Source organism: Lissotriton vulgaris, chromosome 1_1, assembly GCF_964263255.1.
Source record: "Lissotriton vulgaris chromosome 1_1, aLisVul1.2, whole genome shotgun sequence".
Lineage (NCBI taxonomy): Eukaryota > Metazoa > Chordata > Amphibia > Caudata > Salamandridae > Lissotriton > Lissotriton vulgaris.
The window spans coordinates 1648727497-1648871675 of record NC_141685.1 but is presented as its reverse complement, the minus strand read 5'-3'; the positions used below and the strand labels follow the sequence as shown (position 1 = coordinate 1648871675).

The 144179-nt window shown below is 45.5% G+C and overlaps 1 pseudogene; it reads left to right on the top strand.

Moving 5' to 3' along the window:
- The first annotated feature begins 47880 nt into the window (after positions 1 to 47880).
- On the top strand, positions 47881 to 117222 carry LOC147750979 (uncharacterized; annotated as a pseudogene).
- Positions 117223 to 144179: the final 26957 nt, after the last annotated feature.

Here is a 144179-nt window from a genome sequence, read left to right as displayed (position 1 = left end):
CAAACAATCCAATGGAGCTTTTTTATGTCACTGCCGGGAAAACCTCGGCGCTGCTGGAAAATGCCACCATACCCTTGAAGAAAACTTCTAGGGTGTGGGGGTCATTCCTTTTTTCTTTTTTCAGTAATTAGACTATGTAGTTTTAGGTTTAAACTTATGAAAACTGATAAATCTCCACTGGAAATTAAACATCAGTCTAAACATATAAATACCGATAAACACCTGCACAACAAACTAAAATGCCTTTCAAAGCAATGCACATGAGAGAGACTGAGTCATTCTATTTCTTCTTGAAGGGAAGCACACAAGTAAACTTTGTTAATTAAATGCAAAACAAAATAACCAAAAATGTGTTTTGCTTAAGTTGTGCTCTTGCTGCCCAGTAGTTGGTCTTTTGGTGAACACTATGTGGCTCTCCCTTGTCCTTCTTCAGTGTGATTCCTAGTGCACTTTGTAGTTGTTGTCTCTCCCACAGAAATACTGCACACACCGGAGCCCTGCTAAGTTTCTCCTTGCCTCGTTGCAGCTCTAATTCCTGACTTAACAGTTTGCATTTCTTAAACAGTTTAATTTTTGCTAGGCTCCTTTCTACGTCACCACTGTGGCGGACTAGCTGTACCTTCATGTTTGCAGTTCTTTGGCACATAGTTGCAGTTACTGCAGTCAACCTATCAACAGAACATTCAAATGTTTGGAGGCAATTGCTCTGTGTCAGTGTACATGCCTGTGTGCTTTAGAATCATCAGATATTTTGTGCACATCTCCTTTAAATCCATTGATTTGTGAAACCAGATCAAATAGTTAAAAAAAATTAGAGATAGTTTTATCGAACTTACCTCACTTCTGAAGAATTCTAAGGTAGCCTGTGCTGCTTTCCTTATATTTCAGCATGATTTTTACAATGCAGTGAACTGAGCTTGACTAGGTGAACTTTCCCGTAATTCACTAAATATGTACCTTACAGTAGTCCTTAATAGCCTTCTTTCTCTGTGGAATAATGCATACAACAGTGTAGGAGGACATATGAAAACTGCTGATTGAGAGACAGTTGTTGGCGGTTCGTTTACTGTAGGGGGTGGTGCTTTGTGGGTTGATTGGTGTCACAGTCTCAGTTGTTTCTGCTTCTATATAATTAACCACCTCTGTTTATGTTAAGACTGTCCGAGTAGTTGAGTTGTCTGAGTTAAAAACAGGTTATGCTTAATTGTATTGTAACTCTGTAGGAAATCAATAAATCATTTTATGATAGGGTCTCACTCAAAGTAAGTGTTACCTTTAGATGAGTTGAACTACTTTTTTAAATAAATTTTAATGTAAATGTATTATTTATTGACCATGAAAGTCATAAAGAGGGGGTCAGAAGCTCTAATAATCTGACTCATCCTGCTGCAGTTGTTTGAATGGGTGCCGCAAGTGTTGCAGAATGCAGCGTGGGACTCCTGCAATGGACCTCATGACTAAAGGATTTAAGGTGCGGTGACATAGCTATTCCAGCCTCAGAGGAACCAAACCTGGAGGGTGGCGTGAAAGAGCCTCAGTAGGAAGTGTGGCATGCGTGAGCCTGGCAAATGTTGTTTTGGGACCCGACCCAAGATCTAGCTTTTGGAATGTGGGTCCAAACTGAGCCTGGGATCGTGGGGTACCCTTCTCAACTTGTCTTGGTCTCTTCCAAGGTGCCTCAGAAGCCTGGGGAGATGACCTGACAGAGCACTAACAGGAGCGAACTGGGAGGCACTATCCCTTCAGAGGCCCCCGGAGTTCTGCAAGGGTGGTGACTGCCAAATGGCTACTTTGGCTCCAATTGTCAGTAAAGGAGCCCAGGTGGACGTGTTGCACATTGCGGCATTGAGAAGCCCGGAGTGGTTACTGGGAGAGGACTAGGCATGATGGAGTAGGGGATGAGGGCTCACAAGGCAGCTTCTGAGATCACATCAGAGGTCAAATTATTGGGGAAAATGCTAGGGCCACCCAGGACTAAACTTGGAGCCTGGATTTTTGGGCCCCCCTGCACATTGACAATGGGCGAGTTGAGGATGGCTGGGGGACTAAACAAAACCAAATGACTTGCAGGCTCTCCCCTATTGGCCACGAACATTTGTAGATGGAGGTTCTTGAGGGAGCATAAACCTACCAAGGCAGCCCGCCCCCTACTGACAAGGGAATGCACGCAGGGCCCTCACTCCTTCCTTGGCCCCCAGCACCTCTTTGGTAAGGGCGCGAACCACCGCAAGATTCACTTAGAGACTTGATCCAGGTAGAGACTTGAAGGCACTGCAGCTTGCTTAGGGACCTGGATCCTCCAGAGATGAACCCTGCAAGAGAGTTAGGCCTGACGAGCTGCTAAAAAAACTGTTCCTAACCCCTGTCCACGATGAATTGACCACACATGTAAGTGGACATTTGGCATTTCTGCTTCTTGGTTTCCAAACTGCTCATTACGTACTGCTGATTAAACACTCTTCATATGTGGGGGGTAGTTACAAGCAGGTCTTACAGGTGCCACCCTTTGCCTCCTCACCCTGATACATTATCTGGACACCTTTAAACCGGAACACATTCAGAGCCCTTAAATTGCTAAACCTTGGGAGGAAGAACAATAGGCACTAAGTGGCCTGTATAACTTCAGAGGTCTGGTCCGATATCATCACCCAAAAATTGCACAACTGGCCAAATGACCAGTTGAATTCCCATGAGCTGTTTGTGCAATGGGCTGCTCGTATTGCCACTGTAAATGTATTGCATTCTACAATAGCCACATTTGGTAAGCAGGCGGGGTTCTGGATGTTCTGTAGCTTGCGGATGAGGTTTTTGTTTATTCCGGCGTAGAGTGCGTTGCCGTAGTCGAGTCTGCTGGTGACCAGGGCGTGAGTGACTGTCTTTCTGTGTTCGAGGGGGATCCATTTGAAGGTCTTACGAAGGAGGCGGAGGGTGTGGAAGCAGGAAGATGAGTGAATGTGGAATGATCCTAAGCACAGAGGGTAGAATAAAACCACACAAGGCCGAAACCCAGCCACTGAAGGAGAAGGTTCAGTTCAGTTCAAAAAGACTTTATTTCGGTCAAAGTGACCTAAAAAGTGCAACACACAGCAAACATTCACATACATTTTTTTTGCATCAAGCTGACAATCATGATTGAAAAAATAAAACCAATGGTAATTATACACACATTTTTGAAAGACATTGGATTTTTGAGACATAGGATTAGGCAAGACTTACACAATTAATTTCGGAAAGTGCGTACTGCAATAAATACATATATTAGCTAAAAAAGACGTGTAAAAAAAAAGCAAAAACTCTTACATTTAAAACTATACATGATATACAAGGTAATGTAATGTAATGTAATGTATGTGTTCTTGTAAAGCGCACTGCTGCCCTGAGGCGTCGTGGTGCTGTAGACCGCTGGGGAACCTGTCCTGGCTATTCCTGTGAGATGGTCCCTACTGGGTATCTCCAAGGTGAAACCAGGCATCCCCGGCAAATGTGGGGGGCCGTTGTAGAGATGAGGCAAGCTAATGCCCAGAATTGCCGAGTGTGATCCCTGGTTAGAGTAGGCACCGAGGCGAGAATTATCGAGTCCACTGACCCTGGTCCACGACCCTGCCGCGTCGGGAATTGAACCCTGGTCCTGGGCCGTTCTCTCCTTCCGGGTCTGCCGCCTCTAACCAGTGAGCCACACCACTCCAGTTTGCTTATACTGTCGCTATTACTTCACCGCAGGGCAATCAATGCAACATTTCAGGATCTCAAATAAACCCTTCTAGTGCACCACATTGTAAACAGGAAACCTGCAACCAAATATACTATTGGGATGCTAGAATCAGATTTCAATATCCTAAAAACTTCGAGACAGCGCCTATTGCCAAGATTCCTGGGCCAACCAGCATCTCCTTGCTTTCTTGAAACCCTGGACAGCTAAAAAAAGCATGGAGCTCAGTTTCCTCAAGGTGGTCACATGTAGGGCACTGGAACATTTGTTGGTCTCTCCACTTGGATGTAAAGCAGCGAGGTGGAAGCACCCTGTATCTGTATTGTAAATAGAGCTTCCTGGCTGTTGGTGGATTTATGAGATCAATTGCTGGCTCGAAGCAAGGAATATCTTTTATTTCTAGAAACCCACTGTAGAGTTTCCCAATTCTGGAAAAGGTGTGAAGTTGAGACAGTCTGTACTCTTTATAGCTTGCCTTCATGTAATCCTTAGATATTAATAAACTGGCTGACTCACGTTCGAACCAACAATCCCCTAAACCCATACTGCTTAGTAAAGATTTAATGTGGACAAACCACGCCAATACATTATAGGTTTGAATCTCGCTACTTCAGCTATTGGGGTTATACCCGTATCAAGATGTAGCAGGACCAGCGGGGTGCTACGTGGCAGTCTAAATAACTGTCTTAAATATTGGTTCTCCACCTGTGTTAGTTTCTTCAAATTTAGGTGGCCCCATAGCTCTGCGCCATATAGAGCCCCGCCTGTCGCATGAGCCCTAAAGATTTCGATTGCTGGGCTAATGGTTCTTTTGCTAGACATATTAAAAACCTTCATGATGCCATCTGAAGATTCTGCTAGTTTTAGCGTGGATTTTGTGATGTGTGCCCCCCCATTCCATAGACTCTGAGATTGTAATGCCTAAGTATACAAAAGATGACAATCTCTCAAGGGGTCTACCATTTAGGGACAGGTTAGGGCGTGTGCTTTTTGGGCAATTGAATGCCATACATTTGGTTTTCTGTAGGTTTATTACTAGGCCTCTATCTCTACAGAACATCTCAAATTTGTCCAAAACCCTTTGTATCCCCATAGGCAATTTAGCAACCAGTAGGGTGTCATCGGCTAACATCATTGCCAAGATTTTACGGGAGGCTAACTTGGGGGCATCAAGGTCTTTTTCTGCAAGCAAGGCATCAATCAAGCCGTTAATATAGAAGCTAAAAAAATTGGCGCAAGCACGTACCCCTGGCGTACACCGCGGTTAATAGGTATAGGTGCTGTGAGATTGCCATCCTTGCCATACCTTATTTGCGTGTAGTTGCATTCATGTAAACGTTTAAAAAGTCGGATTAAATATTCGGAGACCCCCATCTCACCCAAAACTGACCATAATTTCTCCCTAGGGACTAGATCAAATGCAGATCTCAAATCTACAAAAATTAAGAAGAGACTACCCCCCTGCATGCTTACGGTCTCCCAGTACAACAATTGTAATCTCAGTACTTGGTCCAGGGTCGACAATTTTTCCCTGAACCCAGCCTGCAGGGCCAATAGGACCTTCCTCTCTTCCATCCAAGGCTGCAATCTAAGGAGTAGGACCCGCGCAAATACTTTCTGAGAAGTGTCTATTAGACTTATGGGTCTATAGTTAGTTGGGAGGAGTGGGGAGCCCTTTTTAAAAATTGGAATTATTTCCGCACCAAGCCAGCTTAGAGGGATCTTCATACCTTGCATAATTGAATTAAAAAAGCATCCAAAAATTGGGGCCCAAATAGCAGGTTCAGTCCTAAAACGGTCTCCAGGGATCTTATCCAGATCTGGAGCTTTGCCTGGAGCTATTCTTGCTATTGAGGCCTTTATTTCTTTTAAGCTTATGCTCAGGCCCACGTCTCCATCAGTCAAGGGGAGTGAGTCCCAATTAACTACAGGAAATACGTTTAATGGGTCACAGCCATAAACAGAATCATCTTTGGGCAATTGCTCCTTGGTGTAGAGGGTTTCGAAGTGCTCCCGCCAGACCTGTTCATCTAGGTTTGGTTCAGCCGCACTTCGTGGAGATGTTGTACCGGAATGAGGAAGTCCCCAGAATGTCCTCATGTCTCTGTCGCCTAATGCAATTTTCATTGTGGCCCAATTTTTATCTTCCCACCTTTGCTTGGCTTCTTGTATGACTGCTTTGTAATTTACTCTTGCTGACCTGACTGAGAAGCAATCTTTGGCTCTGATGGATAATACCAGTGCCTTTTTAGCCCTGCTGCAAGAAGTATTGCACCAAAGGTGGAAGGGCAACTTGTCCTGTTTCAAGGTTTTATTTGGATAAAAAAAATTCAAAGGTGACTTTTCATAATTTGACATGGTTCAATTGGGCCTGCTGTAAATCTATACCCTCCAGACTCGGGTTACATAGATTGGACGCGTCTGTAAGAACCGGTAACAAGGCATCGTATAAACTGCCCAGTCTATCTTCCGATTGGCTAAAATTTGGCCACTTCCCTCTCCTCCTGCAGTTCGAAACCACCACACTAGAATTAATAGGGTTATCTGTAAAAGACAGACTACCCGTGTTCAAAGCTTTAAGTTCTACTACTAGTGCAGAATGGTCACTGTCTAGACAGGGGATTATTTTGAAGTCCATCATCCTAGCCCAGGAGTTTGAATTGATAAAGATGTAATCTAATATAAACCCACGGTTTTTGCTGAAGAACGTATAACCATTTGATGATTCGGATGAGGATCTACCATTGCAAGCTCGGAGGGAGTGTCTCAATGTGAGAAAACTCATCTGAATCACCAGTGGAGACCATTTTTTGACTTTGGGACATCCTGACTCTGGGATTTTCAAAAAGTGGTCCTCATCAAATAAGCTATCAGGAGGTAACCCCTCTAACGGCTCAAACTGACAATTGAAGTCCCCACCTATTACAATCATCTGATTCGTGTCAATAGAACCTAAGAAAGTAGTTAACTCTTCCACTGTACTGGATTCGTTGCCCTTAAGAGCGGGCCGTGAGTATGCATTTATTAGGACAACAGCGGGCTTAAGATGTCACTTGACCCAGTGTCAATTTGAACCGCTGAACACCCCAGATGTGATCCCACATAAGTTGTGAGACCCCCGGATGGTCTCCCTATTCCCCTCGAGGTTGCTGGAATGTTGAAACTAACATAGCCTATCTTGGAGACCTCTCTTCTTACCCAGGTTTCCTGGAACATGCAGATTTCAAAATAATCAATAAAAGTTCCCCATTCGGGGTCATCCAGTTACTAAACCTGTAATATTCCAGGACAGAACCCTTGTTACCTGGGTGTTCGATAAGTTCTTATTTGGGGGCACCAATAATGGCTGATTCGGGAGGACGTTTGTTAGACTAATAATATTCGGGGGCTTTGGCTCTAGACCCAATATTTGTTGGGAGTTTTCGGAATGGATAAACCTGGAGAAAATGCGGTTTGGATTTCGGGAGCCGCTCATGCTCCCTATAACCAATCCATCCTCAGAATCCAGATTTGGCACTATGAGGCTACCATGACTCTCTAGGTCTAATGGTGTTGAGGCTATTCCCTCGTTGATGGTTGGATTGGGTCCCTTCAGTCAGTCCACTCCCTCAAGGGGACTGAACCTATTACCAGTGGGAATATTAAAAATTGGAAAATTATGCAGCAGCTGGTCTGGATTTGGAAATACTGCTCTTTTGGGGGGAAATCTCCTTTTCGACTGATAGGAATAGTCTTGCTGGTAAGGCCTTGTTGGGGGATAGAAATATCCTAGAGGGAGTAAAGTAGTGCTCACCCTATTCCTGCCTTATTCTGTTGCTAAAATTAGCTCAATAATGCATGGATTTCTAAAATTAATTACTACGCAATCTCCATAAATGTCCTTGTGGTGCTCGCCTATCCATCCCACCCTTCTTGTAGTTAATATCTCATGAGTGTTCTCTTACCCAAAGTCACTGTGATTTGCTAACCAATAAATGGTTTAGTTTTTTAGCTCTTGATGCATTTCTATAGTTCCATTTCTTAATTCTGGGACCCCTGCAAGTACCAATACTTATGGGGCTGACTCCGGTGGCAAATTTATAATTGGGGGGCTGTATGTTTGGTTTTTGCGATCTAGAACACTACAGTCCTGATTTGGGGAGGTCTCAAACACCCCCTGCCTGGGGATATTCCTTAAAACCCCTCTCTTTGCCAGCCGAGGATGGTCCTGATGCTCCAAGTTTGAATTCACTGGGCATTGCCCCGCTACAGGAATATCCTTTTTATCCCTGTCATGAAATAATTTTTCTTGGGTTGTCAAGTTACATGGGACATTTTTAATTATAGGGGGCCCGATTTGTGCGTTGCTCATGGTGGCCTGAGCACACAGCATTCTGACTATGTTGGTTATATCTTTGGACGTTTCTTTATTTTTTGCTCATCCATTCAGCTTTGCTGACAGCCCATCTAGCATTGCCAGTATAGGAATTAGTTCTTCTTTGACAATAGATCTAATTTGCTGCTGGAGATTCGTCACCAGTAGTGATACCCACATTGGCTGATCATTAGAGGATTCGAGCCTAGCCTCCGAATCGTTCCCCCCTTGGCTGTCCTTATCCTTTACAACTTCCTGCCCCTTTTTCCTTCTTGGTGGCTTAACAATGTGTTTTAGTTTTGCTTTGTATTTTCTGCCGGGGCACCTGGGGGTAACAATCTTAGAGGAATCTAGGGTCTGTGGCTCCATGATTATGGATTGGTCTTTGGTGAACTTTGAACCTGTTGCCCTTAGTTCACTTGACGAGTCACAAGCTCGCGAGCTCAGCTCTAGATTTGGGGTAATCGATAGGCGCCTCTCTGTGCGTTCTATTTCTTTGGCCACTGCACCCAATGCTTTCTCTAGCATTCTATCTATAGATGTAGGTTTAGAATTGCTTTTTGGGGGAACAGGATTTGATTGCTTCACAGAACAAGCCCGCTTGCCCATCTTGATTGATTGTACAGAGGGGCAAGAGGAGCCTATACTATACTATTCCAATCCCAGGGGACAACAATTAGACGTTGGCCGTTCCCCTCACGGCAGCGAAGGAAGAAGCAACAGGCAGCTGGTGGCAAGATGAAAACAATGGCTGTTCCCCTCTTGGCTATGGACACAAGTGTCAGCGCGTCCCGCGCTGCGTGAGGGCCGGGCCAGCTTTGAAGGCCTCCGGTGCCCTCAGATGACGCGGTGAGAAAGCGCCTCGCGCAGCCCTCTGGGAGTTGTAGGCACGGGGGCTGTGGGCGCATATTAGACGTTGGCAGTTCCCCTTACGGCAGCGAAGGAAGAAGCAACAGGCAGCTGGTGGCAAGATGAAAGCGATGGCCGTTCCCCTCACGGCTATGGACACAGGTGTCAGCGCGTCCAGGAGAAGGAAGACCAACTGTCAACAGAATCTTCAGCATTCAAGCCAGACAAATTAGATTAAATTTACTTACTCAAAAAAAAAGCCTAAATGAGCTAAACCCCCAGACCTCAGACCTGCAACTGCAGGTACTGGACTTCACAGAAAGAGCATGCTTTCTCAAGGGCAGGGTGGAAGATGGAGAGGTATGTTCCTGAACCATCAAGGATGGTTGGTATTCTCAAAGGCTCAAAAAGGTAAGATATGTTGGAATTCTTAGAAGACTCAGCCAGAGAAAGCTGAGCCAAGTGCATTCTGCCTTTTTTGCCCTTTTTCTCCATTGAGATGGCTCATTGAAGGCTACATGACAGGTGGATGCCTTTAAATAAATAACCGCCTGTTTCCTGTTTTCCCCGATCATATTTAGCAGTACAACATCAACGTGCACCCTTTCTAAGAATCTAATTGAACTTGAGATGGGCTTGAAATGCTTGTTACTGTTTTCAGCTAAATGTAAGGTGTTGGCTGGTCAGAAAAGCTTTTTTTTGCCTAAGGCAGCTTGAGACTGGGCGGGTCAAGGAACCAGACTGACAGAGAGAGCAAATGGATACATCAGGTGCCTAGATGTTGACATTGGTGCAGGAGGTGAACTGGAGGGCAACTGGCCCACTAGGGGCTTCCTCTCAGGAGCAAGTCAAAGAGAGCAAGCACTCAACATTGGTAGCTACTGCTACCTTTTGCGACCCACCTACAGCACTTACCACCACCTCTCCTGAAGAATCTGATGGCGATGATGCCTTCTCACTCATCACACCTTTACAGGGGATGGGGTGCCCACCGAAAGAGACCCCACATACAGTGGACACTATCTTGTGAGAAAAGTAAACTGGTGCATTTTGTCGTAACATTTACTATTACCCTGCAATATGAGAATCTTTCTCTACTTTTTTTGATCTAGGTTTTATGTAAGAATGCTCAATTATTTTGGCCTCCTTGATGGGTCCCTAGTGTCTGAAAAGTTTCAGCGCTCCGTCCATCATCTCCTTGTGTTTGCTTTGTTTGCCCTGAGTTGGCAGGGTATGCCCAGACATGGCTCCCTTGCTCACTTTGCCTCTGGATTCAAGCTAGCCTGGCTGATGAAGGGTGTTACCCAGATACCGGTCCCAGGATGCTTGTTTCCGGTTCAGGGAAGATCCGGTTTGGCAGTTTGGTCTGAACGGTTCCCATGAGGCACAGGGTCAAGACTGATTTGCATATAGATGGGTCTAAACTGATGTGGCGAAGTGAGATAAAGAATGATAATGGATTCAACCCAGATCTGTGACTGGGGTAGAGTGCCTGAAAAAGTTTCAGCGCTGCGTCCATCATCTCCTTGTGTTTGCTTTGTTAACCAAATTATGGTCCCTTTGAGGCATGATGAAAGGGGCAGGAGAAAACATATGTACAAGCTCCTTAGGAAATCTATTTACAATAGGGAATTTCAATGAGGATGGTTGGTCTGGCAGCCACAAGAAGGCAAACAGGGCCAAAAGGTACCCTGTGAGAGTGCCCAGAGCAGAGGCCTGCTGGGCAAGGGTCAAAATAAAGACAAGGACTTGGGAAAGGGAAGCAGAAAGAGGATCAATAGATCTTTCTGTACAATATTTTACAAATTTGTGTCACCACCAGGTGTACACAGTCTTGGTAGAGTGACGTCCGGCTGCCAAAATATCATCACAAAGTTTTGGAGGAAGGTTGCATTTTATCAACTGGTGCAGCTCAGTCTCCACACAAGAAGGAATAGATTGACAGTTTTTGGTGGAGGATCCTCCCCTGCTGTTGTGACAGAAGATCCTCCCAAAGGGGCAGCCTGATTGGAGGATCGATAGCTAGAGAAGCTCGGAATATCAGACTATTCATGCATAGTTTGGAGTCAGAAGAAAGACTTGGGCCCACTCGCTCCTGATCTTCTTGAGCACTCTGGACAGGAGTGGTATTGGCTGAAAGACATAAAGAAGGCCTGAGCTCCACTCAAGACAAAAAGGGTTGCTGAGCGAGTGATGCCCTTCTGGAAACTCCAGTGCACAAAACTGCTGACATTGCATGTCCTCGTCGGAGGTGAACAGATCTAACCAAGGCTCCTCCCACTGCTGAAAGAGGCCATGTGCCATCTCTGTTTGGAGATGCCATTTGTGATCTGCTAGGTATCGACAGCTGAGTTTGTCTGCCCTGGGGTTTAGAGAACCTGCCAGGTATTGAACCACCAGGGGCATGCCCAGCTGTTCCAGCGACATCCAGAGACACAGGGCCTCTTGACAACAGATCCACAGCCCCACCCTGCCCTGTTTTTTGCAGTACCAAATGGTGGTGGTGTTGTCCTTGAACACTTGAACCATCATTCCCTTTATTGAAGGAAGAAAGGTTTTCAATGCCAAGCAAATTGCTTAGAGTACCAGCAAGTTGATGTGGAGTCCGGATTCCGCTAGAGACCACAGTCTTCTAATCTCCACTTCCCTCAAGTGGCCGTTCCATTCCAGGAGTGACACATCTGTCACTACTGTGTGGTCTGGTTGGGGAAGGAAAAGAGGTCTGTCTCTGACCCAATCGCAGTCTGTTAGCCACCACTTCAGGCCCTGTGCAGTTCTCACAGATATCTGAACCACGTTGAAGAGATTCCTATGGTGCAGCGCCCACTGAGAGTTCAATTCAACTGCTGAGCCCACATATGCCATCTGGCATGTATCACGAGCAGGAGTCCATGATGCCCAGTAGCATCAGAGTCATTCTCACCGAAATCCTGGATAGAGGCTAAAACATCAGTATCATAGCCTGAATAGCCTAGACTTACTGCTTTGGAGGATAGGCCCAAAACTGCACTGTGTTCAGAGCCACTCAGATGAGAAAGAACATCTGAGAGGGAGATTTCGACTTCGCCACATTGACAGAGAAACCCAGTGAGTGCAGAAGGTTAATCGTAGTCTGGAGGTGGAAGATGACAGTTGGGGCGAACTCGCATTCAGCAGCTAGTTGTCGAGATAGGGGAAGACTGGCAACCCTGATTTGTGCAGATGAGCTGCGACCACTGCCATCACCTTGGTGAAAACCCGAGAGGTGCTGGTAAGGACAAAGGGGAGCACCATGAACTGAATGTGCTTGTGGCCTACCCTAATCTGCAGGTAGTGCTGAGGGGCATTTAGGAGGGGAATATGAAAATAGGCGTCCTGCAAGTACAATGCCAGCATCCAGTCTCCTGGGTCCGGGGCAGATAAGACCCAGAGCTAGAGTGAGAAGTTCAACTTTTCATTTTTGAGGAAGCAGTTGAGAGTGCACAGATCTAGGATAGGACAAAGGCCCTTGTCCTTTTTGGGGACCAGAAAGAAGAAGAAATAGCAACCACAGCCTACTTCTAGTGATCGAACACTCTCTCTGGCTTCCTTGGCCAAGAAAGCCCTGACTTCCTCCTGAAGCACAGTTCAGGTGGTCTTCCATCAGCCAGTCGTATGTCAGAGGCATGGAGGGAGGTGTAGCCTCGAAGAGGAAGCGTAGCCCCTTCGACTATCTGAAGAATCCACCTGTTCGATGTGATGATTTGCTAGTGTTGAAGGAAATGGCTGATCCTGCCACCAACTGGTCTCCCTTGATCTTGAAGAGCTAGACTAGGAAGGTTTGAAGGTTGCAGAGGGAGGAGTGGACTGACCCGACCTCTTGCAGCCTGACCCATGTGGTCAAAAGGAGTCTCACCCACGGCCTTGCAGAGGTTGTGGAACTTGCATGGTCTTGTGGCTGGGATATGGCTGGTGCGGATGGAAGACACTTCCATGGTCATGAAATAGGTGAAAGACAGACTTGAGACACCCGGCCACTGAGACACCCAAGGATTTGGCCATAGCCCGTGAGTCCCTAATGTGCTCTAGGACCATGTCTGCCTTGTCTCCAAAGAGACGGGTGCCATCAAAGGGCATATTCATGAGGGAAGCCTGGACATCCCCAGAAAAGCCAGAAATTCTCAGCCAAGCATGGAGTTGAACAGCCACCATTGAGAACATTGCTCTGCCAAGCGAGTCAGTCATACCAAGCCCCCAATGAATGGTGAAATTTGCTGCTTCTCTCCTGTCGAATACGGCTTGGGAGTGAAGGGCCTGGGCCTCCTCTGGGACCACTAGCAGCACTTGCACAACTGTTTCCCAAAAGGAGTGGGAGTAACGGCCTAACAGGCATGCAGTGTTCACCAACCACAATACAAGGCTGAAAAAAAGAAAACATTTTCTTGCTCCTACCATCCAGCCTCTTGGATTCCCATCTGGGGTGCAGAAGGGAACATGCCTTGTGAGGTAGAGGCTTGGATCAACAGGCTCTCAGGGGTAGAGTGGTTGGTAAGGAATTTTGGGTCGCCCACTGCAGCACAATGGCAGTGGACAATTGTCCTATTCACAGGCGTCCCAGGGCTGGGCTTGGACCAGGTTTTCAGAAGTACATCGGTCAAGGCCTCATTAAAAGGCAGGAAGGGTTCTGAGGAGGAAACACCCTGCTGCAGGACCTCTGTCAAGATGTTCGTCTCGACTTCCACTGAAGGGAGCTGAAGGCCAAGACTTCAGCTGCCATTGTCACCACCATAGCATATGAAGGATCCTAACCCATAGCCACAGTAGGGGGAGAAAGTAAGCCAGAATCTGTAGAGGTATCCAGTCCACTGGCCTCACCCAGTTCATCATACCAGTCCATTTCATGCTCTGGCTGCTCTTGTAAAGGGTCCAGAAACCCCTCCCAATCTTCCTCCATTCCTAGCCCTTCATGATAAGGCTGAGGAACTGACTCCGGACCAAAAGGTTCCATTGGCACAGAAATTGGTGTCGGTAAGTGCCGATTCGGGTCTGGATTGTTGGCGATAAGAATGGGGCTGAGGCAACTGGGGGGGGGGGGGCGCCGGCAGCATTGGGAGTCTTGGTTTGGGGGCCAGCGATGGGGAAGGTTGCAGTGGTAAAACTGGCATGGGGCTGGATCCACCACCAGATCAATTGGGGGGCATCAGCACTGGGCCGATGATGACAGTGTGCAACCCGATGCAGCCTTCTCTGAGCCACCAGGCCGAAAGCGCACTGGGAGGTTGAGGATGCCCAAATATAAGGTTTATGGCATCATAAAATTCTTCAAGCTGGGCAGAGATCGCTCCTGTCCCTGGAAAGCCAGAGAAGCGCGGAGCCAACCTAGATGTAGGTTCCATAGAAAGAGCCCTAGAGAGCCAAGACCATTTTGTCAAGTTGGTCGATGGTGGGGAGAAGTTAAAGCATGCATCAACATCTTGTGGATCCTATACCCGTTAGCTGACTGACCTGACAACTTTGAGTGGGAGAACAAGGACTTAGAACTCCTGGAGTGGTGCCCGGACCCTCCTCTTGACCGGGACTGAGAACAAGACCTCAGGGGTAGACAGAGTTGTGCCGAACATTGAGCTGCAAGGGGCTTTAGGGACCGCTCTCTCAAAGCTTTTGGAGTCATGGCCCAGCAGTCAGACCACAACTTAAAGTCATGGCCGCACTCCAGGCACCAAAGAAAAATCAGGTGTGTATACGTCAGCAACATAGCACAGAGGCAGGTGCCGCACAGTTTGAATCCATAAGTCTTGACATGTTGGAAAAACCTACACAACAAAAAGTATTTGACAATGTCACAAGACATCGAAAAAAAACTGTCAAAAAGTGACAGGGGATAGCTCTCTTCTTGGCTCTGCGCTGGCTGGAATGAAAGAAAAGAACTGACATCAGAAAGTCGTGGTGGTCCCTATACTGGTGATGTCACGTGAAGCTGACCGATGCCACCTACTGGTGCGCAGGGGTATTGCTCAAGCAAAAACTTTTTGGATCAGCCTGACGTTTAGGAAATTCTAAGTTAAGGAATTTGCGGCTAGATGTCTCTATTAGATAAGCTATTTATGGAAAGGTTTACGAATTCTACAGCATGCCCAATGAGGCCCGACTCAAAGAACAAGAAATGGCGAGGGCATCCTTCCTTGAAGACTTCCTGTCTACAATGTTCCCAGAACTGAGAGAGGAAATTGATGGCCCCATTACAGTTCATATTTACAACAGGGGGTGGTGAGGGACAGAGTCTCTGAATTAAGCAGAAAGCTCTCACCCAGTCAAGAGATCAGGGCTAGATCCAACACCGTTTTTTAGCTCACTGCACTATCCCAGTTTCAGAACCTGGCTGTATGCAAATTAGTCTGTTCCTGTCCCAGTGCATGATGGGAACAGGGCAAACCAAACTACAAAAGCCAATTCTTACACTGGGAAGGAAACAAGCTCCCGGGGACCGGTTTCTGGCATTACAGCTGTCTTCGGCCCGGTTTGCTTGAATCCTGATGGTGCAATGAGCAAGGGTCTCACATCTGAGAATACCCTTCCACGCTTAGGGTGGACAAAAATATTTACAACAAGGGGTGGTGAGGGACAGAGTCTCTGAATTAAGCAGAAAGCTCTCACCCAGTCAAGAGATCAGGGCTAGATCCAACACCGTTTTTTAGCTCACTGCACCATCCCAGTTTCAGAACCTGGCTGTATGCAAATTAGTCTGTTCCTGTCCCAGTGCATGATGGGAACAGGGCAAACCAAACTACAAAAGCCAATTCTTACACTGGGAAGGAAACAAGCTCCCGGGGACCGGTTTCTGGCATTACAGCCGTCTTCGGCCCGGTTTGCTTGAATCCTGATGGTGCAATGAGCAAGGGTCTCACATCTGAGAATACCCTTCCACGCTTAGGGTGGACAAAAATATTTACAAAAAGGGGTGGTGAGGGACAGAGTCTCTGAATTAAGCAGAAAGCTCTCACCCAGTCAAGAGATCAGGGCTAGATCCAACACCGTTTTTTAGCTCACTGCACCATCCCAGTTTCAGAACCTGGCTGTATGCAAATTAGTCTGTTCCTGTCCCAGTGCATGATGGGAACAGGGCAAACCAAACTACAAAAGCCAATTCTTACACTGGGAAGGAAACAAGCTCCCGGGGACCGGTTTCTGGCATTACAGCCGTCTTCGGCCCGGTTTGCTTGAATCCTGATGGTGCAATGAGCAAGGGTCTCACATCTGAGAATACCCTTCCACGCTTAGGGTGGACAAAAATATTTACAAGGGGTGGTGAGGGACAGAGTCTCTGAATTAAGCAGAAAGCTCTCACCCAGTCAAGAGATCAGGGCTAGATCCAACACCGTTTTTTAGCTCACTACACCATCCCAGTTTCAGAACCTGGCTGTATGCAAATTAGTCTGTTCCTGTCCCAGTGCATGATGGGAACAGGGCAAACCAAACTACAAAAGCCAATTCTTACACTGGGAAGGAAACAAGCTCCCGGGGACCGGTTTCTGGCATTACAGCCGTCTTCGGCCCGGTTTGCTTGAATCCTGATGGTGCAATGAGCAAGGGTCTCACATCTGAGAATACCCTTCCACGCTTAGGGTGGACAAAAATATTTACAACAAGGGGTGGTGAGGGACAGAGTCTCTGAATTAAGCAGAAAGCTCTCACCCAGTCAAGAGATCAGGGCTAGATCCAACACCGTTTTTTAGCTCACTGCACCATCCCAGTTTCAGAACCTGGCTGTATGCAAATTAGTCTGTTCCTGTCCCAGTGCATGATGGGAACAGGGCAAACCAAACTACAGAAGCCAATTCTTACACTGGGAAGGAAACAAACTCCCGGGGACCGGTTTCTGGCATTACAGCCGTCTTCGGCCCGGTTTGCTTGAATCCTGATGGTGCAATGAGCAAGGGTCTCACATCTGAGAATACCCTTCCACGCTTAGGGTGGACAAAAATATTTACAAAAAGGGGTGGTGAGGGACAGAGTCTCTGAATTAAGCAGAAAGCTCTCACCCAGTCAAGATATCAGGGCTAGATCCAACACCGTTTTGTAGCTCACTGCACCATCCCAGTTTCAGAACCTGGCTGTATGCAAATTAGTCTGTTCCTGTCCCAGTGCATGATGGGAACAGGGCAAACCAAACTACAAAAGCCAATTCTTACACTGGGAAGGAAACAAGCTCCGGGGGACCGGTTTCTGGCATTACAGCCGTCTTCGGCCCGGTTTGCTTGAATCCTGATGGTGCAATGAGCAAGGGTCTCACATCTGAGAATACCCTTCCACGCTTAGGGTGGACAAAAATATTTACAACAAGGGGTGGTGAGGGACAGAGTCTCTGAATTAAGCAGAAAGCTCTCACCCTGTCAAGAGATCAGGGCTAGATCCAACACCGTTTTTTAGCTCACTACACCATCCCAGTTTCAGAACCAGGCTGTATGCAAATTAGTCTGTTCCTGTCCCAGTGCATGATGGGAACAGGGCAAACCAAACTACAAAAGCCAATTCTTACACTGGGAAGGAAACAAGCTCTCGGGGACCGGTTTCTGGCATTACAGCCGTCTTTGGCCCGGTTTGCTTGAATCCTGATGGTGCAATGAGCATGGGTCTCACATCTGAGAATACCCTTCCACGCTTAGGGTGGACAAAAATATTTACAACAAGGGGTGGTGAGGGACAGAGTCTCTGAATTAAGCAGAAAGCTCTCACCCAGTCAAGAGATCAGGGCTAGATCCAACACCGTTTTTTAGCTCACTGCACCATCCCAGTTTCAGAACCTAGCTGTATGCAAATTAGTCTGTTCCTGTCCCAGTGCATGATGGGAACAGGGCAAACCAAACTACTAAAGCCAATTCTTACACTGGGAAGGAAACAAGCTCCCGGGGACCGGTTTCTGGCATTACAGCCGTCTTCGGCCCGGTTTGCTTGAATCCTGATGGTGCAATGAGCAAGGGTCTCACATCTGAGAATACCCTTCCACGCTTAGGGTGGACAAAAATATTTACAACAAGGGGTGGTGAGGGACAGAGTCTCTGAATTAAGCAGAAAGCTCTCACCCAGTCAAGAGATCAGGGCTAGATCCAACACCGTTTTTTAGCTCACTGCACCATCCCAGTTTCAGAACCTGGCTGTATGCAAATTAGTCTGTTCCTGTCCCAGTGCATGATGGGAACAGGGCAAACCAAACTACAAAAGCCAATTCTTACACTGGGAAGGAAACAAGCTCCCGGGGACCGGTTTCTGGCATTACAGCCGTCTTCGGCCCGGTTTGCTTGAATCTTGATGGTGCAATGAGCAAGGGTCTCACATCTGAGAATACCCTTCCACGCTTAGGGTGGACAAAAATATTTACAACAAGGGGTGGTGAGGGACAGAGTCTCTGAATTAAGCAGAAAGCTCTCACCCAGTCAAGAGATCAGGGCTAGATCCAACACCGTTTTTTAGCTCACTGCACCATCCCAGTTTCAGAACCTGGCTGTATGCAAATTAGTCTGTTCCTGTCCCAGTGCATGATGGGAACAGGGCAAACCAAACTACAAAAGCCAATTCTTACACTGGGAAGGAAACAAGCTCCCGGGGACCCGTTTCTGGCATTACAGCCGTCTTCGGCCCGGTTTGCTTGAATCCTGATGGTGCAATGAGCAAGGGTCTCACATCTGAGAATACCCTTCCACGCTTAGGGTGGACAAAAATATTTACAACAAGGGGTGGTGAGGGACAGAGTCTCTGAATTAAGCAGAAAGCTCTCACCCAGTCAAGAGATCAGGGCTAGATCCAACACCGTTTTTTAGCTCACTGCACCATCCCAGTTTCAGAACCTGGCTGTATGCAAATTAGTCTGTTCCTGTCCCAGTGCATGATAGGAACAGGGCAAACCAAACTACAAAAGCCAATTCTTACACTGGGAAGGGAACAAGCTCCCGGGGACCGGTTTCTGGCATTACAGCCGTCTTCGGCCCGGTTTGCTTGAATCCTGATGGTGCAATGAGCAAGGGTCTCACATCTGAGAATACCCTTCCACGCTTAGGGTGGACAAAAATATTTACAACAAGGGGTGGTGAGGGACAGAGTCTCTGAATTAAGCAGAAAGCTCTCACCCAGTCAAGAGATCAGGGCTAGATCCAACACCGTTTTTTAGCTCACTGCACCATCCCAGTTTCAGAACCTGGCTGTATGCAAATTAGTCTGTTCCTGTCCCAGTGCATGATGGGAACAGGGCAAACCAAACTACAAAAGCCAATTCTTACACTGGGAAGGAAACAAGCTCCTGGGGACCGGTTTCTGGCATTACAGCCGTCTTCGGCCCGGTTTGCTTGAATCCTGATGGTGCAATGAGCAAGGGTCTCACATCTGAGAATACCCTTCCACGCTTAGGGTGGACAAAAATATTTACAACAAGGGGTGGTGATGAGGGACAGAGTCTCTGAATTAAGCAGAAAGCTCTCACCCAGTCAAGAGATCAAGGCTAGATCCAACACCGTTTTTTAGCTCACTGCACCATCCCAGTTTCAGAACCTGGCTGTATGCAAATTAGTCTGTTCCTGTCCCAGTGCATGATGGGAACAGGGCAAACCAAACTACAAAAGCCAATTCTTACACTGGGAAGGAAACAAGCTCCCGGGGACCGGTTTCTGGCATTACAGCCGTCTTCGGCCCGGTTTGCTTGAATCCTGATGGTGCAATGAGCAAGGGTCTCGCATCTGAGAATACCCTTCCACGCTTAGGGTGGACAAAAATATTTACAACAAGGGGTGGTGAGGGACAGAGTCTCTGAATTAAGCAGAAAGCTCTCACCCAGTCAAGAGATCAGGGCTAGATCCAACACCGTTTTTTAGCTCACTGCACCATCCCAGTTTCAGAACCTGGCTGTATGCAAATTAGTCTGTTCCTGTCCCAGTGCATGATGGGAACAGGGCAAACCAAACTACAAAAGCCAATTCTTAGACTGGAAAGGAAACAAGCTCCCGGGGACCGGTTTCTGGCATTACAGCCGTCTTCGGCCCGGTTTGCTTGAATCCTGATGGTGCAATGAGCAAGGGTCTCACATCTGAGAATACCCTTCCACGCTTAGGGTGGACAAAAATATTTACAACAAGGGGTGGTGAGAGACAGAGTCTCTGAATTAAGCAGAAAGCTCTCACCCAGTCCAGAGATCAGGGCTAGATCCAACACCGTTTTTTAGCTCACTGCACCATCCCAGTTTCAGAACCTGGCTGTATGCAAATTAGTCTGTTCCTGTCCCAGTGCATGATGGGAACAGGGCAAACCAAACTACAAAAGCCAATTCTTACACTGGGAAGGAAACAAGCTCCCGGGGACCGGTTTCTGGCATTACAGCCGTCTTCGGCCCGGTTTGCTTGAATCCTGATGGTGCAATGAGCAAGGGTCTCACATCTGAGAATACCCTTCCACGCTTAGGGTGGACAAAAATATTTACAACAAGGGGTGGTGAGGGACAGAGTCTCTGAATTAAGCAGAAAGCTCTCACCCAGTCAAGAGATCAGGGCTAGATCCAACACCGTTTTTTAGCTCACTGCACCATCCCAGTTTCAGAACCTGGCTGTATGCAAATTAGTCTGTTCCTGTCCCAGTGCATGATGGGAACAGGGCAAACCAAACTACAAAAGCCAATTCTTACACTGGGAAGGAAACAAGCTCCCGGGGACCGGTTTCTGGCATTACAGCCGTCTTCGGCCCGGTTTGCTTGAATCCTGATGATTTGCATATAGCCACGTTCTGAGCTGGGATGGGGCAGTGAGATAAATAACGATGATGGATCAAGCCCTGATCTTTGGACTGGGTAAGAGTGGTCTGTTTAATTCAGACACTCTGTTCATCACCACCCCCTTTTTGTAAATCGTTTTTGGCCACTATAGGTGTGGCAGGGTATACTCAGACATGAGTCCCTTTCTCACTGCTCCATCAGGAGTCAAGCAAGCCGGGCCGAAGAAGGCTGAAATGCCAGAAACCGGTCCCCGGTAGCTTGTCTCCTTTCTGGTGAAGAATTGGCTTGGTAGTTTAGTCTGCCCTGTTCCCATGATGCACTGGGCCAGGGACAGACTGATTTGCATATAGCCAGGTTCTGAGCTGGGATGGGGCAGTGAGATAAATAACGGTGATGGATCAAGCCCTGATCTTTGGACTGGGTAAGAGTGGTCTGTTTAATTCAGACACTCTGTTCATCACCACCCCCTTTTTGTAAACCATTACAGTTCATAGCATACTCTTTACAGGAGTTGGCCTCCAGCAAAACTACGGACACTGAAGGGCTTCTGATACAATTTATTAAAGTTTACATGGACACCCTTGTGCCTAAACTAGGCCTCATGTATGAGGCATAATAACAGAGGTAATGCTGCCCTCAACTCTAGAATGTGTATAACTGGTCTCAATATTTAAGCCATGGCCCATGCTCACTAAATTTGCCTCGTACAGAGAAATTGCCATTTTGAGTTCGGATTTCAAGGCCCTTAGTAAAATAGTAGCTGACTGCATACAGTGCGAGTTTTCACATTTGTACATACAGGTCAAAATGGCTTTCATTGAGGGAGAAATATCTACCATAATACAAGGAGATTGTACAAAATGATGGAGGTAGCTCTATTAAGGTGTCCTCATGCAGCCTGTCTCTTCCTCGACCTGCTTATCCGCGACTGAGAAAAAGTGTTTTTGGACCAGGAAAATGTGGTCCTTGACCTAGTAAAAGTGTTTTATATCGCAACTGTGACTACCTCTGAAATGTGCTGACCAATTTTGGGTTTGGGAATCATTCTATATGGTTGATCCAGCTACTATGCACAAATCCCAAAACTAGGGTCTAGTCACCCTTGAGAATATGCAGGGGACAAGCAGGGGGGACCCTCTCCTTTTTGCACAGTCTATGGAGCCTCAGGACACACAGTTACAACTAGAGGTGGAAGAATGGAGTATCCCTCTTGCAGAAATGACCCCCGTAATATCGCTGTATGAAGACAGCATCTTGCTCCACCATACTGATTTTGTAGGTGACCACTCCTTTATTGCCCGGTTGTCAACTGGCAAAAGTCCTGCCTGTTCCCATCGTTTCACACCACCCTTTCAGGAAATCTAGAAATGAGGGGAGCCTCCCCCAGCTGAGAAAACATTTCATTCTTCAACTGGATCATACCCTGGTTAGGACAGTTAGTGCCTTTACTCGGTCTAAGTTGAGGAGGCTGATTTGGCTCTTTTAGTATTTTGTCAGGGCATGGATGGGCCGGGCAGGGTGGAATGGGGGCACACAGGGGCGAGCAATGGCGAAAAATAAATTATTCACTTACCTTGGTTCCGGTACCGCATCTCTCTCTGCTCCTGCTCTCCTTGTGGGACAGGAAGGAGTGAAGAACAGCCAGGCTCCCCTGACCTATCATAACACTGCAATGCAGTGTTGTGATTGGTAGGCACCCAGGCTCCCCTGACCAATCAGAGTGCTGCATTGCAGCACTGTGATTGGTTTTGAGCGTCTTGGTTTAATGCTCAACCAGGGAATTGGGGCCTGGGCATGTACGCCATGCAGGCTGTAATGCAGACTGCATGGCGAACTGGGAAAGTGCGCATGATTGGTTTGGGTAGCCTGAGAGGGCAGACTAAAAAGTCATTGCGTACTTGTTCTGAGAGCAGAGCAGCCCCGAAGTAAAGGAAATATAAAATAATAATAACTTAAAGTTATTATCATTTTTTATTTCATTTGCTTTGTACTGCACAAAATCAGTGAGGAGACGCTCCTCCGCCATATCGGAGAAGCCACCACTGAGAGTATGTCATACAAGCACTCGTAAAAAAAGCTATTAACACAAGAAAATTAGACCGACACTGGCCAACAGTTTCATGAATCAGGCCCACTGTATCTGAGTTTAATTCAGCTTCACCTGAAGCTGGACATTTCCCCGGATTTCTATTCAGTTTCCTAGTAGGTTCAACAAAGTGGAAATCTTCTCCGAGTTCATTCCACTTCTAGATCTGCTCTATTTATTCCACATGATGAAAAGCAGCAAGCCAATTGAGATGCATTGTTGCGTCCCATCAGGCCTCTTGAAACATAATTACACAGTAAGCAGTGACTAATGGGCAGCCACTCACCCCAGAGGCTTCATTCAAAGTCCAGCTGTAACCCTCCACAATATGGCACTCTCGTCAGTCTCCAATTTCTCTGATTAATTGTTTGCTGCGAGTTAGTCATCCACATCCCTAAAATTAGCTTGTCCAATATTAGAAAAAAATAGCTGTGGAATATTGTTGTGTCAGGAGGAACTCTATTCAGCACGGGTGTAACTTTGTAAAGGGAATGCAACTTAAACGTTACGTAATACTTTTAATTGAGCCACAGATGTGTTATAATAATATTTGTAATATTAGCTACCAATTTCTATAAAAGATATTCACACATATAACAAAATGATGGACTCAACAAATGTTATCTTCTTTGCAAGGATGACATGCTGAGGGAAACAATAAGACGATAAGCATGTGTAAATAGACTTAAAATGTAATCTGCAAATAATGCGCTTAAAATATTTATCATGTCTAAATATCTCACTACACAAATGACCGCAAGCAACTAATCATTATATTAAGTATTTGACACCAGCTATTTTTTAACTTTATTTTTGTATATTTATTTTACAAATACAAAAACAAATCGGCATCAATACAGCGTAAGTAGAGATATTGTTGCTAATAATGGCACGGAGCACAGATGGTAGCATTGGGAGGAAAGGTACAATGGGGTCACATAAGTATTCAGAAGCATATTACAATTGGGAAGGAGAATGGGGCATACCACTGATTCCCAATTGCAGGTTACCGGGGTCAGTCCTTTCGTTCTATGCGAAGGGAAGGCCCACTTTCTACATCCAACCCACTCTCCTCGGCGTCAGTTGTATCCTGCAGGGAGGATTCCCTTTCCGCCAACCCAGAAGAACACAACTCCCGCCAAACCAGTAGGTCTTCTTGTAGCTTCTCGTCCCATCAGATAAGTTGCATGTGAGTTTCTTCAGGTAGGGAGCACTCTCGGACAGCTTTAAACCAGATGGGCACATCTGGGCCCCTCTGCTCCATCCAGGTTATAGCTACCCTTTGCCTAGCGAGCACTAGCATTAAATGTAGGATCTTATATGGGAGTTTCTTATTCTTTCGTTTCCGGACAAATGCAAGTAAACAAATCTAAGGTTCAAGCTTCATCCAAATGCATGTGACCGCAATAATCCTGTCCACCACCTCCACCCAGAACCCTGACTAGTGGACAATCCCATGCCAAATGTAAAAAGCCAGCTTTCTCAGTGGCACATCTAGAGCATCTGTCTCCTTATCAGGTGAAATGCAGTTCAGGGATAGCGGGGTTAGGTAGGTGAGATGCAGGAAGTTAAAGTGTGTCAATTTAAACCTGGCTTTGCAGGAAACTTTGAGTGTGAGGGTGCCTATGTGTGCCCATTGTTTCTCTTCCAGCCGGACAGCGAGATCCTTCTCCCATGCAGCCCGAGATGGTGGCACCGGAGGGGTAGTGTCCTGTTTCATCGACTTGTAGAGGAGAGAAATCAATTTGCGACCCATACCGCACATGAGCAAGGTGTGTGTGAGAGGTGGAATATCTGGGACCTGTAGCCAGGTGGTTTTCACTACGTCCTGAATTTCCCGGAAGTGTAGGAATTGTCCCTGTCCGAGGCCAAAGTTTTCTTCTGCTTGTTCACAGGTGATGAAGGTCTCATTGGGAAAAAGGTTGGCGAGAACTTTTCACCCACCCTCCCTCCAAGGTTGAAAGGACATGTATCGGCCCATGTCTATGAAGGGGGCCTGTATCCAAATTGAGAGCTTCCTGTGAAAGGGTGCTTTCTGTAAGACTTTTTTGACAAAGCACTGCCATATACCGGCTGTATGTCGCACTATGTAGGGAAGTGATGTGTCAGACCCACTGCCCTGCATCAGTACTTCCTACAGTGCCCAAGTGTCTGACCTATTGGAGAGAAGGTGTTTCTCCCAATTGTCTGCATCTGTCAGCCAGCGTGACGCATGTTGAAGATGTGCCGCGAAATAATAAAAGTGTGGAGCTTCCAGGTCACCCTCCTCATAATTGCGAATAATAGTTTTGAGAACTACCCTATTATGCCAGCCCGCCCAGAGCAGGAACGTGAGCAGCATGTTGAGGGTTTTGAAGACATGTGGCAGCAGCGGACATAGGGAGTTCTGGAGTACATACAGTGTCCTGGGGAGCATCACCATCTTAGAGATGGCTACCTTTTCCATCAACGACAGTGGAAGAGTGTTCCAAAATGTCACTGCCTGTTGTAGAGATGCGATTATAGGGTCTACATTCCGGGCTAATGCCTGTGTGTTCGTCTGGACCACCTATATCCTAAGGTAACAGAAACCCATCTTTTCCCAGAGCAGTCCCAGGTCTGGGAGAACCCTCAGGGGTACTGAGGCCAGTCCCGCCAATGGAAAGATCAGGGACTTACTGCGGTTGAGCCGCAAGCCAGAGACCTCACCAAATCTGTCTAAGTGGTGGAGCAAGACCGGTAGTGCTTCCCGGGGAGAAGCCAAGTAAAACAGGGCATCGTCGGCATATAAGGAAATGATATGACTCGTGTCACCCAATTTCATTCCCCGTCCTCCCATGTCAGTCCTAATCCGGACTGTGAAAGGCTCTATGGCTAGGGCAAACAATGAGGGCGAGGTTGGACATCCCTGGCGAGTGCCCCTTCCAAGTTGCCAGTCCTCCGATCTCGCTCTCCCAAGTTTAACCCTTGTGCGGGGTGCTGTATACAAGATGCGAATCCAGCGTCAAAATGTAGGACCCAACCCCACAGTGCATTCGACCTCGTGAAGGTATCCCTAATCCACTGTGTCGAACGCCTTGGCAAGGTCAATGGATACCAAGAACATATGTTCCTCCCGACCACGCACTTTGGGCATGATATGATTAAGCCGGTGCAGATTCATAGCCGTGTTTCGTCCCGGTATGAACCCACACTGGTCCTCATGAACCAAGTGGGGCATGCAAGGCGCTAATTCGGTATCCAAGAGCTTGCATAAAATTTTCACATATGTGTATCATCGTAATCGGACGACACTATAAAGGCTCATGAGCATCTCCTCCTGGCTTCAAAATCATGCATATTTCCCTCTGTGTCATGCTCGAGGGGAGAACTCTGCATTCAAACGCCTCGAGGTAGACCTGCAACAGGAGGCTGGGAAGTGTGCCCATGAACGCTTGATAAAACTTCAGAGGGAACCTGTCGCTCCCAGGGGTTTCGGCGCATGGTAGGTGTTGCAGAGCAGATTGTATCGTCCCTAGCGTTAGGGGTTAGTCAAGCCCTTTCTTTGCTGACTCATGGATAGTGAGTAGTTTCCGGCCATGGAGGTAAGGGAGATAGGATGCCTCGCAGATTGCAGGGTCTGCAGTATAGCTCGTCTGCAGATGGGATTTTAGAACCTGGAGCAGCTCTACCTCTGAGTGGACCAGGCCTACCATGGGTTCCTGCAAAGCCACGATTGTGTCAGGGGCACATTCCTGACGGAGTATCCAGGCCAAAAGCTAGCTTGATTTATCTCCTTCCCTATGAAGGCATTGTCTATACTGTGTGAGGGTTTTTTTGTCAAGCCTGTCCAAAATGTTATGGATGCGTTCCTGGATGCCACGTTCCCCATCCCTCCCCACTGCGTCAGGGGCTTCGCTTGTCTGAATGTCGACACCAGCTATAGTTGGACTGGAGCTGGAGTAGCCAGTCCTTCCACATGTAGGAAATGACTATGGATTGGACTTAGGAAGGTAAAACAGATCAGAATGTATGTAGAGAGATATTTTCAGATGGTGGCTGTTGTGAAAGTCTAAGGGCCTGAATCAGAGTTTGGCAGATGGTTACTCCATCACAAATGTGACGGACACCTCGTCTGCTGTATTCGTTATTACAAGTACAGAGTAACCTGTGATGGAGCGTAAATTGTTGAAAAACATTTGCCTCTAACAGTTCTCCTTTACTAACTTTATTTACGACTCATATTGTTAAAGTTGATATGATAAGGATTTAAAATATTAAGGTGAAAATGTTCAACTGCATAGTAAAAGTATGCAAAGTGCTGGAAAGTCTTGATATATGCTTTGCAAACATAAGAAAAATGATGACAAGAATAACCTGAGTGATAAATGTTGATGTAAAGAAAAATAATGAATAATAGAAAGGTAAACATGATATAGATTAAAACAAAAAGGGGTCGATTCCGATCTCAGTTGGAAGGACTCCGAACGCGATACGGCGGGGAAAAAAGTACAAGACGGATGCGTGTTTCCCGACCGACTCGGATACCTGTACGAGCGAGCAAGTACGATGCGATTGTACGTGTGTGTTCCGACCGAACCGTTTCCGGATCCGCCATCTCAAACTGACTCTTACGGACACGATTCACACTGCGCAATGGAAACGTTTTCCAACTTAGCGGGTATGATGTACGTGTTGGGCAGCTGGAACTTTCCGGCTCGCAGAATGTCTGGGAAGCTGCCTTTGGCAGTCCGCGTCGGACCCCCCGTCACTGCAGCCTTACGACTCGGATACAGGGGGAGACCCAAGGGTCTCCCCAACCCAGGCATATACGGTGCGGATGACACCAACGCTTACCCACTGTAGGGGGGGCCTTGTGTGAGACGTACCCATTCACTCAATGAGAGCCCATGTGAGCATCATACGACCGGCTCCCATTGACTTCTATGGGAGCCTGACCAAACCAAATCCAGCAGCATGCGGCCGCATCGTACTTGCTCGGTCGGATTGCAGGGGTCCTGCTCTTTCGGAAAAAATTCCAGATCGGACTGGGCCCCAAAGTGTTCAAAAAGTACTGAAATATGCATAATGATGCTTAGGGATTTGCTAAAAGAGTCACAAGTTATTGAAATAACATATGCTAGTGTGTTTGACGGTTTAAATTTAACAATTAAAGTCTGTAAGGTATAGACAAAAAGCATGAATGTTATAAATGACAATCAGATGATATTTAGGTTGGGTAACTTACCTTCCGGATTTCTAAGATGATGTTTTGATCACACCAGGAGCAGGCTATTGAAAGGACCAATGAGCATTCAACTATTTGGCTAAAAGAAACATTTATGGGTGTATAAGGAGAACATTTGGAATATAATTGCCTTGCAAAGAAGGAGCAAAGGGCTTGCTGAATTTCTTATTCCATGCATGGCAGGCTGAAGGACTGGACTCTAATTTTCCTTTTTGCCAAACTTCTGAACTGAACTTTCCTGACTGCAAACTCAAAATCTGCACTTTGTCAGCTGGCAAAGTTAGCAGAGATTAACCTTTTGACTGAAGGGTTACTGACTCCATCTATGGCATTTTAATGCTAGTCTTTGACGGTCTGAATCAAATTACCATACTTGGTTTTTATGATTCGAGACATTGTAATTCGAATTGTATTTTCTTGAATTTCCTTTCTCTCGTTCTCTTTCCCGCCTTTTTCTGCTGGCAAGTCACTGATGTATACGATTTACTGTAATATGTGTGGGACTTAATGTGCTTAATTATTGTATCAATTTAACTGCATGTGCATTTATTTCTGTTTTTCTGTCCATTGTAAAGAGATTAGATAAATGTTTTTGATGAGCTATCTTTATCGATTTTCCCTTATTCTTTAAGTCATATTTCTTGTCTCACAATATATATTTTGTCAATTATGGAAGGAATATTTGAAGTAGATAGTATTGTTTTGGGCGATTTCATATTCCAGGTCCTCATAATGAGATTGCCCCACATTCTCTCAGGTTCTGGTCCCTATCTGCTCAAACAAAGATTAATCGGAGGACCTTGTGGAAAAGATATCGTAATGAGATGGAAGTGTTGTTTATGAGGCTAGACATAAGTAAAATATTTGACATGTTATGAGAACGAAGATTTTTGGCACGCTTCACGCTGGATCACCTGCACTCTAAACCTAAATCAGAGTCTATGAGCTTGATTTAGAGTTCAGTGGTTATGAAATATCTTATGATTTGTGAAACAAAATGGTAACTTGAGAGGACAATCCACCAGTAGAATTTCATCTTTATAAGATTGAGCACAATGGAGAAAATTTGACATGTGGATATTTTCCTAGATTCAGCATTTCCCTTACTACTTAACTCCAATACCGGCTCTCTGACTTTGCTGCCTCTGTTTTTTCAGTCTTTGTTTTAACTTTGAACATGCATCCATTCAGTAGGATATTTGACCAGCTAACATATGGTTTATTCTATTACGTTTGTACTCTATATTTTGGACTATAGTGCTTAATAACAAAAGACAAAACAAAAGCAAAAACATGTGCAGTATTGAACTCAAATGTTGGCTCTCTTCCACACACACACACACACTATGGGGTCGATTCCGAATTGGGAAAAAACGCTCCGAATAGCCGTTCGGAGCATTTTTCCCATACGAATCGTACCCTGCAACATCCCCAGTACGTACGATGTAGTACGATTCCCTCCCATGCAGCTCCCCGTACGAATCGTACCAGGAACCATACGACTCGTATTCCCATAGGAATCGCTGCCGGAACACACAGCAAGCGACGTTTGTACGTTTCGACGCAGGTTTTCCCGACCCAGCAAGTACGATCCATGTCGGGTACGCACCGTACGACCCTTTTTCTACGGGAGCTGAAAACTGCCGTAAAAGCAGAGTTTGCCTCAAAACCGGTACGGAATGGCCCTCCCGGGTACGATGTGTACACACCATGATCGCAGGGGTACGGTGCGTACCCATGCGATCATGGGGGTTAAGCACCGTACCCCGCGATCATGGGGTGTACGCACCGTACCCCATGTTTGCTGGGTGTACGGTGCGTACACCCTGCGATCACAGAGGTATGAGCGTACATTGCATGATCGCGGGGGTAAGCACCATACCCCTGCGATCATGGGGTGTACGCACCGTAGGTGTGTATGTGATTGTGTGCTTTCCCGTACAAATCGTCCTTACCTGATGTGGACCGTACGAATCGGTCCTCATCCCCCGATCCGGATCGTACTCGTCGGGTCGTACGGCATGTTTACGGATCGTACAGTTCACTGTCGGATCCGTGCCGTACGGTTTCAGCCTTGCAATTCGTACGTGTCGCAACGGATTGACGGGAAACGTATCGTACTACGCAATTCGGACGGACGTGTACGATTCGTATGGCGAGCGCTCCAGATACGATTCGGACGGACGCTTTTTTTCCCGAATGGGAATTGACCGCAAAATAACAGATAAGCATGTCATGATTGATTGATCTTTTGCTTTGCAAAGCCCCTGCTAGGGGCCCCCAAAGCCGCTTTCTGACAGCCTTTCCATGCCGGAAAGGCCAGAACGGAACGGCTGTCAGAAACCAGCATCGTATTGCCAACGGGATTACAGTGCAGAAGAATCCCAGAGCCGGGAACCACATCAGAGTGACCGACTGGTTAACGCTCCGACCGCCAACATCATAATTCGGCAATCGTATTGGTGAAACGCCTCCAACCACAGTCGGAAAGCTTCCGACTAACATTCAGAGGCTTTCTGACGGACATCATAATCTGCCCCCTAGTTTTCAATAGGCCTAAGAACTCACTTTTCCAACCTTTTTCTTTTGTTTTGGAAAGTCTCACTAGTAGAGCAGGACACTGGTTATTATGATTGTCAAAATATTGTGTTTTTGGGAAATGAGTCTTATGCTCATGCTTTTTATTTACAACAATTTCTAATTAAGTACAATGTTCAATCAAACTTATGCCTAAATTCAGTTGTACTAGGACCCATTGCCAGAATTTTCTTGACATGGGATATGCATCAAGGTTTACTGGCACCACTCTCTCTCCCCATTCTGGACTAGAAAAGGTGAGGCTTTCTTTTCTTACCTTGACCGCCTCCATTTTGTTTTCCCATTAGAGTTTAGCACTTTAATTTTTTTGTGATAGGTGCCAGGGAGAAGCAGCTACTTAACAGCTGATGTTATGTGCCCCTGCAGCAAATTCACCTGTGGCACACCAATGGTGCACCGAATGCCTGTCATTTTGTGCTGAGTTTGCACAGACCAGGAGGTAATGTTCATCAACATTAGGAGTCTTTGTTAAATTTAAGGGATGTTTTGACTCCCTCTACAAGCTGCTATTCTTCTTTCATTCAACCTTCAGTCCTTAATCCTGTGTAGCCCACCCAGAAATAGCCAGTCTTGGAACAAAGGCCCAGAGAGAGTAATACATTCGGACTCTCAAGTAAATTCTACAAACTCTTTATCAAATCTGTATATATGCAATGGCTTTAAGGTGATTTTAGATGCTGCATGGTTTAATGTTCTTTAGCAAAACATAAGATTTTCTCTTTCACCATTGTTCTGATTTAATTTTTCTTGTGGAAACGTAGCACTACAACACTTCTGGCCCTTATATTGCTGTGCCATTGACAAGGTGTATTCTTTCCTCTCTTGAAATAGAAGAGACTGGAATGGGGGATTGCCTTGTGTTGGAAACTGGGTTACTGGTTGTTGGGAAACACTTCTCAAACTGCAACTACAATTTGTGTTCAGTGAAGTCACAAGCAATCCCATATTAACCTTTGCTTCATCCTCTGGTAGCTTTGCACAAAAGCAGAGAGGCTTAAATTAGAGGCAATCTGTAAAGTATTTATGCAGTACTTCACGCAGTCATAAAGTGCGAATACAAAACAAGTTAGTCCACACCAATTTAGAATAATAGAATAAAATGAAATAAATTATTTAATACCAAAATGAGAACAATCTAATTAGTAGAACTGGAGATATTAACTTTTAAATATTTAAGTGAAAACAGTGTCTAAGGGCACAGAGCACCAACTGTGGCTATCTGGCTGTGCTGGAAAGGGACAAAATCACAAGTTCAGGCCAACCATTATGGAGTGCGGGCCAGATGCAGAGACCAAGTTAGGCTCCTTGAACAAAGTACCTTAAATCCTGGTTGCGTAGCATTGGGAGACCCCACATTGAGGAAGTGTCGTGCAGGGGAGGTTCCGAGGAGCTGTGAGGCTTTTATGTGGAGTCCTATCTCATCCACAGGGATGCCGTCGATAAGGGGCTTGCAACGCTGAGTACGACATTGAGGATGTTTCAGGCAATGGCGGTTCCAAAGAAGCTGCAATGCGAAGTCCTGCATCCTCATCAAAGATGGCATCGACAAGGGGCTTGAGGTGTGAAACCTGTATTGAGGATTTGTCATGCAGTGGAGGTTCAGAGGAGGCTATGGGCTGTAATTTTAGGTTGCTCATCGGGATGCATCATGCAGTGGTAGTTCCGAAGAGTAGCTGTGAGGAGATGCATTGCACTGTGTTGGTTCGGCCCACAGAACCACAGCTGGGCTGGCAGAGCACCTTCAGGTCCACTTCCAAGGGTCCAAGACTGTGTTGGCTCCATTTGGTGGCAGGACTTGCAGAATACAGAGTCGAGGTGCTGGATTCAAGGTAGTTGAGGTAGTTTCTGTAACAAAGGCTCTGAGAAATGTGCAGGAGGATGATGTGGAAGAGCAGAAGAAGGACCTGGACACCAGATCTGAAAGTCAGCACTCATGTGGAGGGGGTGACTTGTCTTCTGTATTGGAACTCCCTTCATAGGCCTGTCCCCAGAGGAGTTGGTGGAAAGAAATGCTGAGAAGGAGTTTATGCTGGAAATGGCCAAGCTCAAGTTGGCAACAGAGGAGAGGAAGGCTAGGGCTGAGAGAGCCTTGGCAAGGAAACAGGATGAGGATGAAGAAGCCTCGGCGGAAAAGAGACTCACCATCGAGGGGTGGAGAAAGTCCCAAGAGCTAAGTCTCTGTGAGTCGGCCATCAGAGCTAAACAAGTGGAGTCCAGCAATAATGGTGGCAGTATACTTGCGGTGCCCTATGGAGACAGGAGGGTCCACATCCCAAAGGATCTGGCACCTACCTTTGTTTCAAGAGATGACATTGGCAAGCGATTTTATGCCTATGAGGTTGGTCAGGAGATGAAAAGGGTCCCCGAGGAGGACTGGAGAGCCAGTCTCTAAAGGCACATACTTAGCGAAGGGAGGGACATCCTACTGGCGGTATTTAGAAGGAATATCAAAACAAAAATATTCCCATGCCAAAATATTGAGTCTAAAATACTGTGATATGGAAATATCACCAGCAAGAATATTAATATCAAGAATATCGATTGTAAGGTAAGCAATATCATTTTTTTAAAATATAGAAGTCATTATTAACGTTTTAAAAAAATATAGTTGTTTAAAATATCATTTTTTAATTAGTGTTTTGTATTTTAGTATATATTTTAAATGTATGTGATGTCTTTTTTTGTAGAAGTATTGTTTATGTCTTTTAATATATGAGTTACATTTTTAGTAGTTATTAAATCAAATTAAATTGAATAAAATGTTTTGCTCTGTAGCGGGTTGTGGGTACATAAAAGAATAGGGTGGGAATTAATTTAATTATAATAAATGAATGATTATTTTTTATTTAATAATATTTATTTAATTGACAATTAGGGTCTACATACGATGCGGTTTGGAAGGCTCCGACTGTTGGTCAGAGCCTTCTGAACAGCATCGTAATGTGCCAGTCAGATTCCTTTCCGGCCACCTCATTTTGATTGAGGCGGTCGGAAAGGAATCTGACCGGTCATTCCGACTGGCTTGAGACAGGCTCAGAGAGCCTGTCCGCCAGTCAGAATGCATCAAGTAATCTCAAGGGCGGTCCATTCTGCCCTTGAGATTAGGCTGACGGTTTCCGACATGGTTTCCATGCTGGTCTGCTTGACATGGAAACCATTTTTTAAAGCGTTTTTGAGGGCCCCCAGCAGGGCCCCTTGGAGGCACGGCCTCTGGTTTGTGCCTCCCTGTTGATCCCTGCACCCCGTGCAGGGATAAACCACACCTCCAACTTTACTATAGGTGCATGCATTATGGCTAATTTACGGACGGAATGCATGCTCCCATAGTAAAAGGTAGGAATGCGACCAAAAAGTGTTCGGTCGTATCCTAATGAGGTGGTGGGGACTGCCGACTAGGTGAGGGTCCGTCCCATGACCGATGATGAGTTGGGTGGAAGTGATTCCGCCCAATATCGCAATGAGGCCCTAAATTGTGTTAATTGTGCTTTTAATTTTTTGGGGGTACATTTTATTTGTGAGTTGTGTGGTTTATAAGGCTAGAGGGTGTGAATTTCTTTATTTCCATTCATCAATAATTAGTTGTTTAATTAATATTAATAATTAATTGATAATTAATTAGGTTAATAGTATAATTTTTTAGGTGCAAGTTATGTAGTTATAGGGGTAAAGAGTGGGAAGTAATTTATTTGTAACTATAATATTAGTTGTCAAGTAACATTAATTAATTAATTGTGTTTCCTTTGTAATTAAAAAATGATTTAGCTGCGGTTTGTGGGGTTTACAGGGGTCGATGTTGTGAAGTAATTTTTTTTAATTGAATAATAATTAGTTGGCAATTTATATTAATTAATTAATTGATAATTAATTATGCTAATTATTTAGTAACATGATTTTAGGTGTGGTTTTGGGTTTATAGGAGTAAAGTGTGGGGAGGAAATTAATTTTAAATAATTTATAATTAGTTGTTAAATACTATCAGTTATTTAATTGGAATGTAATTTTTAATTGTGTAATTTATTTTTTTAAAGTTTAATTTTAGGTGCAGGTTGTGGGGATTATAGGGGTAGAGGGTGGAAAGTTAATTAAGATTTTAGATTATTAATATTTGTTTAATTGATGATCAATTATGTTAATTGAGCAAATACATTTCTTTGTTTAGATTTTACATGTGGGTTGTGGGTTTTTTAGGTGTATGGGGTTGGAAGTAAATTGATTTTAAATAATTACAAATTATTATTTTAATCTATATTAAATAGTATATAATAATTAATCATGTTAGTTGCGTAAATAATTTTTTGTTAAACGTTATGAATCTGTTGTCTGTTTTGTGGAGGTATATTGTGGGAAGTACATTAATTATAATTAATTATTGAAAATGAGTTTGTTGATGAATATTTATAGTAATATTGTAAAAAATAAATCGGGTGCAGTTTGTGAGTTTTGTGGTGTCATAGGTTGGAAAGTAACTAAACTAAACGTATGTAATAATTAATGATTTTGTTATTAAATAATTTCTAAATAAAAATATTTATTTGTATGAAAAACATTTTTTATTTTATTTATAATAATATTTGTAGGTATTTCTGACATGTATAAAACATTGCAATACGTTTTTTTCCATTTGTAATATTAAATATATTTGAATTTTATTTTTCAACTTATTTTTACATTTTTTTTTACTTTGTTTTAAAAATAATTTTATTTTTCTGAAGATATTTTGATTGTTTTTAATTTTGAACTGACTGCAGTGGGTATAGTAAATTTTACCCCTCCGTATTTCAACACCTTCTCTGCTGTTGTACTGATTGCAGTGGGACTAGTGAATTATACTCCTTGCAATTCAACACTATCTTTACTGTTGCAATTATTGGAAGGGGAATAGTAAGCTTTTCCTCTCCGCTATCCAACACTTTTCCTACTGTTGTACTGACTGGAGTGGAAATAGTTAATGTTATCCCTCCACTATCCAACACTTTCTCTATTATTGTACTTATTGGAGTGTGAATAGAAAATTGTACTCCTCCACTATCCAACCCTTTTCTTACTGTTATACTCATTGGGTGGGAATAGTACGTGTAACCCCTCCACAATCTAAAACTTTCTATACTGTTGAAGTGATTGGCGTGGAAATAGTACATTTATCCCTTCACACTCCAACAGTTTTGCTACTGTTGTACAGGCTGGAATGGGTACAGTAAATATTACCTATCTGTAATCCAACACTTTTACTACTGTTGCATTTATTGGCGGAAAATGTGTAAATTTTAACCAGTTTTATAATTTTTGCTTTGTGTGACATGGGAGTAGTAAATGTTTTTATATATTTATGTTAATAGTTTGCATAGTTTGGTATGAAATTGAGTTGGGGGGAACAGTATATGTACCACATTTTATATTTTATAATTTATTTTAAGCTGGTATGATTTATAATATGTTTTTGTTTATTTAAAAGCATAACAATTTTAATTTTTAATATTTTTAATGTGTAAAAATGTTTTTTATAAATTTTAAGAATTTTAGTTTGTTTTCTTTTTTATTTAATTAGAATGGTTTGTTTTTTAAAGATTTTGGGGGCGATTCCGATTCAGTAAACCAATCCGTACAACCGAATCCAATCCGGAGCCCTTTCCGTATGACCCGTACAATTCCGTCCGAATCGCGTAGTACGGTTCGTTTGAAAAATGTACAACCTAATCTTTGCGAACCGTACGAAAAGCAAGGGAAAATCCGTACGACACAGACCCTAACAGTGAACCGTACGAATCGTAAACATGCTTTACGACCCGACAAGTACGATCCGGACTGGTGAATGAGAACACGATTCACGTATGAGCGATTTGTACGGAGAGCCACACAATCACATATGCACCGTGACCCTAAAATCATGGGGTGTGTATGCACCGTACCCCTGAAATCATGGGGTGTGTACGCACTGTACCCCTGCAATCATGGGGTATGTACGCACCGTACTCCTGCAATCATGGGGTGTGTACGCACCGTACCCCTGCAGTCATGGGGTGTGTATGCACCGTACCCCTGCAGTCATGGGGTGTACTCGCGTACCCGGAGGGTCCGTTTCGTATGCGGTTCGAGTAAAAATCTGCTTTTTCGGACGTTTTGAGCTCCCGTAGAAAAAGAGTCATACGGAGTGTTCACAAGACAAATCGTACTTGCTGGGTCGGAAAATGCTGCTTCGATCTGTACGGACGTTGCGTACTGCGTGTTCTGAGTACGATTCGTAAGTTTTTTTAAGTCGTATGGTCTTTTGTACGATTCATACGGAAATCTGCTTTGGGTCCAAATCGTACTTCATCGTACGTACGGGGACGTTTACGGGTACCATTCGTACAGGAAAAATGCTCCGATGTCTATTTGTAAAGGGATTCTACCGAATCGGAATCGGACCCTTTATGTTAATGGTATATGTATATATATATATTTATTTGTTTTTATGTTATTTTTAAATTATAATATAAATTAAAATGATTAGTTTAATGACTTTTTTGTAAGTAGATATATGTGAATATATATATTCATTATTTTATATGTGTGTTTAACTTTTTAAATTAAGTTTATTTGTTATATTAGTTAAGATATATATGACATATTTTGCTTCATTAACGTTACTATTTATTATATTTCATATGTATTTTTGTATATGTATTTAATAAATGATATTTAATATAACTATATTAATAACATCAATATTTTTTCTGAACTTTTGGTACTTACCATTTTAAGTAGTTGATGTCTATGTTTTTGACATTGATATGTTGGTCACAATATTTTGGTATGTGGATATTTTGAGGGTTGATTTTTTTTTATTTAAAAAAAAAATGGATTTATAATCCATGATCACACAAAAAGCACATAAGCAAAATAAGAAACAGTCATAATACAAAACATTAAACCATATTAACATAAAGTCTGATACATACATAAAACAGTAACCGACAGAAAGGGAAAAAAGAAACTACAACAGGGGTTTATTCATTCATATAAACAGCCACTGGGCCCCAGATCTCACAGCCCAGTACCAAATCAGCATCACCGGACCCACAACGAAAACACTTTCCGTCATTTGAACCCCCCCATTTAGAAATTTTTGCTGGTTTATAGTATGGATTAAAAACCGTCTTGTAGTGCTGTGCACGAAGATTGGCTGACATAAACAATCTCTCATCCAGTTCGATAGAGGTTTCTACCAGAGTGTCGAGGCACCCTAGCCTATTATTCCATTTTAAATTTTGAGCCTCTAAATCATTACCCAGGTTATTCAACAGTAGGGTATAGAGTAATCCCGGATTTACAGATTTTTGAAAAATATCAGAGCGAGATAGATGAAATTGCTCCTTTAACATATTAAAAGACATCAAATCCCCATTAACGATTGTCTCCAATATAATGAACCCCTTTTGCCCACCAACTATCAACCACTCGATCCCAGAATATCGATGGGAGAAGGTTGTAGCAGTTAACGGTTTATACCATGATATCCTTTCTACCTTATACTTCTTTTTAACAGCCTTCCATACTTTATAAGCCGCATTAAGAACCTTAAATCTAGTTCTCTTATAATAATCATAAACTATTGATTTTTAGCATCACTGCCCAACAGCATTTTATAGATAGAAGGAGCTTCGGCCATGCAAGTCGGTTCTGCCCCAGTTAGTAATATATTCATATGCTGCAATATACACGCAAAATAGTATAAGGTAAGGTCTGGGACAGCCCATCCCCCTTGCAGTCGGGGCAGAATCATATATCGCATTGCACTCCGTGGTTACCCTGAGGCCATAAGAATCTAGCACAAATAGATTGCAGAAGTGCAAGATTAACACGAGAAATCTCCAATGGCACTGACCTCAAAAAGTATAAAATTTTGGGAAGGATCAGCATCTTAAGGACATTGCCTCGGCTAACCATGGAAAAATGCAAACACTCACATCGGTCCAATTGTTTACGTACTTCATTCAACAGGCGTGCCCAGTTGTCCGACACCAATGCCCCCAAGCAAGCCAGTAGCGTAATGCCCAAATATACTAACTCATTCACAACCCTTTGGTCATCAAATGCCTTTATATTAGCGCACAAGATTTGTGTTTTAGAAGCGTTCAGTTTGTAGCCTTATACCACTCCAAATTGTGCTGCGAGTATCTCTATTTCTGGCATAGCTGTTGAAGGGTTCATTGATACCACTGCCACATCATCTGCGTACGCGAAGACACAATATTGTTCTTGCCTCCATAATACCGGTTTGATCCTAGCGCTATGTTCTAACATTTTTTTTAAACGGATCTATATATAGAGAGAAGAGTAAAGGGGAACAGGGACATCCCTGCCTCGTCCCCCGTGTAATATGCACAGGAGTAGATTCTAGGCCCATTGTACAGATTTTAGGGTCGATATTTTTTCAGTGACCCCCTGCTGGCCCTAGAGAAGGGGGGCAGGTTGAGAAGTCCTTCCATGAAGGACACCCTTTTCAGGAAGTATGGCCTCACCCCAAAAAATTATAGGCAGAAGTTTAGGGAAAGCAAGTAGCTGCCCGTCAATCCTGGGTGAAGTGTGTGGATTCCTTTTGCAAATCACTGGATGGTTGGGTGAAGGGCAGTAAAGTAAAATATTTCTACGGGTGTACAATTTGGAGGCAGGAAAGCACATCTTTTGTCTTTTGTTTTGCAGAGCTGTGCCAACACCTGATTGATAGGAAGCTCACTGACCCTTTGGGCTTGCAAAGGAGTTGGACCACTGGCTCAACACCAGGGTCCCCAAGAAGGTATTCAGGGAGGGATCACATGGTAGGCCGGGTGCCCACCAGAAGAAGGAGGGCAGAGATAATACAAATAAAAACAAGGAGTTCTCTAGAGGTCCCCACAATAGATCCATAGGGCAGGATTCCCAATCCCAACCAGAACAAAAGAAGAGTAAGTTCCCTGGCCATATGTCCTCATGGATGTTCACCCCTAAGCACTATGAGTGGAATCAGTATGGGCACTTCAAGGGTGATAACAGGTGTCCCAAGCCAGCACATCCCCCCCACTGGTAGGCAAACATCAGGGCTAGCTATTGTAAAACTTGTGGAGTAGAATGTTTTTGTTATTATGGGGGTAGTGCAGAGCTTACCCTAGCATCCCTGGGTGATGGAGAGATGGTGCCAAGAGCACATATGCCTAACACTATCAAGAAGTATAGACAGTGAGTCACTATCAATGGGCAGAGGATAGAGGCTCTGAGAGACAAAGGAGCCAGCATGACAACTGTCAGAAGACATCTGGTACCCTGAGAGCAGGTGGTTCCTAATGTAGTCCACCAGGTTGTGGAAACTGACAATCATCAGAGTCACTATCCAATGGCTATGGCTTAAATTGAATGGAGGGTGTCTCAGGTTCCTTGAGGGTAGCTGTGAGGCCATCCATGCCTGTGGATTGTCTGGTCTGTAATGACCTGGAGAACACCATCTGGAAGGAGGTGGTCCCACCTGGAAAAGCTGGGATTGCCTGAGTCGGTGTGCCTGACCAACCGGCCGATGGCCACCGGCAAAGATAGTCAGGAGGACCTGGAGCATGAAATAATGGCCCGGTACCTGCCAAAAAGAGAAATGGTAAGGGGCATGGGAAACCTGCTCCTTAAACTCCTAGAGTCTGGTATGAGGCAATGCCCTGGAACCTACAGAGGTGGGCATTGCCACCCTGGGGGACTTACCTGAACTGACCAAATAGCAGAAGGAAGGGGTCCCACCAGAAAAGATTTCTGCAATGGGTGGGCCTCCAGCTGCAGGTTGAGGCCCAGGCAACTAATGACACCTCTGGTGATCACCTGATCTGTTATGAGAATTGTCTACTGTATAGCAAGCCTCAGCTCTCTGAGCCTGAGGCAAATCTTGTGTTGGCGGTCCCACAGTGGTACAGGACCTTCCTAATAGATCTGGCCCATGATGTTCCCCTGGATGGACATCTAGGGCAAGACAAGGCCTGTGTTAGGTGATACACCGGTATTTATTGGACCCAGATAAAGATGGCCTTGGATGCATTCTTGAGGTCATGTTCCACCTGCCAAGATAGTGGGAAGTCTGGTGGGAAGTATAATGCTCCACTGGTCCCACTGCCAGTCATTGGTTCCCCCTTTGAAAGGGTGGGCATAGACATTGTTTTACCCCTGGATCCCAAGATAGCCTTGAGCAACAGGTTTTAACTGGTCTATGTGGACCATGTCACCCGGTACCTGTAGGTTACACCACTGAGGTCAGTGACAGTATCCACAGTGACCACTGCACAGATGAGGATATTTACACATTTGGAGTTCCCCAAGGAGGTAGTATTTGCCTGTGATGACAACTTCATGTGGGACGAGCTTGGGGTAATATACAAGATCTCCTCACCCTATCATTCCCAAACAAATGGGCTTGTTAATATATTCATCAAGGCATGATCACGTGCCTAATGGAGCTCATGAGGTGGTAGTGGGACAGCCTCTTGACATGTCTGCTGATTGCGTACAGGGAGGTTCTGCAAAGGTGGATGGGTTCAGCCCCTTTGAACCTCTGTGTGGGCACCATGTCAGAGGGCCTCCCAGCCTGGTGATGAAAAATTGAGATCAAGAAAGCCACTTGGGATGTGGTCAGCTGCATGCTGGCCCTCCACACCTAGATAAAGGGTTTCTGGAAGAAGGATAATCCAGAAGCCAGCCAGGAGTTTATAAAGCAGTGATATGATCAGAACACCACTCTGGTCAATTTTCAGCCTGGCCAAAAATTGTGGGTGATGATGCTTGTGGATCACAGGGGCCTATTGGATATATGATCTGGGCTTATGAGTTGAAAGAGCAACAGGGGGAGGTCTTCTACCTTGTGGACCTCAAGACCCCCAAGAACCCTTTACGGTTCTGCATGTCAATTGCCTAAAATCCCACTTCGAGAAGTCCAAGATTACCATACTCCTGGTCATGGATTTTGAAGTGGAGGAGGAGAGTGGCGAACGACCATCACAACGCATGCCTCACATCGCATACGTTTACGTTGCGTGGCGTCACAACGCATGCGACGTTACAACACGTGCGTTCACTCCGCACGCCATTACATTGGAGGCGCCATTAGATCGTGGGCTCTTACAACAGACAGGGGAGACAACGCTAGAACCACGCGAGACAGGTAAGGACGACGATGTACCCGTAGTGTTTTAGACTTTTAGGTAGTTGATGGAGAGTGAAGTGGAGTGGAAGGATTTTAGGCTTAGGACTTAGGGTTAATAGTAGTATATGGTTGTGTTTTAGGGGGTAGGGCTTTTAGGGCTTAGGGTCGGATATGGTAGTGTTTTAGACATTTGGGTTAGGGGTTTTGGGGCTTAGGGTTAAGGGTCGGATATAACATGTTTTAGACATTTGGGTTAGGGCTTTTAGGTCTCAGGGTTAAGGGTCGGATACGGTAGTGTTTTAGACATTTGGGTTAGGGCTTTTAGGGCCTAGGGTTAAGGGTTGGATCTGGTAGTGTTTTAGGCTTTAGGGTTAGGGCTTAGGGTTAAGGGGTGTATATGGCAGTGTTTAAGGTTTAGGGTTAGAGCTTAGGGTTAAGGGTCGTAAATGATACACTTTTAGGCTTTAGGGGGTCTTGGTTTGTTTGATACATTGCTTACAGTGTAGGTTAGGCCTTAGGGTCAGAAGGAACGCGCATTGGGGTCAAAATCGTGATTTAGAACCATGCCGGGTGTTTGTATGCGGTGTGAATGTCTTTTGCATGCTTTTCAATTGGGATGCGACGTGATTGGGTGCGTTGTAATTACTTGCGATGTAAAGGGACATGGGATCTAAAAACGGCGATGTGAGGGCATGAAATGTTACCGTTTGCAATGTGCCATCATACATCCAGGAGAGTAAACCTCTCCCTGACCTTTCTTTCAAGGAGCAGAATGGTTTCAACCTTTCCCTTACTTTGACTTTAGAGCAACAAAAGGATTGTTTCTCATCCTATCCCCTGAGCTGATGAGCTCATTGAACAGTTAGGGAATGCTTAGTGTCTCAGCACATTTGACCTAACGTCTGGGTTCTGGCTGATCGTTTCAACTGAGGGGGCCAAAAAGAGGTCTGCATCCTCTACCCCAGAAGACCACTTCAAGTTTTGGGTGATGCCCTTCAGTTTGAAGAACGCTCCTGCCACCTTCCAGAGGTTGCTCAATTAAACCCTGGCTGGTGTTGAGAACTTCAGTGCTGCCTACCTAGACAACAGTGCAGTCTTCAGTTCCAACTGGGAGGATCACCTGTACTACTTTAGAGAACTGCTTCAGGCTCTGCAGAGAGCAGTGTTGACTACCCAGGACAGTAAGGCCGAGATAGGGCAGGTTTCAGTGGTCTACTTGAGTCACCAAGTTGGAGGGGGCAAGACACATATCCTCAAGGCCACAATTCAGACTATTCTGACTTGGGAAACCCCCAAGGCCCAGACAGTGTCACGTTTTAGGCCCTTAACATGAGAACTGCATCTCCCAGAGTGCCTGCTGATTAGTCTGTCGTTTGTGTCCTTGCTTAGTTCTAACTGTTGCTATATCTTTTCAGCTCCCCTTCCTTCCGGTGCTTGTCACCTGTAAAGCCTATCTACCCTGAACCTAAGCGTTTGTCTAAGCCTTACGGGGCTCCTGGTTATTTCCTTGTGAAACATTTGATTGCTCGGAGTAAGCGGAGACCGAGCAAAGCCGTGCTGATAGACTTTTCCGCTGCACGGCTCGTCTGTGCCCTTTGACCCTGGGAGCCGCGTTGAGAGAAGGAGCCGCGCTGTGAGAAGGAGCCGCACTGTGAGAAGGAACCGGCGCCTGCTGCTTTCGCGGTAACGTGAGCATTGTTGGGCTTGAATGTACACTGGCTGAGGCAAGGAACGTCAATTGTACCGCGCCTCCTCTCCGTACTGTGAATAGAGGTGGGCGCTACTGATTAACATACTTTCTTGGAGCTCCGTGACTCTTCTGTCTTGAGCACCGCCCATATGTTTTTTGGCTTGGATATTGTTTGACTCAGTAGGAGCTTTTATCTCCAGTGGATCGGAAAAGGCATGAACTAGCGTATATTTACTTGCCACAGAGAATTGGAACAGGCTAATTGAAATAAGGGACTTCATTGAGAGAGCACATTAGCTTCCTAGATGTGCATTCGAGACTAAGAGTATTGCTTTCTCTCTGGAGCTGTGAGAGGGGAGAACCATGATATGCGGAGTGAGATGGGTGCTCTCAGACGTGATGTTGAGGGATTGGCCCAAGCTAGGTCTACAGGAAATCAGTATATTAGTGAGGCTTCTTTAACCCCCCCTGTCCAAATACCTTCCCATTTAGCCCCAGGAGTGCAGGGTCCATCCACCATTCAGGTTATACAACCTGTTCGACTACCATTGGCACCGCCTGAAAGGTTCTTAGGGGATCCTAGGAAATTTAGTACCTTTTTAGGGCAGTGTAAGCTGCACTTCATGTGCAAACCCTCTGTTTTCCCTGATGACCATTCTAAGACCGCCTTTATGTTGTCTTACTTGGGAGGCAACGCTGCGAGTTGGTCATTTCCTTTAATTGATAAAAACGATCCTGTGTTAGCTAGTTTTGACGATTTTTGTGAGGAAATGCGTAAGTTGTTTGACCGCAAGGCACATATGTTGTCCTTGGATCGGGAACTTATGACGCTTAAACAGGGATCATTGGATTTATTAACCTACATCACCCATTTCAACCGTCTTGTTGTCGAGACTGATTGGCCATCTGCCAAACGAGTTTCCTTGTTTTATCAAGGATTGAGAGGGGAGCTGAAGGATGTTCTGGCCCAGGTGGTGAACATGCCCACTTCTTGTGAAGAATTGATAGATCTCACTATACAGCTAGATCATCGATTACAGGAACGTAAGGGCGATAAGCACCGCTATGAGTTGCGTTTTCCAGTAACAAAACCTAGAGTGGCGTCGAAGGGTGCATCTACTGCAGACATTTCGGAACCTGTACAAATAGGGGGAGTCAGAGGTCCATTGAGTCCTGAAGAAAGAACGCGCCGACGCATCCAAAAGCTTTGCATGTATTGCGGAAAGCCCGGACACTTTATCAGAGACTGCAAAGCTAAAACAAAGAGCATCAGAAACATAACTGCTGTTGAATATCCTTCACAGGATTTGGGAAACGAGAAAGCTCAACCAAACCAGAGGCCCTTGGTTTGAGTATGACGAGGTGAAAGAGGTCTCTCATGCAATAGCTAATACCATGCAACCTTCTGTGCCCCACAGTAATTTGTGTGTTACCCTTACATGGCCCGGAGAAATACCCGTGATGGTACACGCCATGCTTGATTCTGGAGCTACGGGTAACTTCATTGATGTACAATATGCTAGGAGATTGGGAATTCCTTGCATCGAAAAAGAAGTACCCGAAGCAGTGAAAGCTGTAGATGGATCAGATTTGACATCGGGACCAGTGTGTCATCATACCTGTCCATTGGTGATGCAAGTAGGACAAGAACATTACGAACACATATCCTTTGATTTAATCAACGCTCCTCAGTTTAGATTGATCTTGGGTATGCCTTGGTTAACCCAACATGACCCAGTTGTTAAGTGGGCTGCTCGTTCTATTACACTGAGCTCTGTATATTGTGCAGAACATTGCACTCCAACGCATCCTCACGAGGAAATCAGAATGGAAACGCCTGCTAGTACTTTGGCTTCTGGAGGAAGAGCGTTGGGGGTCAACGCAATCACTACACTTCTGGATGTATATCAAAAGTATCAAGATGTCTTCAGTGAGAGAAAAGCCAGTAAACTACCCCCACACCGGGAGTATGACTGTGTCATCGAGTTGGAACCCGGAGCAAATATTCCATGTAGCAGGGTATATGCTCTCACTGAAGCTGAAAACACTTACTTGCAACAATATTTGAAGAAATTGTTGGAATCCGGATTCATCCGTCTGTCTACGTCTCCTGCTTCGTCGCCCCTATTTTTCATCTCTAAGAAGGAAGGGGGCTTAAGGATGTGTATAGACTATAGGGCGATTAACAGAGTTACCAGGAAGAATAGGTACCCGCTGCCTCTGATTCCAGTCTTATTGGATCAGTTAAAAGATGCTAAGATATTCACCAAGTTGGATCTGCGGGGTGCATATCATCTGGTGCGTGTCCGTAGAGGAGATGAGTGGAAGACTGCCTTCCGCACCCGCTACGGGCTATACAAATATCAAGTGATGCCGTTTGGCCTATGTAATGCCCCCGCAGCATTTCAATTCTTTATGGACGAGGTGTTGAGGGGCTTATTGGATGTTTCATGCATAGTCTATATAGACAACATCTTGATTTATTCCTCTACGGGAGAGGAACATGTCCAGCACGTGATGGAAGTTCTGGAACGACTGCAACAACATGAGTTGTACGCCAAGTTGGAGAAGTGTTTGTTTCACACAAGAGAAGTGGAGTTCCTGGGTTATGTCATCGGCCTGAATGGTATCCAGTTGGATAAAAAGAAAACCCAAGCCGTTATCCAGTGGGAATCTCCCTCGTCCGTAAAAGCTTTGCAGAGCTTTTTGGGTTTTGCAAACTTTTACAAGAGGTTTATCATAGTCTTCTCTAGGATCATAAGACCATTACCCTATCTGCTGAAAAAAGGAGCCAACTTCAAGTGGACTGATCCTGCGGAATGTGCCTTCCGAACTCTGAAGACATGTTTCGTGACTGCTCCCATTCTCTGACATCCAGATGCTAGCCAACCCTACATAATGGAGACGGATGCATCATAATATGCCATAGGAGGTATTCTTTCACAGAGAAACCCGGATACTGGACAACTAAATCCGGTGGCATATTACTCCCGTAATTTAACCTCCTGTGAAATCAACTACAGCATCACTGATAAGGAATCGCTAGCCATTAAGAGAGTGATGAGTGGAGATACCATCTCATGGGGGCCAGACACACAGTGGAAATCTTCACCGATCATCGGAATCTCCTTTTCTTGAAAAGCGCACGAGCGTTAACACCATGCCAATTGAGGTGGTCTTTGTTTTTCTCCGATTTTGATTTCGTGATTAAATACCGTCCGGGTCCCCAAAATGATAAAGCTGATGCGCTTTCAAGACCAGAATCAGCAGTGAGGAACCTTTCTTCAGACCCTGAGGATCCACCAGTCATTCTCCACGAGGCATCCTTCTCTCCATTGGCTTCAGCTATTTCAATCTCCCTTGATTTCTTGAAACTAGTTGAATAGGATGTCAAACTGGTTGATGTGCAAACATGGATAGCTGTAGAACCACAGCAGAGAACAATTCGAAATGGACTTCTCTTCAGGGACAGACAGTTGTATGTACTTACGACAGAACTACAAAATCAAGTTCTGAAATGGACTCATGATTCTACATTAGGTGGACATTTGTGTGTTCAGAAAACCTTGCAAACTGTCATTAGGTACTTTTGGTGGGAGAACTTGAGGAAGGACATTGCAGACTATGTGGCTAAGTGTCCTGTATGTACTCAGGCTAAGGCACAGCATCAATGAAGTAGCGGTTTGTTACGCCCTATACCGATACCCCCTGCGCCATGGCACACCGTCTCTATGGACTTTATCGTGGAGATGCCTCTCAGTCACGGCAATAACCCCATCTTAGTGGTTATTGATCATTTAACCAAAATGGGTCATTTTATAGCCCTAACTAAGTTGCCTACCTCTGGGGAATTAGCCCTAGTCTTCTTGCAAAATGTGGTTTGGTTACACGGTGTTCCCTCTGTTCTTATCACGGATAGGGGAACACAGTTTACCTCTAAGTTTTGGAAGGCATTGTGTGACATCCTGAATATCGATGCCCGTTTGTCAACAAGCTATCATCCCCAGACAGACGGGAAAACTGAAAGACTTAATCAAACACTTGAACAATATCTAAGGTGTTTTACTCTGCAACAGAGTGAGGAATGGAGAACGTTGTTGTGGATGGCGGAGTTTGCCTACAATAGCGCTACCCATTCATCTTTGGGATATTCAGCCTTCTATTGTCTTCATGGCTTTCATCCCAATTTTTAGCCTTTTGATCACCCTGGTGTTTCCTCCCTTCCTTCTATACAGGAGCACCATGCTCACCTTATCTCTATAGCGCAGGAGGCCAGAGAGCAGTTGGTGGCAGCCAGAGACCATGACAAAAAGCAGGCTGATAGAAAAAGAACCCCTGAACCAGTGTATACAATAGGAGACAAGGTATGGTTGAGTACGAAGTACTTCAAACTGAAGGGGAACACAAGGCTGCAACCCAAATTTGTTGGCCCATATTCCATTCTTGCTGTTATCAATCCGGTGGCCATGAAGCTTCGTCTTCCCCCTACATGGCACATACATCCAGTGTTTCATGTGCCTCTCTTGAAGCTGTATGTGCCAGGTACTAGAGCAATGGGGAGGCCACAGCCTGTGGATATAGATGAGGACACTGAATATGAAGTGCGAGCTGTACTCGATTCTAGGAGAGTGAGGGGTGTCTTACAGTACCTGATTGACTGGAAAGGGTATGGGCATGAGGAATGCTCTTGGGAGCCTCATTCTAATCTCCACTGCCCTAGCCTTTTGCGGCGTTTTCACGCTATGTACCCCTCTTAGCCTGGTGGACCGCCGAGACGTCGGTCCTAGAGAGGGGGTTCTGTCACGTTTTAGGCCCTTAACATGAGAACTGCATCTCCCAGAGTGCCTGCTGATTAGTCTGTCGTTTGTGTCCTTGCTTAGTTCTCACTGTTGCTATATCTTTTCTGCTCCCCTTCCTTCCGGTGCTTGTCACCTGTAAAGCCTATCTACCCTGAACCTAAGCGTTTGTCTAAGCCTTACGGGGCCCCTGGTTATTTCCTTGGGAAAACATTTGATTGCTCGGAGTAAGCGGAGACCGAGCAAAGCCGCGCTGATAGACTTTTCCGCTGCACGGCTCGTCTGTGCCCTTTGACCCGGGAAGCCGCGCTGAGAGAAGGAGCCGCGCTGTGAGAAGTAGCCGCGCTGTGAGAAGGAACCGGCGCCTGCTGCTTTCGCGGTAACGTGAGCATTGTTGGGCTTGAATGTACACTGGCTGAGGCTTGGAACGTCAATTGTACAGCGCCTCCTCTCCGTACACTGAATAGAGGTGGGCGCTTCTGATTAACATACTTTCTTGGAGCTCCGTGACTCTTCTCTCTTGAGCACCGCCCATATGTTTTTTGGCTTGGATATTGTTTGACTCAGTTGGAGCTTTTATCTCCAGTGGATCGGAAAAGGCATGAACTAGCGTATATTTACTTGCCACGGAGAACTGGAACAGGCTAATTGAAATAAGAGACTTCATTGAGAGAGCACATTAGCTTCCTAGATGTGTCAAAAGGGGGTGGGGTCGCACACCACTCACGCACCAGCGGGATCGCCCCTAAGGACTGTGATCAGTGTAGTTTGTATTCCACGATGTATCTTCTTTCAGGTATCTGTTATCTGATAACAATCCAGAAACACGTGTCCAGAGATGGCCAGCACTAATCTGCACCCACCTGGTGAAACACTCGAATGACTATACAAGTGTACTCGCTTGTCGGACTGCATCAACCATGATGCTTAGGGGCGACAGACAGATGCCACAGAGCATGGCATAGGTGCTCTAGTACTATATATATAGGCACACACTGGTGGTTCGAAGGAATATCCTCCGTATTCAGGGGTCGATTATGATTGCGGAGATTCCGCATCCTCCGGACCGGTGGAAGCCACCGCCGGCCCGGAGGATGGGGAATCACCGCTGTGGACCTTCAAAACACCCACCGCCAGATTATGATGGCGGTGGGATCATTGGCGGACGGCAGGTCCATCCGCCGCTGATCTGCCGGGTGTTGGCCGCAATTTGGTGGCGGTGTCTGCAAGACACCGCCAGCCAAATTATGATGGGTTTGAAAACATGCTTTTCCGCTGCGGATATACTGCTGTGGAAAAGCATGTGGACAATAGCTTTTGGGGGGCCCTTGCGGGCCCCCAGGGTGTCGGGGGTGCACATGGGGGGTACCTATGGTACCCTCCTGCATTTACATGCACAAAGCGTCAGGCACCGCGCGGTGCCTGCAGCTTTGTGCATGTAAATGCAAATCATGCATTTTTAACCCTGCGGCGGGTGCTGCTTCAAGCAGCACCCGCAGCAAGGTTAAAGATACGGGATGTGACCGCCAGGGTGGCGGTCACATCCAAATTGGTATGGAGGCACCGCCGCTGGCCCTGGGGACGGTCCCTCCACCTCGGGGGTGGCGGACAGACGCAGTTTGTAGGGTGTCATAAAGGGTCTCACTCTCTGATCCTAGAGTGTGTGTGGCAACATTAAACTCACATTTCATTTATATTTCAGCATTATGACCACTTGATTTTGTAGATAGCCAAATAGGCAGTGACCTATTTCCTCATAGTTAATCATATGTTTTACAGAATTGTACTGGGCCCGAAACGCTTTGGGATGGGATAACAATATTATTGTTTTCCTGGATGAAATTCACTTTAAGAAGATTATCATTTGTTGAATGAATATGATCATGGACTTGGTGGATGAAGAATGACTACCACCATGGCATGATAAAACATTATACTTGAATTTAAACTGGAAGTTGAATTATTCGAAAGAAAATAACCCCAGCTTGTAGGGGCATTTGCTGTGGTGAAGTGGACAGAATAGGTAACGCTGCTGTTTAATAGGTGCTGTGCTCTCACAGCTAAACTAAGTGGGCCTAAATCAACCAGTAGACTTTATTTTCAGGAGGTTACTTCCCAAGAAACAAAGATGGAGTGAAGTAAAAAGGAAAGCATTTGCAGTGGTCTGGGAATTGGAGCAGTTGAGACCATGCATGTTTGAGGCTTACGTCTGGGCACAGACCCCCCTGTTGGCTGATGAAGATAAGAATTGAGAATCAGCCAACTAGACCTTGGAGTAGCTCTGGTGGCCCTGGTTTCAAGATGCAAGTCCAGTCCTTTTAACTCAGGCAGCAGGGCAGCAGATGAGCAGTCCTTAATGGGGAGCATCACAGTAGTCCTTCTGAGTCTTCCACAGGTGCACTAAAGAGTTGGGTCGGAGGGTCCACTATTTAAACCTGGTGCACACTTTGAAGTAAGAGAAGGTTCTGGAGGACTCCACCCCCAGAGGTGCTTGGAATTTCCTGCTTCCTTGTCATGACCCCTGCTTGTCTGGGGTCACAAAGACTAGTGTCAAACCCTTTGTGAGAGTGCTAAGGCAGAGCCTCTGTGATGTGTAAGTGTGGTGGGTTACAGCTCTTCTGCCTCATCAAGTCGGATATGTCCTACCCTACCAACACCCAGGGGTATGGCATTTAATTAAATATCTTCTTGCCCATGGGACAGGTTGCTTCATGAATCTGCTTGTCCTGTAACAAACCCTTTGATGCCATGAAGTGCAGCGACAAATTATGGGAGCAATCTCATTATATAAGAGCTCGGAAGATAGCATCTCTGGTTTTGCCAAAGCTCATACCACATTTAAGTATTAGCAATTCCCTTATTTTGCCACCTTTCTGCAGATCTACATACTGGGGCTGAAGTTAGCAGTAAGCAATTGTTCCCCATGGTTTGAATGCCCATTTTTGTCTCTGCTAACCCCAGGCACAGAACTCTGCTCCGTTGAGAACGCCGAGTTCAGGTAAAAGTCTGCGTCTGCAGCAGAGCAGAGTTTGCCGGCCCCTCCCCCATCCCTAATTTAATTATAACAAAAAAAGGCACTTACCTTCTGTGGCATCTTCGGTCTGCCCTCCTCCTCACTGCAGTGACTCTCTACTCCTCGTCCACGTAAACCCCTGCTTTGTACGTCTTGCACGTATGCGCACGCACAAGACGTACAATGTAGGGGTTTGAGTGGACGAGGACGACGAGGATGAGGGAGAGAGAGAGCTCACTGCCTTTTTTTCTTATAATTAAATTAGGCAGAGGAAACGGAGGGGGTTCCACAGATTTTTTTTCCAACTCCGTGGAACTCCACGTAGTAGCACTCCGCCAACTCCGCCCGGGCTTAGTCTGTACAAATCTACTAACTAGAATGTTTTATGGGTTTAGCAGCTCTTCTCTAATATTTTTCCACACAGAGAAACGCTGGAAATAAATTAGCTTCTGATAAGGGCAGAAGTAAAACTGCTTCCAGGGTTGGGGAAAAAAGTGGTTGGAGGGAAAGTGAGCTTGTTACCACTCAGAGTTTAGCATTAGCAAATCTACACATGTATATTTTCTCGTGCAAAAATGCAGGTCACTAATATTTTATGAGTACAATTTCCTGTCCTGCTTCTAAAATTCTTATGAATTCAGTAAAACCATAAATCTGCACTAATGCAAGGAATTAGTACTAATGCATGGATGCACTTTTGTGACTCAGTTTAAGAATTGGGCCCCTATTTGGGTATGGCATTAACAAAGATCTTCTGCTTTTCTTTACATTTTCTCTCCCTATCTACCAGCTGGCTTCACTGTGAGCAACAACATTCTTCTCTTTCACAAAGATCATATCGGCACGCAAAGTAGTTTTGTTCAGTTCTAGGAACTACTGTGGCAATGTGTGATTTTTTTTACCAATTTGTTTTTGCTTTTGCCAGTGTTTGTTATGATGATAAGACCTGGCATCTTACACAACATTAAACAAAAACCATGTCAAAATAATACAGGCATTGATAAAATCAAAAGACTGACCGCCTATATGATAACAATTGGCTTTGCCACTGCTTGTTTATTTCCATGTTTCCTCTAATTTTGTTGAAACTGCTTACACTGCTTTTTCCATTATGAATAATTTGGGGAAATACTAGCATGCATCAACACATTTTACTAAACGATGCTTCAAGGAAATGATACCTACAATTTCTCAGTATTTTAGCAAAATGCTTCTTTCCTGGTTGCTTTTTTTAATCAACATTTTATTTAGAAGGCAAAGAATCATCAATCTTGCTTTCAACTTTTGCATCTAATCAGAGCATCAGGGAAGCACTATACATGACCTCATATTGTTAAATTTTGCAAACGTGTACACATTTCTATACTGGAACAACTGTCAGTAGCACGGTCTAAACTTACATTTTCTTAGAGCACTCTAATAATAAAGGCTTTGTATTAATGAACCATGAATACAAGGTCGAAGCGCATTAACATATGAACACAAATATTACCTTAACTGCAGAAAATGTCCTTCCTTGATCCATAATGTGGTACTGTAATCTGGCAGCCAACAGGTTTGTGCGACAGGAGGATGGGCTTGCTTGTCCCAAGGACAAAATAAATATGAAAACTTCTTCAGCCGTCGCCTTGTAGGCAAGAGCAGTGGGGCCGGATTGGGGGGATTCGACAGATGACCATGAGGGAAAATTCAATAAATAAGTAATTTTCCCTGGTCGTCGTCTGTTGAAATCCCCCTGCCACACCACCCCAGCGCTCTTACCTGCATGGGCAGCAGCTGAACTTGTTGTCCTTGACCCCAAACAATATGTCCTGGGCATCGGGCTATAGGAATTCTGCACCCCTGCAACACCTATTCCCCCTTTTTTCTCACTGTCTGGGAGCAATACATCAAGACCAACTGCCAGCTATACCTAGTTATGTGACCCAGGATATAGGCTGCTGACATCAAATGGTTGAGAAAGAGAATGACAACTTTTTAAAAGTGCTTTTTTCAGTTGTGTGACTTAAAATCCAACGTAACCATTCAAGCCGTAAGATGAACCTTTACTTATGTTTTATTGATTTTAGCTCAGCTTTTGACACAGTGCACAGAAATATTCTTTGGAACAAGTTAACGAAAATGGGAATCTCACCGAGTTTGTTGAGAGCAATACAATTGCTATATACTAATATTTGGACGAGAGGAAGGTTGGGCCAAGGCACAGTTTTGTCCCAAAAAATGGTGATAAGGGACGGGCTGAAGCAGGGGTGTGTTTTGGCCCCAACCTTATTTAACTTGTATTTAGCTGGGATTTCATCAAGACTTACAGCCTTATTCATGAAGGCTAAATCGGCTCGCAAAGCGAGTGCGATTTTTGCATTTGGGATTCAGCATCCCAAATGCAAAAATCGGTAATTGCTAAATCGCTAAATTGCAAGGAATTACATTTAAGGAATCTCTATTTGAGATTCCTTAAATGCAATTCATGAAGCATTTGAAAATTGCGAAAATGCAATTTTGGGCCGCTATTTACCGAGAGGTCAGACCTCTCGGTAAATAGCAAAAACTTAGAAAAATGCTTTTAAAAGCATTTTTCTAAGTTGCATGTTGCACACACACATGTCCTTTGGACATGTGTGTGCGCAACACCTGTTTCAATTTGCATTTAAGGGGTGCTACAGGGTGTCCTTTGGACACCCCTGGCACCCTTTAAATCGCTATCTTATTTGCGAGTAGCAAATTGCTAATCGCAAATAAGGAATACTCCCCATGCATTCCTATGGGCCTTTTGGCCCATAGGAATGCATGGGGAGTTATTCCTTATTTGCGATTAGCAATTAGCTAATCGCAAATAAGGAATCAGTGGGAATCGCAATTAATATTGCGATTCCTACATGATTACCGTTTTGCGAGTCTCAAATAGCGATTCCTTATGATTCGCTATTTGAGCCTCGCAAAACGGCCCGATCATGAATCAGGCTGTTAGTGAACTTAATTCTCACTCTCAGACTGTTGCAGGTTTAAATGTTTCACGTTTACTTTATGCCGATGATATTGTTTTAATAAACTATACCAAGGTGGGTCTGCAGAGATTAATTAATGAAAGTGCACAGTACGCCTCCACTCATGGCCTAAATATTAACTTAAAAAAGACAAAAACAATGCTAGTGACTAGAGGGTTGGCTGTAAGAACAAAATTGAGAATGGAGGGGACTGTATTAGAATCTGTCATTGAATATAGATATCTGGGTGTTATAATAGATGCTAGGGGCACAGATAAAAACCAGTGTGCTGCACTGCAGAGAAGAAACAACTCATTAATTGCTGCATTTTCCAAACTTCAGAATAACTTAAAAGGGCTTCCCCTTAACCAACTATTACAAATTATGTCAGTTAAACATGTGCCAACTCTTGCATATGGAGTAGAGACCTTAAGAGGTTGTGCTGACAACACCATAGATAAGCTAGTGACAGGGACCTACCGACGCCTGTTTAATCTTCCGCGACATTCTTCACCGGCACAAATCCGACTTGAGTCCGGACTTAAACGACAGAACCTAAATAGCTTAGGAACTTATTTAAAATTCTGCCACAAAATTAGAAGGGATAATAATTCCTCGCTTATGAAAGTGGTTTGGGAGACAATATGCGATAATAAACATAAGCAGGCCCATGAATATTTCAAACTGGCGATAGATACGTTCAATGCGGAACAACTATGGGCCTTACCTCTTTCAAAGGTGGCTTTTAATAAAATTATAATGACAAGCGCGGAGAATCGTGACGCGCGCACTTAGGAACCGGCCTCTCCGGACCCCCCCCCCGCTCCTGGTCTCTGGTGGTTGGTCGGGCGGTCGGCCCAATCGGCGTTCGGCCGACCCATTTCCGGTCCGGCGGTATCGCGTGACCCGAGGGTTAGGGGGTGGAGACTCTGGGCCTATTTAGGGTCAACTCCTTATGACTGGGGTCTCTGTTCCCGCTATCACTCCTGGATACCTGACTGCTCACGCCGGCACCTGGCCATTCTCGTGATCCAGGCCGGCTTTCCGAAACTATAGAAGCAGAAGGGTCGAGCATCATTCGTGTGGCCAGGTAAGGGGTCGAGTGCCTCGGAGGGCCTCGTGGGCAGCCGTGAGTCACGGTGGGTGCTGGGAAGAGATAGGAGTGTCGCTACCTTACGGGGCTTACGGCTGTGTGCGTGGTTCCCCGGGGTGCGGGCTCCTGCCGGGCGGCGTGAACGGTGCTTAGGGGTGCGGGAGCAGGGAACGCGGGGCGCGCTAGGTGTTATAGCAAGGTAGCGCGAAGCGAGAGATAGTTAGCATGGTGCCCAAAAAGGGAGGACAAAAGCGGAAGGATTCTGAGCCGGAATGGCACAGATTATGAAATTACTGCTGAAGAAGTTGAGCAAGGAGGCTCCCGATAGCGGGATGAGAGCGACTCTTCTCAGGGGGATCAGCCCGAGGTTGTAGAGCAGCCGCGCAGGGGGGTGCCACCAAAGGTAGCTGATCCTCCATTAAAGAAGAAATCCAAGGCACAGCCTAAAAAGAAAGGGGGAGCCAGGCAGGGGAAGGGTAGGCCTAGCCCTGTCAGGGGGAAACAGGACGAGGGATCAGTAGGTCCCGTCCCCACGCCTCCGTTAGATGCAGAGCAGGTGTACCCTTCTGTCCCCATTCCGAATGTACCCACGCCAGTAGACCCAGTGGGTTCAGTGTTGTCCGAGATTAGGGAAGCGCTGAAGGCGTTGGCCCCGGGCGGCCCGGGACCAGTAGTCACAGTCCCTTCGGCCCCACTCCCACCGCAGCCGGTGGCCGCAGTGGCAGCCGTGGGCGATCCGTTAGATAGCTTGCTGGCGTCGGTTTCCACATTAGTGGGCCAACTATCAGCTCCGGAGAAAGTATTGGAGAGAGTGAGCGCTGGAGCGGCGGCACCGTGGGGGCCCCCTCTGGCCACAGAACAGGGCGCGTTGCAGGACATTCAGAGACAGTTGGCCCTCTTAGTCGAGTCGCGCAAGGCGTTGCCTAGTGTAGCGATTGGAGCCCATTCCCCCGCGACAGCGTTAGCTGTAACACCTACAGGAGGTAAGCCTGGTGACGCTACAGCAAGGAGCAGCGAAGTGGGGGTTAGTCAGGGGAACTTATTGTCCCAGTCAGGGATGTTAGCTATGCATGTGAGTGTGAAAATGCGAGAGAAGATTTGGAAGGGTGCCTACGTAGACATATTCTCCCTTATCAGGCCAAAGAGAAGAGAGGAAGATTACAAAGACAGGGAGGGGAAAGAGCACTCCTTCCGAGATCGGAGACCTAGGATTGAGGAGACGATTACCAATTGGTTGTGCTGCTTTCACTTTTATATGACAGTGTTGTTGGAAAGAAGGCCAGAGTTGGCGATTCCGCTGGTGTTTTATACCAATAAGATCGTGAAGGCCCACTTCACGCATGGTGGTTCAGCCTGGTTGACATATGATAGGGAGTTTCGCTGGGCGAAGGAGGAGAACCCCTCCATTTGTTGGGATCAGGTTGAGGTCAATGCCTGGTTGGAGAGCGTGAGCACTAGGGAACACCCGGCTAGGCAGCCCTTTCGGACTTCCCAGGGAGGGCCGGGCGAGAAGAAAGGTACATGCTGGGCATTCAATGGCAAAGGGTGCACATGGCCCCCCGGGCAGTGCAAGTTTAAGCATGCATGCGCCTACTGCGGTCACCCGTCCCATCCCGAACCTAAGGGCAACAAGAAATCCAAAGAACGGGGGGGTAATGCCTCTAAGGATATCAAGCCTCCCCAAGTCTAAACTGACTACTCCTGTTGATATTGAGAAGCTGATCTTTTGGTTGGACAGGTATCCAGATAGAGCAGCTGCTAGGATGTTGTTCAAGGGTTTTTCCAGTGGTTTCCATATCCCAGCATCACATGTCCCCCCTATTACTTAGTGTAGGAACCAAGTTTCAGCAAGAACCCATCCCTCAGTAGTGGCCACAAAGGTGGAAAAAGAGCGGGCCTTAGGCCGAGTAGCAGGCCCGTTCCCGGCTCCTCCCTGGGAGAACTATGTGTGCTCCCCTCTGGGAGTAGTGCCCAAGAAGGAGCCGGGACAATTCAGAATGATCCATAACTTATCTGCACCGAAGGGTGCATCTGTAAACGATGCCATCGACCCGGCAGTGTGTTCAGTGACGTACTTGTCCTTCAATGCCGCGGTTCAGAAAGTGAGGGAGCTAGGCCGTGGGGCGTTGTTAGCAAAAACCGACATTGAGTCAGCATTCCGCTTGTTACCGGTACACCCTGAGGACTACCATTTGCTAGGCTTTCAGGCCCAACAGCAATTTTATTACGACAGATGTAGGCCTATGGGTTGTGCGGTCTCCTGCAAGTACTTTGAGACCTTTAGCTCCATGCTGCAATGGGTGTTTTCGCAAAAGTCAGGATGTACAGATGTGGTGCATTACTTAGATGATTTCATGGTGATGGGACCCGCATTGTCGGATGCCTGCGCTTTGGCCCTGTCAGCTGGTGGCTATGCTAAAGGATTTTGGGGTGCCGCTGGCACCGAGCAAGACAGTTGGCCCCGACACGTGCATGTCCTTCCTGGGCATCGAAATTGACACAGTAGCGGGGGAATGTAGATTGCCAATGGATAAAGTGAAGGCCTTTTCCCTAGCCATTGAGGTAGCCTTGGCGTGTCCAAAGGTGACGTTGCATCAGTTACAAGTTCTTGTGGGTCAGCTAAACTTTGCTTTGCGTATCATTCCCATGGGATGCCCTTTCTCGAGGTCTATAGCCAGAGCGATGGTGGGTCTTACCCAGAAGCATCACCGGGTAAGGTTAAAAGCAGGGGTTTAGGAGGACCTCAAGGTGTGGCGGGACTTCCTGGCAGATTTCAACGGCCGGGTAGTATGGCCCGCGCCGCCGGTGTCCAGTGTGGAGCTAGGATTATACACCGATTCAGCTGGAAGTGTTGGTTTTGGGGCAATCTTGGGCCATGCCTGGTGTGGGGCGGTTTGGCCAGCGTAGTGGCACTTAGCAGGCTTGACTAGGAATTTAGCCTTTCTAGAGCTTTTTCCCATCTGGGTGGCAGTTACGGTTTGGGCGGAGCGCTTCAGGGACAGGGTCGTGACCTTCTGGTCGGATAACATGGCAGTGGTTCAGGTTATCAATCGGCAAGGGGCGACTTGCCCACATGTGCTGAGGTTGCTGAAGTTGTTGGTGTTGGCATGCTTGAAATTGAATTTGACCTTTAAGGCTGCGCATATACCTGGTGTTGATAACCATGCTGCTGACGCTTTGTCTCGTTCCAAGTTGCAGGACTTCCGGAGGTTCCACCCGCAGGCGGAAGAGTGCATGACGACGTTCCCTACGTCACTGTGGAAAATTGGAGCCCCGTTTTAGCGGGGCTGGTAGGTGCCGCTCTGTGTGACCGCACCAAACGTGCCTATCAGTCACAGTTTAATGTTTACAGATCATTTGTGGAACAAGCCGGAGAGGCTAGGATCTTCTCAACTGAAACAATGTATGCCTTCTTACAGGTTCTGCGGGATCAGGGCAAATCAGTGTCCTATGCTAGGGCCTCCTTGGCAGCGATAGGCTTCTTCGCTAAACTGGCGGGGGAGCGGGATCCTGGGGCTTCATTCTTGATCAGGAAGGCCTTAGCGGGTTGGGCCCGATTGGACGGGCCATGGTGGGACTGTCGTAGGCCTCTGGATCTCCCGACCTTAATTGATAATTTGGGGGTACTGCCTGTTATTTGCCAGTCACCGTTCGAGGGAATCATGCTGGGGCGGCATTCTGCCTAGCCTTTTACGGGGCCTTTCGCCTGGGTGAGATAGTTGGGGCCTCCAAGGTAGACCATGGGGGAGGGTTGCAGTTCAGGGATATCTCCCTTTCCTCGGGGGGCCTAGTACTGCGGTTGGGACGTTCCAAGACAGACCAAACAGGAAGGGGGGTCACCATCCGTTTGCTGCCAGCCCCTATCCCGTATGCAGGCGTACTTGGCCCGACGCCCAGCAGGGGGGGGGGGGTCGGCTCTCTTCGTCCATGAAAATGGGGATTGCCTGTCTCAATACCTAGTTAAAGCAGTATTTGGGTTGGCCTTGGGGAAACTGGGTCTGGGAGCGGTGGGCTATTCTTCTCATTCCTTTAGGATTGGCGCCGCAACTTTGGCGGCAGGGGCCGGTCTCGCCCCCAACGTAGTGAAAGGTGTAGGTCGCTGGACCTCTGACTGCTATAAGCGATATGTGAGGCCTGAACTGTTGTAATAACATATGTGTGCAGTGTCTAACGGCTTCATCTCTCTCCTTTCTGATTAGTATGCCCGCTTCCGTGGTATGGGTACTCGGGCACTCTTTCGTGCGTCGCACGGCGGTGCGCTTGCAGCGAAGAGAGGTGATGAAACCGCCCGCTTTGGGCGAGACCGAATTCGTATGGCACGGCGTTGGAGGGATGCGTATCCGACACTTGAGGCGGATCGTCGAGGAGCTCAGGGCACGAGAGCACAAATCGCCGGATTGGATTATTCTACATTTGGGTGGCAACGACATGGTCGACAGAGGGCGCTTGGCTGTCAAAGAAGCCCTACTAGCAGAGTTTGCCTGGCTGGGGCATGAGTTCCCATCGACAAAAATAATCTGGTCTGGCATGATATCACGCAGATTGATCAAGGAGGGACAAGGGGAACCCATAAAATCGCTCGGGACCATGGGTGGCAAGTATTTATCAAAACAACAAGTGGTCCTGAGCTTACAAGAATGAGGGAAACAAATAGATATAGATCACAATGGAATTCTATATAGTTCAGGATTCCCTGACCAGCCGGCCAGGGAATGTTTATTCGTTCAATAAGTCTAGAATCACAAAATACAGCATATAACCCAAAGCATCCGGGTTACATTGGGGCACAGTCCTGTGCCAAGCAAGAGAAAGAGAGGTGAGAAAGTAGGGGCAAGTGAGAAAAGATATCAGGCAAACAGAGTGAGCTTGCAGGTCACTGAATTAAATTCACATTGACAGTGTATCCTGGAGTCATTCATACAAACAATAATATCATGGAATTAGCTGTATGAATTACTCTACGGTCGTCGACGTTTCGATCCCCAGCTCAGTTACAACGGGATCATCATCAGGACAATTAAATTAATTTTGCCTGAACAAAAGTCAATTATAACACCAAGGTGGAGGGTTGAAATAAGATTATCCTCGGAAGGCAGGTCTGTTTTGTGTCATCAGTGCGATTTTTTCATTATAAGAGAATCATTCCATTTTGGAGGGTGCAGTCAAGCCGAGGTTCTATGTAGGCGCAGTTATGGATGTGGAGTCACGCCTGATCATATGCCAATCAGGGGAGTATGGCACCGGAAAAATCGTCTTGTCAATAGTGAGCCAGGAACTGTGGTCCTTAATAGTAGCCCGGCGTGGTTAAAATAGGAGGTTTCAGTGGTTTGCAGAAGGTCGATTTAGTTAGCGTACAATTTCTACAGCCAACCTCGGCAGCTTCTGGGCAGGATCGCCTTCCTCCTATGTTGTGTGCAATCGGCGGATCACGCGGCCAGGCAGATCCCTGGTCCGCTCGGGTTTCAGTCTTCGGTTCTGCTCGGGAGCTGCTCACGATGGGGCGCTCCATCGTGAGCAGCTCCCGAGCAGCTCCCGAGCAGCTCCCGAGTTTGTTTCCCTCATTCTTGTAAGCTCAGGACCACTTGTTGTTTTGATAAATGATATCACGCAGGGCATGGGGCCCAGGAGTGCGTCCTAGATCTTTGAACGTCTTGGTGAGGCGATTGAACGGCGAACTAGCAAGGTTGTGCTCAGTGAAGGGCCGCTTGCGCTACCTCCAGTACCGGATGATTTCCGGAGAAGCAGTGTACCACCAGGATGGGGTGCATTTGTCAGACTATGGAACTGATACTTTTATCCGAGAACTTTGGTCATTTATTCTGAACGCAGGTGGGGAGGGTGTCAGACCTGTGGGCCTTGGCCATCCTTGTGGCGGAGAAGAGACCTGCGATCAGTAAATAGTGGCTAAACAAGATGGATGGGAGCCGGCTTGCCGGGCTCTATAGGCCAGCTCTGAGGGGGGATATGGCAAGCTCTCCACTGGGAGGAAGTGACCTCCGGCTGGGGAGGCTAGGGCGACAGATTTCGAGCCTCCCGGGCGACCCTGGGCAGCCTGGTGGTCGAGAGGTGGGCCCCGGTAATGGCGAACAAGGATAGAACGGCGGGACCCACCACTCTAAGGGGCAGGTGCACGGCACTTGGCGTAGGATACCCAGTTGCGAGATGCGAACCAGATGGTGTTCCTCCCTTAGGGTTGGGAAGGTGATGGAGCATGATATGCTCATAAATGTAGTTATTTTGTAACTTGTGATTTTAGATATGCATGTTATTGCTTGTCATGTTTATACAATGTGGTGAATAAACATGGCCTTTTTAACCCCGCCTGAATCTCTGGTGATTTCAAATGTGGGGATCTTGCATGTCTAGGGTAGTTGGGCGGCGGGGGTATATCTGGAGGGTACGGGTCCTAATGGGTGAAGCAAAAAATTGTCGTCTTTATGGGATAAAGCAGTACTGGCAAAGAGATCCCATGCATGGACAGTAATTGCTTCGTATGGTATGCTAAAACCCCAAAGATATTTAGGAGACTCAAATAGCCAAAGGGCAAAGCTGAAGCTGATGAATCTCCGATTTGGAAATAGCCAATTTCTTGGAGACGCCCCTACATGGAAATTGATGAGTAGTGAGAGGGTGTGTCGCCTCTGTTATTACAAGAGGGAAGACATTTGTCATATCATCTGTAGCTGCCCTACACTAATAGAGGAATGTAGGAGGCTGTAAAGGTCGGACTTTAATAGTCAAATTATACAAACATGCCGACAAGCAGTCATAGCCAGTTTACAAGGAGAAAGCTTGCAATTTAAGGGTAGACTTTTGAAGTTTATAGAAATAGTGGAGAAGAAATTGCTTAACTGTGGACAATGAGAATGGTTTTATTTATATTTGGTTTTATACATTGATGAAAAGTTTCTTTTAATTATGTGGTCCTAATAATGTATGAAATGTAAGAAGAATTGTATAATGTTGTTTTCATTGTAAGTTTTTAGTAACTGAACAATACACTTTTCATAATAAGGAAACCCAATGTTTCACAGTAGTGAAATATGAATGTAGGAGTGTTTTCACCACTAGGACAGGTAAAACATAAAGGTACATGTCTACCTTTTTAAATACACTGCATCCTGCCATCTGGGCTATGCAGGATCTACCCTAGGGGTGACTAATAGACATTAAAAAGGGAGGTTTAGGCTTGTCAAGATGTTTATCTTGCAAAGTCGAAATGGCAGTTTGAAACTGCATACACAGGCTGCAATGTCAGGCCTGGTACATGTTTAAAGGTCTTTAAGTGGGTGGCACAATGGGTGCTGCAGGTCCACCAGCAGCATTTAATTTACAGACCCTGGATACATGTAGAACCACTTTCCTAGGGACGTATAAGTAAATTAAATATGCCAATTGAGTGTACGCGAATTTTACCACATTTAAAGGAGAAAGCACATGAACTTTAGCACTGGTTAGCAGTGGTAAAGTGTGCAGAGTCCTAAGCATAGCAAAAACAAAGTCAGCAAACACAGGAAGATTGAAGGCAAAACCATGAGGGTAAAACAAGTCAAGGTATTAGGTCCAACACATTGGCATTTAGGTGTCAGCTAAAAATCACACAGGATCTTTATTGTGATTTGGATTTGAATACGGTATTGATAACTCAATGCACATGCAGGAAGTTTTGAATAATAATAAAGCATCGTATTCGAAGGGCAAGATGGCGTCTGAGTGAGACCACTATCAATCACCTCCACCTCGCTCTGACCCTCGCCGGGCTCTCCTCCAACTGCAGGTAGACTATGCGAGTGGGAATTTCTCGATGAAATGGCGGAGGCCAGAGACAAGGCAACCACTGGCCCGAAAGAAAAAAACAAGGCTTCTGTGCGGGTTGGGAATCCCTTGCTTGGCTACTACTAACTACAGTTTCCAGGTTGGGAAACAGCGACGGCTACCGGCACGGGTTGCCTAGTGACGGAGACACTGGTGGAGCTTGCGAAGCTCGATCCACGGAGGCAACGGCAGCGCGAGGAGGACAAGGTAAAACGCATTCGAACATCCAGGCGGCACCAGCACGACGGGCTGACACTGACTTGAAGACCAACACCGATACCAACAAACTAGAGCTTCATACCGGTAAGGGAAGCAAATTGGACAGGGAAAAAACTGAGCCGAACACAAGCACCATTTAGAACAGGACACCTGCGGGGGAGCAGGGGAAAAATCAGGTTGCTATTACAAGTTTGTTCCTACCCCTAGACATGAGAGGAAATGAGAAAGAGAAGGAGGAGAAGGGGGCGCGAAGGAAGCAAGGTGAGCAAAGCGGTATACCCAACAGCAAGGAAACAGATGACACAGTGAATCTTCAAGGTAATTTACAGAACACAATATCGGAATTACGGGAGGAGGGAGTCTCATGTTGTTCAAACTGCGATAATACCATGTTGGGATCTTCGGAGGTACTTATTAGCACCCTGCTAAAAGGGGACATTGCTAAGGAAATTGGACCGGACAAGGATAGCTCCCCCAAGGAATTTACTGGTAATCCGGTAATAGCAACACAGGCGATCAGTAGATCACCTGATATGAAAATATTGAGATAAAACAAAGTGCTGCCACAGAAGGTTGTAGTCAGAAAAAGAGTCAGAAGGCGGGATACCTTTCCCCCGATTCCCTGGAAAAATTCTTCTCCTTAACTGATGAATCTGGAGAGTCGGATATCGATTTGTCAAGGAGTAGCGATGATGATTGTGGGGACTCCCCAATAAGCAATAATAGTTAACAAGGGGAGAGAAGCATGCCAAGGAGAACAAAGCGGATATCAGAATGAAAGTTGTAAGAGAATTCTTAGAGAGAAATAGGAAGAACTCAGCTGGGATAACTCAGCCACCCAGTTATTATCACCTGATGGTTCAAATGAGAAAGGGAAAACTCCTAGAGAACAATCGGTGGGCATGACCCTCAGAAAACCAGCGAATATTTTGCAAAGCCCGCCTTATCTCTGATCTAACAATCCCTAAGATCGTTTCAAGATGAGGTCACAATTGAAAACCGACAAGCACGGCTTGCTTCAAAAGAATGACACGGCTCGATGCGCATGATTGGAAAAACTTGTATAGTGATAGCAGAGAGGTTATGCATGGTGGAAATTCGCACAGAGGTGCTCGAAAATAAGGTAGACACACTGAAAATACAGGCTACTTAAAAAGAGAGCACACACCGAGGGATGTGATGTGGAAGTTAGAAGAGACAGAAAATCGCCAACGACGCGACAACCTGAGGCTGCTAGTGATACCCAAGAATGGTGAAGGCAGTGACATCAGAAAGTTCACAATCAATATGCTGAAAAACTTCATGCCAGAACTAGCACACTGTGATTGGGATAGAGAAATCCAACGTATACAAAGATTCCCTTTAACAATAACAACGCACCCCTCGGAAGCCCAGTTGTATCCGCGCGCAATGTTGATCTATTTTGGAAATGTTCTGCTGTGGCAGGCAGTCTACAATCTTGCCAGGCCTAACACAAAATGGATTTGGGAGAACTTCTCCTTCTTCGCAAAACCAGATTTCGCACACGCCACAGTGGAAAGAAGGTGGAGGCTTGGGCAACTTGGAGCACCTTTTAACAAAACAGAAGCTGCAGTCTTTCCACAGAATCCAGCTAAGTTAAAAGTTATTTTTCAAGGTCAGAACTATCATTTCACCTCAGAAATACAATCACAGAAAGTACTGGAGAAGATCTCAGCGGGGAATGTTGGGACTGCGGAGAGCAAATAATATGTTTTAATTTGGAAGGCATAATGATGGTTGAGACCTGGACATTTTTGTCAAATTGAGGGATTTGTTTGGTTTTCCCTGTTCCAGCCAGCGTTTTCCTTTTTTTCCTTCTCTCTTTTGATACTCCTTTCCAATTAGAGCTGAGAGAGGCGATTCTCACAGCCTGGCACGCGGCAGGGCTCGAGACACTGGGTGACGTGTATCGGGACGGCGCATTACTATCCTTTGCGACGCTAGTCATAGACAATGAACTGCCAGCATGCCAATTCTTGTTACACACCTCCCTCCTGAAAGCACTGTCAACTGCCTGGGAAGATCTGGCTGTTGAGCCACAAATGCCCCTGTTGGTGCAATATCTACATGTAATGGGAGGGGGTCTCATGTAGTACATTGGCTGGTGGAGGCACTTCTCATGCACACGCTGAGGCCGATGACACGACTCAAAGACAGATGGGAGGCAGACAGAGTCCGGCCTTTGACAGACAAGGAATGGGATGCTATATTAGTGAGTGCTAGGAACATATCCAAACATACATTACACAGAGAGCATATCTCTCGCCGGACATGATCAATAGATACTTCCACATCGCCACTTCTGCATGTCCACATTGTCAGCATGTTGATGCAGACCTGCTTCACATGCTGTGAACTTGTACAATCCTTCAGCACTACTGGCAAGAAGTAGTCACAACACTAGCTTCATGCACAAATACGTAAATGCCATTGTCATGGGAAGTATGCCTTTTAGGGCTGTACGCCAGATCGAAAAAGGATAAAATCACCTCGAAGTTTCGGGACCTGGGTCTCATAACTAAAAAATTGAAAAATGCAGTCCCCACGGAGATACTTAGTTGGAAGCGCTGATTCATAGTATGGGCTCAGGCGGAAAGGACAGCATTGCATACAGAAGAGATAGCTGGGCTTCATAAGTTCCGCATTGCACAAGACTGGGACATGCTGCTAGTTGCCTTACAGACTGGCAATCTGACAGAACCTGATGCCGCCCGTTAGCCAATCAGTGCTAAAACCACCAGCCCCCCCACTACTCAGCTAAGGTAAGATGATGCGCCTCAGATTTTGCAGGGTGGGTTAATGCAGCTTCTCCTGGTCTGTTAGGGATAGCTCCACACACCCCTCCGTCCTCAGACACAAGGGTCCTCTTTATTGGTGGCGGCTTTGCCCTGTTATGTGTGCTGTGATAACTATTCATTGGGTGTAGGGATACGTGGAAGTGTTCTGATAATACATTTTTGCATACAATCATGCATGGTTAACACTGTTTGTATCTGGTGGATGGCAGACGTTCTTTTGATGTTTTAAGTTTCAGTTATGTTTAAAACATTTTGGAAAATGTGCTTTATTGGCACTCATTAGCGAGCGATATATACGTTCTATCATTATTTAAGTCCTTTCTCCTATTAAACAGTGAACTGATGTTAAAAACCGACTGGCTATGCCCTGGTTGTACCTGGTGCGCACATGCAATCTCCTGTTAAGACTGCTCAGATAAGACGTGTTATGAGTAAGCAGTAGATAGCAATGACTATGTAGTTCAGCAGTGGACAATAGCATACAGAGGCCCTCGTGCATATGTTCCAGTATGATATAAATGTCTGTACTAGGAATAGCATATATGTGTCAATTCTATATTGTTGTGATGTTTACAGCTATTCTGCACATGGGATTTGCATTTCTGATATCTACATCTAAAACTTTTCATATGGATCCGCAATGACAGCCATGTTAAAAAAGTAAAATACCGATAAATATATTTAAACAAAAAAAATTTGGGTTCATCCCAGGGAGGTCCACCACCGACCATGTCCAAAGAGTGATTACATTGTTTGATTTTACTGATGTTACAGGAGACCCTATGGCACTCATCTTATTGGACGCTGAAAAAGCCTTTGATAGGGTCTCCTGGAAATATGTATTGACAGCTATGTCAAGAAGTGGCATTAGGGAGCGTTTTATTAGAATGGTCCAAATGCTATACACTGAACCATCACCCATAGTTATGGTAAATGGGACGCTATCAGAGAAGATAGCCATTACCAGAGGGACTAGACAGGGGTGCCCATGTTCCCCCTTCTATTTGCGGTGTTCATTGACCCTTTCATCTGCAGACTTGAGAATAGTGCATTAATACTGCCAATATGGTCACAGAATTGGCGTACAAAAACATTGGCATATGCAGATGACATTGCTCAAGTCACTTCCGATCCTGACACCGCGATATAGGTGATATAAGAAGAGGCCAAAATCTTTGGAGACGTATCAGGTTAGAAGCTGAACCAAGATAAAACCCAGATAATACTTAACCCCAAAATCAGGATGAGAGACAACCGAGTAGTGGAAAAAGCTATTTATCTGGGTGTTAGCTTAACATCCAAACTGAATAGTCTAGTTAATAACAATCTAGAACCATTAATACAGCATACAAAAAAAGATCTTGCTAGGTTAAATAATTTGCAACTGTCCATTGGGGCAGGTGTTACGTGATAAAAATGCTCTTTTTACTGACATTTTTATATTTCTTTAGGACAATATCTTTAGAGTTTACTCTTCAATGGTTTAACCCCTTTATTGCTGCCGTTGGCCAACGGTCGTCGCGAGCACTACCTTGCCAGTGCTGCGCACGTCCGTTGGCTGACATGCCCGCACCCGTTTCTTCGAACGTTCAGCACTGGCGCAGAACGTTCGAAGCAACAAACGGGTTAAGACAATAGAAAGTATGTTTTCCCAGTTTATATGGGGCTATATGAGACCACGCAGAGCATCAAGATTCTTTACCTTGCCAAAAGACAGAGGTGATTTGGCCCTTCCCAATTTTAAACTTTACAATTGGGCTACTACATTAAGGTACAGCATTGAACTATTATCGACAAATACAGACAACAGGACAAATGCTAGTATTCCAACACCGCGGGAACTTATATTGGGTGAAGAAACTAGAGGGTGGCTTTGACAGCAATTACATGATAGCTATTTTAAGAAAGTCAGTTTTAAAACTCTTTTCGGCATTCATAAAGTTTGGAATAATGCACGTAACTTGTTGGGAATTGGTAGGTTATCCTTCTATGCACCGTTAATTAATAATCACAATCTACCAGAGATCTTTACGGATCATGCAGCTTAGTTGTTTTTGTTCAACTTTAGGGCTGAAGTCTTTTGACAAATTAAAAAAAGATTTTAAACTAGACCATAGGGAATTTTTAAAATTTCTTCAGGGTAAGGATTTTCTGTGGAGAAATAAGGGGTGGAGGATCCAAATTTCAAAGAGTCCAAACCATGGAAATCCTAATCAAAAATAGAACCGTAGCTATTGGAGAAGTTTACAAATGCATGAATGCCTTTTGCCAGATGATATGGATAAATGCTTTTTAAAATGGCAGGCTTACTTGGGGGTTTCAGCTGAAACTTTTTACTGTTCTTATGAAATATCTCAGTCTCTTCTAATGTCCACCAGAATACAAGCACAATACTACAAGACTTGTTTTTCGTTATATTACACGCCAAGTAAGATAGGCAAGTGGGGGTCTGGTAAAGGAACAGTATGCCTACTCTGTGCTGTGTATGAGGCCGATATTGTGCATATTTTTGCATTATGTAATATATTACAAGAGTTAATCTCTGATATATCAGGCTTTTTATCAGAGATTCTAAATACAAGAATAGAAATTTCAGTTGAAGAAATGATTTTAGGTATAGCTGGAGTAAGTTGACCAAGGAACATGCAAGGATTGATCTTTGTGTCAATGGGCATTCTAAGGATATGTATAGCATCAGCTTGGTTGGATCCAACCCTGCCGGTGTTTCAACAATGGTGTGCCCGATTATTGGTGACATGGAGCTTAGAATTAGCTATATATAAAAGAAAGGGGCATAGTAAACGCAAATGGGGGTTGAAAATATTGGATCATCTAATAAAGTGGATGCAAAGCCATAGTGGGACAGGATAGATCCCCGCCTGTTTATTGTATATAATGGTGAAAACCAAACATAAAATAACTATGATCTTAATGTATATGTCAAGGTGGATAATGTTACACAAGATGAATTAAATATTTGCTATTACAATACCAATGAAGTTTGTAACAATGTTATGCTTATACGTAATTGTCTGAGAAGGGTGGGGGCGTGGGCAGGGGGTGGCTTTCGAATGGCATAAAAACAATAAAGAATATTTTTTTTAAAGGAAGTTTTGAATAAAGACAGGGTCTGTGAAAGTTCATAGGACAGGTAAAGAGACAGTCACAAGTTAGATGCTGCATGAAAAAACTTGACTGGATAACAAATGTTGATGCTTTGCAAAACAATAGACCAAGTAATTGGTGAACGTGCACTATACAAAAACCTCATTCCGAACTGTGCATCAATGCAAAATCTAAGGGTGTGTCAAAATTATGTAATTTGCTCTCATATAACTACACAAGATTTTGGGCGAATTATGTGAAATGATGCATAATGAAGTGAAATGCAAAGCCATCATTTAGCATTATATTTTAGTGGGTAGTGCATCCTTAGTTCAATCTTTGAACAAGGATGCATTTCACAGTGCAACATACAAAAAAAAACACCCCAGCCAACTGAGCTCTAGCTGTAATGGTGAGGTTTAAGATTTGTTTAAAGTTAAGCTTTGGGGTGGAGTTAGGGTAACATTGGGGGTATGATAAGAAATGGTTTAAGGATTAGCAGTGGGGTGGATTGAGGTTGGGTTTGGGGTTGGGTTTAGAGTTGGTGTAAGAGTCTCTGGTGGGTTTAGGGTTAGAGAGAGTTAGGGTGAAGTAGTGGAGTTGATAGGGATTAGAAGGTTAGGAGACGATTTAAGATGGAGTTAGTGTAAGGGTTAAATTGTGGTCAGAGGGCCTACTATTCAAATTCCAACTTTTCACCCCTATATTTCTGTCTTTCAAAAAGAAATAGATTGCATTCATGTAATTTTACTACCACTTTCATAAGTCTACATTGTTGGTCTCAACTGTTTTACAAACAATCACGATCCCCTGTTGGGGATGCCATGTACTAACACAATGTAGCTTTGCAGTGTATTGTAGAAGGTCTGGAATGGCACTTATCATAAACAAGCATTGGCATATGTCTAGCCACACAATTAAAAGAGAAAGCATCCATCTAACCATAATGACGTTATCCCTGCAATACAAATGTTAAAGGTTAAAACTAAAAAACATTCACCAATGCAGCTGTTTTACTAGTGATGCTATTTAAACAACAAGCCTTTCAGTTGTGCAATGCATTATTTATTATTATTTGTGAAGGAGTCAAAAATAAATCCCCACCTAACCAAGCATTCAAATACTCGGGAGCCATAGTTATTTAGTTACGTACCAGTAATTGCATTACTCTGAGTACGTTTTTACCATAATTAATTATATAATGAGGCAGCAGCACTTTACAGACACATCCAGATCTGAAGTAGAAAAGCCCATCTCCTCTCGCAATGTCCAGTTTTAATTGGCACAAGTCCCCCCCCCCCACATAATACAGTTGGCCTGGTCGTAACAGGGCGAGAGGCAGTGGGTTATTAATTATCGTGAAAATATACTCAGAGAAATGCAATTATCTGTAAGTAATTGAAACATTATCTCCTCCTACTTTTTCCCCAGTAATTAATTACATAGTAAGAAAGATCAAGCTATAACATTGACAAGGACAACTGGCAGTACATGCACCACTCAGTTTGTTTTATTATGGAAATAAACCGTCTAGTACTTCATAGAAGATAACACTTTTGACCCCAAAACCTCCTGCAGGTCAAGTTCCTGTATCACTCTGTAATTCCGCACAAACAAAGAGGGTATAGCCCAGGTTGCAGCCCTTTAAATTTCAATCAAAGACGCTGTCTGTGCCTCAGCAATGGAAGTAGACATGGCTATGGTGGATCTACCGTTCAACCCTGCTGGACATGGAGTTCCTGCCTCCCTATATACCAATGCTATCAGATGTGTGATCAAACCTACTCAGAGTCTGATTGGCAGGTTTAGATCCCTTCCTAGAAGGCCCAAAATTAACAAACAATGAAGAAGTAATCCTTAACTCATAAACCCTATCCAAATAAATCATTTAACATCCACAGAATGTAACTCCACCCCCTCAGGGGACGAAGGAGCAGGATTTAACACCTACAAAATAACCTCCTGCTCTCAGTAAAACACTGAATTTACCTTGGGTTTGAAAGAAGACCAAGGACGTAAAACAACCCTGTCCTCGAATACCCTTGAGAAGGGATGCCTTACTGATAAAGAAACTAATTCCCCTTACCTCCTCCCTGATGCAATGTCAACCAGGAAGAACGTTTTCAAGGTGAGGAACCTCAAAACCACTCTCTCAACAGGTTCAAAGGGACACGTCTGCAACATGGTTCCATGTTTTTTAAATATCGGAAACAAAAATATATACAACAAAAATATCGATGTAAAAATATTGATTACAAAAATATCGACTCCCTATACTTAAAAACAGGTAAGTACATTAATATTGACTCAACAATATCGATGTAAAAATGTAGATGTAAAAAATATCGACTTTAAAAAATAACATAACTTAAATTAAATTAATGGAATATTATTATTAACAAATTTAATTACATTTTATATATATTTTAACTAATTATAACAAATAAACTTAGTTTAATAAATATAAACATAAAAAAGTGTAAATATACTTATATTTACCTAAATACTATTATCTTCATTTAATTTATAAACTTTATTATTTATATAAAAATAAAATAAACACACATATACATTTTTTAAATAAAATAAAATATTGCATATTTAATTAACACATTAAACTATTATATAAAAAATACATACATTTAGTGGCAATAGGGAGCTAAAAACATTAGTAGTTAAAACATTGGATGCCGGGAGGGTAAATATGACTATTATCACTCCAGTGAGTGCAACAGTAGGGAAAGCACTGGATAGCGTAGGGGTCAAAATTACTATTGCCACTCCGGTGAGTGCAACAGCAGGGAAAGCGCTGGATAGCCTAGGTGTAAAATTTACTCTTCCTGCTCCAGTGAGTGCAACAGTAGGGAAAGCGCAGGATAGTACAGGGGTAAAAATTACTATTCCCACTCCAGTGAGTGCAACAGTAGGGAAATTGCTGGATAGCGTAGGGGTAAAAATTACTATTCCCACTCCAGTGAGTGCAACAGTAGGGAAAGCGCTGGATAGCGTAGGGGTAAAAATGACTATTCCCACTCCAGTGAGTGCAACAGTAGGGAAAGCGCTGGATAGCGGAGGGGTAAAAATTACTATTCCTACTCCAGAGAGTGCAACAGTAGGGAAAGCGTTGGATAGCGTAGGGATAAAAATGACTATTCCCACTCCAGTGAGTGCAACAGCAGGGAAAGTGATGGATAGCATAGGGGTAAAAAATGTTATTCCCAATCCAGTGAGTGCAACAGTAGGGAAAGTGTTGGATAGTGTAGGGGTAAAAATTACTATTCCCATTCCAGTGAGTGCAACAGTAGGGAAAGCGCTGGATAGTGGAGGGGTAAAAATGACTATTCCCACTCCAGTGAGTGCAATAGTAGGGAAAGCGCGGGATCCCAAAACAATAAAAAAAAAACTATCAACATTTTTATTAAATTTAATTTCGAATTTCAACATAATAATATATAAATGTAAATATATTATTATTAACAAAGATAATAAAACATAAATAATTACACATTATTTAGCACTATAACATCCACAACACACACCTAAAATTAATTACACAATTACATTTAATATTTACTAATAATTAATTAAAATTAATTTAATATTTGATATTTAATAAATAAAAATGAATTACTTACCAGCTTTCACACCATTTACACATATAAACACCACAACACACACCTAAAATTAATTACACAATTACATTTAATATTTACTAATTAATTAATGAAAATTAATGTATTATTATTTATTAATTAATCAATAATAAAGTTAATTACTTACCAGCTTTCACACCATTTACACATATAAACACCACAAAACACACCTAAAATTAATTACACAATAATAATTAATAATTACTAAATAATTAATAGTAATTAATTTTAATATATTTAATAATTAATCAATACAAAATTAATCACTTACCTCTCTATACACCATTTACATATATAAACACCACAGCACACATCTAAATTAAACAATTAACATAATTAATTATTAGTTGACTAATTGAAATTAATTAACAACTAATATTAAACTATTATTAATTAATAAATTAACACATTAATTAATCAATAATTTATATCATTAAATTTCTTCCCACCCTATTCCCCTATAAACCCACAACCCACTACGGAACTAATAACGCAAAATTAAACTTAAAATAAATTAATAACTAGAAAAATTCTAAAACATATAATAAAATGACAAACAATTATTATTAAAAACACTAAAATACATAACATTATTAATAAATCGATATTTTTGTCAACGATATTTTTGCAAACAATATTTATTACAAGTATATTTTTGTAATCAATATTACTTACCTGTCAGTCGATATTCTTGTCAACTATATTTTTGTTGTCGATATTTCTTCCAAACAATATTTCTGCAGCGATATTAATGTCCCACGATATTTCTCCGTCCATATTCCTGGTCTGCATCCTGCAACACACCCATGACCAAAGAAAGATCTCAAAATGGGTAACCCGGACTAGGCAGAGGCCTAACATTGAGAAACCCCTTAACAAGCTTCTAGATTACCCCATCTGTATCTTGTACATTATCCCAAGACATCCGAAAATCCCTAATGGCTGTCCGCTAGATCTTAAGCATGAACCCTTTAATCCTAGTGCCAAACCATCCTGCAAGAAATCCAGCACCTTCACCAGCTCAGCAGACTGAGAGGCTAAGTGCTTAGGTGCACACTATTTCTGAAAAGTATCCCAATGTCTTGAATAGGAAGCTTGAAAGGAGAAAAACACCTTCTCCAAAACCCCCTTTAAATCTCCAAGTCGGGATCTTGATGGTTCTCAATGACTTGATCTGTAGGCAAGGAAATGCGAGGGGAGATATTAGTACCAGAAGAGAGAACTCCTTTCTAATCATCATGGTCATTATCAGATTATACCAAGTGAAGCGGGCCATGCTAGAGCCACCAATTTCACCACAGAGTTCTCCCACAGAGTTCTCTTCAACCTGTTCAAAGCCTCAGAAGAAGAGGAAAAGGAATGAAGGCATAAAGGACCCACTTCAACCGAAAACAAGAAAAAGTATCCATTGTCCAAGCCATCTCCTCACTTGCCCTTGAACATAGGGGAAGAAGGGCATTCTGACCTGAAGCTAACAATTCCACTATTGGATTCCTGCATGCCTAACAAATTCTGAGTAATTCCTGCTTGATCAGACAAAAGTAAATTTGTCTACTCTGGCATTCAGTTTTTCTTCTGAATATAAATCGCTCTCAACTCATCCATGTGGTCCTATGCCCACAGAAATATCTGATTGGAGATCCTGGGAAATGCATGCAATCTTACGCCCCCAGTTTGTTGAGGTAGGACTTAGCCATGTTGTTGTCTGTCTGTACCAGAATGCTCTTGCCCCTCAACAGGAAGGAAATGTGAGCAGTGTTTGATGAATCACCTCTAGCTCCCTCTAGTTGGAGGACCTCAACTGTTGAACCTGCTGTGCACCAATCCTAGCTCTCCATCCCACCAAGTTGGCATTGGTTGTCCAGATGATAGGGTCTGGGATGTTAAGCTGATTCCTTTTTTGATGTGTGAAGACTCCATCCACCCAGAAAACTCCTCTCTCATGATAGTTGTCATAGGAATCCTTAAGGTTAAATCCTGAGATACAAGGGATCACTTTCCTGTTTAGATGGAACTCTGCAAAAGGCATCAGAAAATAGTTGCCGTAAGATCACCCAGCACTTGCATCCAGGCTGCTGCTCTTGTATTGTCCTGCACCATCAATTCCTACAAACGTGAATTAATCTTGTTGTCAGCTAAACCTGCTCAACGCTGGTTAGAGATATTGTGCCAATGAACATCTGGTCCTGAGCAGGCATCAGATCAGACTTCTTCTGATTTACCAGAAGTCCATGAGGTTCCAGCACCGAAATCACTTTTGTGACCACATGAGCCGCTGTGGTTTTCAGGGAGGAAGGAAGACACCAGACAGTCATCTAGGTATAAAACAAAGGGCAATGCCCTCATGCCAACAGAGGAGTCAGGACGTTGGCAAAGACTCTGTGCTGATTTTAGACCAAATGGTAGCAGCCAAAACTGGAAGTGCAATGGCTCTACTGAGAACTGCAGAAATCTTTGGTGACATCTGTAAATGGGGATGGGAAGATCGATAGTGGAGAGAAAGTTGCATTTTGACATGAAAGGAATAACTTGCTGCAAGAAGATCATTTTGAAATGGATGGTCTTTACCCATTGGTTCACTCCTCTTAGGTCCAGAACTGGCCTGTACTCTCCGTTTGCCTCCTGCACCAGAAACAGAATAGAGTAAACTCCCTTGCCCCTTTGTGGTTCAGGAACCTCCACAATTGTCCTTTTTTCTAAGAGGGCTAGGACGCCAGACAGCATGGACTCCCCCTTTATTGGATCCCTGGGAATAGACATAAGGATAGTTCCTGAATCCAGAAACATTTGAATAAAATTGGTCATGTAGCCTTTCCTGAGTAGACTGAGAACCACTGATCTCTGGTGAACTCTTGCAAAGTGCTGCTAAAGTCCAGCAACCTCCCTTCAACAGGGAAATCCCCCTCTTGAAAGGAAACCAGTCAGGAATGGGTTGTGCTTGCTCCTGCCTGTTTACTTGAGTCCTGAGTTTTGAAAGACTTCCTAGGCTGAAACCGCCTTCTTCTGGAGGAAAGAGCCATTAGTGTAGAAGTGCCAAATCAGCACACACATCTATTTTCCATTATACTCAGAGCTACTGCAGCCCCACAATCGCTAGTCTCAATGAGACCCAACAGTTTTAGATAAAATGTTGAATCTCAGACATGAGCCGCCCCACGATACTTCATGTGATATTTATAATTAGGAAGTGTCTCTCCTCTACTAAACAGCTCAATAGATGACTGCCTTGACCTTCAGTTACTAGCGACCAACCAGCCTCACCACAATGAGCCTCTCCTCCTTTCTGAAGCCAGCACGTCCTATAGGGGTGCTCAGCTGCCTCTGAGCAGGTCGTTTGCAGCGCTGCCTAAATCCCTTGGGGCAAACAGAGAAACAGAAGCACACTGGAAAATTCCTTTGGCGTGCTTGCAGCAACTCCCCTGCAGGCAAAGTTTCCAGCGCCTCGCCCTCAGGTGTTCCACAGCCTGGAAGTGCGTCCTCCTAGTTTAGCCCCAGGGGCTCAGCGCCCGACAAACTCTGCTCAGCATGCTGCACAGAGTGTGAGACCTGGACCAGCAGTATACCGCTGGGTCCCCATATCAATGAAGGTCAGTTCCATTCTTGAAACTCGAATACTGTAGCTGCAACTAAGTCACGAACTCCTGCGTGTCTTCAAGAGACAATTAAAACAGAAGGCAGCCTCACTATGTAATTAATTATGGGGGAAAACGTAGGAGGAAATAATGTTATAATGTCCCTATAACAGTTAGGGGCACATGCATCAATGTAGGCTTTTGCGATTCCTTAATTACAATTTCTAAGGAATCGCATTTAAGGGATTGCAAAAGCCTATGCATGTAGGAATCGCTATAAAATTAGAGATTCCCACAAATTCCTTAATTGCCACTCGTAAATTGAGAGTTGCAATTAAAGAATGCCTTCCCATTCATTCCTATGAGTCTACAGGCCCATAGGGATGTATGGGAAATTGCATGCGCAATTTGATGGTACCCAATAGGTACTCGCAAATTGTGCATGCAATTTCAAGGGTGCGAGGGTGTCAAAAGGACACCTGTTACACCCCTGAAATTGATCTGTGCACACATGTTGTGCACACACATGCCCCAAGGGCATGTCTGTGTGTAACCTACAACTTTGAAAAATGCAATTTAGCGCATTTTTCAAAGTTTTTGCAAATCACCATCAAGTTAAAATTGATGGTAATTTGCGACCACTATTAGCGAGATCGCTATTTGCGATTTCCTCATACATTGCATTTAAGGAATCGCAATTTGCTATTCCTTGAATGCAATTGCAATTTAAGAAATCGCAATAAATCGCGATTTCTTAAATTGCAAGAGCCTTGCAGTTTGATGCATCGCAGAAGCTCTTTTTGTGAGCGCAAATGGACAATTTTTGCCAATCGCACTGTTTGCACTCGCAAAAAAGGTTGATGCATGTCCCTGTTTGAGCCTTATTACGATGGCTCATCACTGCTGGAGTGGGACCGCCAAACAAGTAGTTGGAGGTCCCACTATCCAGATTAGGATGTGACCGCTGTATAGACAGTCGGAAACATCCCTTTTTATATTGCGGTTTGTGCTGCAGCCCAAACCGCAATGGAAAAGGGAACATTTATAAACACCCATCCACCATGTCTCTGGCACCATGTGCATGGATCTTTAGGCGGACACCACATGCACCCCTGTGTGGTGGCCTACGGGGAAGGGAGCCCTATTAGGGGCACCCAAAGTCCATTTCCGACAGCCTGTGGGACCGTTATGAAAAGGCTCTCGGAATCTGACATCCTAATCCCTACGATGGTGCCTCAGCAGGCACTGCCACCATTGTGGGGATCAGAGTCCAATCGCCTCCCTAACGGGCTCCTTGCACTTGTCGGAGGCATCGGTCCTTCCCCCCCAAACAATGGGCTCCGACATCCGGTATCATAATCTGGCAGTCGGACCGCTGCCCTAGATGTCGGGTGGACCGCTACCGACGGCCTGTCAGTGGCGGTATGCCTGACATCGTAATAAGGCTCTTTATGACATATATTTTAAAACAGGCTGCAGGCATAATAAATAGCTGTTATCCTAACTTAATATAAAAAAAAACATGAATAAAATAAAAAAGGTTACTATGAACCAGTATTGCAAGTGAAGAGAAAGGAACTATTTGTGTAGTTAGTCAAAGTGAAGGAAACCAATGGGTAAGATGGGGTGGTCTATTAACCTATGCTATATGTTGTGGTGGTCTGAATCAAAATGTGAATAACAATATAACAGACCAATAGATCAAGCCTGTTGAACAAACGACCATCTGGGTATGTATGTGTGTATATTAATATTATTATTATTTGTGAGAAGGCTCAGGCTAATAAGGAGGAAGACGGTAAAAAAACATGCTCATTGCTTTTCATTAAAACAGGCACGAACAACGGGACAGAGATCATGGTGACCAGGGAAAGTGAGGACAGGGGCCAAAGATACCTTCAACTTCCCACAAATGGACATCAGATAAAAGGTCATGACACCACCTCTTAGCACAATAAAAACGAAATCCCACACTCTACAGATGAAACTGATCACAGACTTGTCAGTTGCCCTTCCTGCACCCCACACCTCCCTCTCTGCTGGAAAATTTCTCAATAGAAACTTTTGAAGGGTAGAGGTTTGCATAGTTCCGTGCAATCATTTACCGATTTGTTGAATATTTGGATGTGTGCATCGAACAATTCATTTGGCAGCAATGACCAGGTGAGAACATACTTCAAGGCAGCCTCAGCCATTTGTAATAAACAAACTGAGCTCGCGGAGCTTACCTTTCACTGAGACAATTCATTAACCAGAAAGTTGGTGCTATTTAAGGAAGGCTTTTTTTAACTTTTGAATTACTTCCTCTAGAGCCATCTACTGTCAGTGAACCCATCAATTTGTCCATCCGTTTCGCTATAAAAGTTCCAATGGGAGTAACTGATAGGACACACTCACCAATTAAATGCCTGCACGCCTGAACCTTTCTATTTTTTTTTATTTAAACTTGGATAATAGCCGAAGACCCATTTCCCTAGGTAGGTGTTAGACCTCGGAAGCAGTGAAACGGAACTGTTGTCTTATTTCTACAGTTTCGAGCGGAGTCATTGGGCTTACCATTACGGATAACAAAGAGCGCCGGTTCTTCTGAAGGAAGGCCTCGGTGGATCGCCTCCGAGAAGGCCGCTGTCTGCTCTTCATCAACTTAACGACGGCGCTTTCGGACTTCCACAGCGAGCCCTGTCAGAACAGCAAGGACCGCAGAGCATTTTTGAATCAGATAAATCAGAGCATAAATTGCTTTTGAAATCTCCTCTTCCGAAAAGATGCGAGGGGGGAGGCGGGGTGGGCGAGAGGGGGCTCAGATTCACGAGATGAAATAGAGCGCCGCACCGTGCCTTTACTGGCACCTCCGCCGTCCGCAGGCGCCCCTTGAATCCATCACGCGGTGGCGGCTTCGCAGTTACATGATGAAGCAGCGTCTCGCTGCAGCACAGGACAGTTCAGCTCGGATATTACTGTGGAATAAAGCAAATTATTGCTAGTAGCCCTGCGGTGTCTGCACCGGCGTTGTTTATCTTAGGACGGCACTGGAACCCGGTGGAAAGGCGAAGAAGGTCCTGGAACGGCTGACAACCTGCTAGAGAAGTTATCATCCGCGTCTCTCCAAACTTGGAGGAAAGTGTACGGATGCCTACTGACAAAGATAATTGGACCTCGAGGTATACACGTGTTGCAGGCACAAGGCTCTCAGCCCAACAGATCGCGCAAGAATTCACTGTCCACAACTTCTTAGTAAGCAAGAAAGGACACTTTATTAAGACAGGTGTGAAACCAAAACATCTTTCAACATATTTCATTTATTTATTTATTTATAAAACCCAAATCTTTGAACTCACTGAGCAACCTTAATAAGAAGTAAACCCCCACCAAGTAAAACCTCACAAACCAAAGGCAACTAACTCCTGTACTACCCCCTCGTGTCCTTTACCTGCCCTTTGAGGATGGACCAACCCGCTCCAGGCTGCCCACCCCCCACTAAGAACCCACCTACAAAAAGGAAAAAATTACAACCTGTCTTAGCGTGGCAAACCTACAAAAACAAAAGCAGTACCTAAAGCACTGATAAGGAAAAAAGGCCTAAAGTAAAAAAAAAGGGAAGGGTGGGTGGGGCAAAAGAAACTCCGCCGCACGGCTCCCGCCGGTAAACTCCCTTCCGAATCTCTGCGCTAGCCCTATATGTAGCCTTTGTCCCTCTCTAATCATCCCACCTGTGGCCACCTCGTCTGCGCGAACCTGCCCAGGGAGAGACCGGCTCGCGCACGGCTCTCCCTGGGTCCCCCCTCGCGCAAGAATTCACTGTCCACAATTTCTTAGTAAGCAAGAAAGGCCACTTTATTAAGACAGGTGTGAAACCAAAACATCTTTTAACATATTTCATTTATTTATTTATTTAATAAACCCAAATCTTTCAGCTCACTGAGCAACCTTAATAAGAAGTAAACCCCCACCAAGTAAAACCTCACAAACCAAAGGCAACTAACTCCTGTATTACCCCCTCCTGTCCTTTACCTGCCCTTTGAGGATGGACCAACCTGCTTCAGGCTGCCCACCCCCCACTAAAAACCCGCCATCCAGGAAAAACCTTTAGAGTTTTCCTGCCCCACCTAGAAAGCAAATTAAACATAACTCTGAGAACACCGCAACTGAACATCCCAAAAATTTGGTAATCAAAGCACGTAATTCTAATAAATAAAAGGACTGATCCAACTGTGAAAGGTGAAACCACATCCTCACGAAACAAATGACGCTCAGAAACTTGTAATGAAGATGAGCCAAACTGAAAATATCATGCCCTAACAAAACAGTTGCACAGATTGGTTCAGTTTCCTCCTCGCTCTGTCCATAGCTGTGCGACTCAGAGCTCCATTCCAGCGTAGACGTGGCACAAATTCTGTCCAGATCACCATGGTGCTCGCCCAGGCGTCCTTGATGACTTCCAAATACATCTTCATCATTATTATCAAAGTCAGACCAGATAGAGAAACCAGATCATTTTCACCCAGGTGAATTACTAGCAAGACTGGTGGATCCCCCCTGCCCTCACAGAGTGTAGACAAAATGAAACAATCCCCCCCAACACGTTTCCCCTTTACCATGCCAATACACTTCATGTGTTAACTGCTGAGACCAAGAGACCTCCCACAAATTATGGCATACTGCAGAGACTGCGGCCAAATACAAGAAGCAGTGACCAACAATCCAAACCCTCCTGTAACTCTGACCATCCAGCGAAAGGACCTAGGGGAAAGAACACATAATAACAAAAAGAAGATGCACTACTTTCTAACATATTAATCGCAGCATCTCGACCTCCATCTCCCAATTCTGCGTATCTGAGACCAATCCCACCCCAATCTGGCAGCCTCAGGCGCAGCCCCAATCCTAAACGATTGGGTGCCAAAGTGTAAAGGATTCTGCCCCAACCTCAAAAGTACCTACTTTAAAACGGCCAATAACTGGGCAACAGAAATCGGGCTGCCATCTGCATGGCAAAAATAACTACCGGCCTAAAAGCAGAAGAATCCATGAAAACCTCCCATTCCCGAACCGGGCAACAAGAACCAAACCACTCCTCCCCAGGAAAACCCACGTACCCTTACCCAAATCAATCCATGTTAGAGAGTTGTAGCCAAAGGCGCAATATAACCCCTTCCACAAAAACCTCAGTACTAGACATGCCAGACCTATGGTGCAGACCCAAGGGTTCCGAAGCCCAAAATACCCCAAAAATAACCATACAAAACACAACCTAAATTTGACGGACTCAAAATCATCTTAACAGCAAGAAGGCAACTTTGACCACATTTGCTGAAGTAAATCAAAAGTGACAGGCTGCCGCAGCCTCTTAGAACCAGCCTGTAGCCCACCCAAACCTATCAAAACATTTTTGACCAAAAACAGCCCCCACCGGATCCCTCCCCCACCTGAGCTGCCTATAAAAAGAGATCCAGTCCAGTTTTAGTGTAAAACAAAAACTCAACAAAAACTGCTCCTCAAACAACCCCTCCCCCCCTTGGAAAAAGGAACTCATCACCAAATTTCAAAAATTCCTGCCATGCTTGGAAGTAACTCCGCCGAGTAAAAGTAGCCACTGAATTCTCGACCAACTGGGCGACCCTCAAACCCCCCATGCCCATACGTACTGTGGGATCTATGTCTGCTCGAGATCGGTCCCAGGAGCCAGTCTGTGGAATTCCATAAACAGAAATCGAGATAAAGCGTCTGCTATACAATTAGAGGTCCCCGGAACATGTCTTGCTTTGAAAATAATATGCAGCTGCAGGCACCTCAACAGGAAAGCACACAACAGCTTCAGCACACGCAAATCCCATGCGCTTTGCCTGTTAACCAATTCCACAACTGCCAAATCATTAACCTTGAATAACACAGTCCTGTTCTTGAATACCTTGCCCCAGATGTACCGAGCCACCAGCAAATGAAACAACTCCAAAAATGCAATACTGCGACCCTGACGCTGCAGTGAACAGGCCAGCTTGCAGCGCACCAGCGCCCCACCCAGAAGATGCCAAATCCCAGAGCACCAAACGCATCCGTGTAGATTCGTACCTGCCAAATCGTGTCCTCATCCGCAATAAGTCGGAAATCACCAACTGCCTTTGAGGTACCACGCCCAGAGGTGAAACAATCAAATCAGGCAATGGACAGTGCACAAAAGAACCAACAAATCCTGCCCGCTGCAAGTTCAGGTTCCAATTTATTCACCACAACCTGGGGACTCTCTTTCGCGGACTGCAAGTTATCAGACCACCTACCCTGCCGGGGCCCCAGTAACCAATCGTGAAACCCACCTTGAAGCCCCATAACAAGTGCTTTGCTACGCCCGACATATACCAAGCCACATGGGCACTTAATTGCGTATAGGTCGAAAAACTTGCGAGAGATTTTGAAACAGAGTCCGCAAGAAAGACCCACACAAACAGAAAGGGGTATGCGTAAATGCCACAACTGCAGTCACTGTGGAAATGTCATAGTAGGTGATACATTCATGCACCCGCACACAGGCAAAGCAATTAAATTGCGCCATACTTCAGACTACAATTCAAGTTTGGTCATATACGCAATTATGTGCCCATGTGGCTTGGTATATGTCGGGCGTACAACTAGGAAAATCAAGATAAGGCTCACAGAGCATAAATCGACTATTAGAACAATAAGCGACAAATCAAGTGTGGCACAACACTGGGCAGACAATAAAAATACCATTCCCCAGTTAAGATTTACAATTCTAGAGCAGGTGTCGGTCCAACCCACATAAGCAGTTATCACAGAGAGAAACCTTTTGGATAAGGTACTTGAACACGGTTAAACCCTTTGGTCTGAATGATAAAATTTAATTTTTATGTTTTTTATAAACAAAAAAACATCAAGCAGTGTAATGGAATTGTTTATTGATTATGATGTTCATTTGGAATGTTTACAGGACCAAAGCGTCATTTGCATAAGCCAAAAATCGTAAATTGCATCACTTACACCCACAATATTATTCTATGGTTCTTACATAATATGTATCTGTTTACGCCGTTTAGTACACACGCATCGAGAATTCAAGTTTAAAGTTTGCTTTGCCACAGCACATCCAGTCTGATAAAGTTTTTACTTTACAAAAGACCTCGTAACACCCACAGTCCGTTTTTTATTTGGATGAAATTGGGATAGAGCTCTTAAAGAAGACAGTCCACTTTCTATGCTCACACCCGTCACTCATTAGGGTAGCGGTCCGACGGCATAGCGTCAAGCTAAAAGAAAGTAACTTGACGCGGTATGTACACGCGGATTATGGAGGGCACCGAAGCATTTTCAGTGACTTCGTAGGGTCTAATGAATAAAGTAGTGCGTTATATATTTGTTTTATGCAGTTTGGCAGAACAGCGTCCCCGTCTTTTAAACCGGCATTACAAGATTGAGCAAGTGCACTGCAGAGCACATAAACGTGAGTGGTTGTATATAAGGTAGTTTATTAAACGCCTCAAAGTTGTGTATAAAGTGTTACTGAGTTTTGGCTTGGGCTTTTTACAGATTTCCCAGATTTTATTCATCGATTCACGAATAATGAACGAGGTACCATAAACGATGTCCCCTTAGTAGGTAAGACCACAGATATAACGTTATAGTAACTGGATTGACAGATATTGGGAGCTTTTTCATATTTAAGGTGATTGAAGTTTAATACCACAACGCAGTGGCATAGATGCACACATTTAACGATGGTGGCTTTAAATAGGACGCATTGCACTTTGGTCATGTGCACAGTTTCAAAAACTTGCATTATGTGTTAAATATCTTTTGAGCTGGTGTAACCGCATATAATGACCAATTGAAATATATTACGTGATAGCTGGAAGTTTAAACTAAGCGCTTTTTGGAGAAAATGATTTGAGACGAAATCATTGTAAGACAAATTCGTTATCAAGTTATGTTATTTTAATTTTAACAGTGTACCCCTGAGGAAGGTGCAAGGCACCAAAATGCATTGGGAAAATGAGGAAAATTGAAGATTTTGGAAAGCACTAATGAACGGAGCTTGCAAATGTGGAATGTTTTTTTGCATGCAGAGCACTACAAACCAGAAAATCATATCTATTTTGAATTTTGCAATGAAGTAATTCTTTTTCTTTGATTTTTGCGGATTTTGAAGAATGTGAACACATGATTGTACTTTTGAAAGGACTGTTGCCACATAGGCACAATTTTGTAAGAAGTATTTTATGAATGTTAAAAGATTTTTTGATGTACATTTGAAGAACTTGTGATAACGTATAATTTAAAGAAAGTCTTGCACCTTATAGGGCGATTTGAACAGTGCATCCCAGCATTTAAGCACATCGTGTTTAATAATTTTTTGTCACAAGTGGAACTTCCACATCTCAAAATGCACCCTCCTCCAGATCATCATCATAAACATCCATCCATCCATAAGCAGTTCATCTGCATGCCCAGCATAAACCCCACTGCCACTGGGCCATTGTCCATCAATTCCACCATCGTAAAAGTGCCAAATGGACAGTCGACCAGCACAAGTGGCACATCCATCGGCTGGAGCTTCTGGCTATTTTTCTCGCCCTGAAATCGTTTCGACTACTGGTGGAAGGAGAGTCTCTGTTGGCGCGTACAGACAACACCACCAGTATGCACTACCTCAACAAGCAAGGGGGTATGAGATCTCTCACACTCTCCCGACAGGCACAGCAGATCTGGAAGTGGGCCATAAAACATTGTGTTCAGTTGACTGCAGTTGATGTCCCGGGAATTTCCAATGCCCTTGCAGACTCTCTCAGCAGATCGGCCACAGACAACCACGAGCGGGAACTCCATCAGTCGACCCTGGAGTATGTTTTTCGCAGGTGGGGCCAACCGGATCTGGATCTGTTTGCGACTCCACTCAATCGCAAATGCCTACGCTACGCAAGTTTGCATCCCCACAATTGATCAAGCGGGAATGCATTTTCGATCAAATGGTCGAACAAATTCATGTACGCTTTTCCGTTGATCCCTCTTCTACCTCTCCTTCTGCGCAGAATGAAGTTTCAACCGTGTCACATCCTGTTGATTGCACCCAGGTGGCCACGTTGGCCGTGGTTCACGGATCTACTTCTTCTTTCTCAGTGTGATCCAATACTTCTTTATCTGCTGGCTCACCTTTTTACCATGAATCAGGGGCAGATATGCCATCCAGACCCGGCGTCTCTCCAGCTTCATGCTTGGAAACTAAACACAATGAGTTTGCACATCTGAATCTTGATCCGTACTGCAGAGAGGTCCTTGCTCGTGCACGTGCTCCTTCAACCATTAAAACCTATAAATTAAAATGGAAACGGTTTTGTGTTTGGTGCCATTCGGAAAACATTGATCCTCTGCTCGCTACCCCTGAGCAGATCTTGCCTTTTTTCCTCCTGTTGGCAAAATCAGGACTTTCACATTTCTCCCTCAAAGTTTTCCTGGCGGCACTTTCCTGTTTTCGACATGATGGTTCCACGTCTCTGTACTCCACTCGGATCATTCACCAGTTATTTTGGGGTCTGTTCCGGATGTTTCCACCCGTCCGGCATCATCTACCGGCTTGGCGTCTGAATCTGGTCCTCGCCCAACTTCTCAAACGTCATTTTGAACCTATTCACTCAGCAGAATTGAAATTCCTTACTTTGATGGTTTCCCTCCTCCTCGCACTTACGTCATCTAGGAGGGTGAGTGATATCCAAGCTTTTACCATACAGCCGCCTTTTCTCCAATTCTCAATAACGCTGTTGTACTTCATACAAACCCTAAGTTTATTCCTAAGGTTCCACCTTAATGAATGGATCATTCTCAGGACTTTCTTCCCTAATCCTCAGTCTCCCGCTGAGCACACTCTTCATTCCCTTGACCTGAATTGATGCCTCAAATTCTACATCCAGCGAACTGCTGCATTTCGAAAGTCTGACCAACTCTTCGTGGCCTACGGACGGCTGCGTAAGGGTCATCCGGTCATTAAGCAGAGAATCACTCGTTGGATTTCTTCTGCCATCTCTTTCTGCCATCAACAAGCTGGCAAGCCTCTTTCTGCTCCGCTGCGAGCACACTCGACGAGAGCAGTTGCTTCCTCTACTGCTCTGTTTGCAGGAGCGCCTCTGCATCAGATCTGCAGAGCTGCAACGTGGTCCAGCAGGCACACATTTACGAGGCACTACTGTCTGAAGACAGTTAACGCTGCGGACACTGCTGTGGGTCAAGCGGTGCTTCGAAACCTCTTCAAATAAGGTGAGCCTCTGTTGCTTCCAGCCTCCTATCATAAAAGGTTTTTTATTGCGTATATGCAATGTTGCCAGTATATATCTATGCGATGCAACTTTCTTCATTGCTTTTTATGATTATTATTGTGGCGTACTGCTTTCTACTCTTATTCAAGCACGTGAATCTATGAAAGACAGCCCTAATACTGGAGAAGAACAGAAGTTACTTACCTGTAAACTGTGGTTCTCCAGTATTGGTGTCTTTCATAGATTCACATGCGACCCACCCTTCCTCCCCTCACAGGCTCTCTTCTCCTCATGCACGCTTGGTCACTCCTGTGCTACGAAAATCTGAGGGCTTGAGCTTCTAAGGAAAAGGTTCTAGAGGGTGCTACAGCCTAATTGGCTGGAAAGTGGACTATTATAATGACTTGGATATGTTACTAAAGTGAGCTCGCCCGCTATGCTTTCTATGGACCTATTTTGTTCTATGGTACTTCAAGACTTTATTTTTTGAAAGGAATATACATATTATGGAATTTTACTTTATGTATTTATATCTATATATTATGTATATATTTATGTATATATGATTTTTACTAGTATGTTATGTACAGTGGGACTCCCACTTCGACGACGGGGGAATTATTCAAGCATGTGAATCTATGAAAGACACCAATACTGGAGAACCACAGTTTACAGGTAAGTAACTTCTGTTGATTTTGCTGTATGGGAATTGGGGAGTGTTGTCAATATTGGCACTATGTGGGCTGCCCGTGGTCCATGAAGGGGACCCACCTAAGAGGGCGGCCACCTTAGTGGCACATGAGGGCACACAAGTCATCTGCTAGTGGTTCCCCCTTCTAGTGCCCAGAAGGGCCAGTGGGCCGGGTCACTTCCGGCACTGGTGGTGAGGGCAAGAAGTATATAAACCTTCCCCCGCCCACTGTGCAGCCTCTTGTCTGCTGCCCGTCTCACTGGTTCCCGCCCTACCGCTTACCCTGCAGACTGACAAGAGATGGTAGGGGGGGCAAATATTCTAACTTACTTTTTTGTGTTGCAGGAGGAGTTACAGGGCAATCCAAAGGCTGTAAGGTACCAAAGGGTACTCTATGCAGGAGCACAACAAGGGTGGAAAGCCAAGTGTACCCAGGGATGTCCTGGCGTTGTCTCCTGGAAGAGCGAGGGTGCCCCGTTAGTCCTATTGGCGGTTGTGGGCCTGAGCAACCGGGGGCTGCCTGGAACACTCCACCCCCTTTGGGGGTGTGAGTAAGGGCGTGGACTGGCGGTCCACCATTGGGAGGGGTTCCCCTCTCCCAAAATTGTTAACCACCGATTGGCGATGGCCACAGTGTAATTTGGCTCATCAGGCAGGCAGGCGGAGCAGGGGGGCTTGCCTGCCCTTGGATCGCCCGTAAGATAACCCACCATGTTGCCATATTTGTTGTGCAAATAAACCTGCAGCAATTTTCTCCGCTAACAAGGTGTTGTGTGGTTTATTTATGTATTGTGCTGTATGGGAATTGGGGAGTGTTGCCAATATTGGCACTAAGCCCAATGCAGCAGCATGCAGCCAGCCATGTGCGACTTTTTGGCCAAATTCTGGCCAAGGAGAGTTAGGGCCTCACGCTCCCGCAGCCGGTCTGCATTGTAGGATCATCACCAGGCAAAGGCTCACTTTGGCGCTCCCTGGCCACAGCCGGCCGGAGACCTCCAAGACACTGTACCTCCCACAGGGTTATTCTTACATTATGCAGGTCCCTCGGCTGGCAGGTGTGCAGTGACAGCTCCCTGCTCCAATCCTTGTCTCCATAGAGGTATAAAACTGCTCCACCACAGGTGAATTTCAGCCTGCATGCCTCTGGGGCAGTACAGTCCCGGCTGGGCCCGCTTGGGCGGATTCTGATGTGGTGGATTTCGCCATGTGAAGGCCCAGTCTCTCCCAATATCTGACTCTGTGCCCCGGATCGTCACTGGTCCCCTGTCCCCAGCCCACCTCTGTGCTCACAGACGCAGCCTCTTCTAATCCTTCCTGTCTGCTAGTGAGTGTTGTGTGTCAGATATCCTGTCACGCCTTTGGTTGGGTCAGCCTTGCAGGGGATATGGCAGCTCCACAGCAATGTATGTGAGTCTAGGGAAAACCCGAGACTGAAGCAATGCACAGCTTGAAAGGCACTAAGGCCTAAATTTTATGAACAAAAAAACTTTTCACAAGCTATTAAACAAATTGATTTCTCAAAAAGTATCCAATATAATGCAAAATTCAAATTAGACTCGAATGCTAATACATTTAAAAAATGTGATCAATTTCTCAGTGTAAGTAAGAAAGTACATTTCACTTTTTAATAAACATCCCAAAAGAAACGTTCATCAACAACCCAATGCATTTCGGGTTCACCCTGAACCCTTCATCAGGAGAAAATACATTACAAATATCCATATATTTATGTAGTTTAAACTCTTTGGAGCCAGTCAGATTGCGAATCTATAACAAAGAAATACAATAACCTCAAATCAAAATACGATACAATAGTGCTCAACTATGATTTATGTAATTGTAGGTTTTACATGCTCCACAGCAATGACACAGCTTGCAGATGAGTGTTTTTGATTGCATGATGTCGGGATTTGTCTATCGTGTGGCGCCTGAGCAGTCGGCTTGCAAAACATAGACATGCGGTCAGATCGGCAGGCCCCCGGCACGGGAGCTCTCCTTTAATGCGTATGCCATCTTCAGCTGTTGGCCACACCCCCATTGGTTTGATCCACTGGATGTGGAGGTGTGCATATTCTGCCAAGGGAAGAATACATGTGCTACAGTTTCTAAGCAGCTTTACAGCCAAGGCACAGCACGGAAGCAAATTAGTTTGCTAGCCATTTGCTTGTCAATGCAAAGCGGGAGTAAGCCTGTTCTAAACTGGATATAAAGTTTTCTGTCCAATTGAACCAAGATAGCATCTAGATAGAGCTCCAGTGAACTAGCTTGTTTAAAATCCATAAAATCTCTAGTTAGCTAGTCTTTGGAGGCCGCATTTACTCTTTCTGTGCTAACCACGCCCAGTAGTGTGTCTTCAGTTGGTCTTTGGTGGGGAGGAACCCTGGGGAAGTACATTCCCATGCCTTTTGCATACCCAGGGATGTCAACAGCTTTATTCCACTTCTTAAACAGTCCATATTCCTTGAGGCTACCATCTTCACCACTTTACCACCAAGTAACTTCCTGGAGGGCAACAGCATAGGATGACAATTTGGATGTAGTCCTAACTCTCCTCCAGAACAGCAATGGGTGCAGCCTGGCTTTATCTTGAATTGATTTTCTACCCATATTGAATTTCAAGGGCCAGAGCGGGGTTCTCGGGGGCAAAAGGACTTTATTCCTCAGGAACTTGCGTTCACTTCTGGTCAGATCAATTAAATTGACAAATCCTAGAGTTCAGCCCCATAGAGGAATGAGCCCGCCGTTTTTGAATCACGTGTTTAGAGTGCTGCTGCAACTGGTTTGCTATTGGATGCATGATGTTCTTTCAGTAGGACGGAATATGGTAGCGTTATTCCTGCAGGGAACGAAGTCCTCATAGAGCACTCAGAAAATAATGTTCCTTAACTTTCAATTCTTTTCAATAAAGTTTTATTCAAAAGTTTCTTTTTGTTGATAAATCATACTTTCTTCAACGTTATAATCATTTTAACAAATCAAACAATCGAACGCCCACGTTGTGTGTCCTCCTCTGAGAATCTAAGAGTATCTGCTTTTTCATTTGTCATCAGTAAAATATCTTCGTATTGCATTTTTGTTGATGGTGCGTGATTCTGTTGACTCAGAATGGGGAAAAGGAACAGAATGAGAAGGGAGATCTCATTTAGCACCAACATACATTCAACTTACCAGTACAAACTTCATACAAACACGAGTGCGAGGATTCTGTCAATACAGTGTTCCTTTCTGTAGGACGCCCACAAATTGCCTGTGCTTCACAGGCATCATCTCCATATCTGGTTTATAAGACATGCTTGTTGAAAATATTATGCCCAACTACTCAAAAGTGTCTACACTTTTCATTGCAATTCCCCCTATAGTGTGCCTCCTTCTGTATGTTTTATGTGAGTTAATCATCATAAATGTGGTCTTTGATGTATTTATCTCCAGTAGCCCAGGGCCAAGCTCGTGGAGTTCCACTTTGCGGAATTCCGCCGAGTAACTCACAAAAATTCTGCAGAGTTCCGTGACCCGGCGGAGTATTGCTTGGTTTCCCTTTAATTTGCCAGGGCAGATGCCTGCTGAGCGTGCTTTCTATAAATACTTAAAGGAGTCAGAAGATTAAATCTGGATTTATGGAAGAAACCAATACACAAGCATCTTGTCTCATGAACATCATGCGGATAATCTCAGTAGTGAGCACTTTTAATTGACAGGGCTACTCACATTGTCAGACACATTTCACTTGAGGCGCAAAACCATGGAGGAGTAGAAGGTGTCTGCCACCCATACAGGCAAAAGAAAGGGCCCGCCATGCCTTTCTGCACCCACTATACTATGATGCACAGCAAAGCCACTTGGGTTACAGATCCTGTAATCTCTTGGTTTAAGAGATTTGAATGGGAAAAAATCCAATATTTTACTTCCTACTAGATATTTTCTAGATATTGTTCCATAAACTGATCATGCAAAATATGCGCAGTGCTTTGCCAAGGGTGAACATTTTGCTGCGTAGTAAAGCACTCACAGATCTCTCTCTCACTGGAAATTACATGGGAGGAGCGATGCAGTAGCAAGTTTACTGACGCACACAACATCTACTGGGGCAGATTTAAACAAACACATTGGTACCGGAGGTGTGGGTTAAAAATCTGCTCAGCCATGAATATGCCACATTTTTTTGGTACTACTCACGTCTGATGTTCAAGTGATGTTTCCACTCCTTGAAAACAGAAGGAAAGCTAACTGGAAATGCTGTGGGTCTCAGACCACATTCTGCTGTCCATGAACTCAAATGTGTGCAGGGGGTCCCTCCCCCCCGACTGTGCAGAGTGCTCCTTATGGCAGCTGTGAGAAAGTTTTATCACTAACAGGGGGAGAGAGAGAGATATATCGAAATGGATTCATTCTCCCTGGTCAAATGTACATAAACAAAAAGAATCCACTTCTTGAGTGTAGAGCGTATCCTCCAAATGTGGGGAACACCCTTGTTGTTTTTGGTCCCCTCATACACCAACAGGCCCCTTGGTGTCATGCTTCCCTCTACGGGGTACGGCGTGCTGCGACCTACGAATACGTGGGAGCACTTAAGATGTCTATGTTTGGTGAGGGTGGGGTATTTAAATGTGAGTGTATGGTGCGGCTTAGATCTAAGTGAGTGAAGTTTAAAAAGAACCTGGCCAGTGGGGTGGCAAAACAACTTTTAATGGGCCCCCAGGCTGGTGCTATTAAAATAGAGTGTGGGAGGTTAATAACGCAAACAATGTGCATTACCTCCTCTCTGTGTGCATCAACATGTTTCGGTGTAAAACACCTTCTTCAGGACGGGGTACACAAATCCCCACCTTACTCACGTTTCTCTATCTTGTATCAGGTTTTCTAATAAAAGTGAGAATTATAGTGCAGGTAATAATGCACCTAACAAAACATCGCTTAATGGTCGACTGTTTTGTAGGGATAGAAATGCCTCATGAGCCCAACGTCTGGGTCCCTTCTGCTATTTAGCACGATTTCAGAGAGGAAATTCCTCCCGACCGACCCCTCCGTGGCTCGGGTGATTGTGAGAAAGGGCACAGCTGATATTATAGCCCAGAAGAGCTGGGCAGTCAGGTCAGTGCTCGATCAGGGCTAATAGTGGTAAGAGAGGGGTGACCGGTGTAAAACTTAATCCCAACTCTCTATGCGCTATGCTCTGGCTCAGATGAGGAGGGGTCCCACGGTCTAGTGCTGCTGCCACCAGCTCTCTGAGGAGGGCAACGGGATGCCACAGACCTGCTGCAGATGGAGTGCCCCGCAACGGTACTGGCATGAGTGGACGTGGGTGAGTTTGATCCAATGGGAGTGGGAGTTTCTCAGTGCCTCTTGCTGGAAGGGAGAGCTGCCGCTAGAGCTCTCCCCAATGCTGGGTGTTAGATTTCAGCACTTCTAAAACTACTGCCAGGCTGCCCCGGGGTCCCTGAGGGGGCCCACTAAGAGGGTGGCCACCCTTAGTGCCGCACCAGTTAGCTGTCTAGTTTTGGGGACCTGTGCGGGTCCCCTTGTGACGTCACTTCCGGCGGGGGAGGAGGGGAGTCAGGGCGGAGAGGTATTTGTACCGTTGCTACCCACCAAGCGCCCTCTTTGGTCCTGGTCGTCGACGAGGACAGTCCCCCTCCTCCTGTCCAGCCGAGCTGCCCGATCGCTGTTTTCTCTCCCAGAAGTCGAGCAGCGGGGGGAGGGTGCTTCATCTAATACTTTTTGCTTTGTGTTGCAGGCAGAGTTACAGGGTGATCCAAATGCTGTATGGTACAGAGGGGTACCCTCTATAGGAGGAAAGTAAGGGTGCTAAAGCTAATTATCCCCCAGGGAGATCCTTGCGTGGGATCCTGGAGGAGCGACGGCACCCCGTTAGTCCTACGGGCGGTTGTGGACCTGAGTAACCGGGGTTTGCCTGCAACTCTCCCCCCCGTAGCGGGTAGGGGTGTGAGTAAGGGGTAGGCTGGCGGTCCGCCGGTGGGAGATGCTATCCCTTCCCCCAAATTTGACAACACCCCACGGTTAACACCACTGGGGTTTTATGGCTCAACAGGTGGGCAGGTGGCGAGGGGCTGCCTGCCCCTGGATCCCCCGTAAGATAACCCAACATGTTGGCCTATTGTTATGCATATAAATCTGCAGCAAATTTCTCCACCAAACAATTGTGTTGTGTCTGTTATTCAGTTAATTCTTGTGGGAGGGCTGGGGTATGGGCCGATGTTGGCACTATGCTGATGTCTTCACTGGACTCCATGCTGAGGCCCAAGGGGGCCAGAAGAGCCGCAGGAACTGCAGTGGTTGGACCGGCATATGGGGGACGCTCTTACAACTTTACAATACATCAATTAATCAGATCAATAATCGCCTCAATAATTGGCCGGGTGAGTGTGCTGGAAAACTCCACTCCTTCAGTGGTAGACAGAGTCTTTTTTGCTGCGTTCAGAGCACAGTGTAGCGAAACTCCGCCAACTCTGTGGGTGGAGCGGAGTTTGCCACCCATCTCTAATCTTCAGCTCTCTCAATGAGCAACGTTCCTCAAAATTATATCATAGGTCTTGGATAACTCCTGTTTTTTTAGACCAATAGGGAGTCATCGGCGAAGAGGAGTGTAGAAATTGTTGCCTTGGCTAGGGAGAGAGCATCAACAGGTTGTGAAGAAAGGAACTGGACTACACTGTTCAAGTATAAAGAAAACAGAGTTGAAGCTAGCACGCATGCCTGATGAACACCCTTGTTTACGGGAACAGACTTGGTCAGCTGCCCCTGCTCTCCCCAGCGTACTCTGCCATGGTTGTCCTCCTGGAGGCAAAAAATGATATAATATCTGATGGCATAGCCATATCACAGAGCATGCGTCTTGGGGCCAGGTCGAAAGCTGACTAAGTCGATAAAGGTGACATAAAGACTGCCCTTGCTGATTACTACAATTTTCCAAAACAAATGGAGAAAATGAAAGACCTGGTCAATATTACTTGTTTTGTGTCTGATACCAGCCTGATACGGTGTTAAGATATCTTTGACATAGATTTAATCCTTATTCTTTCTTAGTACAGCGCATTAGAATACTTTCTGGATTAAGTGGATGAGGCTAATAGGGCTGTAGATAAGGGGCGAGTTCCTATCTCCCTTCTAAAATATGGGAGTCACCTTGGCATCTTTCCAAAACTCTAGTATTGGGGCGCCACCTGCAACTGCATTAGACAGAAGCAAGACACTTTGGCCGGTTGCTCCTCTCACATAAAAAGATATCACCTGGTGTGCCGTCAGGGCTAGGGGCTTTGGTTCGTACTTGGCATCAACAGAGGCTTCAATGTTGCCTATGTCAAACAAGTTGCCATATGACGACTGGACATATACTAGAAGACTTCTTGAGATTGTATCTCAGCTAGTTCTGAGTAAAGAATATTAAACTTATAATGCCAGGTGGTTGTGGGAATATGATTTCCAAGTTAGGGTCCAGCCTTGCTGCCACCCTATGTGACTAGGGCCCAATACGTTTTTAGATCTTTACTTTCCCATGCATCCTTAATGGCCCACCATCTCTTCTCATCATGGTCCTTTTTAGCTTTGGGTTGAGCCTGCTTGTATGCCCTTTTGAGGGTGCATATTGAGATCGAGTCTTTTGCTTTTATGGCCATTGCCAGTTGATTTCTGAGATGCCTACACTTATACCAAGGGTGAAGATTCCTTTGAAATCTCTTGGGGTGGGACATGGGCACTGTGAAATACAGAGCTAGCTGAGCAAAGAGGCGAAAGTGAATATCTGTGGCAGTGATGGAGCGTACATTAGCTTTCAAGCCCTCCAATGTAGAAATGCTTTCTAGAAGATCAAGATGAATGAGTTCTAGGGTATCCTCCTGTGCGGCTAAATAATGCCACTTGAATCACCGTTTGTCATTAGATAGAATAACTTCCTGAGTCAGCTGGTGCGGATGTCGAGGATTAGGCTTGCTACTCCACAGGGGCTGCAAAGAGAGGTATAGAGGGTGTGGTCACTTTCTATTCGCTTCCTGATTTCCATGTAATCTACATTACACCAGAGCCTCAGATCTCAAATAATATAGTCAATAAAACTATTGCTGGTAGTTCTATTGCATGTGGGTGCCCCCGTATTCTCGGATTTTGTTCTGCCATAGACTGTCCTTAGCCCAAACTTGAGAGTCAGAGCCTTCAGCTGGAGTGCGACTCATGTCCACTTTTTAACTGTGCTAGATTTGAATGTGGAATGACCCAGATGTCATCTTCTTTATTTGCAATACCCACATTATCCTCTACCAGAGGTTCAAAGATGATGTTGAAGTCACCGGCTAGGAAAAGATGGCACGTGGGGTCCTTTTTTCCAGATGTTCCTCAAGAAGCTGCAAGGTGTCTGATTGCTTACTGCCTTTGGGGCCCCCACAATGTACCATCTAACTTCATCCTACAACTTTTGGAAATTTGCCTCACCAAAAATTTCTTTCTTTTTGAAGGACAATTTTATGGACAAGTCCGCGGAACATCCATGGGGGCTATTTTTGCCCCCAACCTGGCGATTCTGTACATGGATCACCATCTTAGATGTATCAAACCCTTTCCACAGTGGCATCTCCCTGTGGAAAAGGTACATTGATGACATCTTCATGCTCTGGACTGACTCAGAAGAGTCATTAAACCAATTCTTACACTGGCTGAATAACAACAGTGGGGGACTTAAATATACCATGTGTAGGAAGGGGGAGGCTCTAGTTGGCGCAGTGCAACACTAGCGACAAGAAGGGACTCTCTCTTCCTCGTCAGGGCTGAGGGTTACCTTCCAGACAACCTCTGCTTACCCTCTAGGTAGTGTGGCTTAAGCAGTCGTAGGCTAATCTTTGGGGCACATAGGGTTAAACACTTGCAATAGTACACCTTCACAACCAACCCACCACACAACGAGACCAGACTGTATTCTGTAAAAATATATATCTTTATATAGATTTTAAGCAGACTTGTGAATACAGTCAATATACTTTATGAAAACGGTTGCAGATTACTTAATTCGGGTTACCACAGTTCTTATACAGTTCTCTTGAGGCCCGTAGGCCGTTGTTACTCAAAGGTCTTGTGGAGCCGGCGGCTTCCAGGGGATCTGTCCCACGTCGCGTTGCCTTCCCGGGATCGCGGATCGTTGCGGCTCTTCAGCCGAGCAGGTCACTGGTCATCCGGGGCTGCGGTGTTCTGTGGCGGCAGGGTCCTCTCCTCGTCGTCCGCTCCGACCCTGGAGGCGGCGGCTGTGCGGTGGCGACAAGTGGCAGTACGGTCCCCAAGTGCAGGACGTACCCAGCCAAATGTCGGTGCAGCTGTGGCTCACAGCTGGGCTGTCGGGCAGGCTACCGACTTTGCGGATTCTCGTAGGGCAACTGCCCGTCTTTGCAGGTGAGTGACTGCTCGCTATGCAGTCTCCTCGAGAGCTCGGACCGGACGGGTCCTCCTTCCCTTTGCTCTCGGGCTCCCGGTGCAGTTGCGGTCACGGTGTTCGGGCCAGCGGCGGCTGGTCCTTACTTTGCTCTCGCTGTTGCTGTGGGCCCCGGTCACGGTGGTCGGGATGACGTTGATGCCTTAGAGGAGATTCCTCTGTCGATACTGCGGCGATGGTCAGCACCCGCAGTCGCTTTCTTCCAAGGGGGGTAGCGTCCACTGGTCCTGGGACGCTGGTCAGGGGGCAAGTTCAGTTGCAAGCCCTTGGAGATCTCTTTAGCAGAGTTTGGCACAAGTAGAGCAAAAGTCTTTTCGTAGTCTTTTCTTCTTCCTCTCCTTCAGCAGCAAGGCACCAGACACAGGCAAGAGTCAGCACCCTTCCTTGTCTCTCACGGTCCTTCTCGTAGGGCAGAGTCCTTTTGTGGCCCAAACCGGATCTAATTCTCAAGGAGCAGGGCTCCTTCTTTTATAGGCCAATTCTTTTGTTCTCGCAGGCCAGGGGGGCCTTTGCATAGCCACTCTCAGTTCTGGAGTACCCCGGCGGGTGTACTCTGGCTTCTGCTTTCAGTGTGAGGGGCAGGCGCATCAGACGCCCCACAGGAGGTGGAGCCAGCATTGTCCGGACAGGGGTGGCCAGAGTACCTTGTTGATGGGGGCTTCGCCCTTCCTGGGCCAGGTGCCGGCAGAGTCATCCGCCGCTCCCCAGGAGGGTGGAGCCAGCATTGTGGTGGCCGAGCACAGTGACAGTTCGAGTCAAGAGGCACTCCTACCTCCCACTAAGGTGTAATCTGCGCACTCACCACCTGTCATCCCTCCAGCGCTGTCACTCACACATCCCAGACAGTCAGATACACATACCCGCAGAGGCGGCTGAAATGGTTAAGCAAGCAAATGCTAACTTTCTAAAAGTAGCATTTGCAAACCCAGGATATTAAAATAAACTTGACTACAAGAAATATCTCATTATCCTGAGTTCAGGCATACTAAACACGACTCACTACCATGCTCCTTGAGCCTGCGGGGATTATAGGGTGTAATAATCCTCGCAGCTCAGTCTGGCCTACTGGAGCAGGTAGCCTTCAATAGTGAAATACGGTCTTCGTTGTAAGTCACTACTAGGACATGCCACGCACATCAGGGCTTGTCCTACCTTACACCTACAACGCACCCTGCCCGCAGGCCTACCATAGGGGTGACTAATATGTAGTCAAGGGAAGGGTCGGTGCTGGCAAGTGGGGACACTTGCCCAGCTAGCGTGACAGTACGAGACCGCACGCGGGTTCTGCGGTCGCAGTTCCCAGACACATCTTTGCGGCTGCTTCGGTGGGTGGCGCAACCAGCGCTGCAGGCCCACCAGCAGTATTGGCATCTACAAGCCCCGACACTCTCTCGTGCACTTTACTAGGGACTAACAGTAGATCCAATGCACCAATCATGGATACCAATCGTATGTACAATTTACAGTAGGGAGCACTTGCACTGCGGCACGGATCAGCCGTGGCGCAGTGCCCTGAGTATCAGAAAACCAGCAAAACATCGGAGGCACATCAGCAAAAAGTGGAAGGGAGACTCACGCCAAGGTGCCAGGTCTAACATGTGTCCCCTCCAGCTGAAATGTGGGGGGAACTACCCTTCCCCAGGGAGTTCCACATCACTAAGGCAGAAAAATCTGGACAGACCGTCAGCGTTGGCGTGATCGGTGCCAGGGCGGTGTTCCACCGTAAAATCCATACTCTGTAGAGAAATGGACCACCTCAACAGTTTCGGGTTCTCACCCCTCATTTGCATCAACCATCTGAGGGGCCTGTGGTCGGAAGTGAGACCCAAACAAGTAGGGTCTTAGCTTCTTCAGCGCCCAGACCACAGCAAATGCTTCACGCTCTATTGCACTCCACCTACTTTCCCGTGGAAGTAACCTCCGACTTATGAAGGCTACGGGTTGGTCAAAGCCCTCCTCAGTCATCTGTGAAAGAACAGCCCCTACACCATGCTCTGAAGCGTCTGTTTGCACTATGAATTCCTTGGAGAAATCAGGAGCCAGGAGCACGGGCGCCGTGCACATGGCAGTCTTCAGGGTGTCAAAAGCCTTCTGACAGGTGTCAGTCCAAATCACATTCCTGGGCTGCTTCTTCGAAGTCAGCTCTGTCAAGGGGGTCACGATCGTGCCATAGCCCTTGACAAACCTCCTGTAATACCCAGTGAGCCCCAGGAAGGCTCTCACTGCAGTCTGGGTCTTGGGGGGTTCCCAAGCCAGGATGGTTTCGATTTTGGGCTGCAAGGGGGCTACCTTGCCACTCCCAACTTGGTGTCCCAAGTACACCACTGAACCCTGCCCAATCTGGCACTTGCTTGCCTTGATTGTGAGGCCTGCTCTGCGCAGGGCCATCAACACTTCCCAGAGGTGTCGCAGGTGTTCGGGCCAGGTGCCGCTGAACACCGCGATGTAATCCAGGTAGGCGGCACTGAACTCGTCCAGTCCAGCCAACACCTGGTTGACCAATCTCTGAAAGGTGGCAGGGGCATTCTTCATTCCAAATGGCATAACCCGGAACTTGAAATGCCCATCTGGTGTTGAGAATGCCGACCTCTCCTTTGCCCCATCGGTCAAGGCGATCTGCCAGTACCCAGACGTTAAATCAAACGTGCTGAGGAACCGGGCAGCCCCTAGCCGATCAATGAGCTCGTCAGCTCTGGGGATGGGGTGCGCGTCAGTCTTCGTGACTGAATTGAGTCCTCTGTAGTCCACACAGAACCGGAGTTCGGGTGTGGCTCCCAGCGCAGCAGCCTTCGGAACCAAGACCACGGGGCTGGACCAAGGACTGCTGGAAGACTCAACCACCCCGAGGGCAAGCATCTTGGAGACCTCCTCCTTGATGCAGGCCCGTACCCTGTCAGTTACCCTGTAAGCCTTATGCTTCACAGGTAAGCTGTCTCCAGTGTCCACATCATGGACGCACCAATCTGTGACACTCGGAACCAGGGAGAACAGGTCTGGAAACTGCCCCAGCAACTGGCGGCAGTCCTCCTGTTGTTCGGCGGTCAGGGAGGGTGAGAGGTTAACTCCATCCACTGACCCATCCTTCTCACAGGCCACCAAGAGGTCAGGAAGAGGCTCCGACTCCTCCTCCATTCCGTCATCGGTTGCCAACAACATGCCCACCTCGGACCTTCGCAAGTGGGGCTTGAGGCGGTTGACATGTAGGACCCGCAAAGGGTTCCGGGGCGTCTTCATGTCCACCAAGTATGTCACGGGGCTCTTGCGCTCCACAACCTCAAATGGTCCTGTCCACTTATCCTGAAGGGCACAGGGCTCCACTGGGGCCAAGACATACACCTCCTGTCCAGGCTGAAGCTCGACCAGAGTGGCATTCTGATCGTACCACCGCTTCATTTCCTCCTGGCTCGCTTCCAGATTTGCCTCGGCAAGTTGTCTGAAGCGTCTGGTTTGGTTTCTGAAGGCCAGCATGTAGCTATATACATTCTGGGGAGGTTTCCTAGGAGATTGCTCCCAGCCTTCCTTTACCAAACTCAGTGGTCCTCTCACGGGGTGGCCGTACAGCAGTTCAAAGGGGCTGAACCCTAGGGACTTCTGTGGTACCTCGCGATATGCAAAGAGCAGGCATGGCAAAAGGACGTCCCACTTACGCCTCATCGGACCTTCCAGGCCCATGATCATGCCTTTCAGGGTTCAGTTGAATCTTTCAACCAACCCGTTACCTTGGGGATGGTAGGGTGTGGTGAACTTATACGTTACGCCACACTCTTGCCAAAGGGACTTAATATACTTCGATATGAAATTGGTCCCCCTGTCGCTCACCACCTCTAGAGGGAATCCTACTCGTGAGAAAATTCCCATCAGTGCACGCCCCACCACGGGAGCCGTCACTGTCCTCAGAGGGATGGCTTCAGGGTACCGGGTGGCATGGTCCACCAAGACCAGGATGAACCTGTTGCCCATGGCTGTTTTGGGGTCCAGAGGCCCAACGATGTCAATACCCACTCGCTGGAATGGCGTACCGACCACAGGGAAGGGTTGGAGGGGAGCCTTGTTCTTCCCTCCCGTCTTCCCACTTGCCTGGCAAGTCGGACAGGTTCTGCAATAAGCATCGGAACTCTTGTGCATTTGGGGCCAGTAAAAGTGGGTGACAAGCCTGTCATAGGTCTTGTCCATCCCCAAATGTCCTGCTAAAGGCACATCGTGAGCCAGACCCAGTAGGAAGGCTCTGAACTTCTGGGGTACCACCAGCACACGGGCTGACCCAGGTTCAGCAGCCTTAGGCTCGGAATACAGGAGGTCGTTCTCCCAGTACACATAATGTGTTTTGGCCTGAACACCATTGGCCTGGTCTGCAGCCTGCTGCCGCATACCCACGAGAGAAGGGCATTCTTTCTGCTCCCTGCAGAATTCCTCCCTGGAGGGTCCTCCTTCTTGCTGCCAATGGGTCAGCTCAGGCAGGTCCCCCAGTTCGGCGATCTGTTCCCCTGTAGGCTCCAGGGCATCCCCCTCAAGGTCTGCTTCCTCCTGGACCGTGGGAACTTCAGGAGCCGGCTTCCCGCGCCCCCTGCGCCTTCTCCCTAAGGCCGGTTCCTGGGCCTCTCCATCAGGCCCCAGGACCTCTCGATCACCCCTACTGGCTGCCATCGACCGGGTGGTCACGCACGCCCAGTCAGGCAGACCCACCATCCGCAGGTGAGTCGTTTTCTCCACCTTTTCCCAAGGGGAGTGCTCCAAGTCGTTCCCTAGCAAACAGTCAACAGGCATGGTTTTTCTCACACAGACCTGCAGAGTACCAGAGACCCCCCCCCCACTCGAAGGGAACTTGAGCCATCGGACACTGACTCTCAGAATTATCAGCGTTGATAACCCTACAGTAGGCATGGGGTACAACCTGCTCTTGAGACACCAGGTGCTGCCTCACTGCAGTCACACTGGCTCCTGTGTCTCTAAGAGCCTCGGCTTCCTTACCATTGATGATCACCACCTGCCCATATTTTTTAGTGTTAGAGGGCAGGTAGTTCGTTGGGATCATCTCGCTGTCTCCTAACGAGACCAGGGTCATGTGAACGGGATCTCCACCCCCCGGGACCATCATTTCTTCTCCCAGGTGAACGCTAGTCACTTGTCGGGGCGGAGCACCAGTGGGTGCGGGTTTTCCAAATAGGCGACACTTGGGGTCACTGGATATGTGCCCAGGCTCGCCACATTTGAAACAATTGAAGGGCCCCTTTGGAACAGGTTTACCTGTCGGGGCCCCATTCTGCTTCGGGGGTGGGGGAGGCTGAGAACCCTGCTGCGGATTCCCTTGGGAACTACTTTGGGGGCCTTTTTGGAACCCTTTCTGTTTTCCCCCTTGTCCCCCCCACTCTTCTGCTGGGGACCCTGCCCACTCTTGGCGGAATCTCCCACGGGACCCTTGTGGACCCTGGTGCTGAGCCAGCGGTCCGCCTCCTCAGCAAGCTTCCTCGGGTTGGACAGCTTGCTATCGATCAGGTGTTGGCGTAACTCAGGAAAACAGTGATCAGACAAGTGCTCCCATTTGATTAAATCAAAGAGACCTTGAAAATCATTAACTTTGTTACCTTTCACCCAACCATCCAGTGCTCTGCAAAAGTAAGTCACATACTCCACATACGTATTCCCAGGCCGCTTAGTACATCCCCTAAACTTCTGTCTATACATTTCAGGGGTAAGCCCGTACCTGTTCAATAAAGCTTCTTTCATGTGGGCATAGGATCTCTGATTCTCAACGGGCAAATCTAGCAAGGTATCTCTCCCTTCGCTAAGGAACCTTCCCCACAACCCCGCTCCCCAATCCTTGTCAGGGACCCGGTGGGAAGACATGGCTACCTCGTATGCCCTAAACCACTGTCCTATGTCATCCCCCTTAAAGAACTCCTTAACTACGTCCTTCGGGATGTGCACTCTTGACTCTACCTGCACTGGCGATGTGCTGCCACCAGAGGGAGGACGATCCAAGTCTTTCTCCTTGAGACTTATCTCCCTCATTTTCAATTCATAATCCATCTGGTGCTTTCGCTCTTCCAGCGCCATTCTTTTGGTTTCCAGCTCCAGCTGGATTTTCAATTCTGCCAACTTTCTCTCGTGATTCCGGGTTTCCTTCCTGTCCGCCAGCTCCTCTGGCGACAGGCCTTTACCCAAGCTGTGCTCGCTGTCTTGCCTCTCGAGATCGATCAGATCCCCAAGCGCATTCTGCTCCTCCGTCGCATTCTGCTCGGCGAGGACGTCTTGCTCTTCCGGGGTCTTTCTGGACTCCACCCAGGCTTTCAGGGCCTTGTAGAGCTCCGGCTTGTTTTTGCAACCAGCGTGCGGAACCTTGAGTTTCCTACAGAAAAACTTCAGCTCCATCTTTGAGTATTTGTCCAGCTTTGCGGCGTCCCACTCTATCTCCAACACCTCGGAGGTCGTGGACTCCGCTCCATCCAGGCTCTTTGTGCCCGGCATGGTTTCTGCACTCGGAATCTTCTTTCGGCAAAATTCAAAAAGCAAAGTCTGTGGCTAAGTAACAGGACCGTAATCCTTGTGTAGTGGTCAGAAGCTCAGGTATAGATATCGCAAGTGTAAATTTGAAATCCCACCGCTGCCACCAATGTAGGAAGGGGGAGGCTCTAGTTGGCGCAGTGCAACACTAGCGACAAGCAGGGACTCTCTCTTCCTCGTCAGGGCTGAGGGTTACCTTCCAGACAACCTCTGCTTACCCTCTAGGTAGTGTGGCTTAAGCAGTCGTAGGCTAATCTTTGGGGCACATAGGGTTAAACACTTGCAATAGTACACCTTCACAACCAACCCACCACACGAGACCAGACTGTATTCTGTAAAAATATATATCTTTATATAGATTTTAAGCAGGCTTGTGAATACAGTCAATATACTTTATGAAAACGGTTGCAGATTACTTAATTCGGGTTACCACAGTTCTTATACAGTTCTCTTGAGGCCCGTAGGCCGGTGTTACTCAAAGGTCTTGTGGAGCCGGCGGCTTCCAGGGGATCTGTCCCACGTCGCGCTGCCTTCCCGGGATCGCGGATCGTTGCGGCTCTTCAGCCGAGCAGGTCACTGGTCATACGGGGCAGCGGTGTTCTGTGGCGGCAGGGTCCTCTCCTCGTCGTCCGCTCCGACCCTGGAGGCGGCGGCTGTGCGGTGGCGACAAGTGGCAGTACGGTCCCCAAGTGCAGGACGTACCCAGCCAAATGTCGGTGCAGCTGTGGCTCACAGCTGGGCTGTCGGGCAGGCTACCGACTTTGCGGATTCTCGTAGGGCAACTGCCCGTCTTTGCAGGTGAGTGACTGCTCGCTATGCAGTCTCCTCGAGAGCTCGGACCGGACGGGTCCTCCTTCCCTTTGCTCTCGGGCTCCCGGTGCAGTTGCGGTCACGGTGTTCGGGCCAGCGGCGGCTGGTCCTTACTTTGCTCTCGCTGTTGCTGTGGGCCCCGGTCACGGTGGTCGGGATGACGTTGATGCCTTAGAGGAGATTCCTCTGTCGATACTGCGGCGATGGTCAGCACCCGCAGTCGCTTTCTTCCAAGGGGGGTAGCGTCCACTGGTCCTGGGACGCTGGTCAGGGGGCAAGTTCAGTTGCAAGCCCTTGGAGATCTCTTTAGCAGAGTTTGGCACAAGTAGAGCAAAAGTCTTTTCGTAGTCTTTTCTTCTTCCTCTCCTTCAGCAGCAAGGCACCAGACACAGGCAAGAGTCAGCACCCTTCCTTGTCTCTCACGGTCCTTCTCGTAGGGCAGAGTCCTTTTGTGGCCCAAACCGGATCTAATTTTCAAGGAGCAGGGCTCCTTCTTTTATAGGCCAATTCTTTTGTTCTCGCAGGCCAGGGGGGCCTTTGCATAGCCACTCTCAGTTCTGGAGTACCCCGGCGGGTGTACTCTGGCTTCTGCTTTCAGTGTGAGGGGCAGGCGCATCAGACGCCCCACAGGAGGTGGAGCCAGCATTGTCCGGAGAGGGGTGGCCAGAGTACCTTGTTGATGGGGGCTTCGCCCTTCCTGGGCCAGGTGCCGGCAGAGTCATCCGCCGCTCCCCAGGAGGGTGGAGCCAGCATTGTGGTGGCCGAGCACAGTGACAGTTCGAGTCAAGAGGCACTCCTACCTCCCACTAAGGTGTAATCTGCGCACTCACCATCTGTCATCCCTCCAGCCCTGTCACTCACACATCCCAGACAGTCAGATACACATACCCGCAGAGGCGGCTGAAATGGTTAAGCAAGCAAATGCTAACTTTCTAAAAGTAGCATTTGCAAACCCAGGATATTAAAATAAACTTGACTACAAGAAATATCTCATTATCCTGAGTTCAGGCATACTAAACACGACTCACTACCATGCTCCTTGAGCCTGCGGGGATTATAGGGTGTAATAATCCTCGCAGCTCAGTCTGGCCTACTGGAGCAGGTAGCCTTCAATAGTGAAATACGGTCTTCGTTGTAAGTCACTACTAGGACATGCCACGCACATCAGGGCTTGTCCTACCTTACACCTACAACGCACCCTGCCCGCAGGCCTACCATAGGGGTGACTAATATGTAGTCAAGGGAAGGGTCGGTGCTGGCAAGTGGGGACACTTGCCCAGCTAGCGTGACAGTACGAGACCGCACGCGGGTTCTGCGGTCGCAGTTCCCAGACACATCTTTACGGCTGCTTCGGTGGGTGGCGCAACCAGCGCTGCAGGCCCACCAGCAGTATTGGCATCTACAAGCCCCGGCACTCTCTCGTGCACTTTACTAGGGACTAACAGTAGATCCAATGCACCAATCATGGATACCAATCGTATGTACAATTTACAGTAGGGAGCACTTGCACAGCGGCACGGATCAGCCGTGGCGCAGTGCCCTGAGTATCGGAAAACCAGCAAAACATCGGAGGCACATCAGCAAAAAGTGGAAGGGAGACTCACGCCAAGGTGCCAGGTCTAACACCATGGCTAGCAGCAAGGAATCTATACCTTTTCTTGATATAGAAATAAAACATACTGAAGGCCTTCTCACAACCAGTCTTCATCGCAAACCCACAGAACGAAATACCTTTTTGAACTATGGCATTAACCATCCCCGAGCCCTTAGAGACTCCTTACCCTACTCTCAATTTTTGCGTATCTGCAGAAACTGCTACTTCAAACAAGACTACTTTACAGAGGCTAAAACTCTAAGTGCGAAACTCAGACAAAGGGGTTACCCACAGAAATTGATACGTCGGTCATTAAAAAGAGCATGGTATTGTCCTAAAGAGACGCTTCTAGAACCCCGTACTAAGAATAATCAAGACAGAATTACCTGTGTAACTACATTCTCCCCTGCCTCTAATGCTATTAAGAAAAGTGTCCTGAAGCACTGGCCAGTACTAAATGCCTGTATCCTGAACTTAGAACGACCATTGTTTGCCTTCAAACGAGCAAAGAACATAAAAGACCATTTAGTATGTGCCTCGCTCCCACTACCTGATACCAGAAGCACGCTCAATGATTTGTGGAACTTACCAACCCTTAGGGGTCACGCTAAAGGTGGCCATTGTATCTCTTGTGACTCCACTATTGAGGGTAAAACATTTCTCTTTGGGGCAATTAAATATGAAAGACACCAATTCACTAATTGTAATTCCGCAAATGTCGTTTATGCAATCTTCTGTCCGTGCATGCTGATATACATAGGACAAACAAGCCAGAAGATTAAACTGAGGATAGGACAACACAGAAGCAGGATTCGCTGCCAAACTGCCAACGCACCTCTGGTTGAACACTTCCTGGAAAAAAGTCACACTGAAAATGACTTCACATGGACCGTGATCACACAGGTTAAAGCCCCCCCTTGGGGAGCGGACATTTCTCAAATCCTGAACAAAGAGGAGTTGCACTGGATCCTGAGAACTGACAGTATACGTAAAGGCCTGAACAGGGTCGAGGACTGGACATCACTGCTTTAAAGTTTCTCATACTTCCTACAAAGAGTATATTTCTTCCTGAGTCAATAGTTCACACTGTCTGATTTATTTTGTTATATATAAGAGTTTAAGTCACTTGTTTAAACACCTCACTTGCACTCTTTCCCTGCAAAAAGGTGGCTCATCCAATACCTCTCCAAGATGGCCGCCCCGTTTTTCTCCCTGTCCCTAGTCCTCCCTCCATTTCCCCTATCATGCATATAGTATCCCCCCCGCCCATATTTCAGCAGCGATCACCGCCAGAACCCAGCCGTCCTGCCACCGAGCAAGGCTCCTCAAAGTAAGTCACTCCTGACTCCTTATTTCCCGCTCCTACGTACCCACGACTTTCATGACTGTTGGTCTAAAACCCCGCTCCCTCCCCCACTTTTTCCCCACCAGAAAGTCACTCGCCGGAGCATCATGCTGCCGTGCAAGTCACCGTGGAAACCGCTCTAACAAGTAAGTCCCACGAGGTAAACCGCCCATACGGTTTCTTGTATTCGTGACTCTGACCATACTGAGTCTCTCCCCCTCTTCCTTCACTCCCTAGCCATCCTTTTCATCTACTGCGCAACGCGCCCGATTTGCCAGTAAAATGTGAGTATCTGTAACGATTTATTATCCGATCCTCACTGCTCATTCTTCCCTCCACGTTAATTAAATACCCATCCTCTCTCTCCCCAGCTCGCATAATGCCTATCTCATTAAGAGCTCAATAAACAGACCACTACCACGCCTTATCCTTGGATTCACGCGTGTTTTTCCATGGAGGTAAATCGCGTCAGACCAAACCTGCTCTCCCCCTCCCTCCCTCCTTTATGCACTTATTTCACTGCGCCGTTTTTTTGTCACTGCGCCGAATACAGCCCTGGTTCACATCACTTTTTAAACATTACACGTAACTTTTTATGCTGCACGGTCTGTAAAGCACTGACGAAACCTTGTTCTATTATTCTGTGGAGACGCTATCAGTCACTATAGGTATTCGCTGTCACCCTTTCGTTTTTATAGAGTCATACACTGTCTCACCAACGATTTTGTGCAGATGGTATCAATCAATATAGCGATTCATAGTCACTTCTCGTTTTTACAGTGCTATAAAACTTCACTAGTAGAAACGGAATAAGAATTGAACTCATGCCTAGCCTCTTTGATTTCTAACAATGGTTATTTATGTTTTTTTCCCCTTATTTCTCATTCATGTTGTTCTATTTTTTTCTCATTTATGTTGTTCTGTTATATGTTAGAGGTTTTGATATTTTGAATATGTTCTCAAGACAAACCTGATTTATTCTTTGTCCTGATGATGATGCATGTATTTCCAAATTGCATCGAAACGTCGTCGACCTGAGAGCACCATATGTTTCTTACAATGTCACTACAATGTCTTTTACAATGGTTGCCAAAATGAATTCTAGTCTGTAATACTGACAAATAGTACAGACCGCCTTGTGCTTCCTTGCATAAGTTGCTTTTATTTGTCTTGTCTTGTTTTTTGTGGGTTACAGGCTGTGCCCACTTGTATTTAAATGTTCACCATTTGTGCCAGATCAAAATATTACAATGAAATAAATTTCTTGTCCGGCTGGACAAAGTACATACAAACTATTTAGTGTATGTTTATCCTTTCCCTGATCCTAAATTACTAGGGTCCTCTGTTCTGTGAAATAGATAGACTGTCCTTAGCCCAAACTTGAGAGTCAGAGCCTTCAGCTGGAGTGCGACTCATGTCCACTTTTTAACTGTGCTAGATTTGGATGTGGAATGACCCAGATGTCATCTTCTTTATTTGCAATACCCACATTATCCTCTACCAGAGGTTCAAAGATGATGTTGAAGTCACCGGCTAGGAAAAGATGGCACGTGGGTTCCTTTTTTCCAGATGTTCCTCAAGAAGCTGCAAGGTGTCTGATTGCTCACTGCCTTTGGGGCCTCTTGAGTAAACACGGGCGGAGGAGCGTCGCCCCACTGCTTTCTCGCAGTGCCAGAAGCAGAAACATAAAATGGTAATAACTTTCAGTTATTACCAATTTCTGTTTGGTTGCGGGTGGGCATAGCTGCTCTGCGAGCAGGGGAGGAGGGGTGTGCCCACTCCTGAGTGCTTAAAGACTGTTTGGTCGGCCCTCTGGGGCTGCCCAAACCAGTTATGCACCATCTGCCTTTCTCCATGCAGGCTGCAATGCCACCACTGCCTTAATGCCACCACTGCCTAAATGTTCCCATTCTCTTTGTTATGTGAGAGGGGTGTATCTGCCTTCCCTGCCAAGGTTTATGTGCCCACATATCCCAGCATCCCTGGGTCCCTAGCATTTCCTCCTGGAACCTACTGCACAAATTGTTCTTAGACTCGTTTTTTAAAAACTTTTTCTAGGCTACACCTGCACCCCCCTCAATAGAACTTCCTCTTCCCAATCTATAAGCAAGAGTATACCAAGATTATAACTCCAAGGAAAAGGAACAATTAGGCAACACATCAATATCAATCAACTAAGCAATGTTTTTACAAACAAAATCGCTAGATAGCAGAGGTATCCAGACAAATAGACCCACTTGTTGACGTCTTGTGTCAGTAACAGTTGGATAGGAATAATGCACTTGGCATGTAGCAATACCTTGGCATAGTCATAAATAGGTGTTAGAGGCGTGGGCCAGCCTACTCTGGGCTCCAATGGGGTGGATGGGTCCACCCTTGCTCCTGGCATTGATCAGGTGTGGCACACGTGCGTCCCGCACAGTGGGAAGGGCAACCGAGCTTTGTAGTGTTGCCAACAGTGCAGCCCACCCCCTCCTCACAGCTGCATTGGCACCTCACAGCTGTGGTGAATCTTGGACCCTGATTCCCTCTTAAATCAAGCCAGATAAAATGTGGGGCTCAGCATCCCCGCTTGTGCAGTAATAACACTTGGTGTGTCCTCCGCAGTGGGAAGGGCACCCGTGTTTAATAGCACTGATGACAGGGCAGTCCCGCTCCCTTCTGGCAGCTGTGTTGGTGCCTCACTGGGTTGGTGAATCTTGGGACCCTGAGTCCTTCTCAAATCAGGCCAGATAAAATCCGGGGCTCAGCATCCCTGCTTGTGCAGTAGAATCACTTGGCAAATCCTGAACCGCAGGATGGGCAACTGCTCTTTGTAGCGTTGATAACATCTGCACCGGTGCCTCACAGGTATGGTGAATCTTGGGTCCCTGAGCAATAGTGGATGCCCCTAAAAAAAGGTGGTGGGAAGGGTGGGGGGAGCGCAGGAGTGGGGACGGGACATGTTAATAATACTAATTTAAAAAGTACCTGATGCTGCTGGACGTCTCCCGCGTCACGTTGCTCCGGCTGGCCTCTTCTTGGTCCCAGCAGCCCCTGGGACAGACTCCCATCCAATCCCGTGCTGCAGAGCAGCACATGAATTGGCCGTAGTGGGCAGGAAAGACACTCAGGTCATGGAGTCTGTGGGGTTTCTCCAATTCGGCTGCTGAATGCAGCTGGGGGGAGAAATCTAAGTGGGCATCTGTGTTTTGGTCGGCCTGAGATGGCCAGCCAAACACAGATACATACTTAGGGAATTGCAAAAGCACTCCTCCTCCTCCCACGTTCCATGCCCTGGCCCTTTATGCACAAGCTGGGTCAGAACCTGCAAACGAAAAATAAAACGACGCCGGAGCATCATTCTGTTTTTCGTTTGCTGGGTCTGCATCAGGTAATGGTGCCACACTACTCTGCCATTGCAGAGGAGCCGCCACTGCCCCTGAGTGCTTCTCAAATCAGGCCCGATGAAATGCGGGGCTCAGCACCCCCCCCCCACTGGTGCAGTAAAATCCCCAGAAAGTTGAAGTTTCAGGTTTTCGTGATCTGTTTGTTAAAGTGACTTAGCAAACCAGTACACACAAGGTCTCATAGATACCTACAATAGTACGCATTGTAATTATGCAATTAGATGATATATTTGTTTGATTTAATCATCAAGTTCATTCAGAGAAAGACCTACTAATGTATAGACGACCTATCCTCTACAATTGATGCAACAAAAGTGCTCCTAATTAATGATTATTTTCATAGCATCCTTGCTGAAAAGACTTTTTATAAGTATCAACGATTTAATAAGTACTTATTTTACATTATGCTGTGCAGTCTGTACATAATTTTACCTAAATAGATCTAATGACAGACTCCGACCACTTGCGAAATAAGCAGTTGCCTCATTTTGATTTTCTGGTGTTACAAAGCTAGAATTCACACTCCCTTACAAAAATGGGGACCTGCTAAATACCTCACTGTCCAACATAAAGACCCACTTCCGTTTAGGGAAAAATTAAACGATAAGAACATACCGGCCAATAACAAACAACAACCTGAAGGAGCCCAAACTCCCCCTACACAGAGTACAGCGCATTCCGAAAAAACTTGTCAAAAAGGCAGAGCGTCAACCCTTCCCCAACAAGGAAAAGCGGGAAGAAAACAGAAAAGGAAGGGAAGAAACCAAACGAAAACAACAGGGGTTATAGCATGGTGCAAGGGCTCCACCAGTGAGAAATCAGCAGCAAATCCACTACAAGTCAGGCTGACAGAGAGGAGAGATGCATCAGACCATGAGTGCACCAATACGGAAAATAAAAAAGGAACAGGGAAAAAACTTGAAACAAACCCGTTACCAGATAGAAGGCCTACCAACAGCCCCCCTTACAAAAGTGAGAAAGTTACAACAAACTCGCCACAAGCACTGAAGAAGACCGGCAAAGACGATACTGAAAAGGGGCACAACCCACAAGTAGCTAGGGATCCAATTGACAGGGAAAACATCGAAAGAATTCGACCGTGCGGTCAAAGCCACACCAAAAATCTTCCTCAGACAAGGGATGATAAACAACCTCGAACAAGCCCCCAGCGGGCCACAACTACCAGGGTAAACACACCTAGACAAGAACTGAAGAAAAGCAGTAAAATGATAGACAAATGTAATGCAGTAGGAATCGAGGAATCTCTTGGTCGAGGGGAAGCCCCAATCAATAACATCGACAATATCCAGACATACAATAGGGGGCAAGTCGGTATGACCATAGTAATGTTTCACCCAGAGTATCAATCAAGAGGCCCAATGGATATCCTAAATAGGGGAAACATACTATGGCTACTGAAAACCATAGACAGCCTCAAAACCATATCATCAACTGACTTGGAATCAGTAGAATTTATGGAACGCTTGGGGCACCCCGTAGTGGAATCAACAAAAACAGTATGGGTCACAGCAGAATTCCCGGAGAGACTACTAAAAGAAAAAGAAAAGTTTGACTCCTGGGGAATAAAATTACAGCCTTTCTTTCAATCAAGATTTCCAGATCCTCTACTGTACGACAGTCAACAAAGGGAAAAAACAAAAGAACCATCTCTTAAAAAAACTGTCTAAGAGGAGCTCGTAGTAAAATCCCAGAGAACTTAGTGCATCGAGACCAGCACGACATCAGAACATCGGTCAACGACAGTCTGCCCTCGCCTAACTGGAGCTGGCTCTCCAGGACCCTGTTTTTTATTTTATTATTGGTTCACGACAAAATACAGCAATCAAATATTACATAAATCATAAAATACATCATAATACAAAAGAGGGTAACATAATTCAAATATATATCCTATGAGTATTGACCCCACATAATCAAATTTACTCACGAAAGGAACACAGTAAATTTAGACGTACATTTTTCAATCTTCATAAAAATCAGAGAAGGTCCCCCAAATTCTCCGTCCCATTTTTCCCCTCCTCCTAGACCCAGAAACCGAAAAAAGACTCCACTCTAATTTATACAATTTATACAGTTGTGCTTGCCACTGCTGAAATAGTGGCGGTGTTTCCTGAAGCCACTCTGTGGCAATACATAGCCGTGCTACAGTCATGGTGAAAAAAATGAAGTAGCGAAAACGATAAAGTCCATTAAACCGATTGTCATTGGGAATCTTCCCCAGGACCAACATAGAGGGAGTAATCGTTACACAAACGTTAAGGACTAAAGACAAAAAAATTTCAATATCTTGTATAAACCTTCTTAAAACAGGGCAGGAAAAAAAATGTGTAGGCTGTCTGCATTATCAGCTTTACAACGAAAACATTTACCATCAAAGCCTCTTCTCCATTTTAACATTCGTAATGGTGTGTAATATAAATCAAATAAGGTTTTGCAAAATTGAGCTTTTAGGTTAGCTGACATCAGAACATCTTTGGAGAGCAATATCAAATTTTCCACATCAATCTCATTATCTCCCAATAAATCCACCCACTTTGCCCTTATTCTCTCCAAGTCGTCAGGTTTCTCCTCCATAAGCATTCGATAGAGAGTTCCGATCTTCACCTGTCATGCAATTCCCTCTACTACTTGGCGCTTTTTCAAACATAGTTTATGTCTTATAAGGTAATCCCTTATTTGTAAAAATTTACAAAAGTTACTTCTAGATAAACCAAACTCTTCGCTCATTTCAGCAAATGATTTACAATTACCTTCCCTCGAAAAAAAATCCCCCAAACAAGTCACCCCCTTTTTTTGCCATTTCAGAGCTATCGAATCTGAAAATATCATAGGTAATAATCTGGATGTAATAAAGGTAGTGTAATACGACAACTTTGCCATATCTATAGTGCGAGTCAACCATTTCCAGGTCTTATGAGCACTAATGAGGACCTTAAATCGGGTCCTTTTATAATAGTTACCATAAATTTCGTTAAAAAAAAATTGTCTCGCATGTGCTCCTATCAGAATCTCAAATATAGAAGGGTGATTATGTGCATACTCCAAAGATCCTCTTATTGTCAAAACTCTCATTCTTAACAAAAAACAAACTGTGTAATAAAGAAAAAAATCAGGTACTCCTAGCCCTCCCCTTTCAGTGGATAGGGTCAGATACTTCATCGCTCGTCTAGGTTTCCCGGGGCTCCAAATAAATTTACCACATAGTGATTGTAGGGCCTGTAGCTTGGGTTTTGGAAACTCCAAAGGAATTGAGTGAAATAGATAAAGGATTTTAGGCAGGACATTCATTTTTATAACGTTAGTCCTTCGGATAATGGTCAAATATAAACGATCCCATCTCTCCAAAGAGGTCTTAACTTTATGATATACATTGCTCCAGTTTACATCAACCAATTCTTTGCCACTTTGCAGTAACATACCTCCAATCACTCTTAATGCACCGATAGTTAGCCCATATAGCATCCTAAGAAATACTACTATTAATTAGAAAGACTACTATTAATTAGCGTGTGAATGCCTTTTTTTTGTAGTACTATACTTCTATTTGTTTATAATGCACCGATCGTCAGCGCATATAGCACCATAATTGGCCTATGTTAGATTATTATCAACTAGTGAATGTATGCCTTCTATTGCAGTATTATACCTCTATTTGTTTTTAATGCACAGATCATTAGATCATATTGCACCCTATGCATGACCTATCTGATTGTACTGATTGCTTCTTTTGATTTATTTGTTTGACGATGTTTTATCTCTGAACTATGATCCCTCATGTACTCCCATGTAAAGCGCTCTGATATCCGCAAGGATCTTGTCCGCGCTATATAAAACTTTCAAAATAAATAAATAAATAAATAAATAAAAAAAACATATTTGTTTTAATCCGTATCCCCAAGTAAGTAGCCTCTCCCACCACCCTCTCATCCTCCCAAGTTATGGCTTCTGAACAAAGAATCTGAGTTTTGGAAACATTGAGTTTGTACCCCGTTATAATTCCAAATTCTTTCGCCATCCTTTTGATCTCTAAACTGGCAGTTTCTGGTGTGTCTGTTACTACTGCTATATCATCCGCATAAGCGAACACTGAAAAACAAAAATCAGAAACAATAAAGGGAGGAATTAAAGGGTTCTGGCCTAATTGTTCAATAAACGGGTTAATGTATAAAGCAAATAGTAACGGGGAGCTGGGGCAGCCTTGGCGAGTCCCTCTGGTGATGTTAACAGAATCAGAGAGTCCTCCCAATGCGGATATTTTTGGAATTGGTTTAACATATAATGTTTTAATAGCATTGATATATTTCTGTCCGAAACCGATTTTAACCATTAATGTCCAAAGATACTCCCGAGACACACGGTCAAACGCTTTTTCTGCGTCTAGCAGAAAAAGTGCCAATTTCCGTTTATTTACAGCCGCCAGATCAAATAGCTTGATTACTTTATTGATATGATCCACAGTGCCTCTTTTAGGGATAAATCCATGTGGATATCTTGAAACTAAGGATGCCACAACTCTAGATAGACGATTGGCTAAGATCTTCGAATATATCTTATTGTCCACATTCAATAAAGATATGGGTCGATAAGATCCAACATTATCTACCAGTTTGTCTTTTTTACAAAACACAACTATAGTTGCATCAGACCATGTGGGGGGAGGGTTACCCTCTTGTGCAGCCAAAATTACCTGAAGCAATTCATCCTTTTGGATATAGAAAAACCGTTTATAGACTTCTACTGGCAGTCTATCAGGACCAGCAGCTTCACCTACTGCAACACTTTTCACTGCAATCTCCACCTCTGCCATAGTCATTGGTAAATCCAATTCTTCCGCCAATTGAAGACCTAAAACCTTCAAGCCTGCCAGCATTCTATCATGCCATTGAACATTTGAATCCAAACTATCGTCCCTAGCATAAAGTTTTGCATAAAAACTTTGGAATATTCCTAGAATAGGTTCTGGATCTGAGTGTGAATTACCTTGAGGATCTTTCATTGAGCTAATATTTCGAGCTGTCTGTTTCATTCGTAATCTTACTGCCAAGGTTTTGCCTATTCTCTCACCAAATTCATAACTCATCATTTTGGATGGTAAAAATCTCCTGGCAATTTCCCTATCCCAAAAACCTAAAATATTAGTTCTAGCCTTAGCCACCTCATTTTCAACCTCAAAGAGTCCAGTTTTACCTTGTGCCACTTCCCTAGTTAGCAAGATCTCTGCCTTAACCAAAAGATCATACAGATTGTCAAGTTCTTTTTTTAACTTTTTTCGTTGCCCCATTGAAAAACTAATACATTCCCCCCTAAACCCTGCTTTAAAAGTGTCCCATACTACAGAAATATTAGCTGTGCCTTGATTTTCAATAAAAAATAATTGAATCCAGTTTTGCATATGTGCTATAAATTCTGCATTTAGACCTAACTTCCGATCATATGAAAAATTGGATTGTACTATCCTCTTCCCTAAGCGGTGAATATCTATCACTATAGGGGAGTGATCCGAGGTTATCCTAGGATAGATTCTAATATTGGTTCCTTCTAACAGATTTTCAGGTACAAAGAAATAATCTAATCTCACTAATTTTTTATGAGGATGTGAATAAAAAGTAAATCCGCTATCCCTCTCTCTCAGCATACCCCAGGCATCTACAAGGCCTTGACCTTGGAATAAGTTAACAAGAGCTCTATACACTCTCGGTTTACGGCCCTTATATATTACATGCGGCTCCACTAAGGCGTTGTTGGTCAGATTGATATTCATGTCCCCACATATCACTATCGAATGTTGGAAGCCGGCTAACTCCAAATTAATTTCAGCCAGCGGAGCAGGGTCGTCCAAATTAGCCCCATAAACCGTAACCAATGTTACTTGTCTATTCCCAGTTTTAATTTCTACAATAGCCCAACGACCATTTTTATCCACCACCTAGCGTCCAACAGTTAGCGAGCTATCTTTGACTAAAATAGCCACTCCTCGTATCATATTAGACTGTTTAGAAGCAGAAACCAACATGAATCCTAAATCTTTTACCACCTCCCTTTTGGACCACGGAATGTGAGTTTCCTGAATACAAACAACATCAGGTTGAATATATTTTAACTCCGCTGCAACTTTATGTCTTTTTGTTAGGTTATTTAATCCAAATACATTCATGGAACAAATTCTTAAGCTTTTCCCCGCCATTTTAAATCATAATCATAATCTCCAAAATTACCCATTTTAAATCATAATCATAATCTCCAGTATTGACCTATCTGTGAAACCAAACGAACTTAGCAATTCTAAAGCCCTTCTTTTCAAGTTTTCTTTTTATCATATTTTTTCCATGTATTTGTCGTGAACCCTTTTTTTCCCCTCTTTTTCACCCCCCCGTGACCCCTTCCACCCCCCAAGAAACCCCCCCTCTCTCACCCACCCTTCCTCCCCCTGCCCCAAACCCTTCATAGAGGCTTTAGGACTTATGGTCCTGTGATGAAAGTTTGCCCCCACCCCCTGCCGCCCCCCAACAGAGTTTTAACATCATCCAAAAAAAAACCTTTACTTTAGGTGAGAAATTCTTAAACTAATACATCATGATTAAACTTTTGATCCAGCCAACCAGATTTATAGTGACAACAAAAATTCCTTAGCAGCTGTTTCCGTCGTAAAAAATTTAGTGCGCTCCTTATAGATAACTTTAAGTTTTGCAGGAAACATTAAATATGCCTGCGCACCTTTCCCTTGAAATTGTGTAATGAGCTGTCTAAGCTGCCATCTAATCTCTACAGATTGTTTACAAAGATCTGGTCTAACAAAAAATTCACAACCAAGAACCTTGCATTTCTTATCAGGACGAGCCTTCAAGAATAATTCCTCACGTGCTTGGAAGCTGTTAAAAGCCACTAGAATAGCTTGTGGCTTCTGATCTCTGGTATTGGCTCTGAAAGGAAATCTATGGGCCCTCTCCACCTCCCGATCCCAATCCCATCTCCCCGACTATGGTATTGTGGCTTTCAAGAGGGAAACTATAAAGCCGCGAGCGTCCGACCCTTCTTTCCCCTCCTCAATTTGCAAAAATCTCAAGTTATTTCTCCGAGATCTGTTCTCAATATCTATAAGCTTCCAATTGACATCTTCCTTGGTCGCGATATGTAGTTCTATGGTCTTTCGTTGCTGTGCCATCTCGTCTTCTAAAAAGGATATGCGTGCCTCCGCCTCCGTTGCTCTTGCCAAAAATTCAGTATGAGACTTTACCAGTCTTCTCACAGAGTTTTGTAACTTCTTGCAGGAATTCTGTACTTTCATACTATCCTCACGATTTTCTTCCCTGTGCTGCATCATGGTCTGCTAAATCAATTCTAATGAAATATCCTCTGTATCCAAATCCAAGTTGATATGACCCACATTAGCACACAAAGACTCTTCCTGCTCTTTTTCACTCATATTCAGTCTGAGTTTGCGAACAGTACTAGGATCAAGTCCATCTCTCTCCATATTTTCATTCAAACTGCTGTGCCCACTTTCTTCCTCTAGTCCACCATCTTCCATGCTCATACGTGTGGCATATAGCTCTACCAAGCTCTCAGAAGAGGACATAGAATGCTCTGACAATGAGAAAAAGTCAGCTGAATCTGTTTCTCCCCCTGCTTGTATTGCTTTATCTGCATTAACCTCCACCTCATTCTGTACCAAAGGTGCATCGGGGAGAGAGTTTATCCTGAGGGGAGTATTATTAACCTCCACTACAGCCAAACCAGTTGTATCTACAGCGCTGTCTAAATTAGCTACAGCATTCAGTTCCTTTCAATATGTCCCATTTCAGGAGTGGAGGCTGAGCTAAGAATGAATACCGTTTTAACAGGCTCTAGAGCAGGCTCCAGAGCACTCTCTTGACCATTGTCAGCTCCCGTTTCACCAACCGGTTTCAATTGTTTTAAATTTATTTTATCGATCTCTTTACTCTTTAGTCCAGCAAACATGTCTGGGATCTTCTTACGCACGCTAGTCTCCCCCTCCCTTCCTGCTGAATTTCCTTGCACAGTAATGTTCTTACTAACTGCGGGAGGAGGGGGGGTCGCGGCATTAACAGGTACTGACGCTCTTGTGCCAGACGTCGTCTCCACTCCATTAGGCATCTCCGTGGCTGCTCCCTGCCCTCGTGCTCTCCTTCCTTTCGGCCCCATAACGCTTTGCCAGCTACTCCGAGCAGCGCTCCGTCTCCACTCGCTGCCGCTCTCCTGACTGCCTTGCTTTGATCGGAGGCAGGGCGCCTGCCAGGTGTGTCGCGTTAGAAGCTGAATCAGGTGCTGCCGGTAAGACGCGCAGCGTGTCAGAAGCCGAATCCAAGCCGTAGCCGCCTGTACCAGGATCATGGAGAGTTTAAACTTCTTCAAATTTTTCTCCGGAGAGGGCACTTATATTTCCCAAATATATCTATAACGTATGGCTCCGCAAAATCGTCCAGTTTCTCACCGCATTTGATTCAACTCTGTGAGGTCCGGCAGGAGCAACAAACTTACGCGTCCAGCACGGACGCCATCTTGCCTCCACTCTCGCAACAAACTTACGCGTCCAGCACGGACGCCATCTTGCCTCCACTCTCGGCTCTCCAGGACCCTAAACGTGAAAGAGACAAAACAATGACAAAACAACACAAAATCAACCAACACAATCAGTACCCTAAGCTTATGTTCATGGAACATCAATGGCTTAGGAGATAAATTATCAGACGTGGACTTAAAAATCTACTTGCAAAAATTTGCTATAATTTCTTTGCAAGAAACCTGGTCCGACTCTCCCCCAGCGTTGTCGGGACACAATTTTAATTTTCTACCGTCTACACAGAGCTCGCTGTTTGGCCATTAGAAAGGTGGTCTCGCCATTTACAGTGTGTTATCAGTGATAACGGAAGCAGTTTCATTAGTTTACAACATAGCCGCCCCAAACGCAATACAAGTACTACGACTGTCACTCTGTGAGCAAGAAACAAAAGAGGATATAATTCTAAAAAACCTCTACTTGCATCCCAGGGAGAAAATGAAGGGAGCACAACAGCTGAAGGAAGAACTCGTAAAACTGATAAAAACCGAGAAAACGAACAGCATAATCGTCACAGGAGACTTCAACCTAAATATGCTTAGCATCTCGCCCCGGAAACCACCGATGAGGAGGATCCATTTGCCTGGGAGCAAAACCGTCAAGACTGTACTTCGGGAGGCAGAAGCACAAAAACAGCCAGGAGCCTGTTGGCCAAACTAGAAGAGCTGGGCTTCAGGGCACTTAACGGCAGATTTTCAGGCGACCGACCACAATCCGCAACATTCCACAGTACACTGGCAGGCTCCACAATTGATTTTACATTCTTCTCTCGCAGTTTGTACCACAGGGTAATAGACTTTCACATCTGTCCGATGGACTACAGCGACCATCTGCCCCAGGAAACAACGATGGATACACCGAAAATATAAAGCCCGCCAGGCGCCAGCAAACTAGGCTTGGACTTTACAATAAATGATAGACGGATAAAGTGCAAAATCATCGACTCACAAAACCTCTTAGCGCAAGCTAAACAAGCTCTTGTTGAGGTGCAATCCGCATCCCCAAATCGAATTATATGTTGGGAGTTATTCACAAAAAAAAAAATGAGAGACACAGCTGAAAGAAATGGGCACACAAAGCCAGATGGAAAGGGCAGCTCCGCCACACAAAAGAGCCATTATAATTTCAGAAAGGACATCAGGCTAAAAAGGCTGAAGACTCAGATCAATCACACCCTGTGAAGAGTAAAAACAGACCCCACTGCCTGCCAAGCGCTGAGACAGCTAAAAGGCAACCGCAGGAAATTAAAATGGCATCTAAAAAAGGACGCAGATGAGGCCTTCTGGGGAAAACTCCTACATGAGGCCAAAACAAATAACAGCGCACAGTTTTGGCAAAAGATCAATAGTGTGATCAATGAGCAAAGCCAGGGGATCGAATCCCAAGTGACGGAAGAAGCCTGGACAACTTATATTAGCACACACTTCAGCAACACCCAAGAATCGCGGAAAGAACCTGGCAACGCTGATATCAGGAGCAAAGGACACATGTCCCCCCACAAAGTAACCTCAATCAGTGACAGGGAACTACTAATCACAAAGTTACAAATAACCAACAGAGTCTCAAAAGGGAGAACAGAGGGAGCCCCTGGCCCAAATGGCATACCCCAAATCATATTCAAACAAGAACCAGAATACTGGGCCACTGCCTTTAAACCCAAGTTTGAAAAAATATGACAGACCTCAACAATTCCACAATCATGGAAAGGGGCAATAATCTCACCAATATTCAAAAAAGGTGATAGAAAAGACCCTAGAAGCTACCAGTTAATAGCCTTATTAGATAACGAGGCAAAGTACTATGCGGGCCTCTTACTTCAGGAGCTGGCATCGTGGGCGGAAGAAACATCAGCAATCCCATTCAATCAAACCGGCTTCAGGAAAACATGGGGACGACCACAAATATTCTAGCCATATCACTTCTGATTGATTCAGCGCTAGAGAGAAAACAGCCCCTATACCTGTGTTATATCGATTACAGCTATGCCTTCGATCACATAAACAGAAATCTGCTGTGGCAAAAACTAAAGAGAATGAAAATTCCTTTAACACTGCTGAATCAACTAATCCTCTTGCACAGCGACACGTGGGTCCAGGTTAAACTAGGAACCGGGGACTTCCTAACTAAGAAAATCCTAACTAGCACAGGAGTAAAGTAAGGATGTGTGCTAGCGCCAATTTTAATTAACTTCTTTATGGCCGAACTATCAACCACACTAAATGAAATCAACTCACACGCACCAAAATTAGGGGGCACCCAGCTATCCAATCAATTTTACGCAGACGATTTGGTGCTAATCAGCCGGACTCCGATTGGCTTACAGCGGCTCCTCGACATCACCTCGAAATACTCCAAAACAAATAAACTCAGTATCAACTACAACAAAACAAAAGTCATGTGCCTTAACCATCGCAAAAAGACATCAACATTAGCTGGTACTTGGACACAATGAAATTGGAAGTTACAAACAAAATTTCATTACCTGGGAGTGACTATAGATCACAGGGGGAGCTTTACACCACAGCGCGAGGAGATTAAAAAGAGAGGCTTAATGACAGCTGTATCTCTAAGGAATCTGAAAAACAAGATCACTGGTCCAAACTTCTCCCCACTATTAAAACTGATCCAAGCCAAATTGATACCATCTATTACATATGGAAGCGAAGCAATGAGAGGCAGGGATGCCAGAACATTGAAAGGAGTAATAACAAGAGCGTTGCTGATGATGTTTGGCCTCCCGAGGTACACTTCTCCGACGCAGATCCGACTCGAATTTGGGTTGGTAAAGGAAGAGCTTGCATGCAAGGTAGCATACCTCAAAAGCTGGTACAAAATCAGTAGGGGAGAGGTAAACACCCTCAATGCACTCCTCTGGAAAGACCTACCACTTAAAGATAACAGCCCAGCAAGGCTTTTTCTGGAGGACGCAATAAAACAACTGGGGGGTGCAACAATTGTGGGATCTGCAAGGGAACCTGTCAAGCTTTAAAAAAGCAGTAAACAACATTGTCAGGAAAGAATCTCTCCTACAAGACAAAGCTTCACTAACAGAGCGATCACACGGCTGGCTAACTGTACAAACTTACAATAAACTCACACCACAGACATATCTTTTGACCAGCTTCACCCAAAAACACAAAAGAGTAATTCCTAAAACATCGGCTAGGAGTAGTGCCCTCAGCAGACCACATGGCCCCTTGGCTGTGTCCCCCAAAACCAGCAAAATGCCACCTGTGCGGGAACCATGAGGAAAACATCGTACACCTCATCACTATCTGCAAGGAGCTGCAGCAAGACCGCAGGAACCTGTTGAAACCCCTATTTAATAAAAAAAGGAATCAGGTCGTGCAGACAAGCAGCCCTGGCCTGCTTTTCGGGCGACGAAGTCCAAATGGCCTGCCAACTGGTAAAATACTCCGAAGCCATAGGAATCAAAATCAATACAAGGAAAGAACAAACGGATAAAGACAGCGCAGACTCCACACCCCTAGAGCCAAAACATTAAGACTGCTCAGAGTCACAACTGGCTAATAAAATCAAACAACGACAGATTACTACAAGCCATGAGCATACAGGGAAAAGGACGGCCTGCCCCCATAAGGAACAGAGACTGCAAATACGCCCTTGAATGGGAAAGGAGACTAGGATAGACAAAAGAAACCTACTCCGAGGAAATGCAGAAGCGCCTAGTGGCAGACGAACACTTCCTTTTTAACTCTAATTTTTAGTACTGTCCAAACTGAGGCTCTTTTTTTCTCTTTTAACTTACCTCAAGTACCACTCCCTATGCTGCTATAAATATTCATAACTGTTTTTATTGTTGTTGGTTTTGTAATGGTTTTTATTAACTGTACAAAAAAGTATTACTTACTTAAAAACAAAATAGGAGCGCAATGAGGGAGATTCTTTAACATAGAGCTACCTACAACCCTCCCCCCTCTTGTGGTCACGCTGTACAGAACAGCCACTGGACATTTATGAAGAGAAATGATGTTAAGAAAATGCTTCGGGTGACGTCGCAGAGCTTTCAAAGACCTCAACTGCAGCACTCGTCTGACACACACATGCTGTAAGTTACCATTGACAAAGTGAAGCCCACAGCTGAAATAGTGCCACGCCCCATATCCAGTGCCCCTTTCCAGGCCCTAAAGGGCAGCACCATTAACCTGTCGCCCTTTTAACTGGATACTCAGGTTGGACGACTCAAGAGTCCTGGTTAAATAGGAGGGAAAGCCCTAGATCTGATCCAATGGAAACCATAGTCAGGTGACCTTGATCCAATGAGAGTCCTAGCCCTTACAATCCAGTGACCTAGAAGTCAAAGAAAAAACAATATACACATTTACCGACTGGTGCCCCAGTGCTAGGAAATCCTACTGAAAAATGTCAGGGAGAATAAGTGAGTCAGTTGAAGAATTGGCACTTTAATATCTTACTTAGGAAAGGGAGGGATGATACTGGGTAACAGATAAGGCAAAAGGGTCAGCAGTGGGGTAAAATCCACAGTTGACATCAACACCGAAAAAAAGTCTCTATTCCAACTGTGGCAGTACAAATGACTGCCGTGGAAATGTTCTTCAAATTCGGATTTGTAAGTTGAAATGTTGTCTAAAGAGGAACTTTGAGAGGATTCCATTTTGCTTAATGTGTTGCCTAGGGAGGCCCAGGTGGAGTAGAGTTCAGTGTCTTTATCTCAACATTAGTGTAGCGTACAATGGTGGGGGCCCTGGCAGAATGTGATGAGGGCATATGAGAATCCCATATCTCACAGATATTCATTGGCCTGGGACTGAGTAGGGCCCCATTAATGGTTGCGGCCACCTACATGGTTGAGGCCACCCTGCGCCTCAGGGGCCTCAGGGGTCTGTGTTAAGCTCCTGTATCTCATTGGTGGACTTGCAGCTCAATGAGGTCAGCGAATGACATACATTTATACAAACTACATACAACTGTGTAGTCTAGTTGTGAGGAATTTTCTTGGGGTACTGCAATAGTCAGGTGTCATTAGGTAATGTCTAACAATTGTTGTGACATGGTCACAACACTGCTGAACTCCATTTTGGGTAGTCAAGAGATTCCTCCATAGGCACTCAGCACTGGGTAGATAGGATAAGCAGTCAACTCGAACTCCAGAAGGTGTAGCGGTCTAGAACAGATGTCTCCAAACGGTTGATCGCGAGCTGCCTGTAGCTCACAGAAACCTTCAGTGTAGATACCAGCGTTGAGTTCATTTTTTGTGAAGAGTTGCAATAAAAAGTGTTGTGTTTTCCTTTTAAAGTTAAGGACAGGCTATGCTTATTTTACATTATCAGGCTGCAGATAAAAAAAACTCACAATGAGCAGTGCTCTACTCAGTTTTATGACCCAGATGGGTCAAAGAAGTTCGGCACTGAAACACTGAGGGATTTAAATCTTAAATAAAAGTTGTCCTCAATTCAGTAATGCTTTTAAATGAGAGAACATTGAAATTAAGACTTAGTGCTAAATTTAACTCTTAATTTTTATTTGTTCCCTTCTCAAAGCATATACAAACGGCAGGCATCTTGCTTCCAGTGGCTGGTATATACAATGCCATATTTATAAATGAAAAATACGGTCATTTTGAAATAGGAAAAATTTAAAGTGAAGAAAAATGTTTCCATGGACTTAGTGGACAGGTTACTCGTCACAACAGTGGCGGATATCCTGTCTGCCGAAATATAAATCCCATTGGATATCCCATAGGATATAATTGAAGGAGTAACCCGTCTGCCAAGATCAGGCTGTGAATCCTAATGTTTTTCTCTACTTTAAATTAAGCCAATTAAGTCCTAATGTTTTATGAAGCATCTTCGTCACTTTAAATTCCTCACATTTAAACAAATGAATCTATGTTCCCATTATCAATAGGCACCATATCTACAAGCCTGCTGTTTGTAAAGACACTTTGACATGGGAGAGATTTAAAATGATGGCTTTTGTGTAATGCATATAAATCTAAAATGAACACTTCAGTTGAATTTTCTGCCATTTCAAAGAGTCACATTTAAACACAGCAGGCATCTTACTCCCAGTGTCTGCCGAAAGCTGGAGAAGATCTGGCTCTGTGAACGAACACCGGACAGCCACACAGCCCACAAGAACAACACCCGCAGACACCTTCACCTCATCAGGCAAAAAGGGCCTCCTTCAAAGTCCGCCTAGACAACAACGCGCAAAACAGCAAAGAGCTCTTCAACATCGTGAAGGAACTCTCCAACCCCAGCTCCAACACCAACGACGTCCCACCCTTGCAAGACCTGTGCGACTCGCTGGCCACCTTCTTCCACCGCAAGATCACAGACATCCACAACAGCTTCAACTAAAATGACCGCCCCGACAACCACTGAGACCTCCGCCCCCACGACCACCATCTGCACCAACCCCCTGCTCTCCTGGACCAACATCAACGACGACGACACCATCAAGATCATGAACACCATTCATTCCGGATTTCCATCAGACCCATGCCCACACCACATCTTCAACAAAGCCTGCACAGCCATCGCACCTCATCCCTGGAAAGTCATCAACACCTCCTTCGAGACAGTAACCTTTCCGGAGAGCTGAAAGCACGCCAAGATCAACGTCTTACTCAAGAAACCAAAGGCAGACCCAAGGACCTCAAGAACTTCCGGCCCATCTCCCTGCTCCCGATCCCGGCAAAGGTCATCGAGAAGACTGTCAACGAACAACTGACCCGCTACCTCGAGGAGAACAACATCCTGGACCCTTCCCAGTCCGGGTTCCGCAGCAACCACAGGACCGAGACTGCCCTCATCGCTGCCATCAATGACATCAAGTCCCTGCTGGACAACGGAGAAACGGCGGCCCTCATCCTCCTGGACCTATCAGCTGCCTTCCACACGGTCTGCCACCACACACTACGAACACGCCTCCCTAATGCCGGGATCCAAGAGAAGGCCCTGGACTGGACCACCTCCTTCCTCTACGGCAGAACACAAAGCGCCCGCCTTCCCCCCTTCCACTCTGAAGCCACCGAGATCATCAGCGGCGTACCCCAGGGCTCATCCCTCAGCCCAACTCTGTTTAACATAAACATGGCACCCCTAGCCCACAACGCCCGTCGGCATGACCTCAACATCATCTCCTACGCCGATGACACCCAGCTGATCCTCTCCCTCACCAAGGACCCCCACACCAATAAAAAAAACAACCTTCATAAAGGAATGAAGGCCGTCGCTGAATGGATGAGGAACAGCTGACTGAAGCTAAACTCGGACAAGACGGAGGACCTCATCCTCAGATCCACCCCTTCGGCCTGGTACAACTCCTGGTGGCCGACCGCACTGGGAACCACCCCAACACCCACCGACCACGCACGTAACCTAGGGGTCATCCTCAACTTCACCCTCTCCATGACTAAACAGGTCAACGCCGTCTCCTCCTCCTGCTTCAACACCCTCCGCATGCTGCGCAGGGTCTACAAGTGGATCCCCACTGAAACGAGAAGAACGGTCTCCCGGGCCCTCGTCAGCAGCAGGTTGGACTACGGAAACGCCCTCTATGAAGGAGCCTTGGCCAAACTCCTGAAACGGCTCCAATGCATCTAGAACGCCTATGCACGCCTGATCCCCGACATCCCTCACCGCAGCCACATCACATTCCACCTGAGAGACCTGCACTGGCTCCCAGTCAACAAGAGGATAACCTTCAAGCTCCTCACCCATGCACACAAGGCACTTCACAACACCGGACCAACTTACCTCAACAGACGACTCAGCTTCTACAACCCCACCCGCCAACTCCGCTCTGCTGACCTCCCCCTCGCCACAGTCCCCCGCTTCTGAAGAGCGACCTCCGGCAACAGATTGTTCTCCCACCTCGCTGTCAAGACCTGGAACACCCTCCCCATCCACCTACGGCAGACCCAAGACCTGCTGACCTTCAGAAAACTCCTCAAGACCTGGCTTTTCGAGCAGTAGCAGCATTCCCCACCCCAGGGACCTTGAGACCCTCACGGGTGAGTAGTGCGCTTTACAAATGATAACATTGATTGATTGAGTGTCTGGTAGACATGCTTCCCATCAGCGGTGTCCGGAATGGGTATGTGTGGTGAAGCGGGGAGGCAGGGCAGGGCGCGACAGGTGGGGAAGCTTACTGACGACGGAATAGGTATTATTTATTTATTCAATAATACCTTTTCCGTCTGTCGACTTCCCACTCTGCCCTGCCCCACTGCCCACCGCTCTGCCCATATTTATAACTGAAACATAGACAATCATTTTAAAAGAGAGAAATTTAAAGTGCAGAACAGTGTTCCATCAAGTGCAGAATGTTTCTGTTTTTGCAGAACATTTCCCTGCTCTTTAAATTTCTCCCATTTAAAAAGAAATGGTTGTGTGTTTGTGATGTACATGTAACAGTGAGAAAATTACAAAAAACAATTTGATGGACAGAATGTAGATCAATGTCTTACATTCACCCCAGTACAATGATCTGGGCCTAAATCCATCGTTTTTTGCACTCCACACCACCCTGGGTTAGATAATGGCTTTATGCAAATCAGCTCTGACCCTGTGCCCCATGGGAACATTCCAGTCCGAACTACACAGCAATATCTTTTCCAGACCGGAATCAAGCATCTGAGGACCGCACCGGTTTCGAGGTAACACCTCTCATCAGCCCGGCTAGCTTGACTCCAGTGGTGTGGAGGCTCTGGGACCCACGTCTGAGCTACCCCAGTACACTCAGGGAGAAAATTACAAAAAACAATTTGATGGACAGAATGTAGATCAATGTCTTACATTCACCCCAGTACAATGATCTGGGCCTAAATCCATCGTGTTTTGCACTCCACACCACCCTGGGTTAGATAATGGCTTTATGCAAATCAGCTCTGACCCTGTGCCCCATGGGAACAGTCCAGTCCGAACTACACAGCCATATCTTTCCCAGACCGGAATCAAGCATCCGAGGACCGGACCGGTTTCGAGGTAACGCCTCTCATCATCCCGGCTAGCTTAACTCCAGTGGTGTGGAGGCTCTGGGACCCACGTCTGAGCTACCCCAGTACACTGAGGGAGAAAAGTACAAAAAACAATTTGATGGACAGAATGTAGATCAATGTCTTACATTCACCCCAGTACAATGATCTGGGCCTAAATCCATCGTTTTTTGCACTCCACACCACCCTGGGTTAGATAATGGCTTTATGCAAATCAGCTCTGACCCTGTGCCCCATGGGAACAGTCCAGTCCGAACTACACAGCCATATCTTTCCCAGACCGGCATCAAGCATCCGAGGACCGGACCGGTTTCGAGGTAACACCTCTCATCAGCCCGGCTAGCTTGACTCCAGTGGTGTGGAGGCTCTGGGACCCACAAATGAGCTACCCCAGTACACTCATGGAGAAAATTACAAAAAACAATTTGATGGACAGAATGTAGATCAATGTCTTACATTCACCCCAGTACAATGATCTGGGCCTAAATCCATCGTTTTTTGCACTCCACACCACCCTGGGTTAGATAATGGCTTTATGCAAATCAGCTCTGACCCTGTGCCCCATGGGAACAGTCCAGTCCGAACTACACAGCCATATCTTTCCCAGACCAGAATCAAGCATCCGAGGACCGGACCGGACTGGACAGTTCCCATGGGGCACAGGGTCAGAGCTGATTTGCATATCGCCATTGACTAACCCAGGGTGGTGTGGAGTTCAAAAAAACGATGGATTTGGGCCCAGATCTTTGGACTGGGGTGAGTGTGTGACATTGATCCACATTCGGTCCATCACCTGTTGTGTTTGCATATTCCGCCCTAAGTGCGCTGGGGATGCCCAGACGTGGGTCCCAGGCACTCCACACCACTGGAGTCAAGCTAGCCGGGCTGATGAGAGGTGTTACCTCGAAACCGGTCCGGTCCTCGGATGCTTGATTCCCTTCTGGGAAGGACATGGCTTTTGTAGTTCGGACTGGACTGTTCCCATGGGGCACAGGGTCAGAGATGATTTGCATATCGTCATTGTCTAACCCAGGGTGGTGTGGAGTGCAAAACAACGATGGATTTGGGCCCAGATCTTTGGACTGGGGTGAGTGTGTGACATTGATCCACATTCGGTCCATCACCTGTTGTGTTTGCATATTCCGCCCTAAGTGCGCTGGGGATGCCCAGACGTGGGTCCCAGGCACTCCACACCACTGGAGTCAAGCTAGCCGGGCTGATGAGAGGTGTTACCTCGAAACCGGTCTGGTCCTCGGATGCTTGATTCCGTTCTGGGAAGGACATGGCTTTTGTAGTTCGGACTGGACTGTTCCCATGGGGCACAGGGTCAGATCTGATTTGCATATCGCCATTGTCTAACCCAGGGTGGTGTGGAGTGCAAAAAAACGATGGATTTGGGCCCAGATCTTTGGACTGGGGTGAGTGTGTGACATTGATCCACATTCGGTCCATCACCTGTTGTGTTTGTACATGTAACAGTGGCACATTTGGTAAAAGGTATATCCTGTGCCACAAGTACATATGGCACAGGCTCTCAGTCACCCATACACATATAACCTTTACATTCACACACATGTTCATACATTCCTGCAGACCATACACTCAGTGACGCACATGGAAGCTCTATCATAGTACCCCTAGTCACAGTATCTTGTTCAAACCATCTCATAGGGCTCCATGGACATTTTTAGGTTTAAAGACAATGAAGCTGGGTAAGGGGTGTCTGGTAACAATGTGCGAGTTACTTGGCCTTCAGAAGTTCACAACGCTTTTCACTGATCAGAAGTAGCTCTCATTACAGAAAAGTTCAGAGACCCGACCCCTGGTCTAGAACCATAGAGTGCTGTACACCACAGTAGAATCCTCATACCGTCAATTTCCTCACAGTAATTTCCTTGATAAAGACTATAACAACTAACTAGAGCAGAACATTTAAGAACTGTATTCACAGCTTGCACTTTTTGGCCTGGAAAAACACCCCAAACATTTTAAGGTTCCCTAGATCTAGAAATCTATTTGGCAATTAACCATTTTGCCAATGTGAACCTAGATGGAATGCTTGGAATCAGCTGAGCAATGTACAAAAGTGCTCTGTTCTCCTCACTAAAAATAGGCTTTTGAGTGACAGCATATAGGGATAGTGGCACCCACGCTTTACTTTGATCTATCTGCCTGTGATACCAAATGATTGTCAATCCTTCTAATCTTGAACAATGTAACAGCATATAACAAGCAGTAAAACATTGGTTCCTTCCTATCTCTCTTTAGGGCACTTTTCAACCACAACTGGAACATCTTCAAGTCTTCCTCCAAAGGGGGCAATTCACAAAGCCATTTGCAGCCGTGAGTATACCCTCATGGCAAAAGTGCCTATATGTAGCCTGCCAGGAATAAATAAAATAAATCCTGGCAGGTGTAAATGGATTTATTATGGGGTATTTCTGCATCTCAACTGCAGGACAGGGTGTGGTTAGCCTTATGAGTTTGTGAATGCTTACAAATGTATATGCTTGTTGTGTGATACCTTGACCCCAGTCCAGATTCAGCAGTCTCCCCAGCAGCTCTGCACTTTGCCGCTTCATCAGAACCCTCCCTTCACCTGGGTTCGCGCCGGCAGCCCGCTGCAGATGCACAGGTGGCCCAGGCTCCTGCTCCACCTGGTGTCCCCCCTCGCCCCTGCTCACTGGTTCCAGTTTGTTCACTGTCCCCATCCTGTTTTGGGAATTTAATTAATTCTATTTGGGTAATCTTACTTATTTTATTGCATTCCTGCTCGCTTTTATTCTTGGTCGTTCTCCTGCCTTCCTGCCACTGCTGCCCCTGCAGCTGCTCTCCCCTACAGAGACCCCGCTCCCGCCTCCACACCTCGAGTCCCACTCCCCTCCCCTACTTAATTGTGGCTGGTGCGGGGGAGCACGTGTTATACCTTGACCTAGGTCCAGGTTCAGCACTTTCCCCAGCAGCTCCGCACTTTGCCACTTTGTCAGAGCCATCCCTTCAGCTAGGTATACGCCAGCAGCCCGCCACAGATGCACAAGCAACCCAGGCACCTGCTCTGCCTGGTGACTCCCCTCGCCCCCTGCTCACTGATTCCAATTTGTTCATTGTCCCCGTCCTGTTTTGGGGATTTAATTAATTCAATTTGGGTATCTTACTTGTTTATTGCTTTCCTGTTCGCTTTATTCTTGGTCAATCTACTGCCTTCACACTGATGCTGCCCCTGTGGCCCCTCCCCCTACATAGCCCCCGCTCCCACCTCCCCACCCGCACCCCCCTCCTACTTAATGGCGGCCCTGACCAGAACGTGGCCGGCACCAGGAACCCTGGATCTCAGTAACCCCGGCGATACATCTCCGCCGCCCTCCACGCACTCAACCCCAGAAGACTCAACGGCTGCCAAAGAGCCACACAGAACACCACCCATGAACAGTTCTCCTGCAGACACTGCCAGCGATCCTTCACCACTGACCGCACCCCCAAGACCTCCGAAAACCCACTGAACGCCTGCACCACCGGAGCCCTGACTTGCATCTTCCTCAACGTGCGCTCCCTACACAGACACACCACAGAGATCTGGGACCTGCTCGACACCCTCTCACCCGACGTCACCTTCCTCTCTGAAACCTGGACCAATGCCACCTCCGGCCTCAACATTGCCACCGCCATCCCCGACAGATAAAATATCCAGAGAAGGCACCGCCCCCACCGCCCAGGAGAAGGATTCGCCATTGTCCACAAGACATCCCTTCAACTCACCACCTCCAACACGAGCAACCCCCACTCCAACACGGAACACCTCCACTTCCAGATCCAGACTAGGACCAGGCTACGGGGCACCCTTTCCTACAGACCCCCCGGACCATGCACCCAGCCCACAACCACCATTTCCGACCTCATCCCACCCCACGCGATCGCTTCAACGGACTACATCCTACTCAGAGACCTTAATTTCCACCTCGAAAACTGCAGTGACCCTGATTCCATCACCCTCCTCGACCACCTCTCCAACCTCAGACTAAAGCAACTCGTTACCACCCCATGCACAGAGCTGGACACACACTTGACCCCATCTTTGCAGGAGGGACCAACAGCCATTTCAGTCATACCACGCAGACCCCCTGGACGGACCTCCACAGCGTGCACTTCACCTTCAACACATTCAAACCCCCCACGCCTGCCTCGAAGGAACTGGATCAAGATCACAGAGGAGCACCTCAACGCCACCCTCCTCCTAGACCCACCCAGCACCACGACCGACGCCAACGAACTCCAGCTGCGCCAACAAGCTCGGTCCCCTCCACCACCCTGGCAAGCAACGCCCCCTGAAAGCAGCTTGGTTCACCACCGATCTCCAAGCAGCTAGGTGCTCCTGCAGACTCCTCGAGAAAACCTGGAGAAACCGGAAAACCTCAGAACACCTGAACATCTGTGAGGACTTTCATCAGGAACAACATCCACACCAACACATCCAACGCTAAAGAACTCTTCAACATCATACAGCAATTCACCATACCCCCCAGCGAAGCCACGGACATCACACCATCCCAGGAACTTTGCAACAAACTCAGCTCCTACTTCCATCTGAAAATTAAGCCCTCTATGACAACTTCAACGAACAGACACAGGACACCACCACAGACAAAGAGCCAATCATCGCCACCTGGAATCCTGCCACTGTCGAGATCACCACTGTGACCTTTAAGAACACCCACTTAGGAGCCCCCACAGACCCCTGCCCACCACACATATACCACAGGGCCGCTGCCGTCATCACACCTGAACTAGGATGCACCATCAATGCCTCTTTCGAATCCGTCATTTTCCCCGATGACTGGAAGGGGGGTCAAATCCCTCCTCAAGAAGCCCTTGGCCGACCCGACAGACCTGAAAAACTACTGGCCCCTCTCTCCCCTCCCCTTCGCTGCCAAAGTCACAAGGAGACATGTAAACATCCAGCTGACCGCCTTCATAGAAGAAAACTCAATCCTAGACGCCTCCCAGTCCGGGTTCCACAGCAACCACAGCACTGCGACGGCCCTCCTCACTGCCGTAGACGACATTCGCTTGCTACTAGACCATGGACACACCGCAGCCCTCATCCTACTTGACCTCTCTGCAGTCTTCAACACTGTCTCACATCGCACACTCGCAGCCAGGCTCCACAATGCAGGGATACCAGGAACCGCCCTCTCCTGGAGCCGATGATTTCTCTATGGCAGAAGCCAGAGTACCAGACTCCCTCCTTACCTCTTCGAACCCACTCAGATCAACTGCAGAGTTCCCCTAGGATCATCGCTTAACCCCACGCTCTTCAACATCTACATGGCCCCCCACGCTGCCATTATCAGACAACACGGGCTCAGCATAGTATCTTATGCCGACGACACCCAGCTCATCCTCTCCCTCACGAAGAACCCCGAAGACACCAGACTCTGTTTCCAGGAAGGAATGAGCGACATAGCCGCCTGGATGAAAAGAAGCTGCCTGAAGCTCAACTCGGAGAAGACCGAGGTCCTCATCCTTGGACCCTCCACCTCCGCGTGGGACAACACCTGGTGGCCCTCTGCCCTCGGGAGTCTGCCCACCCCTACAGACCACACTTAGAACCTCGGCATCAACCTAGACTTCTCCCTCACCACGACCCGCCAGATCAACTCCATGATCTCCACCAGCCTCAACTGCCTCCGGATCCTACGAAAGACCTTCAAATGGATACCCCAAGAATGCAGAAAAACCGTCAACCACACACTCATAACCAGCCTATTGGACTACAACAATGCCCTGTACACCGGAATCAACAGAACCCTGCACATCTGCAGAACTAGGGCAGGAGGAAGAGCTTTCTCTTACGTCACAGCCAGGGCCTGGAACGAGCTCTCATTGAACATCAGACACTCCCCCACCCTCTACACCTTCAGAAAAAGCCTCAAGGCCTGGCTCTTTGACTGAACCAGAGCTGCAATCCCCAGTCCAGCGCCTGGAGACCCTCACGGGTGATAGTGTGCTTTATAAACCCCCTGATTGATTGATTGACTGATTGTTAGAAATTAGGTTTTGGTTGACAGGGACCCCTGGTCAAGAAGTTCACATAATCCTAGTCAGGGTAAGGCACAAGCAAACTACACATTAACTTATGCTAACCCTCTAGTAGGTTGGCACAGAGAGGTCACGCTTAATTTGAAGGCGATATGTAATGTATTTGTGAAAGCACCACACAAAAAGATCCCACACCAAGTTTAGAATAATAGTGTAGATTTCAATAAATAATACAAGATCAAAAACCAAAAATCCAATCAGGGAAACCAGAGATATTGAATTTTAAAGTTTACGGTAAAATATCACCAAAAAGCACAAAGTACCATCAAGGGTGGCCTGGTCATGCTGGAACGGGACGAAATCACAAGCTCAGGCCGATCACAATAAAGCCTGGGCCGGCTACAAGGATCCAGTTAAGTCTGCTGAACAAAGTACCTTAAATCTTACTTGCAGAGTGTTTCACAGATCTGAGGTGAAAAAGTGTATTGCAGACGAAGAGATGTGTTGGTTTCGAGATGCCGCGAGGCTGAGAAGCGGGGTTCTGTTGCATCATCATCGAGGATCCCTCTGACAGGGCTTATAAAGCAAAGTCCGGGCATCGAGGATGCCACACACAGCTGTCGATGTGTCACTTCGGAGGAGCTGCAAGGTAGCACTGCAGAGGCCGGCATCATATTTGAGCTGCCATCAAAAAGAGATGAAACAATCTGGGTCAGAGATGCGCCACTATGTCGGCGATGTGTTTTTTCAAAGAAACGAGGGAGCTGCGTACCTTCTGTGCTGGGCCCAATCCAGGCAGCAGCGGTGATGCGTCGGTTCTGCTCGAGAATGCGCTGTTCAGCTGAGGGGATGCGTTGGTTCTGCTCAAGGATGCACCGCTCAGCAGATGAGATGCATTGGTTCCACTGGTAAGCACCTTTGGCCCACTTACAGGGGTTCAGGATTTGGGTGGAACCACTTGCAGGTTAGACTCACAGACGGCAGAGCCCAGGTGCAGATACAAGGTTGTAGGAAGCCTGTTATGTTCCTGAGGTTTCAGATCAGGAGACCAGTCATTAGCCCTTGGAGTCACTCTGAGTTCTGGAATTAAGAGATGCAGGTCCAGTCCTTCTCACCCATGCAAGAAGGCAGCATGCAGAAGGTCAGTACAGCATAGCAGGCGTCCAACAGAGTGGCAGTACTTTCAACAGCAAAGTAGTCCTTCATCCTGTCAGAGTATCCACCGGTCCAGAAATATACTGAAGTGGTGGTGTCTGAGGTCCATCTTTTATACACAGTTGGCCTTTTAAAGTGGGGAGAAACTTCTAGAGCTATGCCTGTAAAGTGCACAGATGCCCTGCCAGGCCTGGTTCCAGACATACTACAGGCAGAAGGCAGCCTTTGTGTTGGGACAGGACACAGCCTATTCTGGTGTATATGAGGTTAGGTCCATCTCCTTCCTCCCATCCTGTCAGGGTAGCACACTCAATCACAACTAAGCTCCCATTGTGTGTGGCTGTCTATGTGGAATACATGAAGCCCAACTAAGAACTACACCCAGTCATGTGACCAGAGACAGGCTGCAGGCATCAAAGGGCTAAGGCTAGAAAATGCAAACTCTCAAAATGTGGCATTTCCAGAATCCTATTTTAAAATCCGACTTCACCATAAATTAGGATTTAAAATTTGTTTTCCAGAGACATCAAACATTAATCACTTATATCTTCCGATTTGGAAATTACACTTATAACATTTAATACGGTAATGCCAATCTGATCCTACAGGGTATATAGGCCTTGCAGTAGTAAAAAACAAATTTAACAGTGTTTCACTACCAGGACATGTAACGGGCATGCCATGCTTTTTAAATACATTGCACTCTGCCCTCTGGGGCTGGCCAGGGCCTGCCCTAGGGGTGACATATGTATTAAAAAGGAAAGTTTTGGACATGCAAGAGGTTTAACTTGCCAGGTCGATATGGCAGTTTATAACTGCACCCACATGCTCTGCATTGGCACGCCTGATTAAAGGGCTACTTAAGTAGGTGGCACAATTAGTGCTGGATGCCGACTAATAGCATTTATTTTACGGGCCCTGGGCAGTGGTAATGCATGCTACTAGGTACTTAGAAGTAAGTTAAATATGTCAATTGTTGATAAGCCAGTGTTACCATGTTTTGGGGAGAGGCACAAGCACTTTACCACTGGTCAGCAGTGGTAAAGCGTGCAGAATCCTAAGACCACGAAGTAAGCAAAAACAGTAGGTCTGTAGGCAAAAGATTAGGGGAAACCATGCCAAGGATGCCAGGTCTAACCGTTATCATTCACAAACTCTGACCCAACCCTCCCCAATCATCTAAATGGCCAGAGATTTATTTCAATGAACGGTTGTAACTCCTCTCCAAATATGAGAATGAAGTAGACCACCTTCAAATTTGGAGCCATGTAGGAGATGGGCTTTCTTAAGTGAAAAAAATGTTTCCTCATAGAGAAAAAATACAATAAACCTGACAACGGTATTGTCTGGCTCCATCAGAATTATGAGTTTACTGGGAACACCACAGATCAGAGATGTTACCTGCTTCAAGCACACATACCGCAGAAACGCTTGTGGAAATCAGCACAGGAAATCCTAGTTTCACATGTCATTTCCCCACAAATAATAATCCCGAGTAGCTCCCTTCTTAATGGGAGACAAATAATTGGGATTTTTACAGTCCACTCTTAATGACAGCCTCGTTACTTTTTTTTATACAGCCACATTCCCTAAAAAAGTAAGACATGCACTATAACCTTATTTAAAAAACAGAACACACATTTTTCCCAACAATAACCGCCACTTATTTCAACTTGTGAACTTGAAGTGTTAACCTATAAAGTTCCTATGAGCAAGAAAGCAGATTGTGCATCGATCAAAGGAACAATGAATTGGTAGCAACAAAAAGTGGAACGATGTATAGTAAACAGATCATAGGTTACTCTACTTTTATGCACACTGCATGCAGTGTTTGGGAACGCAATGCCTCAATGAAAATATTTGAGTACTCTTTTTCCAAATAGCTCTACCAATGGATCTTTTCTCTTAAATCTGAACAATTAATATGGTGGGTCCAGTGTTGTCGAACCAGGTTACTTAATGAAACCAATGGAGTGATAGAGGATGAGACCCACTTTTACATATATGTACATCTGATTTCATTTGCAAAAGAGGAGAGCTGGAGTTCACAAGCTGAGAAAATGCAATATGTATATTAGACTTTTGACGCCTATGCACGAATATTGCACCTATATGTAATGGTGATATGCCCTTGCTTATGATATTATTTGTTAGGCGCCTTGATGCCTTCGGGTTATTGTCTGCACAATATAAGTTTTATTCATATCAAATCAAATCAACCTACTGCAACGATTTCTGCGGGAAAGGCACTTGGGGTAGGAAAAAAACTGGAAACAATAGGAAATGTTTATTGTTAGGTGTAGTATTGTAAGGAAATTATTTTTGGATTCAGGAGGATTCTTTTCCTCCAGATTATGAGTACAATGGTGCTTCTGGCTACACAAATATATTCATGAATACACCTGTGTTACAACACATATTGTGAGTACATGGAGTAAATACGTAATTACATTGATTACGTTGCTAACTTGCTATGTTTTTATTTGGAATGTACATAATAACAATTTCACAAGCATGACCAGAGGGTTAATTAATTTCAGCCTACAGTTGTATTTCCCACGCAGGTGCATGCTTTCATTACTTGTAATGTTTTCAGAGAACTCACAACATTTCCGCAGTCTGCTTCGTTAGAGAGAGTTCCCAGACCCGAGGCAAAGAAGGGCCTCATCACGCAGCCAATATATGCAGCTATGAGGAGCCATTACAGCTATGAATTACCCTGTTGCATAGGAAGGTTTAACGAGGAAACACTTCATTGAACAAGGTTATACAAATTCACAGTTGGAGAACACACTGGCAAAAAAGTGATATTACTAAATATAAATAACTTAATGAGAAGCAAGTAAAAAAAAACACGTGATTGGCTCTGTTTTTGAATGACAATATATACAACTCTAGTGTAAAACTTCAATTAAGCATTGTCGCATAACACTGAACTGAAAGTACTTTTTGAAGATGTGCACCTAAATTAATGACACCTTTATGGCACCACAAACAAGTGTCAGACTAAATCCTACACCGGGGCACCTCTCTGCCCCTTTCTTGAGACCTCTTAATGAAAATAACTCATGTTCTCTGAGTTAACATGGTGTTTGCATTTTTAAAAAAGTTCCCACAATTGTTTATACAGCATTAGGTTAATGTCACCAGGATGCGGCTGTCACAAGAAAATGGCGAGTGATATCCAGTCATCGTCCAGAATCTAATTTCTCTCTCTGTTCCTCATTGCAAAAGGACTCTTTAAAGACGCACTGATGGTTTAGTATAAGCAGGCTGGAGATATTGGACGCATTCTAAATAAGGTAAATTGGGATCCAGCAATAATGACAAATGTTGCTTCTCCCAAATTCCTGAGTGAACCCCAAGTGGAATGCTTTGTGCTTTGCTCTCAACATGTCTGGAGAAGTTCTACTAATTTTAGAAGCAAGCTGCTCGTTCCCATTATCAATTGTTCTTAATTAACACATCACAGCTTCCAGTGTCCTGTTCAGTGCACAGTTCACATAAGATGTAAAACGTAGGGGATTGAGACCGGCAACATGAGGAGCAGGACGACGGCAAAGAGACACCGCGGCGAGGAGGTGGGCCGCCCACGGACGACAGAAGAGAAGGTAAGTCTTTTTTTTTTACCCTGTTTTGGATCGTGGCAAAGGGGGCTGAGGGGCGTACTTCGCTCCTTCACGGAGTTGGAGTTTTGCCACAACTTCGCGTTCCCAGCAGATCGCGGAGTTGGTAAAACTCTGCATACTCCGCTGGTGGCAGTGGAGTACGCCGCCCAGGCTTACTTTAGGCCATGAGTTATAGTTTCTTACACATGTATAACTATAAATATAAGTATAACTGCCAAATTTCTATGGTTTTGTTTGGGTAAAATGTGAACCTAACTATAAAGTTTCAGTAACAATTTCTCTGAATATATATATGGCTCGGAAGATGAAGCAGTTATGTTCATTGAATCAATCAATATTAATGAGTTGAATTCATGTTTTACTGCTAATATTAGTAAAACCAGCATAATGTTTTTGGATGTTGAGGTGTACATCAATCAGGGCAAACTAGAGACCAATTTGCACAGAAAGCCTACGGCAGGAAATGCTATTTTGCATGCTAGTAGCTTGCACCCAAATCATCTAGTGCAAAGTATACCCTATGGAGAGCTACTGCGCTTAAAACGAGTATGCAGTAATAGCAAAGACTTAGAAGTGGCACAAAAGGAATGTCGAGCCAGATTCAAGGAACGAGGCTACAGCAACAAATGTCTAGCAACAGCACTGACTAAGAGCAATCTTAAACAAAGGGAAACTCTACTGAAACAGAAGCCAAATATGTCTACTCCTGCTGAAACATCAGGTAATTTCAGGTTTATCCTGGAATTTAACCGGAAGGAGTCAGCAGTAAGAAATATTATCAATAAACATCAGCATCTGATTAGACAGTATCCAGTAATTGGCAAGATAGTCCCCAAACGGCCCTCCATAACATACAGGAGGAACGTTTTTATTGAAAGACACCTTGGTAGACAATGATCCTTGTGGTCCTTCAGTTAAGGTATCTTGGCTAAACCAAAGATTGGGGTTTCACAAATGTAAAATATGTAAAGCCTGCCAACATGGGGTGTCAACTACCAGCTATTCGACCCCCTTTGGTGGACCAGACAGACAAATCAAAATGCCCTTAAACTGTAAAATGGATCATGTGGTGTATGTGCTGGAGTGCCTGTGTAAACAAAGATATATTGGAAGTACAACCCTCAAGGACACAAGCGGGTACTGCAGCACATATGTGCCATTAAAAACAATGATCAGGCTTATCCAGTGGCTCGCCACTTCCATTTGCGGCATGAGAATAATCCAAAGGAGCATAAATATTTTCTTATAGATTCTGTCCCGAGAAACAAAAGAGGAGGGGATAGGGAAAGGACCCTCCGGCTATAAGAGATGCACTATATTCTGAATCTTGATACCAAGCACCCGAATGGATTAAATAGCTTGGAAGAACAACATGCCAGCTTTTATAGATAATGGCCTGCAGCTTTACAATGGGAACCCTGTTAGTCAATCCTACGAGCAGCATTTGACCTATTAAATTAAATGAGTAGATAGGATCAAATAGGACCTAGTCCTCACTAGCATAACCAGTAAATCCGCACTGAGTAATTTTACTGTATATGCAATGAAATATCTCCCCTTTGCTTTTAAATCACCATTTTCTTATTTATTAGGCACTAGTTACTTTTTTCGTAAGTACAATTTTTGCACATTGTTATTTAACAACCAGTCACTTTTATTGTGATTACAAAGGATGAGGCTTTGATCTAGCAGATAATTGAACCCAGATCTAGAATCTAGAAAGATATATAGAAGGAGTACATATTTATTGTAACCACCACAGATGAATAAACAATTGGGCATTTAGGCAAGGATAATGAACAGTCAATAGGAATTTCATGAAAACAGAACACATACTTGCATTACTAGTACTACAGAAATAATTGTAACGGATTTATCCAATGATTCCTCAATTTAATTGTAATTATTTATTCATATACTCTCATATATATTCATGTGTTTTATACATTTAAATAATGAAATTTTGATTGACCATCATCTATCTTCTTACTGTGGTAGCGACTCGAATGTTTGCATATTCAATGTTTATATATGTGTTTATGTATTTATTTATTGATATGCATATTTGCACTTTGAGCAATTGACTCACCTTTGATCAAAAAAACATTACTAATCTTATACCTCTGGGTCTAGGGGGTACATGAATTTACCTTGTCTCTTAGCCTTGTTGAAGGTTGTTATATTAGGCACAGGGCACTTTAAATTGTAATCACATGGTTTACATACAAAAAAAAGGAAAAACGGAAATAAGTGTAACCTTTGAAAATGAAAGGCCAATGGTTGATGCGCGTCATGTGATCAAGTCCCCTGGGAGGGCCGAAATGCGTAATGGCTGCCATTTGTTTGTGAGAAGAACAAAATAAACCAAGCAGTATTTTAAGAATCTTATGGTCCGTGCTCTTTACATCCGACTGCCAGCGAGAAGGTGCAGTTTTGAAGGAGTACTTCACGATATATATAAACATGTATATATACACGCAACTGGTAATTACTTTGGACGCATCCTAGCCCACTGTTACTTTCAACACCATGCCACCTCAGTTTAGACCCAGTCATATGCAAACTAGTCTTAACCCTGCTCCAATGGGAACCGTAGAGACTGAAGTGCCAGGCCAGGCCCTCCCTGCATCGGAGCACAAGCAACCCTACTAGGGCGAAACTGGTCCTGGGTTACTTGGGTTCAGGTAGGATCTGGCCAGGCAGTTTGCACTGAACTGTGCAAAACAACAATGGATTGGGATTCGGCCAGAGTGATTACCAGTGGCTGCGATAATTTCAAGCATTCTATCAATTACTTTTTTGTATACTTTGGTGTGTTGCCCTAAGTGGAAATGGTATGCTCAGACGTGGGTCCTGTTCACAGTGTGTCACTGGAACCAGGCAATACCTGGCTGATGTAGGGCAAAACTGATCGCAGGTTGCTTGTCTTTTGGGTCAGGGAGGATCTGGAATGGGCAATTAGGGCTGGACTGTTCCCGTTGCAGACTGACTTGCATATTATGGATTGGTTTGTGGCCCGAGTAATTACCAGTGGCTGAGATTAATTCAAGCATTCCATCCACCTCCTTTTTTGTATACTTAAATATGTCGTAGCAGCCATTGCAGGTCTCAGGAAATGTTGCCTGCATCCTGAAAATGATTGGAAAAAACAATAAAAGGAATCAGCGTCAGTCCACCCTGATCCCCAGAGCTGTGTTGGGTGTCACTGCCTGCCTCTTGATTGGCAGGCCACAATATGGTCAACCTTTTGTGGTAACCTTTACAGGACATGGGGTTGTGGTCCTTATTGAAATCTATTATACAGAAGGCAGGCTTTGAGAGTCACAAAAAGGAGCACATATTAAAGCTGATAACAGATTTAATCACAGTGTAAACCATTTGATGATGGCGTAATACTCATTTTAGGAATTCAGATTTCTCATGCTGCCCCCATTCTGGGATGTGATTAACTATATTGATAGAAAACAGTTTTATCTAATGTGTTGCTCACAGATGATATAAAATGCGGTCCAGAAGCTAAATGGGAGCACATTTTCTAGAAGCTCACACTATCGTCTTCGGTCACGTGAGAATAAAGTCTGACATTCTGAGTAAAGCATGTACTTACAACAGCAGCATCAGCCTGCCAGTTGATTCCCCAGTATCTACAGCAACTTCCCACAGAGTCCTACTGAACAACTATAGTGCCAGCATCTGCAAAGCTAAAATGAGGAAATGTCTGCCATGAGTACTCAACTGTCTTTCCTATCCATGTCAGTAAAACATTCTGACATGCAGATTGAAATATACTTTCAAAAGCAGAAGCGGTCTGTCTGCTAACTCCATAGTGATCAACTGCAGCTTCATCACAGAATTCTACGGAACAACTAAAGCACTAACATTCTGTATTTATAACAAAAGTGCGGCACATCTGAAGCCATCTAGATGGAAACAATCCAGTAAAACTTTATGCATTTCCGTTACAAATTAACAAAATGATAGGGTTCTTTTTGTCACAGAACTTATGGTTAGTGCTCTAGAAAGCTAAAATGAAGACACATTTTCTATGAGTTCTTAAATATCTTCCTCATACATTTAAGATAAACACTTTGAAATGCTAGAGAAGCGTGCACTTCTAACACCAGAAGCAGTCTGCCAGTTAACAATAATCAACTGCTGCATCCTCAAGAGTTGTATTAAACAACGAAAGTTCTAGCACTTTTTATTCAGAACAAAAGCAAGGCACTCCTGAATGCCATTTTGTTGAAGTAGTAAGTATCTGTCGAATTCAACATCTTTCCTGGAGAGAAGGTTGAAGTAAATGAGCATAAAGATGTTCAGGCAGGCATGAAACCAAAGGGATATAAATAGGAGGGGAGGTATGTGTTTTTAGTGGTATTTGTTCAAAATACAGAGTTGTAAATATCAGGATACAGAAATATCAGGGGGAAAAAAACATTGTGATACGAAAATATTAAAATGCAGAAATATCGCTGACAAGAATATCAATGTTTTTCAGGTAATATCGTTGTTAAGAATATCGTTGTTGTTAATATTACTTTCAATAATATCAAATTTTTAAAAAAAATTAGTGTGTAAAAGTCTATCCTTGATTTGTCTTTCCAAAAGTCAAAGAATAATACTGTTCATTCCTTAATTATCATCAGTACATTAAAAAAATAAACACTTTGGAGTCTTGTGTTTCTTAATGGCTCCCAAAAAGTTTATTCAATCAATGCTTTTCATCAACAGCAGTCAACGCAGCCCAGCCAAAGAGTTTAGTCCCTATAGACATCAGGGCTGTAAATCAAAACATATGTATCAATCATATGAAGTTGGTTTTATAATTTACATAATTCTGATTAATACGACAAATTGCCCAAAATCGCCCCCACCAGACTCCTTGCCTATATACACTGTACTGTGGATATTCTGTCCAATAACATCGTGGTGACATATCAAAATGGTTTTAATTTTTATTTTCTCTTGATACCACGCTATTTACGCATGATCAACATCTCCAACAATTGATATGCTTTCTCCTTTCCATCCACACCATCAATGCCTGTATACCACCATGTAATGTTTAGAAAACCTCCTGTATACCACCCTGTAATGTTTAGAAGACCTCCCATCTGTGTATTTTTTAATACTGCACTCCCTTCCTTTATAGAACCAAAAGTTTAAGGGAGGGAGTCCAGTATTCCAAAGTAATCAATATTTTTCACACAATAATTTTGTATCAGGATATTGTTGTTTTCAATATTTTATCAGTGATCCTTTTTCGGAATCTGTGGCCCCAATATATCTTTTTAAAGTGGCTAAAAAAAGTTAAATAGACAGACGTCTGCGCCATTAGTGCAGGATAGCCTTTTCACATTTTTTT